Source organism: Coturnix japonica, chromosome 7, assembly GCF_054131305.1.
Source record: "Coturnix japonica strain WE chromosome 7, WE-NBRP24, whole genome shotgun sequence".
NCBI classification, from domain to species: domain Eukaryota; kingdom Metazoa; phylum Chordata; class Aves; order Galliformes; family Phasianidae; genus Coturnix; species Coturnix japonica.
The window spans coordinates 3,141,571-3,284,069 of NC_140669.1; the positions used below are offsets into that span (position 1 = coordinate 3,141,571).

The 142,499-nt window shown below is 47.3% G+C and overlaps 3 protein-coding genes across 10 annotated transcripts; 2 read left to right on the forward strand and 1 right to left on the reverse strand.

Annotated features, from left to right (window-relative positions):
* Nucleotides 1-6,900: 6,900 nt before the first annotated feature.
* On the reverse strand, nt 6,901-7,667 carry RPRM (reprimo, TP53 dependent G2 arrest mediator homolog). The gene has a single exon (XM_015868907.3). It carries the CDS (start codon nt 7,392-7,394, stop codon nt 7,056-7,058), a length of 339 nt encoding a protein of 112 aa, XP_015724393.2. The 5' UTR covers nt 7,395-7,667; the 3' UTR covers nt 6,901-7,055.
* A 13,934-nt stretch (nt 7,668-21,601) lies between these two features.
* GALNT13 (polypeptide N-acetylgalactosaminyltransferase 13) lies at nt 21,602-85,039 on the forward strand. Of its 8 annotated transcripts, none has more exons than XM_085552159.1 (15): nt 21,602-21,842; nt 27,665-27,741; nt 28,747-28,995; nt 47,062-47,230; nt 52,563-52,729; nt 53,811-54,018; nt 54,223-54,393; nt 59,344-59,461; nt 64,430-64,610; nt 71,904-72,043; nt 73,574-73,672; nt 76,315-76,449; nt 78,998-79,027; nt 79,850-80,048; nt 81,771-81,901. In XM_085552159.1, the coding sequence occupies exons 3-14, from the start codon at nt 28,854-28,856 to the stop codon at nt 80,033-80,035; spliced, it is 1,746 nt and encodes a 581-aa protein (XP_085408285.1). In that variant the 5' UTR covers nt 21,602-21,842; nt 27,665-27,741; nt 28,747-28,853; the 3' UTR covers nt 80,036-80,048; nt 81,771-81,901. The 8 variants fall into 8 exon arrangements, 6 of the variants coding, with proteins under 6 accessions (XP_085408285.1, XP_085408289.1, XP_015724674.2 ...); XM_085552160.1 differs by having other exon boundaries at nt 21,641-21,842; nt 27,665-27,898; XM_085552161.1 differs by lacking the exon at nt 21,602-21,842 and adding an exon at nt 25,088-25,198.
* Nucleotides 85,040-89,508: 4,469 nt separating this feature from the next.
* Nucleotides 89,509-117,623, forward strand: KCNJ3 (potassium inwardly rectifying channel subfamily J member 3). Its single transcript, XM_015869215.3, has 3 exons — nt 89,509-90,292; nt 93,373-93,589; nt 114,003-117,623. The coding sequence occupies exons 1-3, from the start codon at nt 89,615-89,617 to the stop codon at nt 114,584-114,586; spliced, it is 1,479 nt and encodes a 492-aa protein (XP_015724701.1). The 5' UTR covers nt 89,509-89,614; the 3' UTR covers nt 114,587-117,623.
* Nucleotides 117,624-142,499: the final 24,876 nt, after the last annotated feature.

Below are 142,499 nucleotides of genomic sequence, written 5' to 3' on the forward strand. Positions count from 1 at the left end.
GCCAGACAGCCAGCCACCCACCCACCTATCCATCCATCCATCCATCCATCCATCCATCCATCCATCCATCCATCCATCCATCCACCCATCCATCCATCCTTGCAGCCATAGCATGGCAAAGGAATGTCAAAACAAAGAAATAATGAATTGTAGAGGACCAGCACAACTGCTGCTAATCTGTGTGGCTTTATACAAGACTGAAGTTATCAGACAAAATTTACCCTTGAGGCAACATGCATTTTGATGTTGTTTAGTATGGGAAATTTGTTTAAGTATTAAGAAAGTAGGCTAGATGAGTAATGTTTCATTCTGTGTCCTAGGAGCCATGGTTTTGAAAAGTTTTCTACGTCTCAGCCATTTGATCAGCAGAAGGTAACAGTGAAGCGTGACACTGAGACCAAAAGAACAGCTGGCATCCATACACGTTTTAGAACACAGGAGTACAGATTTATGTGGCAGAGAGGTTGTGTTGCCTCTGCATCTGATTTGATGAGGCTGCTCCTGGGATGTTGTGTCCAGCTTCAAAGGCTTTGAGTTTGCAAGTCTCATTCATGAAATGCAAATGGATGACGGAGAGCCTTTCATTGTGGCTCTTATTAAGAATCAAATTAAGAAAGAAGTCTGTGATAGACTCTAGGTAGTGTGTAATTTCCAAACACCAACCGCAGCTGGCCATTGGAGTTGTTGTGCTGAGTCTCCACAGTCTGGAGACAAATTAAACTCAATATTTAATATTTTTCTAGACATGATCAAATATTAAAATGGAGGAATTAGGGGAAGAAAGAATGATGATACGTCTGTGGTGTGTGGACATGTAGTTTTCAATAGGCACCGACAGAGATGCCTATTGATGCCTATCCGATGAGGAGTTTTGTGCTCCTTGGCAAGAGCTTCTCAGGACTCAAATGCTTGTTAAAACATGAATCAGATCTACTTATATCCACATCCATGGGTTATGGATTGGTGTCTCAGGCCTTCTGGACCTTTGTTTCTGTGATTCCACATGGCAGATCCTATTGCCTGCAGGCGGATTGCTTGCGTGTTGCTATTCAATGCTGTACGTTCCTCAAGGTTTTCCAGCTGGGGCTACATTGGGAAGGGTCTCTAAAGTCACTGAGTCCAACCACAGACCCATCACCCCATGCCCACCAAACCATGCCACTTGTGCTGTACCATCCAGCACACATCTGCAGGTGGAAACACTGCTCCACAAGCATCCTGTATCTACTTGGAGGCCCATGTGTGCGATGTCTCTGCCTCCCAGAAGTACTGCTATAACCTTTCCTCACTCTGTTTTGTTGTGAAAACAGAAGAGTGTACTTCTGACAACTACAAAGCTCTCAGTTTGCTATTATAATAATCACTGCATCTCTGTTTGGGTACCAGGCACAGTCTGTGCACCCCATCTCCCCTGGAGCAGCCTCATTGGCCCCACTTGGGCTGGCTGACAGCACAGCAGTCTTTCAGGACATTCAAAGCACTGGGCTGAATCAGTGGCAGTCACAGTTTCTGAGGGGCTGGTGCCTTGCTAAAACCCTTATAATCAATCCAGGGGCAAGACATGGGGTGGAGCACAGCATGGCCAAGGTGCAGGATGCTGCTTGTTCATCAGCTCCAGAGCTATTGCATTTGTGGCACTTGTGTTGTAGCACAAGCTTATCCTGTTTTCCCCAAAGCCTGCTTTTAATTAATGTGTGCGGTTTCATTTTCTGCCCAGGGTACAACAAATGTTAGGTATCATTAGCTAATACCTGCTGTGCTCCATTTCTCAGTAACACTGTATATTTTTCCTAAAGCAATGCATTTCTCACTGTACAGATATCCCGTGGACGTGCTTTGTTCAAATTAAAGGTGGTATTTGTGTATAAAAGCGGTCATGATGTACCGTTGGGACAGGAGGCAAAGTGACAGCAAGCAAATGGAGCATGCAGAGAATAAACTGCTGAAGAAAGCACACCGTTTCCTCCTTTCTTTGCCCCCCTTGAACTTCAGTGCATTGGAATAAGATGGTGCTTACAGGGTACGGGGCACATGGGGAACGGCAGCATCGTGTTGCTCAGCTGGTGGGAAGAGAGCCAGGTCATCTCAAACATATACCGTCCATCATCTCTGAGTTTATATTTGGCAAAGGGGAAGGGAGATGAAGGCCTTGTTAATGACGCAGGGGTTGCAGTGAACGCTGGAATGGGTTTGTGAAACCCTGAACACGTATTTTGAAGGCTGTGAATGGCAGTTCCATCACACACACAGACGCCCTCAATGGCAGTTGGGTTTGAGAGCGCCTTGCTTGCTGTCAGACAGCCACCAGTGTTCTGGGGAGCCGAGTCAATTAAAGGGAACGGCTCCTTCTTCCATGTCCTGAACTTGCTGGTTCTAATTCAGCTCGTTCTCTTTGCTTGAAAACCTTTGAGTAGCTCTTACGTGTAGTTAACATTTACAACACGGTTGGCATTTTTTTTGTTCCTTTAGCTTCCAAAACACAGCAGTCCTGTTGTCTGTGTTAGTCCAGAATGTCCTAAGAGTGATGGAGAGGTTGGGAAGCAGAGGATCAGCTTCTGGTGAATGCAGTCTTGTAGGGAATATATTATCAGGGTAAAAGGATTTTTGTATCTTTCCAACAGAGGTTACTCTACAACCTGAGATTTCCCATTGTCAAGAACGTCTTGGAATCATAGAATTATAGAATCCTGAGGCTGGAAAAGCCCTCTCAGATCCCCACGCCCAACCCCATTTCCAGTCCCATGCTCACTGCTCATGTCCCTCAATGCCACATCCCCACAGCTCTGGGACACCCCAGAGACCCAGGTGACCCCCACTCTCTGTACAGCTGTGCCATTGCCTGTCTACTCTTTGGAGAAGGAATGGTTCCTGGTGTCCCACCTGACCCTCCCCACCCTATTAACCCTTAGCACAAGGACTCTGCTCCTTTAAGTGCATGTGAGGTTTCAGCTTAGAGGGGCATTTTTCCTTCTGTCTGCAATGTTGGTGACAAAACAAGAAATAAAGGCAGCTAAAATGAAAGCAAGAAATGGATGCACTCTGAGGAAATGCTGACATGGGACACGAGCATAGAGCAGGGCCTGGTGCAGGGCAGCTCCCAAGGAGCATGCAGCACCCAGAGGTCAGCAGGGCCCAGCAAGGCCCAACCTGCCTGTGCTAGGATAAAAGACATAAACGTGATAGATGGCTTTGTGTATTTTTCATATCATGCGCTCATGACACTTTTTTTCCATGTGCTAAAAATACCTTCCATAGCTACAGAATGGGTCCCCAGCGGCTCGTGGCTGGGCTGATGGATACACTTCGCCCTGAGCCAGCCCGGCTCCCTCCAGTTCCTTCCTTTGGGGTTTGCTACCCAGCTACAAGCACTCTATTATTTGGCATTAAGAATAATACAGGTGGGCCATAAAAGGAGCTGACCCTCCAGGTCCGTTGCAGAGGATGAACTGCATGGCCTCCAAGGTCACTCACTCTGGGTTTAAATACAGGAGGAGTAAGACAGAAGTTGGAGCTGCTGAGACTGCATGTGGGTGTGCATCATCCTCACCCAAGCAAGCGCTGGTGCCTCAGCTTCCCATGGATAACATTGCTTGCTTGGAAACCCACTGTTTTCCCAGACATGGACACTGCTAGAAGTCACCAGTTCACCAGGCACTCATTCAACATCACTGAGCTGCTCCCAGTGCTTTTCCTGTGCTGTCCACATGGGACACGTGTGCTTGCTGGCTTGTCTTTTGTGCAAGAGCTCCACTTTGCCATTTTGGTGCTGGGATGCATTGGTGCAGAGGAGGTGGGAGCAGTGCAGTGCTGGGCTGGCTGTGAGTGAGCTGCAGCCCTTGGGCACACTGCAGGGAATGGCACGTTCATGGAGAGTGAGCAAGTTTAAACCCTCATTATGGAGGGGATGCTGCTGCATTATGATATCAAAGAGCTGAGAGATGTGTCGTCCCTTGGGGCCGTGCATCACCGTCTGCTGAAATCAGTGCAGCAGGAGGAGCTGTGCGTGCACAGAGGTTGGGGCGAGGAGAGCAGCATCTGCAGTTGTTCATTCCTTAGTGGTACATGAGAGGGGCTCAGAGCCTGTGTGTTTGGAGGGGATGCCCACCTGGATGCTTCCATAGAGTCATGGCCTGAACGTGAGCACTGCATCACACAGATCTCACCTGCTGGCATCCATCTTTCTGGCACTGTTTGATTATGAAGACGAGGGAAACATACAATTAAAACTGTATGGCCATACAGAGGGATTGAAGCTGAGTACCTCTAAAGGGTTATCTAAAGGCAATTGCAGCTGCCAATGTGTTTGTAATAAGTGTATCTCTTTTAAAGCATTGAACACCACTGGCTGTTGGGAAGTGGCTAAGATGCATCCTGGTCTTTGTTCCAGGAGATTAGTGCACATTTTGAGCTGAAAGAGTGAAATTCATTATCTCATGTTTCCCAGCCTTCGTTCCCAGCCAGCTGGAAGCAAAGGAGACTGCTTGTGAGCCAGGGATGTGCAGGCCCAGGAGGATGCTCTGTAGATGGGCAGCAATATGAAGCTCTGCCCGAGGCTCTGCTGCACAGGCACCTCTTGGATACTGCTTTCACCCAGGCAAAATTGCTGTGCTACCTTTGAGAGAGTAAAGCACGCCAGAAGTGCACCAGCCTAAGGTGAGGCTGCTCCAGCCCCGCTTTGGGGGAGTTGGGCTCATGCTTTTTAGTTTGCTGCATCAGTAGCTGATGTTGTGCATCTGGGGATGCTCTGCCCATGGAGATGCTCGAGGCCATGCTGGATGGGGCTTTGGGAACCCAGTCTGCAGACAGTGTCCCTGCCCTCAGCACAGATTGAGGCCAGATGGGTTTGAAGGTCCCTTCCAACCCAAACCACTCTACCACCCTATAATGCTCAAGGAGTGACCATGTAAGGAATTAACCCAGCTGCCCTTCTCTGGTTGGGTCTGTCTGGATTTTGGGGCTTGTTGACTCCAAACCAGCTATTGAGAGGCTGCAGTGAGTCATGTGAGAGGGTCCTTCTGCAAGCCCCCCCCCCCCCGAGTGACTGGGCATCTCAGAGCCCCACATAACTTGGAGGTGTCCTCTGGAGAGCTCACACCGATTGATAAGTACTTGGGGCCACTCAGCCCAACCATTGCCCCTCTGGGAATGCCATGAATGCAAACATTACAGAGGAACCAGAATGATGTCAATGAAACACACCTTGGTTGGTGAAATCAAGCGTATTCTACCAGGGACAAGCACAGAGAAGCAGGTTGGTTGTCTGTATTGTCTTGGAGCCAAGCATGAGGTGGCATTGTCCTCCTTTGGGGACTCCTCTGCTCATTCATAGGAGCAGGTGTGGCTTTGGCCATCCAAAACCCAATGCTTACAGATGGGTTGGAAGCTCTGTGCTGGATGGGGGCTCTCATGTTATACCCTCGGGCCACAGGCAGCTGCCTCCTGGGTTGACTGCTCTGCTACAGAACCAAGGCTTTACCATCCCTCAGATTTACAGCATTGGAAAAAACTGTGGCTTCTGGCAAATGTTAATTAAAATGTCTTACACTTTGCTGTAATTAATAAAGAATACGTAATGAATCTAGCCCTCAAGCAGCGCTCAGGTACGCAGCGCCCTGCTAGCAAGGCAGGCTATGGAGCAACTGAGCTGCATTACCATCAAGGGATGTGAGTTAACAACTTGGGGGTGTTTTGTAATCAGCCAAACATCTCCATTAGGAGTTCTCCTTTGTACTGTATTATTAAATGCTGTGTTATCTCACATTCCTCCAGCATTAAGGGGTATAGAAGGGAGGAGAGCTTTGGTTACTTTTCTCCCCATCGTTTCAGTCAATGGATAGCTCAGTAACATTTCTTTTGATTTAATGACAAATTCCACAGCATATTTGTTCCTGGGAGAACAGGCAGATCTGTTCTTTTTCTTTCCCTTAAATGAGTACACAGCTGAGATTGCTGCTCATCTCAGGGAACTGCACCACATTGCGAAATCCTGCTTGGTTTCATTCGCTACCAAAAGTTTATTCTCTGTCTGGAGCTGCCTCAGGCTCCAGCTCGATTCTACTCTCCAACCCAAAAAGGACCTAAGCTCCAGTGCTCGTTGGAAGTGCTACATTTCATAGAATCACAGAACCATAGAATGGCCTGTGTTGCAAAGGCCCACAGTGCTCATCCAGCTCCAACCCCCTGCTGTGTGCAGGGTCACCAACCAGCAGCCCAGGCTGCCCAGAGCCACATCCAGCCTGGCCTTGAATGCCTGCAGGGATGGGGCATCCACAGCCTCCTTGGGCAACCTGTGAACAGTGCGTCACCACCCTTTAGGTGAGATTGTTCCCTTCAGCATCGAACCATCAAAGAAGAAACTTCTCTCAGCATCTCTTGTCGATGGCCGTAATGATCTGTGCTCTGATCAGCCCGGAATAAGCCGAGAGACAACGGGGCAGCCCCAAGCCTCGCGGCTCCGGTAGGAACCTGGCCGGCACAGAGCGGTGCCGGGAACCGGAGCCCTCCCGCACCCATCCCCAGTGCTTCTGCCGCATCCGCTGCTCCTACAGCAAATGTGGCCGTATTGATTTCAGGCTGGCAACTGTGGGGGATGTGACAAATAGCACTGCCAGCCTCTCACAGAAAGATGCTCCGCTATCCCTATGAACGAAATGGACGACGGAGTAAAACATTTATCAGAGCGTGAATATCTGAATATCTCCCCCTTAAACGCGGCTGTAAGAAATCACCTGTTGGCGAGGATTTCGGCTTTGTTCATAAAAGGCGTCGGTGCCGCTGTCCCGGGCCGCCATCCGCGGGGCCGGAGGGGTCCCGACCGCTTCGCGGAGCCGCCGCCTCCCCCGCTCCCTCCCGCCCACCATCCCGGCTCTCAACGCGAAGGAAAAGAGCAGCCCAGACCTGTTGCCATCAGAGCGCGTTTTACTTCGGCGCCGCGGCTCTCCCCGCACCTCGGGGCCGCGGTGCCGCTCGGAGCGGGGAGCGGACGGGAGCGGGCAGCGCTACGGTGGCGGAGCGCTCCGTGCGGGGCCGCGTCGTCGGGGCGCGGGGAGCGGAGCTCAGTACGGTCCCACCACCACCGCCTCCACCTCCTTGGACGGCCGCCGGTCCTTCACCAGAAAGTTGATCATGCCCTCGGACTTGATGAGCAGGTTGCAACCGAGGAAGAAGATGCCGAAAACGACGGTGAGAGCCAGGACGCACATCACGGCGATCTGCACCACCCGCATGATGTAAAGGCTCCGTTCGTCCGCCGCCGCCGCTCCTCCGCCGCCGCCGTCGGTCACCGCGGAGGCGGCCGTACAGCAGCGCAGCGCCCGCTCCAGCTCCAGCGCCGCGCTCCCGGCGCCCGCTACCAGCCCCGCCGCCGCCGTCCCGCCGCCCGCAGAGCCGTTCATCCCGCCCGGCCGCCCCGCAGCCGCCGCCGCCGCCGCATGCAGCGGGCCGGGCCCCGCAGAGCCGAGCCGAGCCCCGCCGAGCCCCGCACCGAGCCGCTGCCCGCTCCGCCCGCCCCGCCCAGCCCCGCCCGGGGGGTGGCACCGGGGCTCGGGGTGGGGGGGAGAACGGGGCTCTGTGTCGGGGTTTGGGGGCTGCGTGTGAGGGAGAGGGACCTGGAGGAGGGATCCTGCGGATGGGGCGGAGGGTTCCGGGGATGGGGCTTAAAGGAGAGAGTTCTGAGGGTGGGTTTCTAAGGGGTGGGGTTTGGGAGGGACGGGCTGGCGCAGGTCGGACTTGGAGGAGCGGCGTTTTGAGGGTTGTTTTGCTTTAGGGAAGAAGTCCAGGGATTGCACGGGCAGGAGATGATGGGGCGGGTGGGAATGGTTTTAAACTAAAAGAGAGGAGGCTGAGGTCCGATGTTAGGGGGGGAATTTTTTATTCGGAGTGCAGTGATGCTGTGGCACTGCCCAGCGCTGCGGTGCCCCATCCCTGGAGGTGCCCCAGGCTGTGGATGGGCCCTGGGCAGCCTGAGCTGGGGGGCAGCCAGCCCACGGCAGGGCTGGGGCTGTGAAATCTCTTCCAACCCAACCATTCTATGGTTCTATGATCTTTAAGGTCCCTTCCAACCCAAGCATTCCATGGTTCTGTGATCTTTATGGCCTCTTCCAAGCCAAGCCATTCTATGATTCAATGATATGGTTGGGACAGCTGGGACCAGCATGGCAGGGCCAGGAGCGATGTTTGGGATATGGGGTGATAGGGGACAGCTGCTCCACTCCTCGGGCTGAGCCATGGCTGGGGGTATTTCCAAGCAGGGATGTGGATCTGAGCACTGCCCATGGCCAGCCGGGACCATGGCCACGTTACACCATGGGAATGAACTAACAGGGAGCTGAGGGCCAGGCCAGGAAAATGGTGTTTCCTGGGCCCCTTGCAGTAAATTATGGCTGGGTGGCAATTCCTTAGCTGCTCACACAGCCGCCCACAGCTGGGGGTGCTGGTGCCTGTGGGTCCCCTCTGAGGCACCTGACGGCCCTGCTGGCTGAGGTTTGCAGCCTTATCTGATGGGACACGAGGAGAACATTCTGTTTTTACTGCTGGAGGAAGAAGATAGTATTAATTCTAATTAGCAGAGGGAGTGCTGGCAGTTGTTTTAGCCAGAGGAAAATGCTGGAAGAGAAGTTCAGCTCCGCACAACTCCTTTGTGCAGAATGCAGCTCCCTCCTTCTCCCCTTTGGAAATGTTTCCTAATAACAGGCTCTGCTCCCCGAGGCAGCAGCAGCAGCAGAACTGCGGTAGAGATGGGGCTGCCACAGCCAAACAGGGCAGTAGTGAGAAAACGTGTAAATAGTGCTAGGAAACTGCAGAGGGCAACTCTCAGTTTGTGTGTGTGGTGCCTCTTAGCACTGGGGTATCATTGACTTTGGTGTTCTGTGTTGAGGAACTGATAGAAAGAAATGTTCTTCCTCTGAACAGGCACAAGTGTGTGCTTGCCAAACCTCCCCATTGCGATCTAATGGCAGGGCTAAGGCACGGTGTGCAGTTTAACCTCTTTTCCCATCATCGCCTTCATTCTCATCCTTCTGATTTGCAGGCCAGAACTGGAGGAGCTTTGAGGAGTGAAGTGTATTTCAGAGTGTCCGTTGGAGAAAGTTTCTAAGAGGTTTGGTGATGCACATTTCAGGTGATGCAGAGCACTTGTTGTAGGGTCAGGATAGGGCTGGCTCCTCTCCACTGCTTCAGGCTTGGAGTTGACCCCAAAGAGAGGAGGGAGAGGGTGGCAACCAGAGCTTACCTGCAAGGCAGCCCCCAGCCTGGGTCTTTGGGAGGGGATGGAGGTGGGGAGAGGAATTATAGGATGGGGTTGGGATTGGGGTGGGAATGGAGGTGGGGATAGGGGTGGGAGTGTACATGGGGTGGAGATAGGATAATCCAAAGAGGGAAATTGAGATGGGGATGAGGATGCACTAGGGAGGGGAATGTGGACAGGATAGGATGGGGATGAGAATGGGGTTGAGATGAGGTTGGTAATTGGTTAGAAATGAGGATGAGCTGAGGATGCAATGGGGATAGAAGGAAGAGGAATGAGAACAAGATGAGGTAAGAATCGGGATAGAGTGAGATAGGGATTGAAACAGTGTGTGAGTGGAATGGAATGGGGGTTCTAAATCTGTCCCTTAGGCAGCGGCTGGCTTCTAGGAGCCGTCACAGACTCTGACGGGAATGGGGGACACCGGCCAAACACTGCCTGCATCTTGAGGGCACCGGGACGGTGGCAGTGAGGTCGGCAGCTCCTCCGCCCGCTCCTGTTGTGGCTCTGGGCCTGGGACACAGCGGATCCCGGGGCGGCGATGCCCGAAATCCCATCCACGACTCGTGCGAGCGCTGCCGGGGCGCTTCGGAACGGAGAGGGGCGAGAACAGAGCGCGGATTTCATGTCGCGCAGTGACACCTAGCGGGGACGGGCGGCCGGATGGGGCGGAAAGATGCGCTGCTTTTCCAATGCGAGATCCATCCTCGGGATGCTCCGGGTCTGCAGAACGTCGCTCCCCGCCGCTGTCTGAGATCGGCTGTCCGTTCTCGGAGAGGTTCCCGGTCTGGGTTGCAAAGGCCCACAGTGCTCATCCAGCTCCAACCCCCTGCTGTGTGCAGGGTCACCAACCAGCAGCCCAGGCTGCCCAGAGCCACATCCAGCCTGGCCTTGAATGCCTGCAGGGATGGGGCATCCACAGCCTCCTTGGGCAGTCACCTCCTCCCAGGTCCTGCCGAGCCCTTGGTGCAAACAGTCACACCTTCATCCCCCTCCATTTCTTTTCTCTCCTAATACACGCATCCCTGCTATGAGCATCCCTGCTTTGTGCACCCCTGCTGCGTGCATCCTTGTTTGTACACCCCCACTGCATGCACCCCTACTGTGAGCATCCCTGCTGCATGCATTTGCTGCATGCATCCCTGCTGTGTGCATCCCAGCCTGCAAAGCAGCAATGATTCTTAGGGTCAAGACCTGCTGAGTTTATAAGTGGTACTTGAATGGAACTATTATTAGCAATTAAATGCAAAGACATCGAGCAGATTTTTTAATAAAATTACTTCTAAAAGGGAGCTGCAAAAGGGCATTTTAAATGAAGCCAATTTCCTCCGAGCCAAACAGGAAGCCCTTTGGATAATAACGGAGTTGAACAAGCTGAAGTGCAGGAATGTTAACATCCAGATGAGGGAGGAGAAAATGAAGTTTCTTGATGTGAAAGAAGGCAGCTCTCTGCAGGATGGAGGGGCACAGCGTTTCCTATGTGGGTGTTCCATGCAGCTCAGCCTGGCTCTGACAGCCCCATGTGATGCTTGGTGGACTCCAAAAGCATGAGGAGTGAATGCAAGGCATTACAGCTTGTGGCTGTAAATGTGATTCTGATCCTCACCTTCCGAACTTCAGGACCTGCTGTTACTGCACAGCTCTGCATGGGTCTTTGGTGGGCTGAGCAGCAACCATGGCAGGAGTCACTGGGGTAAATCTCAGCCTTCTGGAACAGCCAATTGCTGCTCTCATATCATGTGTAAGGAGTCATTTAGAAGTTGATTAATGGCTTACGAGGTCTTGAAATGGGAAAAGGAAAGGAAAAATGGGAAAAGAACGGGGGAAAGAGGGAAAAGGATGGGAAAAATGGGAAAAGGATGGGAAAAATGGGAAAAGGCTGGGGAGAAATCTGTTCTTTATCCTACGGCAGAGTTCAGGAGGCAAACAATCAGTGACAGCTCTGTTGGTTGGATGGCACAGAGCAGCCTGTGGCAGGCGGGAGGAGCACTTTGCTTTCTGATAGGCATCTGTGTGGGCAGCGCTGTGTGCTGGGGCAGCAGGCAGCCATGGTGGGAGCCATGCAGAGCACCCAGCACCACGTTCAGGAGCAGCCCCTGAGTGCCTTGGGAGAGCTGCGGGAGGTGAGTTGTTGCTCTCTGGTTAAAAATAGCATTTTTAAACAGCATTCTTGGAAAGCACTTTGTACCACCCCATTAGGCTCACAGGGCCATAAAAAGGGCTTCTTTGCCTGTCCAAGTTTAAAAAGAAGAAAATAATAACTGCTCTGGAGCCAGCTGTTGTTTTGTGCTCTTACTTCTGCAATGTGGCCCAACCTGCCATAGGGAAATGTGGTTTCTGTGGTGTTGTGCCAGGGGTGGAAAAACCTTCACACATCTCCCAGGCTGGTGAACTGAGTGTCAAAACCAAGGGCTGGTGTGCGAGCTGCTCTGCTGGAACCCTATGGCTGGGTGCAGAATGGGACATGAGTGACGTGCAAGGAACCTGAAACCTTAGGTAGCATTTATTGTGCTGGTTGGAGGCAGCCCAAAGGCATGAGCACAAGCCCTCACTGTCACTACAGGTTTTACCCCTTGCAGCAGTGGGATGGCAGCAGTGGGATGGCCTGGCAGCTCCTGGGCTGCTTCTCTCATTGCAGTCTACAAATAAGCCATAAAAAGGCAGCATCATCAGCAGAGTAATACAAAAACACAATCAATATGGTTTATATTTACTTAATTAAATAGTACCTGATGCCTGACCTCCAAGTCTTTCGGGCTGAATTAGGTTTGGTATCTAATTATCAGTCATGTATTGATTTAAAGCCAGGATGTTTAAGTGGTCTGGTTGCCGGATATATTTAAAAATAACTCACAAGGTTTTCATTATTGTACATGGTGGGTCCTGGAGGAATCTTGAAGAAAACCAAAACAGCATCAAGGTGGAACACTAGAAAGCTAGAGGAGGACAAGCTGTGCTGAGACTGATTTGTTTTGCTGCTTCTGTCGTGGTGTTCTGACACTTCTCTGCTTTTTTGTTTGTTTCTTGTTTTCCTTAATTAAAACACAAGGAGGTCTGACAAATGTATGTCCAGTCATGGAATCCTTCAAGCTGGAGGAGCTCTCTCGGATCCCCATGTCCACCCCCCCATCCCCACTGCCCACGTCCCTCAGTGCCACATCCCCACAGCTCTGGGACAGCCCCAGTAATGGTGACCCCCCACTCCCTGTGCAGCTGTGCAATGCCTGGCTGCTCTTTGGGGAAGGAAATATTCCTCATTCCCAACGTTAACAGAAGGACATGAGATGTGCATTTTGCTCTGGCTCCTCTTGCTTAACAGCTGATTCATTTTTTGTTTCATGTTTTCTTGCATAATGGCTCTATTGGAAAGCACTTGAATGGCAGCACCACAGTGCAGCAAATGGAATTAAAGGATAACCGTAATTAAAGCATTAGAGGACAAAGAGCCTTTTGCAGTGGGCTGGGCACATCTGGAACATCCTGAATCAGGAATGTGTTGGTGTTGAGCAGCCTTTGGCCACCTTCTGGCCACGCAGCTCTGGCTTTGGTGGGTCTGCCCAGCACCCTTCTGGTGGCTGTGTGCTGTGGCAAAGCAGGGCTGCTTCCACCCCCAGCAGTGCTGGGTGGCATCGGGCTGCAGTCAGAGGGGAATCTCCTGTAATCACACAGCCCCAGCTCCTCTGGCAGGGAGATGCTGGTGACACAGGAGCAGAAACCACAGCAACGCTGCAGGGAAGGCTTCATGGCTTCTGTGCAAAGCAGTGAGAGAAACGGGTACAAAAAGGCAGGGCTGTACTGGTGTGGTGCAGCGTTGATGCTAATTCCCAGCACTTAATTCAGCTGAGATAATTATTCTGAGTTGTGCTGCAGAATGTGCTGCTGCCAGCTCCCGACTCATTGCTGCCTTTGGGTGCTGAGGCCCGGCAGCTTGGGCAAGGGCAGGCAGTAAACAGGAGACAATGCATCGGCTCCTTTTTTCCCCTAAAATCCCACCCTGGCTCATTTCGTTGCAGACCAGCAGTGGTTTCACTTCAGCAGAGTCTGCATTGTGGAAAGTGAATGTGGCTCATCCAGCAGAGGCAGCTCCTTTGCTGTGCTGGGTGACAGCAGGACTCAGGGCATCATGGAGCAGAAAGCAGGAAGGTGACCCAGTGAAGCATCAGACGTGCAGCTATGGACATTAACTATTAACACCAGAACTCTAGGAGTTCAGCACAGGGTTCACAAGCACTTATGTGCTCGAGGAACTTTAAAAATTAAATCACGGATGCTGAAATATTGAAGCAATGCATTTAGAATTCAACCCATTTCTGTGGCTAGTGCCATTCAGACAACGAGCACGTGCTTTTATTTGTACATCTGTATACAAAGATGGACACACAGGAGAGACCATCACCTACATTTAATTATAATTGCGGCCCTCCGAACAAGCATTTGGAGCCAGAAAATGAGTAGTCTGAGTTATTTAATCCGCTTAATTATCATTAGAAATGCATTCTTATTAAGAGTCAGTTTAAAGGTTGAATTTAAAGCAGTCCTGCCACTCGCTATCATTTTTCAAACAAAGATGGCACGGCAGCAGCAGCCCGAGCCCTTTCAGCTTGCTTATGGAAAGCTGCGCTGCTTAACATTGCTGTGCCTTAATGCATCACTTTTAATTAGCTCTTCCAAGCAATGAGCAGTCCTTTGCATGGCAGCTCTTGATGTTAGATGGCAACTCATTGCATGGTGCTACCAGGGAAGGTCACCTGGCACATTCTGGGTTTTGCTGCTTCCTGGCAGTTCCTAATTCCAGCATAACATCGATCTTTATATCCTTCAGCATCCTCTCAGGGTTGTTTGTGCCCAAAGCTGAGCATGATCCCAAGTTCTCTCTCTGCAGAAGCCGTGTAACGAGCGGAGCTAATTGAGTTCTGCCCATGTTGTTGTGCTGAGAATGGGGCACAGCAGCAGCCTTCTCAGAAGGACTGAGGGATGCATTGCTGGTCAGGATGTGGGGTTTCCTCCTTACAGCAGTGCATGGTGTGTGCATGCAGGTAAGGCAACTTCTAGTCTCAGCTGCATAGTTGTGGATAGATACAGCAAGGAGTTCCCCATCGCCTAAAAGCCTTCCTCTGGCTCCTGGAGGAGTGCTGTGCCATCCGACCCCAACCCAGCAATGGGGTGGGCACATTGTGAAGGGAAATGGCACTCTGTGACTCTCACTGCCTCAACTATTAGTGAAGAGCAGCAGCAATTAGTGAAGAGCAGAACTGCATCTCCAGAAGTTTTGTTTTTAGACCCTCGGAGATTAATCACATGAAAATAGGTCTCATAAATAATTCACTGTGACTGACTTAGACAAAGGCTGACTTAATGCCTTTTGTTGTGCAAAGGCCAATTATCAAAGCAAACATTCAGCCTTATGGTGATCAGTAAATGAGAAGTCATTTCCAGGACATGCAATGTGTGTTTCCATTCCTGCATCCCACCAGCACTCACAGCTCCCAGTGCCTGGGTTGGAAGGGACCTCCCAGCCCTCAGCCCCAGCCCTGCCATGGGCTGGCTGCCCCCAGCTCAGGCTGCCCAGAGTCCATCCACATCTTGTGGCACCTCCAGGGATGGGGCACTACAGCTCTGAGCAGCACCATGGCCTCACTGCCTCACTTTACCATTATTGTTTGGGTTGTCTCATGGAAGGATGGATAGCCCTGTTTCTCTGATTGCAAATCAGTACCGTAAACTCTGTGTTCTGTGATTGCATTTCATGTAATAATTTATAGGTCCTTTAGTAAGAACGTGCCTTATGGCTCGTAAGACAGAAGCAGTGGAGTTATTTAGCTAATGGATTTCTCTAAGCTGCTGCAAAAGGAATTTATTTGTGTTATAAAAACGGAGGGTTTGGAGGAGTTATACTTGTATCCATTGCCAAAGCAGAGCAAAATGATTTTCATCATGTCCATCTCCAAAGCTTAGAAAGCAGAGGGGATGGGGAGGAAGGGCAGGTTGTCTTGCAGTTCTGGTGCCTGGCTGTGGTAGGAGGGCACTTGTTGTGGGGAATTCAGGGAACCGTTGCATGTTCAGCTGGAAAAGAAATAGCAGAGCTGTTTCAGCAAGAGGTTCTTAAATTAATTGGTTTATCCTTAATTTCCTTCCACAATAACATGGCAGTTGATCTCTCCTGCCCACACTGTTTTATTCCCATGACATTTCTATCCTGCTCAGAGCTCCCCCTCTCTCCCCCAAAGCACCCCAGGCTGTGTGCATGGATCTGTGTAGAGCACAAACCTGATTTCCTTTGATATCGTAGCAACTATCACTGCAAAATACATCTCTGAGAAATATCACCTCAGATAATAGCAGTAATATTGGTTTCCTGATGTTATTTTTCAAGTTAACCCATGTAACACTGTGGAGTGTAACACCACCTCCATTTCTCATATTGTTACCTGATGGTCAAGCCTACCTAATGATGCTCTAATAGTTTCCCCATTGAAACTCCTTTTTCAGAAAGTTCATGAAGTCTGACATATAATCACCACAATAGATATATGGTGGGTTTTTTAATGCTTCTGGAATGCACTAAGCATAAACATTTTTTTTTCCTTCAAAGCCTTCAAGAGGAGGCATTTTCTCCTTTCTCGCTTGCTCAGAGCAGTTATCAGCAGACCCATAGACTTGGATCCCTTAGGAACAAAAGCACTGAGACACTTAGAGCACAACCCATTGATTATCCGGGCAGTATAGATGGAGGAGTATATTGTATAATGGAATATATATGTATAAGGGAGGCTTTGCGAAGCTGTCACTCACACTGTATGATCTATAACATTATGAACCCCTCACAGTAATGGCTGATTTTGTCAGTTTGGTCCAGAATACTGTGCTACTGTACTACAGCAATTAAAGCAGTAGGTGAGGGAGAAGTGGAGTTGCTCACAGGTGATGCAATATAGTTAATGTTTGCTTACTTTTATGTAACTAAGCTTCATTTTTAATGAAAGCATCAATGAAATGTAATAAAGGATGCAGCAGTCACTCTTGCACAGTCGAATAAAGACTGGATTTGCTTGGGGAAGAACTCTTCATTGATTTCTATCACTGTGTGCCGTGCTCTTGTAACTGACAGTTTCTGGGTTAGAAGAAGGGTGACAATAGGTTCACGAAAAAAGGTCCATAAAGCAGTGAAAAATGAAGGTTTAAATTATCTTTCCTAATATACAAAGACATTTGAGGGCCTTTCCTTTACTAGCAGTGTTATTTTGGTAAGTGCAGAGTAGTGAGACCAGATTGGGGTATTTTGTTTCTGTGTGTCTGTGCTGTCTCTCCACGCTGACAAAAAGCATGGCAAAGGAAGAAGTGATATTACAGTTTTGTGGTAAGAAATCACATTTTGAATTCAGATGCCAACAGCATTCTTTCAAATCAGAGCCAATCAACAGAAAGAACACAGCCAGGATTAATTGGCTGTTGTGGGAGGCTAATGACTGCAGGAAGGAAAGCACTGTCAGAGCAGCTAACGGGGAAGAAAAACCCTTGAGATTCTGTGATATTGCTGAAAAATAATCATTAATTTAAAAAGATTCATCTTAAAAAGAAGGAACAACTGGAATAGAAACGTTCAGCAGGGGTGTGTGTGTTTCTTAGGGCGAGAGACTGCAACACTTTGAAAGGGCAGATAACAGCAGGATGAGGAAATGGTTTTGAGTTGAAGGAGGGAAGATTTAGGTTGGATGACAGCAGGAAGCTCTGTACTCTGAGAGTGGTGAGGTGCTGGCACAGCTGCCCAGAGAGGCTGTGGATGCCCCGTCCATCCCTGGAGCTGTTCAAGGCCAGGTTGGATGGGGCCCTGGGCAGCCTGAGCTGGTATCAATGTGGAGGTTGGTGGCCCTGCATGTGGTGGGGCAGTTGGAGCTTCATGATCCTTGGGGTCCCTTCCAATCCAAGCCATTGTATGAACAGGAAACATGCAGGATGTTGGTGAACTGAATGGAGGCCACGTAACCCAACAAACCAGTGGAGTCGGGCTTCATACTGGTGTGTCTGTGCTAGCAGAGCTGCAGCACTGTGTGCTGGTGCTTGGAGGTGCCAGCTGAATGCAGCCCAGCAGCGTTCATTTCAAAGATGGAAATGGAGCTGTTAGGTGGGTGCCTGCCTTGGGTACTTCTATGGATATCACAGGTGTCAAGTCTGCATTAACCCTTCCAAGTCCTGCTCATAAGGAGACATTTGTAAGCAATTTGTGTGCTGTTTTATGCTTACGTCTTATAGAATAACTTTGAATGATGTCGGTCTCTTGAAACAGTTCCCTGATTTTAATTAATTGATGGAGAGGAAGAAAGTCTCCAAGTGACCAATTCTTGGTTGTAAATAACACACCCTGTTCTGTAAGAACTTAATTTGAAAGCTTTTCCCATGCAGCAGTAGAACACTCATAACTCCAACAGTCTGAAATAAATAAGCTGAGTTGGGCAGCTGTGCACAAATTAGCACTGTCACAGCTCAGCTTGCTTTAACCCTTTGGTTACACTGACTCTCGATGTACTTCAACACACAGTACAATACGCTGCTTTGCTTGATGTTTGCCTTGGGAAAACACTCAAGTGCATGTGTGAAGAGAAACCTGGTTTCTGCTCTGTGTGCACTTGTTGGCCCAACCTCTCTTTGTTTAAATGGAGTAAATGCAAATGTGCTGAAGCCCCAAGTTTGCACCACAATGGGTAATGACTGCTCATTTATTCTTCAGCAAGAACATTTGTGGTTTACTTGCGAGCCAAAAAGATTGTTGGCTGTTGTTACACATACAGAAACGTGATGTCTCATTTAAGATGTGGCAGCAGTTACTGACAGAAACAAAACGAAGCCCAGGAAAGCACTGTGCACAGAAAATCTGTTTTCCAGATATGAATGATGTGATCTATGCGTTATTAAAATCAAAGATTTCCCCGGGCAGAAAGCCATTAAGCCTGAATTAATGTCATAGATATCTAATGGCTCCTTCAGGTGAACATCCCTGCTCAGAATACTGCTGTAGTTATCTCAAATCACGCTCCATTAATATCAGTCTGGAAACAAGGAGCATGGTGCTGTGCAGGTGCTGATGTGCCTGCAGGTGTAATGGTGGGTGATGTGCAGTCTGTGTCCTTGGGCTCATGGCTCTGGCCCGGCCTCAGCCCAGTGGCTGTGCAGGATGTGAGGATTTGGATTTCATTTCCTTCCCTGCCTCAGAGAGCTTCGACCTGCAGCTCCCATCTCCCTGGAGAGCTGCCTAATGAGGCAGGAAGGAAATCTCTCTCTGTCCATCCTATTAAAGCCGTTTCGCTTTGTAGAGAATCATTAAGTATTAATTGGGCCAGAAAGAAGGCAGAGGGATGCTGTGGATAGTTGAGTCCCAGGCCTGCCTCCAGCCAGTGTTTAATTTGCTTCCATTGAGCAGCCTTCAGAGCAGAGACCCAGACGTGGGCCTGCCCACCTGTACAGGGATGAAGTGACTGTGCCATGCTGGTGTGTCCAGAGACATGGGGTCTGAGAGGAAGACACAGCTCCCCATTCACTGCCTGGGTTGGCACACTCCAGCCAGCATCCCCCTCCCACGTGAATTATTTCTTCTGTGGCTTAGGGGTTGTTTCAGGGCTAGATCACACTCCTGTTAACATTCCACTCTTCCAAATTCAAGGCTGTTGTTGCTGTACCATTTTACTTTAATTTCAGGAGCTCTAATTGAGTTTGTAAAGTGTTGTTTTTCCTCTGGGTTGAGAGCAAGGCGACAGTAATCTCCCTGATTGATGCCTGTGAAGTTTGCAGGAGAACGTGCTGAAATCCCAGAGGCAGTTTTATGGTGTGAATTCAAGGCGCTTCCTATTTCTAACAAGAAACCCTTATGATTTGCAGTATTCATGGAGCATTGTTTCTATGTAAGATTCTGAAGTACAGCTTGCCCTTCGTGCAGGTATAGATTGGAAACACAGATTAAGGGGGAAAAAAACCAATTGATGGTATGATGCTGACACCAAAGGTTTTAACTTTAATAAAGGAGACCATTTGAAGGGGAAAAATAAATGTATTGTGGGAAGACAAGAGAAGAGTCAAAGAAAATTGAGCTGTACTAAAACGGTGTCTTAATTCATCAGGTGGGTTTTACTAAAAGCCAGTCAGACAAATGGTTATAAGAGATATGGCCAAAATTGTTACTGAGGTTTCTCAAAGTGCCAGATCCTTATAAAGCCTGACAGTGTAAAAGGTTTGGACTATTAAAAGTAAGAATTCCAAACAGAAAGATTTGATGCGTTTGTGGACAGAGGACCAGATCCTGCTGTGTGTAGTTGAAAGCCTAATAAACTTGCGTGTAACATTAACCTTCCCCTCCCATCTCAAATGAGCTTTCTTAGCTTAATTGACTTCAAGTACTTTTATGCCGTTGTTTGACAGCTAGTCAAAAGGAAATCACTTCTGGCCCAAAATGAATGATAAGTCGCAGGTAATGAAAAATCTGTACTTCAGACACTCCCACAATGAGTGAAAGAGCTTCACTGAGGAGGGGATGGAAGTAATAAAGTTGTAATAAATGTCAGAAAGACGAGAGCTCTTTGTTGGAGAAAACTCATGTACTGCTTTTAACAACGGAACCTGTCAGTTATATCAGTGATAATGTGCACTGAGGGAAAGGAAGCTATAAATCCTGCGTTTCTGAAATGAAATTCCATCAAACGGGAAGAAATAGGTTGGTGACAAAATTAATTCTCTGTTATGTCGACTATAGATGCATCTGGACAACTGTGTTTTGAATTCAGAGCAAAAAGAATCATAGAAGCACAGCGTGGTTGGGTTGGAAGGGACCTTAAGGATCACAAAGCTCCAACCCCCCACCACAGGCAGGGCCACCAACCTCCACGTTGAATACCAGCCCAGGCTCTTCAGTGAGTAAACACCTCAGGGTGCTCAGTGCCAACTTCTTCCATTCTAGAAGGGCAGGAGCACCCAGAAGTAGCCTTTATACATAGAGAAGGCAAGACACAGGGAGTCACTAAGATGGGAAAAGGTATGTATTAAAGAATCAAATGAAATCACAAAGCCCGGATGATGTGTCTGGGAGGCTTGAGGAAACCAAAGCCTGAAGCAATGGAATCACTGCCAGTTGTGCCTAATTCATCGTTACACACACCTGCTGTATCAGATGAGAGGACACAGTGCCACATCCTGCTTTAAAGAAGCTCGAAGATTTGTGTTCGAGGCATATTTATGTGCAAGGCTGTTTGAACCTTCTCGCATAGGGCAGGGAAATTTATCTCTGAGGTTACCCAGTTTATTTTCAAGTGGTAAAGCCAGGCAGTGCAGTTGTAAAGGAAGCCGCTGTCGGATTAATGAGTGCAATAAGTGCGATGGCTTTCATATTACAAATGATAGTTCCATGAGTTTGATGAATAGTTACTTCTGGTTTACCTGTGGTCCTACATTTGAGGAGATATTATAGAAAAAGCGATAACAATGAGTAAGTAGAACAGCACAGGCTGCTGCTGGCTAAAAGTAATACACGGGTCACACTGAAAGGCAGCACACGTGCGATAACTGTCAGCTGCTTATCTATCAGCCCATTTTATTTCTATTAGGAATGAATACTGTATTTTGTGTAATTACCGATGTGAAATTCAGATGGAAATGAACTGGCTCTTCCTTCAGCTTTGTTTTCCTTTCCATGTATGACCATACACAAGTCAACACCTGTGCGAGGCTGGAGATAAGAACGCTGCAATGCAGAGGAACTGACTTAGCACAGCACGATGGATTTCATGTCCTGGGCTCCACACACCTAAGTAAGTGTCCTTTGTCCATACTAAGTCTGCATCGGGATTAATTTACAGAATCACAGAACGACCCGGGTTGGAAGGGACCTCAAGGATCATGTAGTTCCAACCCCCCTGCCTGGCAGGGCCACCAAACATACACCTTTACTAGATCAGGTTGCCCAGGGCCCTGTCCAACCTTGTCTTGAACACCTCCAAGGACGGGGCATTTATTACTTTTAAGGCTGGACATCACACACTGAACTGCCTTTGCACCCCTGCGGAGCACTGGGGCAGTGGCAGAGCTACACATGGAGCGGTGGGTCCCCATCCCTTGGGGATGCCGTGGGGATGCTGCACTGAGGGTCGCGGGCAGCGGGCACGGCTGTGGATCCCAGCGGCCTTTTCCAGCCGTGACGCCCCCACCCACCCTCGTTCTCCCCTCCCCTCTATGCACGTTACACCGCCCCTCCATCGCTGTCGTCGAGGCGCCGCCCCGCACCTGCCCGCCCATCGCTCTCCTTGGACTCTCCGTTCCGCCGTGCCGGGCCGCAAGTATCGCGGGAGCCGGGCGGTGCCGCAGCCATTGGGCGGCACAGCGGAGGAGAGGCGGACACACACGGAGCCGAGAGCCGGGCAGCGCCGGCCGCATCCCGTCCCGTTCCCGGCAGCCATGAGGAGGCGGCGGGCGGCGCCGCGCTGTGCCCCGGGCGGGGGCGGCGCTGGGGGGCGGCGCTGAGGCCGCTCCGTCGGGGCTGAGCGCTGCTCGGGGTCGGAGCTTCTGGCGTTTGACAACTTTCGGTGTGTGCCGGCGGTCCGTGCTCTGCTGCCGCTTCCAGGTATGTCCGCACGGAGCCCTGTGACCCCAGGCGTGGCGGATTTCTCCCTGCTGAGCCGCCCGTCTCTGCTCTCGGCCATGGGCTGGGACAGGCAGTGCGGGCATCCCCGGGTCCCTTCCTGCCCTTGGCTCTGTGCTGCTCAGGGCACCGTGCAGTTGGGTGTCTGCTTCTTTCCCCTCTTAGTTCTGTGCTGCGGAGTGACAGCGGGCTGGGTCATTTGTTCGTGCGCTTCTGGAAGCAGCTTCTCTTTCCTTCTGGAAAGGTGAATGAGTAAGGCATAGGAGGAAACAGGAGGGTTGCTGCCACTGGGTGATGGGCAGCGTGCCTCGAGGGGAGGGGACGGGCCTTCAGTGTGTGTTGGAGCAGGCTGTGTCAGTCAACGTGCAGTGTGAGCTGTGCAGGGCTCCCAAACTGCTGCTCCCTCTCCAAGCATTGCTCTCTCTTGGCCTGTTGCTGCAGATGCTTTGGGATTATTTTATTCGTCGCGTTAAACCAGGGGTGTAATGTGGCACGTGGTTGGGTTCCCTTCGGATCAGCTCTGTGGGGTTTAGGAGCGATCTGTTCACAGGAGCAGGAAGGACCCGGATCTGTTCCATGTCTCCCTGTGGCTGTGATGGTGCATGAGAGCTCAGTGCCTGCAGGTTGCAGAGGATGCGTGGTGTTACGGGCAGAGCTGGTGCTGGTACGGCAGGGGGAAGCGGACTGGCAGCCTCTGGCTGTAGGTGAGCTTAAGGGAGAGCTGTGACCAGCTTTGCCTCTTAGGCACTAATGAAGGGCTGTGTGAATGCAACCCTGCCAGGCTCCGGGCTTTGTGCTGTCAGCTTCTGCCTCCCCCAGCAAAAGCAGCCTGATTCTCCCCAAGCGTTTAGGAAGGAGAGAGGTGGCAGATCTGTTCCCACTCTGTGCTCTGAGAACCCTGTTGTAGGGGTTACTGAGTTGTAAAGTCAAGCTTTCCTTACCATCTACAGCAAAAGCTTACTACCATTTTATGTTCTGAGCATTGCTTGCAGGATCAGAGTGCTTTCCTCATCACGCTGCTTTGGGTTGAGGCAGCGTGCAGCAGGTTGCTACCAGTGATGGGAAAATTAAGGCCAAAGAAGGAAAGCAGAAACACTTGGAAATAAGAAACTTAGAAACCTGGAAGCTACTTATAGAATGGCTTGGGGTTGAGAGGGACCATAGGGATCAGCACCCAACCCCCTGCTGCAGGCAGGGTTGGTAGCTGCTAAATCAAGTGTGCAGTGTGACTGTCCAGGGCTAGTGGGGATTTCTTGGTTTGGCTTTTTGTTAATACTGTTTATTTTTGCATGTGTGACATTAGTGGATGAATTTGAGAGAGTACGCTCACTGGAAATACAGGGGAATCATTGTTATCAGCACAGCAAAGTGTGGTATAGGATGTTTTTGTTCAGTGCAGCGAGGCCTGTGCTCTTGCAGCAGGTCTGCCTTCAAAAACATGCAGGTTATATACTCGTTCTTTCTGTACATCCTACTACTTCTTGATGATTCGTTTTTAAGTCAGAGTGACTGTGATGTGAAATTAGAGTCGGTGCTGTCAGCAGGGGCCTTGTCGCCATTCTCAAACATTGCTTCTAGAGGACTCCACAAAAAGCTTTTCTTGTCTGGATGTTGGGAACCTGGGAGGTTCATTGCATTGAGGTATTGATTGTGGGAGAAGCTGGTGCTAGGCATATTGCCTGCCCCTAGTCTGAACAATGCAACAGAAAATGCAGGGTAGGCTAACAAATAAGTTTGATTAGGTGAATTAATAAGCCTTTTCTACTTCAATTTCGCCTTTTAAAATGAAGAATAGGTTGACTTTTAAATGTCAAGTTGTCTATTTCAGGAAAGGAAAGAGTGGGAGAAACTCAGTCTTAAGACACAAAGCACTGGGTAGCTCTAACCTGATACACCTGGTTTTCTTATTGAACATAAAAGCTTCCTATGTTCATCTCAGAGATTGGCAGTCTGAGCACTCTGAGTTCTTCAGGTAACTGTACATGAATTGAACTGCTTGCAGTATTGGGTGGTGATTTGTGCTTTTTCTTTTAGAGATAATAGCGTATGTGTAGGTTTGGTCAGATGAGTGTTAACTCTTGGAAGGCAAACTGTATTTTAACCATATTGGTGTGTCATGGAAAATAGGATTGCAATCCTTAGTAGTTTTCTAAGCAAGTTTGCTTCCTCAGCTTTTTAATGATTATTTCTCTGGAAGCGACTCTGATGGGTTTTATTTATAACACAGGGCAGCAGCTTTGGCTTGTGCCATCTTGTTTTGTGATGTGCTGGCCCTGGCACACATGGGTGCAGTTGTGTTTATGTACCCTGTCACTTCTCACTGGCCATCTGCCATTTGGTGCAGTGCTGCCCATGTTGTGTTCTGGTTCTGCAGCAGAGATTGGCAAAAATAACAACACCAAACCTTTCTCTTACCAGTGCTTAAGTGTTGTAGTTGAGCTGGTTTTCTCATATACCCTTCTCCCGTGGTCAGTATTGTGACAGTACCTGAGGTTTCTAGTTCTTAGCCTCTGGCCTGAGCTTGCTCAAGTACTAGAGAGCTGAAGGCTGTGCATGGGGATGGCTTGGGAAAATACAGCACAAAACAGGCAGGGTGAGTTGCAGCCCTGACTGAGGTGAAGTTGCATGCTTCAAAAGCATAGCCCGTGTGATAGATTCACTAGGGAAGGCAGCATACCTCAGCTGAATAATGAAAAGGCAGGAAATTACCTCTGGAGTCATAACAGTAATGCAATTCCATCCACTTACTCATCTTCCTAAAGCACCTGTTATCTGCAGTCTGCATGTGATAATTGAAACGTAGCCCTGAAGGTCAGTGGAAGCAGTTTGTGTTCATAGTTCAGAGTGGTGTAGGAGGAGAACAGGAGAGGTTCCTCTTGTTGTGTGATGCTGTTGGAGAACAGTCTCTGTGGAGATGTGGAGCTTTATACAAAGATTTGGGTGCTCTGTTAAGCTGTCACAGCCACCGCTAAGAACAGCATCCACTTGAAAGGATGTCACTCACCTCTGTTTTACACTTAATTCATTCTCAGTCCTACGAGTGGCAGTAGATTAAGGAGCCATTCAAGGGCATGCTCACACAGACCTGCAGACGTTGGCCATTTGGAAATATATGGAGATAAAGCCCCATTACATTTTTCCAGATGTGGTTTTTGCTTGCAGTCCCTCAGGTGCTGCTGCTGTGCTTTCCCCTTACCTGTGTCACTGCAATTGCTGTCTTACATCCACAGCTGAGCCACACTGACAAAGGGTGAGAGCAAAAAGCAGTCGGAGGAAACCGCTGGGCTGGGAAATGGATGGATGCCTCAGAGAGAAGCCTGGATTGGGATAATCAGCAGGTGTGTTGCAGACAGCACTGGCAGGAAGATGCTGGCTTGAGGTCTGTTTGTGATGGGATCAGTGTGCTGGTGGGGCTGTGTGTCAGCTTTGGGCTGTATGGATGTAACCAGGGAGCAGAGCTGGTGCTGGATGCTCCTGAGAGCCCTGGCCCCAGTTGGTGCTGCCATTGTTTTTAACGAAGGGGTAATTCTTTTGGTTTGTAATCTCACAGAGATAGCATGAAATTAAAAGCTTTGTAGGCAGCTGGATGGAGTAGTGCTGAATGGTGTTGAGTCCATGAGGAAATGAAGCTGGTGGGTTGCAGGGAGCGATGCTGAGCACGTGCTTCACATCCCCAGAGCCACGTGCTGTGTGGAAGCAAGCTCTGCAGGGGGCTGTTCCAGTACCCGATAAAGGTGATGTGAGCTTTTGTGGCTGTCTTTAATTCTACCAGTTGTACAGAGCTTGACTTGATAACCTCCGTAAGATCCTCTTAGTGCTGTTTTGCTATGGCAGTTTTAGGAAAGCCTGGCAATGCAGCTGAGTTCTAAATTTGCATCCTGTTTTCTATTATAAAACCTTGCCTTTATTGCTTCCAGCGCTGCCAAACTGCAGTGTTTTGGGGCTGGGATTTCCCTGCTTTGTTGCTGCTGCCTACTGTTTAAAATTAGCTTTGTTCTTTGCAGTGGCAGCTGGGAGGCCTGGTGTGTTTCTCTTCCTTTTCCTTCCCTGAAGCCTTGGTACTCTAGATTTTAGTAAAATCCCAAATCAAAGCAATTTAGGGACGGAATAATGGGGAGAGTTTGTGGCCGGGGCTCTTGGCAGCGGGTGTGTATTGTTGCATAGGAACTCAGTGGCCCTGCATTAGCTGGGCTTCGGTGTTCAAGTAGGTCTGCTTTTCATTTTTTAAGTAGTTGGATGAGTATTTAATTGAAATCATAGAATCACAGAACTACTCAGGTTGGAAAAGACCTCAAAGATCATTAAGTCCAACCACATCCTACCCATAGTACCCTAACTCTAGCAACCCTCCGCTAAATCCTATCTGTGAGCACCGCATCTGAATGGCTCCTAAACACATCCCGGGATGGTGACTCAACCACCTCCCTGGGGAGCCCATTCCTGTGTTTAACAACCCTTTCTGTAAAGAAGTGTTTCCTAACATCCAACCTAAACTTGGTGCAACTTGAGGCCATTTCCCCTCATCCTGTCACCAGTGAGAAGAGACCAGCCCCGCTCTGCTGTGAGCACCTTTCAGATACTGGAAGAGAGCGATAATGTCTCCCTTCATCCTCCTTGTCCCCAGACTAAACACCCCATCTCCCTCACCCTCTCCTCATAGGGTTGATTTCCCAAGCCCTTCACAAGCCTTGTTGCCCTTCTCTGGACCTGCTCCAGTACCTCCATGTCCATGTTTGAAATGTTAATTATTAGAAAAGCGAACCAAAGCTATTATTGCCATTAACTCTATAATTGCTTTTCTCGCTGTCTTCATTCTAACCCCTGCAAACTGCAGAGCTCCCAGCCACGGTGTTACAGCAGCAGTGGCTCCTGCACAGTTGGTTTAGAAGCTGCACAGGTTTGGGAATAGGGGATTTTTCCACTCATCCCTCTGACTGTTATGCTGCTGAGGTTCGCTGGGTTGCATTAAACCAAGAATTGATGAAGAAAAGAATTCCTCTGTATGATGAAGTGCTCGGGGAGGACGAGCCTTTGTGTCAGCTGGTGCTGAACAAATAGCTGCGGTACTGAAGGCTACAGAAGCCAATTACAACCGCTGCAGTGACAGGGGCTGTGTGTGGGGGGGTGAAGGCTTCTGCATGTTCTCTATTTTCCCTAATAAAGATCTATGTCATTTTTCAGGGTGTTCTTTTTTTTTTTCTTGGTAATTTTCTTCCTATCACTAAACCGTTCCTGTTGACTAGCATGAAAATAGATTGTGCTAACTGGAAGCAAGCGTTCCAGAGCCCATATGACTTTAAATCAACCGGCCGTGTGTCGTTCTGGTGAGAAAAGGAGCTGCTGGCTGTGTGTGTATGGCGGATGAACGGCTTTATTGATTATTATGTAGTCAAATAGCACTTCTAGCAGATTTCTAAAAAGCATATTTAAATTGTTCCGTCTCCTCCATCTCGTTTGTCCAAGTGAAGTGCAACTCAACCCTAAGTTTCTTTACAAAACGCGTTGGAACTGAGATAAGATGCAGGCACAATTTATGAGAATCACGGAATGCCTTTGGTTGGAAGGAACCTTCAAGATCATCCAGTTCCAACCCTGACGGTCCCTTGGCTGCATCCCCTTTTCCTTCCTGCTGTGCCCCAGCACAGGAGCTGGAGGCTGCACAGAGACAGCAGCAGGCAGCTTGGATTGCTTTCCATCCACCCCACAGCCTGCTCATCCTGGAAGCAAATACTACATGGGCTCCTTGTTTCCATCCTAGGAAAGGCAGCAGAGCAGTAAGTCCTGTCCTGTGTTTTATTTTGCAGGTGCTGGGACAGCTATCTTGTGGTTCAGCTCCAAGGCTGTGTGTGGGGACGTGGCTGAAGCACAGCTCCCAGTGCTGGTATGGAATGCAGCGTATAATGGTCCGAGTGAGGTGTCTGCATGTCATCTAACTTAGCAGAGAATCCCAGAGCTGTGGGGGCTGGAAAGGACCTCTGGAGCTCCCCCAGGCCAACCTCATAGCAGTTCTCTACAGCAGCTGCACACAGAGTGTCCAGGTGGGTATGAGGGCTCCAGAGGAGACTCCCCCACCTCCCTGGGCAGCTGTGCTGGGGCTCTGCTCCCTCATAGCATTCAGGTTTGTTCTCACATCACATTGGCTTTCTTGGCCACCAGGGTCATCCTGCTGGCCTCCAGGACATCTGGGTCCTTCTCACAGAGCTCCTTTCCAGCAGCCCAGCCCCATGCCTGTACTGATGCATGTGGTTATTATGGAACTATGCTGAGAGTAGATCATAGAATCATAGGATGGTTGGGTTGGAAGGGACCTGAAGGATCATGAAGCTCCAACCTCCTGCCATAGGCAGGGCCACCAACCTTCACATTGAATACCAGCCCAGGCTGCCCAGGGTCCCATCCAACCTGGCCTTGAACATCTCCAGGGATGGACGGGGCATCCACAGCCTCTCTGGGCAGCTGTGCCAGCACCTCACCACTCTCACAGTAAAGAACTTAAATAACTTACATATTGGCACCTCATGTAGCTTTTGGTGACCAAACGTCACATTGCAGGGAAGAGCCTAAAGAGGTGGGTGGGTAACTGCTGTGTTCTTTTGCAGGTGTCTTTGGTGCTGCTGCCACAACACTCAATCTTTCCTTCAGGATTAATTAAAGAAAGAAAATTGCTTTTAGTCCTCACATATTTAAAACATCCCTATAAACACAGTATTTGAGGCAAAAGAAAACTTCTTTGTGTTAACGTCTAATGTTGAGAAAAGTTCCTGATTAGAACAGAATGGAGTTTGGGTTAGAACTGTTTGTTATCACTACTTTGACCTTTTGCATGCTCTTTATTAAAATATATTACATTACAGCTAATTCAGAGCTTTTCTCCTTTTAATTGCAGTGGGATGCATGCCTTTGCTTCCATGTTGGATTTTAGCTGTAGGAGTTTGGTGCTTCTCAGCAGCGGCGTTCTTTCTTTAGCACTTTAACTGGAGAGGAAGCAAAGCGATGAGGAGATTTGTTTACTGCAAGGTGGTGCTGGCCACTTCTCTCATGTGGGTGCTCGTGGACGTCTTCTTACTTCTGTACTTCAGTGAATGTAATAAATGTGATGACAAGAAAGAGAGGTCCCTCCTGCCTGCTCTGAGGGGTGAGTGCCAAGTCTGAGCCATTTCTTGTGGCCACAGATTTATTATTATTATTTTTTAATTATCTTTTTCATATCTTTCTCTGTGCTTCCTAAATTATTTTTCCAATTCAAACAGATAGAATACCAAGATCTGAAGCACTCTGTTTTATTTCACTGGTTTCAGAATTGCAGATATCTTAGTGTCTGACCTTCTACCATATTGAAGCCTGAGCCTTGTATGTTATTTTTTCAGCAAAAGCAATATAAAATGTCTGGTACGTAGAAGAGAGAAGCCAAAATAATTATTATTTGGAAATCCAGTGTTTGGAGTCATTCTTATGCTTAGAGAGGAAGGATTCTGCTTATGTAGAATGTGTATAGAAGTAAGAGGTAAGCTTTCCATGCCTTTTTAGTTGTAATTATTGCTCTGTAAATGATTCATGAAGACAACTTTGCAGTAGGTGTACAGTGTAAATGGTGACAGTTCATAGACTGAACACAGCTGTCAGAAATCCCCTTCTGATGTCTGCTGCATCTTGAAGTGTACGAGTGACAAGTACAAAAGCTGGGTGCTATAACAGTGAGCTGTTGTTGTGCTGGTTAGTGACGTTGCTTAACAGCTTGCGAGTGTTATCCCAATTAACACAGAGCTGGCTTCCAAACAAGCCGTCTTTACTTGTGTCTATTTTTGTACCACGATTGAAGGAAAATATCCTTATTTCTTATACCTGCTTCCTGCCCTAGAAGAAAATCAGTACTGGTCAGCCTTTAGCAGTCCCTGCTCATCAATGGCATATGCAGAAATTGGTGAAAATATTAGATTGGTAAATCAGCATCTGCATCCTTATAGCGTGGGCTCTGCAGCTGTAGGGTTATGTTCTCCCATTGCTGCTGTCCTCTTACTGCAGGTGGCTGATATCTGACAAATCTCAAGGTGATGGAGGATTAAGTCCCCAATACATGCACCAGGCAGGGTGTGGGGATGCTCTTCCAAAAGCAGTAGAGTCAGAAAAGGTTTGCAGCCCTTTCTTTTCTCAGAGGCACCTCGTGTCTTGTAGCAAGCAGCACAAAAGCAGAGATTTCTCTGGAAGCTCAGGTTTTGTCTGGGATTTCAGGAGATTTAGAGCGCTTCAGAAAATTTGTGAGAGGTGAAGTTTTATGGAGAGCACTGCATGAAGTCGGAGCTGGGTCTGGCCTCTCTCTGGACTGAAGCATGCTGAGGTGGACAGCGAGAAGGGTCTCAGCAGGGCATCTCTTGGCCTGCATGCAAGGCTGCTCTCCTCTTCTTCCTGCAGGAGAAGGAACCACAGCTGTTGATGTGTTGGGAACATCCAGAGCCAAGGTGTGCTGCTCGAGCTGGTTAAACCAGGGCTCTGAAGGGAGAAGCTGGCAAAGTTTGCAAAAAAAACCCTGTAAAGTACAGTGTTGGTATTGATAACAGTTCTGTTTCAAGTGCTTTAAAAAAGATACAAGGACAGCCCTGTTGTGAGCTTTTGTATTTGTTCATTTTTTGGTAGTTTGTTTGTAAATGGGTGAAATGACAGAGACGAATGCAGAAGTTGCTGGCCCAAGGAAAGAGATTGGAAATGAAATCTTATGTTGCGAACTAATTGCATTCAATCTAATATTCCTAGCAGATGGCTCTTCTGAAACATGCAAGACTTGCAAAAGGCAAGGCAGGGTGACTTCAGGTCTGCCTAGAGAAATAATCCTTCTGGTATCGAAAGCAGGAGTGCTTACGTGTGGACTGGAGGTCAGTTTGCTCAGCATGCTCAGCTTCCAACAAAGGAGATGCTGTTTAAGCCAAGGTAGTCTGATGGCCTGGAGCTTGATCCATGAATTGGGATAGTTCTGAGAGACTCCAGAGGCTTTGGTTCCTGCAGCCCCATCCTTCCCACAGCAGTGTGTGGGAGACCAAGTGAAAGCCAGCATCCCTTTGGGTTGTGTGCTGCGGGGGGCTGAGAGCTTAGGATTTGTCTTGGAGTGGGGCAGAGAAAGGTGCTGTGGATTTGGAACGTAAAAACACTTCCCTGCAGGAAAATACTCAGATCTTTTAATTTCAAATTCAAAGTTGTTAATTAAACACAATATTTTCTGTTCCAAAAGCTGTCTTTGAAGATGATTCTCATTTTGGAAAACGCACGTTGAACTTGGGGAAGTCAAAGCTCTCCGAGCAATAAAGAAAGGAGCGTGTGCGTTGACTGAAATAGTAATTGTCAAGGGAGTGTGATTATTTTAATTAAAATGAGTGAGAGCGATGAGATGGAATTGTATTTTTGAATGCTTGTCTTTGCAGCATGACTAATGTATCTGTAATGTGCCGTATGCTTTAGGCTCCCATAGAGTAGTGCCAAGTCCTTAATATTTTTGTCTAATGTTTTTATGCAGATTTCTGTTCCCCTATTGTGAACGATATTCCTAAGTAGTACAAAAGGGCTTTCATAAAATCAGTACAAGTTATTAAATTGCTATTTTGAGGACAACTCGGTGTAAAGGGAAGGTTCATTTATTCAAACCCTGTAATGTATTTCTGTTTCGAGAGAGAAAAGGTCTGTTGTAATCATGTAAAGCAAGTGAATGAAACATTGGGCTGCGGTATGAAAAGTTTGGGGTTACGGCCAAGTTTAGAAAAGGAGGCATTCATTTTGGTAGTTTCCATAGTAACTTGTTTATCTGTCAGATTACTGTATGCATTGGGCTGTCTGCATTCACAATGGGAGCAGATATTTTTAATAGCGTGCCATAAAGATTTAATGGATGGAGGGATGAATGTGTACACTGCGCTCCAGTCTTGGCACAAATTTGTTGACAAATAAAACCTGAAGTGCTGATTTGGGTATTGTGATGGGACAGTAAGCTGATTTCTAGAGCAGTTCAGATTCTAAAGATCGAGGGGAAAACCTGAGCATAGCAGATGCCTTTATCTGGTAGCAAGCATTTAAAAAGAAACAAAAGAGAAGAAAGCATTCCTGAGAGATCAGGTGCCCCCAGTTGGAGCATGTAGGCTGCAGGGGAACCACGTTTTCCAGCAGGCTGTGGAGGACCAATGGCAGGATGCTTCTTACTGCAGTGATGGAGGATGAGCAGGTGTTGTAGGTCGGCTTTGCTTTGGTGATAGCAGGTTGTGCTTTCCAGCTGACAGGTAGGTTTTTAGGTTTCCTTCTTATGTTCATAAAATTACTGGAAATTCTTTGCAGCCAGCAGCTGTCTGCTCTGCACAGTACCTGTCACCTTTTAGACCCACTTGCTTGCAAATGTTTTAGTTTCATGGGAACTTATAAGTGATTCTTGGAAGCTGTGTACATCCAGCATCAGCTTTAATAATGGATATTGTCAATGAATTATGGCTCCTTTTTGTTACTGATGCCATGCTCTATACCTTGAATGACTCTTCATTGATTTCAGGAAAGCTCTGCAAACACTCGTCCACGTGCTCAAGCCCAGTTGCAAGAACTGAGGCTTAAAAATGAAGCTCGATTTGCCATCAGCCTCTTTTAATCCACTGTTAAACAATCCTTCACTTGTTCTGAAAATAACACAGTGTAGTTGATCACAGCAGAGTAGTTTTCCATCCTTTGTGAGCTCCGTGTAGGTGTTAAGAAGTGCCAGAAGACATAGGAGCAATGAGAACTGTGGAGAGGTCACAGCATTGGAAGGCAGTAGAGCACGTTGGGTGGCTCTGTGCTGCAGCTCTTCTGTTTTGCAAAGGGTGAGAAAGGTTTTTATAATACTGGCTTTAAGCCGTGGTTCTTGTGATTTGCATTTGAGTTTTTTTTCCCCTTGTGAAGTATCAGTGATATGGAACTGGGGGGCAACTCCTGCTAGAAATACTAATTGGTGTTATCACTGAGAAACACTTCTCAATTATGTTCCTCTGTAGTAGTGCAGTGTGAGACTTGAATAACGATTACAGATGACGATATCTGTGTGAAGTCCTGGTTGTTTGTGTGTCTGAGTGCTGCTCCTGGAGACTGTTTTTGGTAGCTGTCGTGCAGTGTACTCCTGTATCGGGAATGAAAGTTTTCAGCTGCAGACGTTCTCGAGAGCCCTGATTGCCAAACCTGGCAAGCTGAAGTGTGCATTCATCTGCATAATAAAGAGTGAAGAATCAGAGCGGGATTTATTCCAATGTCGTCCTTTTTGTCCTTGGGAGTCTAGTCTATATTAAAAATCAATTAATGAGAAAACTAAGCCAAAACAAGAACCCCAGGCTCTTACCATGCAGAAAAGTGAGCAAGATGAGTAAACATCATTGGGTACTTTGTGCCCTCTGTGATATCCCATCTATCGGTGGCAGAGAGGTGTTGTTCACCTCGTTGGGTTAGGAAGGCCTATGATGAATGGGAGCGCTGGGTGCACCCCAGTTCCTGTGTTACAGGGCAGTGGAGAGGCTGTGGATGTCCCATCCCTGGGGGTGCTCAAGGCCAGGTTGGATGGGGCTCTGGGCAGCCTGGGCTGCTGTTAAATGCGCAGGTTGGACCTTGGGGTCCCTTCCAACCCAAGCCATCACCTCTGTGATATGAATTTCCGCATAAGACTTGTGTGACTTTTGACACCTTTGTCTTGAGTATTCAAGTTAACAAGCTTTTCTGAGGCTGAGCAGCAAAATAAAACACATAAATATAAATTATTTTTGTTCAAATGGTTTAAGCATCATTTACAAATAAACAGAAAAAGTGTCTTGGTCTTTTATTGGGTCTCATAGCTGACACCTGTGTGTGTACATTATGTGGAGTTTCATCCTTTTGGCATTTTGCTGCAGAGCTCCTGTCAGGGCTCTGTTAAGGCTGGAAGCAGCCTGGAAACATTTAGCCCCTAAATCTCTTAATAGTTTGTCACCGTGCCTGGGCTTAGCTGTGGCAGAAATAGCCCTTTCCTCCCGAGGGTCATCATTAATTACATGCTCCATGGCTGTTCTGCGTGCAGAAAACCTGTAGCAGTGCTTTAGAAATTGGAGCTTTGGGGCTGAGGAGGGAAGAGAGGAAGGCCGTGTGTGTGTGTGCTGTGTGTGCCTCCTGAGCTGTTCTGCAAAGCAAGATGGAGTGTGAACGTACACCTCGATGTCTTCCCCTCCCTCCATTCCCCGTTGCTTCTTTCACTGATACTCACCATGCAGAGATGTAATTTTGCATTCCTTTTGTCAAGAGAAAATAGCAGTTGATGTGAAGGTTACAAAAGCTGGGCTGGAAAAGAGGCCTTTTAAGAGGAATTCCGATAAACATTTGGTAGAGAAGGCTTCTTCTTAAATGTACAAATTAAGAAATAGAATTCAATTATCACTTGGTCAGTAAGGCCTTGTTTCTAGGTTTGTAGGAGTTAAGTATAGCACTGATCGCTCAATTGGCTTTTGGCTCTTTTTAAACTAGAGTGTTGCATGTATTTCTATGCCAAGGAAGGTGCACGCTGCAGTGCTTTGCTGCTCTCCTCTATGGGAGCAGGGATGGGTAGGATGCTACTCCTGTGCTCACACACTCCCGAAGAACCTGCTGTGGTTTATTGCCGTACCCATTACTGTGCTTTGCACAGCTTCCTCTTAAATGTTAAGGTAATTTCAAATCTAATCAGCTGGAAAGCATTTTGATACACAGAATACCTGTTAGTGTGCTTTGTGTCTTACAGTGCTGCAGTCTGAGAAAAAAAATAGGTGGAACGTGGTATTTTGTGGTAATTTAAGCAGAGCTTTGTCGAATTATGTTCTGAAAATACAGTGGTCAGCAGCAAACCAACACTGTGCTGTATTAGGGAATGTTTTCAAGTACAAATGAGCTAGTTTTTAGTTAAAGGGTATTCGTTCTATTTTGTACAGGAGCACTTGGTGTGTAGAGGCGCAGGGATAACGCTGATGCTTGCTACAGGTTCTGTTAAAAGTGATTCTAGCAGTTTGGCATTGCTCAGTGATGATATGGTTAAAAACAATAGCTGAATCACAGCATGGTTGGGTTGGAAGGGATCTCAAAGATCACGAAGCTCCAACCCCCCACCACATGCAGGGCCACCAACCTCCACATTGATACCAGCCCAGGCTGCCCAGGGCCCCATCCAACCTGGCCTTGAACACCTCCAGGGATGGACGGGGCATCCACAGCCTCTCTGGGCAGCTGTTCCAGCACCTCACCACTCTCAGAGTACAGAGCCTGGTGTGTCAACTTCCAAAGTATGGCATACTGTGTCATTACTGCAGTGAGTTCAGCTGTGTGTTCCCTCGCTGCTGCACTGAGATAATTCTGTGCTCCAGAGTGCCTTGAATTGCAGGAGCAATATTCCTTGAGTGATGTTGGTATCTGAAAGCCAAATAAAACTTTAATCATAAAAGACTTTCTCCATTAAGCGATAAGAGCGCTTTGTAATAAAAGAACTTGTCAGTCTTCCATGGTTTAGGAATAATTTAACCACGTTAAATTCCCTCGATTTAGGCTTTATATAATGGCAATTTCTCCTACTTGCTGCTCGGAAGTTTAAATACAGCATACAGGGACCTTAGTGCTGATGGGTTCAGCAGTTGGTTCCACTTTTGATAGTCTTAAAATTTAACTGCATGAAATTATCCTGTTTCAAACTTCATAAAACGTCAATTTGCCTCATTTTGCTACTGCGTGGAAATGGTGATTTAGAGTTGAGTGTACCGTAGCATTAAGCAATGTGCTGGTGTGTGGGATGGCCGCGTGCTGTCGGCTTGAGAATATGTATGGCTGTGTTTGCAGAGCTGCCCCTGGGTTTGTGACCTCCTCTGTCACCAGGGCCATTGCAGTGGGATACGTGTGACATATCACTGGTGATATGGTGATTTGGTGGTTCAGAATAAGATATGGGTGTTGTTTCCTTAGAGGAGAAGTGCAGAAGTGAGCCCAGGTCAGGTAGGAAGAGGTGCTGGTCGGGCCTCATTTGTTTTCTTTTTGGTTTGCCTCCTCAAAGATCTATTGCTGTTTTGAAGATTAAAGATTTGTATTGCTGATAAATATTTCCTTTAAACATTTCATTTGATTTCCTTGAGGGTTCTATATTTACTGTCATAATTATTTATATCTCTGCTTAGCCCTCTGTGCTAGGTACTTTAATCCTTATGACATGAAAAGACAAGGAAAATGGGAACGCATGCTCTGTGAAAGAGCATTTATATTTAAATATAACGAATACTTGAATCATTTCGTTTTAAGAATGAGTTGTTAGATGGTTCTGGTATGGATGCTGAGCAGAGAGAGCTCAGTTCCCTCATACCCACTCCATAGAAATGCTGTTCATCTGGTGTGTATTTTATGGCAGGTGAAGACTAAAGTGAGAGGAAAGAACTGCTTCCCCATCAGTAGGTTACGCATCTCAAATTCAGCCACTAAACCAGCCTTGGTTTGTGTATTGACCATCAGTGGCCCGTGGTACAAGGAGTGAATAAATAAATCATTTAAATGTATTAAACGACTCCGTGCGATGAATATACATTCTTTCAGTCATTATCCTTTCTAGTACCGGAGAAAATAAATCTCAGAGGTAAATACTATGGAATGAACCTTGGTTGTAGACTACAATGACAGTTGTAGATGGTCAACAACTTTGTCATTCATTTATCTGAGGCCGTATGTCTCCTGTGTTTCTGGGCAGACATCTGGAACCACGAGGGAAGGTGACCTGCTTTGGCTTTTGGATTTTCAGAGGAATTAAATAGTTGGCTTTGCTGCTCTCATCTGCTCAGGGTGAGCCTTTCTGGGGCTGCGGGTGGGGGATTGGTTATAGGTTAACTGTGTATGAAAATAGGATGATGGGAAAATAATGAAGCATTCAGGACTTTATGATTCTGTTGCAGGTGTTATTAAACAATTAAGCGATAGCTGATTCTTCTTTTTATATAAAAGAACCCCAACAAAACAGCAGCTAATAGTCTGTTTCTCTTGTAATATGATAAAGTATAATTAAAACATGCTGCCGGAATGGAAGTGTAATTGTCGATGTAGATTACTGTACCAAGGAGACCTCCAACAAGGGGAAGCGTTGGGCGTTCGGTGGCAGTTTGGAGCTCCCATCTCTGCATTTTCAGCTTCCTGCTGCTTTTATGGTTGGAGTCATTACCCTGTAAACATGGAAGAAGAGGGAAAGAACTTCCTTAAATGATCACAGTGGGTACAGTTAAAGCAAGCTCTTGAAACAGTCTGTAGATAAACGGTGCCATTGTAAGCCTTAATTTTAGCTTGCAAAGACCTGTTTGGGCATTTTAATTAAAAATACCTTCTGCTTTGAGCTTTCTGTAATTTAGTGTGGAGTCGATCTTCAGGCTGGATCCCTTGAAATCCTTGTGGTTACAGCAGAAACAGTAAGTTAGCACCAGAACTACATGCTTTGTGTTTTTCTACCCTATCCAGTCTCCTGTGGGCACAGTCTAAGCTTTGGAATGCTTGTGATGGTAACATTCAGGATGTCCTGGGATTGCTTGCTAGGAGTTTAAACTCTTGTAACTGAAGTTGAACTTTTAGGTGGAGTGAAGGGAGGAAATGGGAAGGAAATCTTTAAACATGCAGTAGTTCTTCAGTCCAGCACGATGGTCAACATCTGTGGAGTTAAGAAGTGTTAATATTCCAAATGGCCTAAAGCTGCTAACGGCAGATTAGGGAGGCTGCTGGCGTGGAAACGAGGCAAGCTGACCCACATAATGCCCTCTGACTTTATTCCCAGGCCTCCTGCGTTGTAACATGCACCTCTGAGGTATGTTAGTGGATTTGCTTGGCTGTAATCTCAGTTGGCTGGCATTGATTCAGGCATCAGAAGTCATTCTTCATGCAGGTGCATGATGCTCCATAGCCCACTGCTAAGGAGGAGGGAGGAAATCTCAGAGGAGGCTTTCCATCCAGTGAGCATTTGGAAGCAGTGAACTTGTGGATGAGAGTCCCCAGTAATGGCAGGACCTGCTCAGTGAGTTGTTCCAGTGGCTTGTCAGCAGGTTACCAGCGTCACCTGAAGGTATGTCAGGTTATGCATAAAACTGCTGCGTTGGACCTGTGATCTAAAGTATCATGGGGAGTGCAGTGTTTGTTTGCTCTCTTGAAAATGCTGGGTTGTAAACAAAACTTGTGTATTGTCCTGCAGACTGAGAGGCTGGTAATGGGATTTACCTAAGAACCTCTGGGAATTGCCCACTGGTAAGCTCATAATTAATTCCACATTAGTGCAGGCTGCTGTCGGCTGCTCCCGGTGTCTGGTTGCTGTTGGGCCATCTGTGCTCATAGCAGGTGGGGAGAGCAGCAGTGTGAGAGGGAGGGGACAGGTGGGAGCCATGCATCTGTTCTGTGAGGTGCTTCCTTCCTTAGGTCAGGTTCCTCATAGAATGGCTTATGATGGAAGGGACCTCAAGGATCACTGAGTTCCATTGTCTTGCTATGGGTTGGCTGCCCCCCAGCTCAAACTGCCCAGCACCCATCCACAGCTGTGGGCACCTCCAGGGTGGAGCACCTGGGCAGCACTGCCAGGCACTAAGTGTACATTCTGAAGTTATTTCCCACATCAGCATCAAAATCGTTTCAAGAAGGTACTTTTCTGGGCTCGACGCTGTCCTTCTCCAGGTACATCATCTTCAGAACTAACTTCTGGTGTTGAGATGTTCACAGCAATGAGAGCAGCTCAGTATGTTGCAAGTATTGGTTTTAGTAGCTTGCGAGCTGTGAAACTACGGGGAAGAAAAGGGGAAGAAGCAAAGATTTGCCTGCCTCATCAGCTCGGGAATAGTGAACAAACATGAGAGGCAATCGGGTTTGTTTCAGTAGGATTATTCCTATTTTTTCTCCAGTTTCCTGCCCTGGAAGCATCGCATTCAGGATCACTTTAGCTCTGCTCAAGCACAGCTGCTGCCTGTGATGCAGGCAGGGCTGGATTTATGGCTGCCTTGTCTGTGCCAGCTGGTGAATGGCAGGGATGGGATGTCACTGGGACAGAGGAGCAGCATGAGCCTTAATAGTGCTTGGAAATGTTGCTGGCTCGTAAGAGGCAAGACATATGAACCCATTTATTAAACAGCATCAAAATTAATTGTGGTTTCCTTTTAAAACATGTTGTTATTCTCTTCCTTATTCTGAAATATCCTGCAGTCAGTCTGCACGGCTCCTTCACCCTGCAGGAAGAGCTCGAGGCTTTGTGTGCTTGACTTTGCTGTCTCTGTTTATGAGAAGTTCCCCTGGATGTCACAGCTTCAGTCAGTGCTGCTTGTGCTGAAAATGTGTGTTCCCAAATGGGCTCTGTTCAGGGAGCACAAGGAATGACTCTGCTGCTTTTATGCTGGCTACCTGTAACTGCAGTCTGTGGAGCTGATGCCTTAGAATTTGTTTGAAGGCTCTTCAAACCCTACGCTGCGTGTTCCCATACTGATGATACTAACACATCCATTCATTTAGCTAATGCTTCACCTACTTTACAGTTGTCTCATCTGTTGCAGATGATGAAACTGCTGACATACTCACAGGATGTCACACCCCCACAAAACCTCTCCAGAACAATAAATGTAGTTATGTCCCCTCTAAATGCATGCTGTCTGCTTTCCTGAGTGCTGTGCTGGAAACAGGTTTTGCTCAGTTTTAGAGGTACGTGTTTAGAGCATAATTAAAGTGAGTTTGCATAGAAATTACTTATTTTTTCCTGCTCAAACACGCGCTGCTTGCTTGACTGGGAATCCGCTTTTGCTTTTGGGTTCGCTTTGTCTGAGATGTGATCATCTTTGACTGCTGGGTTTCTGTTTCTGCAGTTCACAAGATGTTGCTGGCAGCACATTTCCTGTCCTTTTGCTGTCTTTCCAGATTGATTTTTGTCACTGTAATTTTCAGACTTCTTAGCCTACTCCTTATATACGTATCCTTTTTTTTCCCCCACCTAAATTAGGTTAGTGCTCTGTCAGATTGTTAGTGTTTGAACTTTCTCATCTCGCCGCCTCTCATTGGAGGCTCATTTTTATGCTTCAATCTGATTTGTGTGATCTGATGTGTGTTCATGCAGTTGGTGCAGTGAGCAGTGGCTCTTAGCGGTGCACTGGGTGCATGGTTGGACTCGGTGGCCTTGGAGGTCTTTTCCAACTGGGATGATTCGATGAACCAAGCGAAAAACCTGACAAAACAAGCAAACCATCAATGACTGTTCTGTAGCGCTGGCAGTCTTGCACCAGCTGAAGGTCTAAGCCCTGCTGTGGTTCTTTCTGCATTTTACAACCCAGGCTGGTGATATGAGAATAGAAAATGCTATTTTTGCAGCTTGAGCCCCAGCAGCTCTGCGTTTCTGACAGGGGCAGCAGTGAGGACAGGAGCTAAGTGCCTGCTGCTAATCCTTGGGATTGCAGCCTGACCATCAGAAAGCTTCTGAGTGGGAGATAAGCACATAAGGAGGGATAATGTGTCTGTTACTGCTCAGCTGATGAAGGAAGAGGCACACCAACCTGACCCCGGAAAGGTCCCAACCTCTCATGAGAACTCTTCCCTCTTGCTCCAGTTGTCATTTGATAAGTTTATTGGAAGCAGAACCAATTGATGAGGTTATCTTCCTGGTAGTTCTCAGCAGCTGCTCCATTCTCACTAAGTGAGATTGTGTTCAGGATGAAGTATAGCCATCAATTCGTACCTGAGTGGCAGACTGCTGGGTTGGTGGGTTGATCATACCCATAAGACTGCTGTTGTGGGTCTGGGTCTTTGCTGTGGGGCAGGCAGTGATGCTCTTAGGGACAGCATCCTTGGACGACAGGCACAAACTAACCTGCAGCTCAGTGCTGCCTTGTAATCAGAAAGGATCTACTGCCCAATGAAAAGCTGCTGGTCTCAGCTGGAGAGAAGTGGGTGCTCTCTGGAAGTGCCTTTCCCTCACCAGCAGCTGGAGGGAGGCTTTATCAACCACTGATGGGTAAACTTAAATTAACTTAGTCCCACATTGTTTGCTTGTCTGTTGTTAATCAGGTCCAGGTAGCACCATCTGGTCCCCTAATGAATGGTCTTTTTGCTACCCAAGGTGTAGACAAACCCCTGTCTCTGAGCATGCTGGAGCTAACGGTGAGCAGTTTAAGGAAACCGCAGGCACTGAGTGGGGGTGTAGATGCTGTTTCCCTGCTAGGATATAAAACAAGGAAGAGAAAGTGATGTAGGAGATGCGTCATGTAGGAGGCAGTTGGGTGCTTTATTTCAGCCTCAGGAGCAGGTGGTCCACGTTACTGTCTTCCAAAATAGTAACCCTGGTTACGTTTCAACATAGAAAACAGGTCAAATATAGGGTGTAACTTCAGACTTAGCTTGTTTCAGTGGAGTATTGGAAGGTGTTTTATCATCACTATAGAAAAACTGGAAAAAAAGGTGCTTATCTGGTATCAACATGAGGAAGGTTTTGTGGCTCACGTCGTCATCATGTTTTTCTCTTTGCTCTTCTTGGAAGGAATTAAGGTTCAGATGTGAATGTTTTTCTCCCCAGGAGCGTTATGGCTGTGGGAGGTGGAGCTCCATGCCGTGGTGCTTTCAATTCCCTCCATCTGGTGCCACCTCTCCATGGTTTCTTTCACCATCTTGCCTGCACCAGCTGCCGCAGTGCACCCCCCCTGCATCACCTGCCTGGCTTCCTTAATTGCTGCATTGATTGGAATTAATGGTATTAGTGGGACAGCCGGTGTGTTGCAATAGAAAGGAGAATAAAGTGAAAGAGGGCACAATTATGGGGGCTTCTATCCTTGCTGGAAGTTTTCAGCAGTAAACTGCTCACAAAATGTTGTAAATGGAAAAGAAGGGAATTCCTGCCTGGGATTTGCTCTTCCTACAGAGGAAGAGGTGGCAAAATTTAAGTGAATATTCAAAATGCTTTGTTGCTCATGTGAGTTTATTCATCCTCGCTCCTGCTTAGTGTAATGAATTTCCCAGTCAGTGCCAGTGTCTTAGATGCATGCTGTCAACCTGTCTATCTAGACAGCACCTTTCATTCCCCTTCATCTATTTCAGCAAGTAAAAATGCACAGAGTACTGTAATTAATACATGTGCGTGTAGGGTGCAGATTATTGCAAGGGCGATTAGTTGTGTGTGAGTGCAGAGACCCATTGGCTGTGTCTGCAAGACAGCTCCAAACCTGTTTCCTTTCTCCTTGTCTGTAATTAGAGATGAGGTGGTTTTCTGTCTCTTTGCTCGCTTACTCCTTTGTTAAGCATGGTTTGCTTTGGAAAATATCCTTTACTGTAAGGCTGTCAGTTGGATGAACGGTCACTGACCTTAATACAAAGAATCACAGGGAGGTGTTTATCTATAACTTTTTTTCTCAATTTACAGGGGTTAAATCTAGAACAGGTTGATGTAATTGCAACATTCAGAAGGCCTTACTTGCTAGACCTGTGTCTAGCAAGAGAGCATCCCAAAGGAGGGCTGCAGAGATGGGGAATGGCCCAGAGGACAGGACGTGAGGAGTGGCTGAGGTCCCTTGATTTGTTCAGCGTGGAGCTGAGGAGGCTGAAGGGGCTCCTTGTGGCACCCCACAGCTCCTCGTGAGCAGAGCAGAGGGACAGGTGCTGAACAAACATGGAACTGTAGCAGGATCTTGTTCTGAAGGTATGTGTAAATAAATCCAGGTAGCTCTCAGATGCTTCCTTGTTCACAGGTATGGAAACACAAAGCCTGTTGATGAGACCCTGAGGCAGAGAAGCTCTATGTCCGTAATGATTGGACATTATAAGACCCTCAAACACACTGGACTGCCAGCCAAGGAGGTCAGGGATGCTTTAAGAAAGAAATGAAACTCTTCTTACCTTCATTCCATTCAGTTACTGCCAGCTTAGTGTTACCTTGTGGAAGATTGCTTTTCCTGCCACCATAAATTGTACTTTCACTGCTCTACCCTCAGTGTTTTTTGCTTTGTTTGTAAGGTGAGTTTCTCAGAATGACTGCTGCTGCTTGTGCAGGGCTGGCAGTAGCAGTGTGGTCTGGTGTTTCTCTGGGCAGCATGTGTGGAAATGCTGTAATAGATACTAATGGCAGAAGCTGCAGTCAATTCTGATGCTTTTATTACTGGAAAGCAACTTTTTTGGGTTGTTTTTTAGGATTTGTGGAGCTCTGGTCTTAGAAGACAATGCAAAGCAAATGACCTGTTTAATGATGGTTATGACAACTTAGTGGGATTTGTTGCTGCTGTATAATTAAAACTAGAATTCTTTGTGTTCTGGATTAAGATGAGTCTGAGCAGCAAAAGATGGATCATCCAAATAGCAACGAACTGCGAATTGATCCTGTAGCTTATTGGATTCCGTAGGGAGTTTATAACAAATTACTTGGGCATAAACCAGCAGAATAATATTGAGTGTTAGAGCCACCATGGAGGTGCAATGAAGAAAGAATTACTTGTCTGGGATTCTGAGGGATTGATTTCTTGCGTTGTAGTAGGATATGATGAGAAACTACATAATGCAGGACTGCCTGGGAAGGGCCAGTGCTGGTAGAGGCAGCAGGGCAGGCAGCTCTGCCTGCCTCTCAGATCACACTTAAGTTCCCACTGGTTTTATTTATGTATTCCTCAAATTCCAGTTCCCATCAAAACCGTCTCCTTTGGAGATCTCCAGCAGCCACCTGGATGTGGTCCTGGGCACCTGGATCTGGCTGTCTCCACTGGAGCAGGGTAGGAGCAGATGATCCCTGCCAACCTCAGCCTTTCTGCTCTGCAAAATGAACTTAAGTCATGTTCTCTCAACGCTTTCAGCATGAGTAGAGACACACTGTCACTCACTGGGGTGTTCTTACCATTCACATCTCATCTTCTCCCCCTTTCTGTTTCTAAGATATCAGTGAACACAATGAGTTGGGCAGATGGCAGCTGCACGTGGCTTACACCCCTTAAGCTACTTTCTTCCCTATCACTATCCCAAGATTGACTTTATCCTCACCTAGTTACGTCTAACTTTCCAAACTGTAACACCAGCATTCCTTCAATTTCTTACAAAGCTGGGAGGTTTTCTATTCAAACTGCACATTTCTGGCAGCTGCAGCATGGAGATTTGGGCTGAAGTCCCTCCCTGCAGCCCCCTGCTTGTTTTAAAGCCACCTGAGTGCTGCTGCTGGGGAGCATGAAGGCTGTATCATAGCTGCAGTGAGTATCAGTGCTATTCCAGCTTTCTCCTTAGTGATTTCAACTGATCGATAATATATGAAGAATCATACCAAACATAATAGTTTGGGTCAGAAGGGAACTTAGAGCCCACACAGCCCCTGCTGTGGGCTCCACGTCCCCTGCCAGATAAGGCTGTACTGGGAGAGGGGGATGGGACAGGGATGGCTGTACAGGGACCCTGCTGCCTGTCTGTCTGCAAAGCAGCATCGTTTCACAGCACTGCTGCTGAAAACAGGCACAGGGGCTTAGGCCAAGGCATGTGCAAGGCAAAGAAATGTTTGGAGAGAATACATGGGTGATGAGTCCTTATATCCCCAAGCGTCAGCACGTCTTTGAGCAGCAGTCCATGTGCAGAGCCCTTGCTGAATCCTTAAATAAATTGAATGCTTTCAAATCTATTGAGGTCAGCTTTATTTTTCCTTTCCTTATCTTGAATTCTGTGCTTCATATTCTGTACTCTACCAAAGACCTCAGCGCTTCTGGTAAGCCCTTGTGAGGGGGGCTGTGTTCATTTCCGAAGCAGGCCTGGTTTCTTCTGACAGATGGTGACAAATGTCTGCGGGCAGAATGCTGGATAAATAGCATTTTTATTCTTTGTGGGCATGCTTCGTGTCAGTTCCATTATGCCTTTGTGCACCAGGACGGTCACTGAGGAGATGAGAGTTAATTCTTGTGCTCGGAGTTGAAGCTATTTTTGATGGACACTTTTGAAAAGCACAGCCTCTGAAATCCCATTCAGTGAGTTAACAAACAGAAGCGCTGAATCACTGCTCCTTGCTTGCAGCTCCTGAACACAATTAACTAAAGCATGGCAAGGCACGTATGGATGCCTCCTTGAATGGTGGTCAGTATACACAGCTCCTTGTTGAATCCACGCAGGTGTGACTGCATCCCTCAAGGGCCCAAGTTCTGCAGTTTTTATGTCTTTAGCTCCTGAAAATTCTGCTTCCTCGGCTGGGTCAAGGCAGGAGAATAATCCACTTATTGCATGCCTTGGGTTTCTTGAAAGGCTGTAAAATGTCCATCAAGGCAGGTATGAAATGTGTGCTGTGGGTGTCTTAAGTCCGTTTAACTCTTATTATCATCGAAGATCATAGAATCAGAGAACGTCCTGGGGTGCAAAGGCCCACAGTGCTCATCCAGCTCCAACCCCCTGCTGTGTGCAGGGTCACCAACCAGCAGCCCAGGCTGCCCAGAGCCACATCCAGCCTGGCCTTGAATGCCTGCAGGGATGGGGCATCCACAGCCTCCTTGTAAAACATAGCATAGCGTGATATCGAGGTGCTGCATGAACACTAATTGAAGGCATTGCAGTTTTCCTGTTTGGTGTTAGTATTCTCATTCCACAGCACTGTGGCCATCCTTGCAGCCCTGTTGTGGCTTTGTGCATTTCGAAAGCTTGGGTGATACAACCTGCAAGCTGTGTGTCTTCTCTGCAGACTTGACAAGCTGAGTTTCCTGCAGTTAGCAGAATTAAATGTATTTCTTAGTCATAGCATTGCATGTACTCTGATTGAAATGTAGCCAGGTATCGCTTTGCTTTGAGTAAAGCCGTGAGAGTGGGAAGGCTGATCAGGAAATTCCCAATTAGTTTTGTTATAAAGCTTCACAGCGCTTCTGCTGCCCTGAGCTTTATCTTGATGAACCTCAGCAAACAGCAGAAGCGCGTGGAATTACTTTATGATATCTCAGTTTTACTGCAGGGTGGAGAAATAACTGCAACCTTCAGGAAGACTTGCTGGAAGTTTTCAGGCTGAGATGAGTTTGCAATGCTGTTATGAGGCACTGCTCGTGCTCTGGTGAGCTGGCAGTGATTCCTGCAGCAGTGCAGCACAGCATCCTTGTGGTGTTTGGATGGTACCCTACACACTTTCATTTTCACCCTTCATGATACAGTTTTGTGAGATGGCTTGCTCTGAGAGGCAAACTTCTGTCATAACAATGGCTGTTCTAATCATACTCTGACAGCTTTTTTCCTCACGCCTATTTGCTTTCATGGAAAGCTTCTGATTTCTCCAGAAGAAAACTGTCACTAAGATATTTTCAGCCAAACCCAGAGTACTTCAGCATCCTGAAATAAGCCCATTTCCTGCTGTCTTACTGCCTCAGCAACGTCTCAGCGTGGCTGCCTGCTCCCTGCTGGGCTCTCGTTGGGCACAGATCTTTGGGAAGCAGGGAGCTGCTCCTGCAGGACTGCTGGGGGAAGGATGCAGCCCTCAGCCTTCTCCAGCCAAAAAGAGGCAGAATTTGCTTCCATAGCCACAATTGGCAGCTTGAGGGAACATTTCTTCAAATTCCAGCCTGCAGAGTCTCATAATTCCTCCAAAAATTGATGGTAGAACAGAGTTTAATTACCAGCCATTAGTTCCAAGTACTTTATGTCTGCATTATGCCTTGCATAAATATCCCTTATGAAATGCTCCAAGTGGAATTTAGTTGTGTGGACAGCATGCACTTGTGTGCTGCAGGAGTTGTAGCTTCACATGCAGTGAAAGCAGCACGTTGTGGGTGCGGCATCCAGCAGTGCTTCTGAGCAGAGCAACTAATAGAAATGGATCGCAGAGCACCGGGAAAGTGTTTGCTGCTCAGGTGAAGCATACATTACAACTGCAGGCAGCACCTCCTAGGTAAATTTCTGATGCTCTTCTAGCAAGTGTGTCTGGATGTGTGTTTCTCAGGATGACTGCTTCTGCAGGGCTGGAGGGATGTTTGTTTTTTAAAGGACAGGTTTGTAATGCCACATGCCGTTCGGTTGGGAATAAATTAACAACAAAAGCAGTAAGTCAGAGTGATTTAATTCATGTGTTCTTCAGGTACTTTCAACAGCTGTACAAGTGTTGCCCAGACTTTGTGCTTGCAGGATATCCCAGAGAACCTGGTGCTGGGCTCTGATCCTGGCATGAGTCTCTCAGGAGTATTCGTGTACTGTCAATGTGATTCCAGCTGAAAGCTACAAGTGCTCAAAGACACCCCAGTGTTAAAAGCTGCCCTCCCGCTGTCTTGTGTTGCAGCTGTCATTTCCCGAAACCAAGAAGGACCCGGCGAGATGGGGAAGGCGGTGCTCATCCCAAAAGACGACCAGGAGAAGATGAAAGAGCTGTTTAAAATCAACCAGTTTAACCTTATGGCCAGCGACCTGATTGCTCTGAACAGAAGCTTGCCAGATGTGAGGCTGGATGGGTGAGTGCTGCACGGGGCTCTGCTGCAGGTGGATGGGGCTGTGGCTGCAGTGCATTGCAGGCTGACTGCAGGCAAATCCTCTTTGGGCTCCGGGTGCATTGATGGGCTCTGGGCTTATCTGGGGTTATACACAGCAGCTGCTGTCTGAGCAGGTGAACAAGGCAGTGAGTAGCTAATCTGTGCTCAGGCTCCTGTGCTTGCAGCTGTGAAGTTTTGTGGCTAATGCATTTAGTGTGCAACCTGCTGTACTGCTGGGGACTGGAGTTGAGCTGCAGATGTGCAGGTGGCTGAGCCCAGACCTTGAATGTTATAAATGCAAACTTTTCTTTCAGAGCCAGGGAGTTTTCTTGCAGGACGAGCCCTGCTGCCGGCTGCTGGTAAGCTCAGTAGCACTCAGGCTGTGTCTCTTGCTTCCCACTGCGCCAAGGAATCTCAGCCCATGCCCTGAGTTGCATTGGTAATGGCCAGCCTGAAGACGTTAATCAGTGTCAGGTCTAATTTGAAATAGGTATTGATTAAAATTTATGAACAGTTGATTTCAACACAGAAATGCGTAACTTTCTTTCTAAGCATATTCCCTAGCGAAGGGAAATCTATCTTCAATCTTTTCTGAAAGAATAAGTTGCCAGTGCTATTCCACAAATTGTTAAGCTGTTACAGTCAGATTTCCTTATCATGGAAATTTAGGTTGAAGTCGGCTGTTGCGCTGTGTCTGTGCTTACAAACATGTATCTTCTAGTCAGAAACACCCTCACATAAGAAAAAGCCCTTCGGTGCCTCCAGCCCTGTGCATGGCAGGGAGCATCCAGTTTAGCCCTGAGAAGTAGAGCCAATTATATTGATTTCTGATGGTCACATCTAACCCATTTATCTCGTCTCATCAAGCATTGCCTTATTTCTTCTTCCACCTCAAAGTGGTGGTCACTGAAGCATGTTCAGGTTTTACCTGCTTACAGCTTCCTATCAGTGAAAGCTAACTTGTTTTTAAATATTTTACTGTTATGCACAGAGAAATTCTAAAGCATCCATAAACAAGGAAGGTAGGAGAGAAATTGATCTGTGCTTTCAAGCCAGAAAATGCTTGCAAATGACACATTAGAAATTATTTTGCCTTGTGAGCGTGGAGGGAGAATTACCTCGGGTGACTGCAAGCAGGGAGGAGAGTTGCCTGTAGGTAATGTGCACAACATAGATGTGCTGCTGGAGCACATCTCATAGGTGACCTTTGGGTTGCTCCCAGAGCCCTGTTAGACCAGAGCGTTGCTTTCTTTGGCTTTGGGCTGTTACTGCTTAGTGGAAAATACTGCTCCTCTGATTACTTTGTCACAATGACAGGCAGTTATTTGTGGTCTTGGCACGGAGTGAGCAGTGCAGAGATAAGGATGTTACATGTGTGCCAAGCAGAGCCTGCTCTGTGTGACAGAGCACTGGCACAAGGGGTGGCAATTCAGGTCAGGCACCAGCAGCAAAACACCCACGTGCGGGAGGAGAAGAAAGTGTGAGTGCTCAGCAAGGCTGTGTTTGTACTGCAGGGTTAAATCCAAGTGACTTGATGTTGTTCCTCTGGAAATGGGGGAAACTTCTCTGTACCAAAGGGGCAGAAGTGCTGCTGGAGAGAAGGGAAGGTACGCTGGGCTTGGCATTGCTGTAGGACCAGAGCAGCAGAAATCCCATACTAACTGCAACCAGAACTGAAGGGTCTGCTGTGGGCAGTGGAAGGTTGAGGTTAGCCTGATGGATACGAGGTGAAGAAGATTCAGCAGTGCTATCGTAACAAGTAGCACTGGAAATGGAGCAATACTAACAATGGAAAGGTGTCCAGGAAAGCCTTATCTGCTGAGTTGTGAGCTCTGTTACAGGTTTGTCCTGAATTAAGCTACGTGCCAGGCAATAACTGCTGCTGTGTTCAGGTTTGTGGGGGTACTGATGCTTCCGCTTGGAGTTAAGGTGAAAATCCCTTGAGCTGTCCGCTGGAAGGTTTAGGATGGTGGATGTGCAGTACTGACTGCGGGTTCTTTGCTTTTAATAACGCTGTGTTGTGTTATCGTGGCCTTCCTCGATGTGAAAATAGCTTTGAGCATTCAGTAAACAACTTGGGAAGTGATATTTAAGATCTCAAAGTAGAGTTTGGGGTGGGAAATCCCTGAGGAATGTTTGATATTCAGGGCTATACCTGAAGCTTTATAAACACTGATAGCCGGAGGGATGAGTGAAGGGTTGCTCCTACCAAATGCAAACCTGCTCGTACTCTGTAATGAAACACCGGGAGACAATTTTCATGCATCCTCACATCCTTCATCTGCTGGCTATAAAAACTGATAGGCGCTGGGGCATATTGATGCAATGAAATTCAGCACGACGGTGCGGCTGCAGCCCTGGCGCTCTAAGTGAAATAAATTCCTTTTCAATTATTTTCCATTTGCCTTTTATTTGCATTAATTTCAGTTTTAAAACAGGAACCGGTGCAGTTCAAGTGAACGTATTAAAGCAGGGTTCAAACAGGTGCGTGCTGAAGTGATGAGGCGGGTGGCAGAGGAAGGGTTTGCAGTGGGAGAGGTGACAAATCAAGCCTAACCCAAGTCTCTTGTTTTCTGCAGCTGCTCCAATGGGCTTTTCTCCTGCTCATAACGTTGCACCGTGCATTTCCTTATAGCAGTTTAAATTTCCACACCTCACAGGTCTTATATACAGTACACAGGTGAAAACTGTGTTTCAGGCAGCAGGATTCTCTGAGCACAATATCACTTATGTATAAGTGAAGCATTGCTGACTGTAGGTAGCCAAGTGGTGCTCCAAAGTGCAACTTCTAGAAGACACGTTTAGTATTGCACCAACATCCAGTGTTATGCACCTTTTCTATGTGTTTTGATCTTTATATTCTCTGTAATGCAAAGTAACACTGGGTAATGGCTAAATAATCATCAAAATCCCCCAGCTCATATAAACTGCATCTATTTAACACAGTTCTTTTTGTTCCCTAATGCACCGTATCACAAATACTGCGTAGTAAATTCTATTTACCGGTTACGTTCTCATTTTCCCTCCAAGTGTTTTGCTTTCCTGCACGATTTTCTGCCTTGATTTTCTTTTCTGAGAGCCTCAATGTAATTGTGGAAGAGAAAAATCACAGCACAGCCCTTCATGTTCGTGTAATCTGCACACAGCCAACGGGAAGGATGGTAAATAGTCTCGCTGTTCCCATGTTACTGATCTTAGAAATTGTGTTTTTCCTGCATTTAAACAGCTGTATTTACTTCATGTGTATTTATAAAGTCACAGCTGATGAGTGCAGAAGGAAAACCAGTGTTTCCGAGGAAGCCTTGCCAACGTCAGTGTGTGTCAACAATGACTGTGCACTGCGTGGAGTTTTGGGGTGGTGGAATGACAGTCCTTGCATCTGATGGCTGTGTGAGCAGTGCTTAGCTTTATCTCTCCTTCAGAGCTGGCATAGGACCCAGGGAGCAGCACATTGCCTCCATGGGACATACATGAGCAGGTTGCAAGCGTTAGGTAGCTCATGCAGTTACTGTGTCTTTGTTCACAGTGTTCCTTCTTAGGTGATGCCTTGCTCTTGGGCCTCCCTTTTGCACAACCAGCCCTTAACTTTTGCAGGCGTGTTTCCAGAAAGCTCAAGAAAGTTGAGTTTCTTGTAGAGCTGCTCCTCTGAGAACACCATTCAGATTTGATGACTGCATACTGTAGAGTGGAAGTCAGCATGGAGCCCAGTTTGCCACCCGGAGCAGACTAAATGCTCCTCTGGGTGGGCTGAGCACTGCAGTAATCTACTGAAATACGGATTTAATGCCATAATATAGACAAAGTACACGCATTTACATTTTCTACTGAAATCAAATGACCCAAATTAAGCAAAGTGAATAGATTTAATTTAGTCTCTGATGAGCGGGCCGGATATCAACAAATCCCAGTTCATCGCTTGATGTACCCGAGAAACTATACATAGCCAAGCAGCAGGATGAAATCATTTGGAAATTGAATAATCCTCCCCCAGAGGGGATAATCCCAGCCTGGAAGTGTCTGGGATGCTGAGGGGGCGGATCTGCAGCAGGGCCTGTTGCTGTGAATGGAGCCAGGGCTGCCAGAGAAGGACTTCACACTTGATTTGTCCCTTCCAACTCGGGAGATTGTATGATTCTGTGATCAGAGTTAATGAAAAGCTGCGAACAAGGAGATACCTGCCTCTTTGTGTCCTGGCCTTCAGCTGCTAATGTGGCTGTCTGGACATTTTTGAACAGTCCCATGTAGGAGCTCTCTCCTGATTTCCAAAGTTGTGTCTGTTCTAAATACAGTTCAAGTGATTGTTGTGAATTATGGGACAAGCAGAATTTATGCTAGCTTTGTATGTACCCATTCAGTGTGCCTTGGAAATAAATCAGAATGTCCGCTTTTGGACATACTGTTCTGTTGTGCTTTTGCTCTTTTAGCCACCTCTGTTGCCACGGGTGATCATAGAATCCTTAGAATTGGAGGAGATCTGTAAAGGTCACCTTGTCCATCTCCCCTGCAACAAGCAGGGGTACCACAGCTAAGTCAGGTTGCACAGGGCCTAGTCCAGCATCGCCTTGGAAGTCTCCAGGGATGGGGCATCCACTACATCTCTGGGCAACCTGTGCCGGTGCCTCACCACCCTCACTATAAAAGACTTTTTCCTTAAATCTAACTTAAATCTCTTTCAGCTTGAAGACATTTCCCCTTGTTGTATCACAACAGGCACTGATAGCAAGTAATGAACTTTTTCAGTATGAGCTCTCTAGACGTAAAAGGATCGCTGAAGTTGGAAAGGTGGGATGGTGACCAGCAGACTTGAATGGTCTCCATCCAGATGATGTCAAGGCCATTATATAGCTCTATGTGTGCATATGTTTCTATATGTGTTCATACACACACCTGTGTATGCACAGTTTCTATTTACACCGTACCTTCTGCAGTCAGATCTGGAGTTCAGTGACTATCCTGGGAACCCTGTGACCATTCTGCAGAATGCAGTGATGTTCAGTATTCTGTATTATCCCCTCACCTCGCATTTTAAAAGCTGTGGTCACGATTTCATGTACTTTTTTAATGGCAGTGATTCAGAAGAAGAGATTAAAGTGAGTTTTGTTATAGTGGGTGATGTTTATGAAATAAACCATATGGACAAGCTGGCTTTCTGCAGGGACCAGGATCGTTTGTTTCCCTGGCTCTTAACAGAGAGCTGGAGGAGCTCCTCCTAAAGAATTTGTGCATATGAAGATTCCTTCCGACCTTCCTGTTGGTAGAGCTCATTAGGGCTCTTTGGGATTAACCTTTTATTCTCTCCTGTATTTTTTGGCAGGTGCAAGACCAAAGTGTACCCCAATGAGCTCCCAAACACCAGCGTGGTCATCGTGTTCCACAACGAGGCCTGGAGCACCCTGCTGCGCACTGTGCACAGCGTGGTCTCCCGCTCCCCGCGCCGCCTGCTCGCCGAGATCATCCTGGTGGACGATGCCAGTGAGAGGGGTGGGTGCTGCAGAGAACCATTAGTGCTCCTTTGTGCTGTGCTTCATCACTGTGTGTTGCTGCAGAAGGCAGGATCCCCTCCCCCATCTCTCTTTTGGTCTCTCTTTCGCTGCAGTCCCAAATGGGATCATATTCCATAAATGGGATGAATGGGGTGATGAGCAGTTTTCCCCGGTGCAGCCAAATGCAATATCCAGTTGCAGCCGTTCAGTGCAAGGAGGGTACAAGCCAAGCCATCCGTTCTGCTTCATGTAGCACTAACTTCACTCCAGTTACTGTCCTGCTTTTCCCTGCTTCAGAAAACATACAGGCTTGTTATTTCTCTGGGCCCAAAGGCTGAGAAAAGCTTTAGCCCAGGCAACTACACTTTAAGAGCAACAAATGTAGTAGTCCTAGAGGTCCAAAATGGTGCAGCTTATAAAAAATGGCTGTAGCCATATTAAGCCATATACAAAAGGTGTAATCACCTTACACTGAATACTGATTGCTGATTTATTACTGGGGAACAGACTGTGACTTACTTGAAGATCCTTTTATCCCTGTGATGTTTTCCCAAGGTGCTCAGGTTGATGTGTGCACTCATGTATGTGTGCTTTGTTGCTGCACTGAGCTGAGTTCCAGTGTGAGCCTCTGTAGCTCTGCTCTTGCTCTTCAGAAACACTCAGCATGTGTTAGGAAAAGTTTCCTGCATGGTGGCAGTGTTGGCTCCTGGCTGGGCAGAGCATGGCATGTATGTTCTGCAGTTGCATTTCGAGCCCTCAGGAGTTGCTGAACCTGTCTGTAACAGAACTATAAATGCTTGGGACCTTAAAGATCATCAAACCATAGAATGGTTGGGTTGCAAGGGACCTTAAAGATCATAGAGCCATAGAAGGCTTGGAATAGACCATAAAGGCCATAGAACGGATGGGTTGGGTTGAAAGGGATGTCACAGCCCCAGATGTGGGCTGGCTGCTCCCTCTCTCAGGCTGCACAGGGCCCATCCATGGGCTGCTCAGGGCAACAGAGCCAGACCCTCAGCACCCTCAAAAAATGTTTCTTTATTGTTTGTTGTTTTTTTCTTCCCCGCTGACTCTGGCAGAATTTCTGAAGGCCTCGTTGGAGAACTACGTGAAGAAGCTGGAGGTCCCAGTGAAGATCCTCCGGATGGAGCAGCGGTCGGGGCTGATCCGTGCACGGCTGCGGGGGGCGGCAGCTGCCCGGGGGCAGGTGATCACCTTCCTGGATGCACACTGTGAGTGCACCCGTGGCTGGCTGGAGCCACTGCTGGCCAGGATCCGGGAGGACAGGTGAGAGGGGCCTGGGGGACAGCAGATCCTTGCAGCATCAGCTGGGGCTCTGGAACTTCCTGGGTTCCAGTTTGTGCCGTGTCCTGTTGCAGGGCACTGCTGAGCAGAGCTTTCCTGCAGAGGAGCCACAGACTTAAAACAACAGAGGGATCTGAACAACAATTTTGTTTGCAAGTGCCTTTTTCATTTTTTTTTTCCTTACAGGAGGACTGTCGTGTGCCCAATCATTGATGTGATCAGTGATGACACGTTTGAGTACATGGCTGGGTCAGATATGACTTATGGAGGGTTCAACTGGAAGCTGAACTTCCGCTGGTACCCTGTGCCCCAGAGGGAGATGGACAGGAGGAAGGGGGACAGGACCTTGCCTGTAAGGTAAGGGGGGGGTGGAAATGGAGGATTGGGGTGTTTGGCTTTGCTGTAGGTAGATAATAATACTGAAGGTTTTGCTGTAGTATTGGAGAATAAATGCCGGATAGCTCTGGCAGAGAACACCAACATCTACCACATCCTTAATGCTGTTATGTAACTATCAGATAACTATCAGAGCTGAGAAAACTCCATCAATACTTGCTTTAGACCATTCAATAATACAGAATAATACCTCCTTTCTAAGTATTGAGCTTCCTTCTGTGTTTGTTATCAGCAAGTAGCCTTGTTGAACTTGTTTGCAGACATTGCTGTGCTCATGATTTAAAACAAATCTTAGAACGTATTTCTGAAATGCAAAATTGTGGCCACTTAATCCAGGCATTTGGTTATGGTGTGCACTTCTTAAAATACATACTTATTGCCTATAAAAAAACAGTGATGACAGTGCACACCCAGTCCGACATAAGAACATATTCTCTGAGTCAGAGGAACTCAGAGTTCCTCTGAGTCTTCCTGACCTCCTCCTCCTTATTGCTGAAACCAAAGTCTGTAACAAAACCTCAAGAAAAGTACTAAATGAAGTCGAAACGGAGCAGATTGAATGCATCATTTACATTAGATGTAGAATTACTTGCCTTGGGTTATTTGCTCAGCTCTAATAGCTTCTGGCAGGTTCATGAGGACTGAAAGAAAAACTAAAAAAAAAAAGGAAGAAAAAGGAAAAAAGACCAACTTTTCTAAGTGGATGTAATGGTTTCAAACCTGTCTAAGAGGTGTGATGAAGTGGAAAGAATTCAGTCCTGCAAACCCCTGACTGTGGGCGGCAGGCAGATCAGGAGGGAAGGCAGCTCAGGGGGTGGCATTTCCCAGCAGAGCTTTACAGGTTTTGCAGGTAAGGCAGAGGGTGGGCACAGAAAAGCTTTTCAGATCTACTCAAACCAACAGTAGCCAAAATCTGTCACTTTAATCCTTTCCGAGTCAGAGAAGTGCTGGATGTTTTACATCTCTTTCTCATCTCTGGAACCACCTTGCTTTCCAGTTCCTTACCCAGTTAAACCTGAAGTGTCTATTAGGTTCATAGCATTAATTGTTGTAATGAGCTGCACGGCCTCATGCTGTGCTGGCTGGCACTGCTGGCTGCTCCCCCAGCACCCTTGGCTTTGCTCCATCCCTCCTGTGCTGACACAGGAAGCTCTGAAAGGTGGGCAAGAAGGAAGCAGTACTTAAGGTTAATCCAGAATCATACACGTAACTGACTCCTGGAGTTATTAAAACAAAGCAGCTTTTCATCCTTTCCTCTCTAGCTTGTAGCTGGTGATTGCCTGGTGTTTTGGGAGCACTTCAGGTGAAGATGGGTGTTAGTGAAGGGTCAGAAGTTAATGAACAATGCAGTCCTCTAATTATCCCTGTAACAAGTACTTGAGAGGGAGTCGGTGTCTGCAGGGCTGGTGTAATTGGGCTGCCTGGGATGCAAGCTGTGCCCTTTCTGAACAGGCAGTGGAGACTTTTTGGTCAAAACCAGCATGTGAGATTTCTCCTGGAAACACTGGCAGCTGGTGGACAATGAGCAGGGGTGTAACAGCCTTCATATGGGAAATGACGTTTAATAGGTCATCGGCTGCTTTCAGTGCTGGCCTCTATCTGGAAATGCTTATCAAAAGCAATCCAAGAGTTTGTGGCAGTAAATGAGCCTTGAGGTGTCAGGATCACAAAAGTGAACTCTGCATCCAGCGAGAAAAAGTGGAATATTTCAGTTGAGTTCAGAAGGGTTTTAGCAAATGCTGCTCCTTGTCTGTTGTAAGGACGAGAGGCTGAAGATAAGCAAAGTCCAACCCCACAGCAGCCATTTGGGAGCAAGCTGCTGACTTCATCTTATTTGCATTGCCTTGCCCGTTCTGTAACATTATTTCAGTCTCGTGAAGATTGAATATGTGTGCATTCATCTTTTTTTCGTTGCAGTCAATAGAATAAGCGCAGAATACATAAAGATCAGTGACTTATGTGCTCGTGTGTGTAATGTAATCATTGCACTCAAATCCTGCGTTTTATTACACTAAAAAGCCATGTAATCAGAAAAAGTGTTTTACTCCAATTTTTACCTTTTGTAATAACAGCGATAAATTCCTACTGTGACTTTTTAGATTTAAGACCATAATGCAGATTAGCCATTATCAGTTTGTAAGTGCAGTGAGGACGTGGCACTGCCCAGAGCTGTGGTGCCCCATCCCTGGAGGTGCCCCAGGCCATGGATGGGCCCTGGGCAGCCTGAGCTGGGGGCAGCCAGCCCACGGCAGGGCTGGGGCTGAGGGGTCCCTTCCAACCCAGCCATGCTGTGATTCTTTTAATTATTATATATATAATTCCTTGTTTGTGTACATGTTATTACCTTATATACCCTTTATAATGGAAAGATCAGAGTAGCTGGTGTGAATGGGGTTCATTCATCACTGGGACCATTAATCCTGAGGGGGAGTTAAGCACAGACCGTGTGTTACCCTCAGGGGAAGGCACACAATCCTTTCTAATTAGTGGATGTGCAGCACGGCTTGTTTGTTTGCTTAAGGAATTAAAGAAATTTAAGTTCACAAATCAGGTATTTCTGCCCACTGAAACATCCGTCCTTGCGGGAATCCCTGGAATTGATGGGAAAAGGTTAATTAATGCAGCGATTGATATTGAAACCTTCCATCTCCTTGTCATGCAGTATGGCTGTAAAAGCTCTTTCTTAATGGAATCTATTAGAAAAGTTGGACTGTTTGTCATATTTCTAGCAAACAGATCAACAAGAATTCATAGGTGCCTCTCACATTGACGAGTAACGCCTTGCCTCAGACAGAATTATTCCTTTGCTGGCCATCACACCTCGGTAGCACTTTTCCCCTTACTTTTTTCTTGTGATGCTCCAGCACCAGCTGTGTGGGACCATTGCTACCACCCTCTGCTGTTTTAATGTCCCTCAAAGATTTTGTCTTGTTCCTGTTATTGAAATACCATCACTTCTGCTGTCACTGGAGTAGCACCTGGTTTGTGCACTTGATACATGGCTTTGCAAAACACATCACTTGAAGCTCAAAGCCTCCTGTTCCATTGGGCTGCCTGGGGTTGGAGTCCACGTGGCTGCACAGGCAGAGCTGAGAGCACTGGAACAGGGTTCTGGGCAGCGCAGCTCGGTCACAGGTCTCTCAGGTTTAGTGGTAGATGTTCTTGGAGTGCTGAACCCAATGGTCTCATTCAGTCTCTTGTTGGTGTGCTCTTTTTTCTCCACTGAAAAACAGTATTTGCACATCCAGTGTCTCCAGGTGAGCTCAGTGCTCCTGTGATTTGCCAGTGGTGGTACAACACTGTGCTGAGATCACTGTGCAGTCATCTTATCCTACAGCTGCAGGATCCCAGCCAGAAGGCACTTCTCTGTACCTTCTGTGTGGATGTTGCCATATTTGCCTTTAATTGTTCTGGAACGGAAGACTGATGAGTCTTGTACTTAAATATACCTGTATAGTTCCAGAAATCTCAATTAAATGAGTTAGGAAGAGGAAAGAATACAGGATGAAACACGAGGATCTCCTTTTCTTTGTCCTCTTAGGCTCTGGCTGGTGCTGTGGGTGCTGAGGTGTGTGCTTTGGGCAGCAGTGGGCTGAAGTCTTTGCAGGGGGTCGCCTTGGGCAGGTAACGTGGGCTGATGCTGGGCTGAGCAGCATTGGGAGCTGGTGCTGGGAGCATTGGGATGCAGCAGAGCGGGGCTTAAACAGCTGTCTGCTGTGCTCTTCCCTAAGGGAAGGCAATGGGGTGAGTGTGAGAATGGGAGTCCTGCTTGCTGCTCACAGTCACAGAAAGGAAAAGCAGACCAAAAGAAGACGAGAAGTGGGTTGGAATGATGGCTAGCGTTAATCATAGCACCGTATTGCTCACGTGCCTCCAAGTAGGCAAAACAGAACTAATAAGCACAAAACTGAGAAGAACTGCAGAGATGCTCCTTCTTGCTGAAATGACCGTTTCAGCTGTTTTTACAGTGAGCTCTGCAGTTCTGTTTATGCAACGTTAAATTTACTTAGCGAAGACGAGCTCTGCCTGCTGCACCTCTGTTATTGAACACTCTGTGGCATACAGGGGTTCCTATGCTTTTACAGCGACTTCTAATCCATGATAGACATTTGAATCTCTGAGTGAACCGAGTGCTGACTCTGCTTTTGGTTTTACTTTAAATGAGTTTTGCATGGACGGATACACTAAGTAAGCGATCATAGACATTTCTTTCAGCGAGAAACAGAGGTAGCATCTCAGCTCTGGGGCCTGGCAAGGTTGTGGGCCAGGTGGAACAGGCTGGGATGAGCCACAGAATCACAGAACGGCCTGTGTTGCAAAGGCCCACAGTGCTCATCCAGTTCCAACCCCCTGCTGTGTGCAGGGTCACCAACCAGCAGCCCAGGCTGCCCAGCAGCTGTGTCCCAGCAGCTCCCAGCCTGTGTGTGCAGGGCTGGGTGGGAGCACAGAGCGGTGCTGCTGGTCCTGGTGCAGGCATTGGGTGCTGCAAAGCCTGGAGCTGGCATCGGTGGGGAAGCAGGACAGCTTTACAGGAGGAGCTGCACCCTGATGGGATTTGCCTGTTGTAAGGATCCCTAATCCTGTTAGGAGAGATTATGCCAGCCCCGTAATGTTATGCACATTCAGTCTCCCTCTAAGGCAAAGCTAAGGCATTGAACTCCCTTCTCTAAGCATCTCAGGTTGGATTTAAGTGCTGTTCCTGATGTAGTGCCAAAGTGGTGCTGTTCTGTATTGAAGCTGCTGTGCGCGGGATGTATTGATAGTCAGAACTGTGTGAGGAGATGTGTGCTGTGGTGTCACGCGATAAATTCCACCGTGTCTTTCAAAAGGTATTTTTTCTTTTCTTTTTCCTCTTTTTCTTTTTTTTTTTTTTCTTTTTTTTTTGTTTTTGTTCTGTTTGTTTTCAACTAGGACCCCTACTATGGCTGGTGGCCTATTTTCTATTGACAGAAACTACTTTGAAGAGATAGGATCTTACGATGCAGGAATGGATATCTGGGGTGGAGAGAATCTTGAAATGTCTTTTAGGGTAATTGCCGTTTTCCTTCATTTTCTGTCAACAAACACTTTTGCTGTAACGGTTCCTACATTGGGGTCAGTGTTTTAGCTGTGTTTTAGCTGCCACGCAAGTCTCGGGTTAATTGTAACGCTGCAGCTATTTGGGGGTGTCTCAATACGATATTCGGTCCTTTTTACTGCATGAATCATTTTGTAACTGTTTGGAAGCTTTGACTTTGCCCTTCTGAGATGATACGTATGTTAGAATAACGTGTTCTTGTGTGGAAAAGTGAGGCTTTCTGCGAGATGGTGCGAATGCTAACTGACATAAACAAGGCCTGAGTGATGGAAGAACTGATGTATGTGTTTCTGAAAGCATACGTTGTCTTGGACTTACAAGTTGTGGCCATGGTGCTTACACTGTGTGGGATGGCGCTGCCTGCTGGGGGTGGGTGCATTGCCTGGGATGGGAGCGGATCGCATTTAGCGCTTGTCCTTCAGGCATGAAGGAAAATGGAGTCACTGAGTCTTCCACGGATGGTGTTTAGGAAGGATATTGGAAATGGTTTTTAATGGCTGTGATGAATCGCAGTTTTGGTGCTTGAAGTAAGTATGCAGAATAAATGTTGCTGCACCCGTGCCATGCCCTCAGACCAGCTGAGGAAGGTAGATTCTTCTTCCATTTATTTCTCTCTTGTTTTCAGCGAGGGTTGGCTGGTGGCAAGTTTTCTGTTGGCAGAGCGGGCTTTGAAGGGTTCTGTCCAGCAGAGCTTCCAGAGGAGATCAGCTGAGAACCTGAAAGCGTTTTCAGGCCATTTTCTATTAACTGCACATCATTCGCTTCCCAGTCAAATGGAGAGGCTGAGAGACTTACTCTGAGTGCTGATGTTTTAAATCAGATTTCAGCCTTCCGAAGCCTTCCTTGGCTGCACACGGGATGCAGGTGTGTGTTGGAGCGTATGTTCATCTGAAGCCTTTAAGGCAGCATGTTTGTTTCTTGCCTTTTTAGAAGAGATCCCTGCAGCAGTGAATAGCACAGCCTTAGGACATCGGCCACACACCTCTCCTGAGTTAAAGCTGTGGTTTGGCACTGCTCCCTTTTTGCTGGGCATTGCTCGCCTTGCTCACCAGAATGGAGAAGGGCAGAGATGTGCATTCAATCCCTGCTGCTTTTTGTCTGTTGAGTTTTCAGGGCATTCTTTCATCAGGAAAAATACAAAAACGCGGAAAATATAAAAGAAGATGAAAAACATTTAAAGAATTCCATACCATCCAAAACCTGTGGCAAGTATTCAGGAACAAGCGCTGGTTTTGGTAGTCTGGCACATTTCCTATCCATAGCTGTAGGGGATTCCTGCCAGGATTATTATTTCTTTTTTTAATACTATGTTTTTTCTAAACTGCTGTTCTTAAAGCCATCCTGCAGAGCGGATCACGAAGGACAGATGAGCAGCAGCTCTGCTAATAGAGGAAATATCGACTTACCCTGAAAGAACGGAACTATGTGCTGCAGTGCACAGTGCCAGGAAGTTCTACTGGAATGGGGCAGCTGTCCCCCCCAGGATGGGAGCAGTAATAAGAGCAGTATTAAGGCAGTGCTGTAACCAGACCCAGAGCTGGATGCACTCAGGGCTGGCTCCCACCTGAGTAATGTCCTTGAACTAAGAGTTTCAGTGCTTCTGTTATTACAGAGATGCTGGGGCAGTGCCCTGGTAACTGCAGCATGGCATGCTCCGGTGCCCATCTGTTGCTGATGCTTTACATCAGATTTTTAATTGCTCATTCTTTGATTTCTACGTCTGAGGCCGCAGTATCTCATAGAATCCCAGAATGGCCTGGGTTGCAAAGGCCCACAGTGCTCATCCAGCTCCAACCCCCTGCTGTGTGCAGGGTCACCAACCAGCAGCCCAGGCTGCCCAGAGCCACATCCAGCCTGGCCTTGAATGCCTGCAGGGATGGGGCATCCACAGCCTCCTTGGGCAACCTGTGAACAGTGCGTCACCACCCTCTGGGGGAAAAACTTCCTCCTAAGATCCAACCTAAACCTCCCCTGTCTCAGTTTCAAACCATTCCCCCTTGTCCTATCACTGCTCACCCTTGTAAACAGCCATTCCCCTTCCAGTTTATATGCTTCCTTCAAATATTGGAAGGCCACAATGACATCTCCATGGAGCCTTCTGCATAGCTGCTTGTAGCCCAGTGCAGTGCCCTGCCTGCAGAATGCCTGTGCCATGCAGCAGAAAGGACAAGGGACCAGCAGCAGGCAGTGTTCAGCCTGATGGTATGGGAGGGCTCTTCTGACTGCAGGATTACAGGGATGGGAGTGAGTTGGTCTGTGATTCAGTAAACAAGCTTAGCATGTTTGTTGGTTTGGATGGCAGAGAGACCAGTTCTGTGCTCTTACAGGCACCAAGGGTTGTGACTCTGTAGGGCTAGAGGGTTCACATGCATGCGGGATTGTCTTATCTTCAGGAGTGCAGTGACATTGGATGTGGGATTTTGTGTGTCTGGGTGCTGCTGGGGTATATAAAGCCCTGGAAAACCAGTGGTAGGATGAGAGGGAATGGCCTCAGGTTGCACCAGGAGAGGTTCCTGTTGGATAGTAACAGAAATCTCTTTGATCTAATGCCACCCTCCATAAACGCACATTTGGAAGTGTGTACTAAAGAAACAGTCTTTTGTGGGAGTAAATATTTCTAAAAGGCGGTACACAAAGTTATTAACATATAAACAGCAAAACCAAAAGCCTTAAACCTCTCCAGCCTGAATTTTTAGTTGTATTTTAATCCGAGCTCTAAAAAGCTGTCGGTCCCATTTGGACTTAGTTTTACATATCCTGTCATTAAAGGAGATTGCCTCGCTCCTGGGAGAGCCATTTCCTTGCAGTAACCACAAGTGCAGAACCATCCAAACGATCCACTAACTAACCTGCGTGAGCAGCTTTTCTGCTCGTTTTAAGGTGTTATTTTTATCTGCATACATTATTATTAGCCTTTTACATTTATGATGGGCAGGCGGGACGTGGCTTTACCTGAGCATGCAGAGAGGACAGAAGGGGCAAAGGATCTCAAAGGTGGGCTGTGCAGAAATGGGATGGAGTTTAATGCACTCCTTTTGTGCAGAGTCTGAGATTGAAAGGTAGTTTTTAATAGTTAATGGCTATATTGAAACTGGGATCAATGATCTTGGCAGTAGCTTGCAGTGAGGAGTGATTAATTGTATGTTGCTTTGTATCGTGTCTATACTCTGGCCAAATCAGTGTGGTCCTGCAAGCTCTAGCTGCTATGAACATGGGGAAGGGAGTCATTTTAGCAGTGAGTATTCAGGAAACTTGGTTTTCTTGTGGGCTTTTCTGGTTGGTTTTAATTAAAGCCCTTTTCTTCTGAGCAGCATGCAGGTTTATCTGCATTCCTATGACAGCTGCAGTAGCTAGCAGCTTGTAACAAGGGCAGCCAAAAATACACTTAAAAAATGTACAGAACACACATATAAGAGTGTTAGCATGGGAGGAGTCTCCTGCCAGGAAGGGGGCTGGGGTGAAGCTGTGAGAGCACTGATCACGACACTGACAAAGGTTAAAATGCTCCTCAAGCTGTTCGTGCTCACTGCTGTCCTGTGTAGGGGATCACTGCTGTGTTGCTGTGTAAATACAGTGCGTGTTTTGGGTTTAATAAGTGTTCCCTTCTTGTTGCACTCACTGACCTGAAGTTTCACCTGAGCTGACTGGTTGTCACTGAGCTGCAAAACACAAGATGTTAAACACCAGAATATTTTGATGTTTGTCGTTGCTCATCCCAACAGAGTCCATCACTTAGCATACTAATGAAGTCACATAAAAGGATCTAGCCCTAATTAAATAAAATCTGCATTAAGTTTCTATGGTAACTGTTATGTCTGTGTCGAGGAGCTCTAATTACAAGGCTGTACCAGTGATCTTAAGACACCAAAAGATTCTTAAGCCCTGCTTCTTATTAGGAAGAGGTATTGTGAATTTTAGCCCTGCTCTCTGCTTAGCAGGAGACCAGTGCAAAGAGGGGAGTGAGGCTGGGTAATGAGCTGGGCAGCTGGTGGTGCCAAAACTTGTCAGTGAGCCTTGGTGTAGGGGGAGCCTCGAGGAATCACCACTGTCAGAACAACAAAGTTGGGTAGCCCTATAAAGATCCCTTTTGAATCCTCCTTTATTTCTGTGCACATCTGGAGCCAGCTGCCTGCAATGTGCCTCTACTTCTGCCCAGTTGGACCTGGAACCTCTGGTAGTTCCTTCTGCAGTTCCTCCCAGCACATAGAGATGCAGGAGGCTGCAGAGCAGGTTGCAGGCAGTGCACCAGCTGTTGTACATCACACCAAGACTGCTGAGCCGCCAGAAGAACGTTACCTCGTTTACCAGCAGGGTGCTAAGCCCAGGGTTAAAGGATTATTTATGCTGGTGCAGACATATTGAAGGCACTAAGCTTGCTCATGGTGTAGATTTGGGGGCATCTGTCTGTGATGTTCAAGGTGCCTGTGCTTCTTGTTCAGTATTAACCAAAGTCTGCTGTGCTTTCACTAGCGTGGTCATGGACTCGATTGTGCTTTAAACAACACAGATGCGGGTAGATAGATTGTAAAAGTTTGGTTCTTCTCCATTTCTTCAAATATTATGTATTCCTTCAAAACTCAAATACATGGTCAGCATTCAAACCCTACGCTTCAAAACACAGTACAGGCTTACTCCTTTCTGAGGCAGTGGTTTGTAGGTGTTTATATAAGAAGATCACACAACCAGTTGTGCCATTCACATGAGTTTTCACAGTGTAGTTAAGGTCTGTGGGATTTCATTGCTGTCAGGAATTATGTCCCTACTGTTCCCCTTAAACATGAGTTTGAAATTCCCAGTTGAATTGTGTCCTGGGGAAATAAATGAGGAGATAGCTGCTAACCCATCAGAGTCCTTCCTGCTAGAAGCTTTTTGTGTTTTGTACTGGCTTTAGCCAACCTATTCTGCATGTTTTCGTTTCAGGTTTGGCAGTGTGGTGGCTCCCTTGAGATTGTCACGTGCTCACACGTTGGCCATGTCTTCCGTAAAGCAACCCCTTACACCTTCCCTGGTGGCACGGGACATGTCATCAACAAGAACAACAGGAGGCTGGCAGAGGTCTGGATGGACGAGTTTAAAGACTTCTTCTATATAATATCCCCAGGTAAGAAGTTATTTTCTGAATGTGTGGCGATATGTAAAGCTGCCTGAGAAAAGGAAGATAGAAACACGAGATACGTATAGGTAAGTGTACACATGTATGCATATGTATGTACTAAACATAGAATTGCAGTGTGGTTGGATTGGAAGAGACCTTAAGGGTTGTAGAACCTCAGCATGGTTGCATCATTAGGGACCTCAGAGTCACCAGCCCCACTCTTGCCATGGACTGGCTGCCCCTCATCTGCTAAGGCTGCCCAGGGCCCCATCCAGCCTCGTGCTGATCTCTGTTCTGAGGTCATGGCTGTGGGCACCCCCAAGGATGGGGACTGCTCCATTTCCCTTGTGGAAGCTCTTTTTATTAAAGCCATTGGTGTTTGTCATCACCTAAACATGCATTTGTCTGTGTGCCGCACCATAGGGAAGTACCCTGTGGATTTCCCTCCTTCTGGATATAGCAATAGAAGTTCACGTAATGTGCATGAAAAGCAGCAGCGCTAACAGAGTCCTCTTAAATATGGGAAGTGAGCTGTGTGAAGTAGGCAGGATTGTGTCCCTCAATGATTGGTGAATATATCTACCCGACTGAAAGTAAAGGAATACAGTACATGATGGAAAGTTTGGCTGTTATGAATGTAATTTGTTTCTGTTCTCCTGTAGGAGGAGGGGAAAAAGCCAACGCAAAATATCCCACTGAGAAGTGGATGTCTGTAATGGCATAAAAGTGAACTCAGAACCAATATAAGATGCAGCAGAGTTCAAGTCATAAGGTTCTCCCATCGGATTAGCCATTCTTTTATGCAGGCCTCCTTTATTAGGTTCTGCTTTTGTGCAGTCCCATAATACCAAATTCCTGTTGCTTTTTTTTCTTGAACTATAAATGCTTTCTTAATAATTAACCCTGAAAGTGTACATTTGCTTGTGAGGATGAGGCATGCAGATACTGCCCATTCATTGCACTGGGGGGCTGGCACTGTGCACTCTGTCTTCTGCCCAGGCAGCAGCTTTTGCTGGCTGATGAGGAGTTGGCTGCTTTAATGCCTTCAGCTTAGCTGAAGCTCCAAAAATACCTAACTAAGGGCTATTTAAAATACAATACATTTAAAATGAGATTTTAGTCAAATGCATGTAAATGCGACTAGAATAATGATGCATATGGGAGAATAATGTTAGAATTCTAGTTTCAAGAAGAGTGCAAGGTTAAATTCCTGCTGGGTAGTTTCTTTTAATAAAAGAAAAAGGGTTTTCTTTTTCCTCCCCTCCATTTCTTTGGTTTAAGGGTCTTCTAATCAGCAGTCCATTTAATTACAGCAGGACTGCCCTAGTCCTCCTTGGCTTTTTAATGCACTCTTACCTCAGTTATACTGCAGTATTCTGAGTTGAATGGGGAATTCAGTGCTGTGGGGAATTCAGAAGGCTCGGTTTGGGCGTTACAATAATAAGGACGTGAGGAAATAAGTCTGATATGAGCCTACCTGCGGCAGGCTGGGCTATTCCTAAGCAACGTCTGTAAAACTGGAGCAATTCCCTTTGCTCCTGACTTCTCCTGGTCTGCACCTTTGGTTTCATGTGTTGGTGTGTCTTGAAGTTTCTCCATTACAACACGTATCTTGGACAGGAGCAACAGGTTATTTTCTCTTACATTAGTGAGAAGTTTCTGCAATCCCTTTGGAAAAAACCTTCACAGTTTCCAGGGTTTCAGCAGGCAGCGTTTGTCAGCAGTGTTTTTTTAGCTTGGATGTCCAAGCTTCCTAGCCAGCATTTCATCAGCTGCGTTGGAAGGGAAGAGACATCCACGGTATTCACAGATCCACATCCCTTCTTCCATTGAAAAGACCAGTTCTTGCCGCAGGCCATTTTAATTTAGGCTCCCAAGTACAGCTATAAGTGCAAGGCTATCTTTAACAAACCGTTTTTCAGCAGCCTGTCATCCAGCAGGACACGTTCATTGCTAATGCTGCTTTCTGCAGTCATTGCCTGGCCCAGAAGGCAGGTGGAGGAGGCACCACTCTCCTCCTCACACCGAGAAGGACATTTCTCCATCAGTTTCCCTATCGGCGTTTCCCCAGGGGCTGGCACAATGCTTTGCCCTTCCTTTTATGCCTGTAGGGTGCTGAGGTGGCTCTAAAAGCGCTCTCCATCAGAAATAATGGAAGGTAGTAAGCCAGAAGATGAAGAAAATCCCTCAGCATTTCAGCTCCTGTTCCACCTGCTGAGCTGGACTTTGTCATCTCCTCAGTGTCTGCATATTCCTCACTGCTGAGCATCCCTGGGGGACACGTGTCCCACTTGGGCAGTGCAGCTGCTGGCAGTGCTTGCTGCATTGCTGGCCATTCACACTCGCAGGTATGAAAGTAGAGACTGTGCATGATAAAAACCTTTGGTTTTCCTCACAGCAGTTTTTGTAGAGGCATAGAAGATCCCGAGTTGGAAGGAACACATAAGGATCATCCAGTTCAGCTCCCAGTTCTCAGGGAGGCTGTTTCTTCTAACAAGAAAAGTTAGGTTCAAACACCAATGCAGTTACTGTGTTTGTTGTGAGATGGAGACTTCTCTTTCTGTGAAGAAAATTGCCTTTTGCTTCCAAAGTGAGCGCAGACTGGCAAATTTAATGCTGCTGAGCATCATCTCTCTTCTGGCTACGTGTCTGCATATTTGCAGAAGGCTTAGATGGAGAACCTACAACACTGTATTAATGTGGAAGACTGAAGCCAGGTCAGTGATAACAGTTGTGTTGGCTGGACCAGGTCTGTTTAATTCCAGCCCCAGTGCATGGTACTATTCCTGTTGCTGGCAGTTATTTAAGAATATGCTATGTAAACTGCCAACTAAAATGCCATCGTAGTGCTCTGTGGGATTCAGAAGTAAAGGAAGGAGAGGGGTGCTTATGTGTTCTAGATAGATCGATGGAAGTTAATGATAATATTTTAACAACAAAAAAAAAAAAAAAACAAAAATCCATAGGAAATAATTGATTTGTCTTATGGGACATTGCAAAATGTCAGAATTTGTTCCCAATATCACTGAACTCCTTTTTTTTTTATCCTTCTGTCTGGCACACATCTCCTTCAGGTTGTTAGTGTGAAATGTACAGATCTCCTGATAATTCAGTTGGAGAACAAAGCAAGATGCATTTCAGTAATTAGGTCTCTGAAGCTGTTATCTATCAGCAGCTCTCATCTTCCCCGCTCTCCTCTGGGCCCTGCTTCACTCTGCGTCTCAGATGATGTCCTGAGAGGAACCCGTGGCTGCTCACAGCAGCGCTGCCTTCAGTCTCTCTCAGCATAATTAGAGCGCACACCTTGCAATTATAGTTGGAGGTGAAAGTCTTCATTAATCAAGTTATGGATTGCTTGCTGGAGGCTGGCTGTGCTCCCTGCTGGTTCTGAGGCGCTGGTTTTGCTTTTCTGTCATGAGTGGTCCCTGAAAGTTCTGTTTGGTGAGGCTGGCATGGATTTGTAGCTGTCGGTGGGGTCACAGTAGGAAGTGCTCACTGTTTGGATTTGGTGGCAATGCAGTGTTTGACAAGGAGCTTTGAATTTTACTTGGCAGAAGCTACAGCCTGTAGTGTGGATTGCAGCCTAAAACCACAAGAGCCTGCCCAGTAGTTCAGGAGAGTCTGGAGAATGTCAGAAATACTGGGCACGCTTCAAATGGGATCAAAGGAAATCCCTTAGAAAAGAAAAAAAATACATCAAGCTGTTCTGAAAACAGCAGAGCTGCTCTGTGCGTATGGCCCACATTGTTGTCAGTGGTGCTGTGTCACTTATGGTAAGTCAGACGGTCCTTGCGGTGTTGCAAATGCAAAAATAAAAGCTCTTTCCCAGCTCCTTTGCAATGCAGAGGACCCAAAATTGGGATGGCCAACCCACAGTTGGACTAGATGATCCTGTAGGTCCCTTCCAACCTTGTGATTCTATGAGTCTATGATCCCCCTGGGGCAAAGTGAGCCCTTCTCTGTGACACCAAGTGCTGTGCTTTCCTTTGCACCGGTTCACTCATGCTCTGTGTCTATCTTTCCTTGGCTTCTCTAATGAAAAGCCAAATTGCTTCCTAGTAACTTCTCACTGTAGGTCTGTTTAGCAGTCAGTTTTCTGTTATTTTCACTGCTGGGCATTGTTATCAGTGTAATTGATCACAGAATCACAGAATGACCCGGGTTGGAAGGGACCTCAAGGATCATGAAGTTCCAACCCTCCTGCCTGGCAGGGCCACCAAACTTCTGCATTTTGAACAAATACATTTTGATGTACACCAGTAATGCAGGATTACACTCCAGGTGGTGCTTTGCTAATGCCAACATCTTTCTCATATGCAAAATATGCATTTTAGTTTATTATTCTGAGCCACCTCAATGTTTACCTGTCTGTCTGGGTGGCTTTGCACTCCCATACCTTCTCAGCTTTCTCCATTTACCTGGTGTGGTATTTCCAGCACCATAATTCACTTCTTTCTCTGGCTCTTCCACCGTATCTCATTCTACTTGATCTGTGCATTCCTAAATATAGGCAGCTTTGTCAATCTGTGCATTGAAATACTGTAGCTAATCACTGCACGGAAATAATTGCAGCTCAGAATAGCCTGCATTTGCAGAGTCAGCTGAAAAGCTTGTGCCCATCCTCATTTGGTTCTCTATACGCCCACTGCATCACTAAGCCACGTGTCTGTGGCCACACTAATCAGCTCGGGGTCAGTTCTGCACCAGCTCGGCTGTTGAAGCCAGGCTGACATGCAGAGTTCTCGAGCACCTTGCTTAGAACATTTTTGAGGATTGAAATGTGCCACTTATAAAGTTTTAATTTCGGATTGCAAGATAAGTGCTTGTGTTTACTCAGCAGATGATGTGCAATCCTCCTGTCGAGTGTAATTATATAATTAGGTTGATAATGACTGTATCAATCTAGCAAGCAAGAGCTCTCAGTAAACATTTTCACTCTTCAGCGAGCTTTTCAGCTGGTGGTAAGAGCAGAAGGAACTTTTGCTTTATTACTTTCCATGTGATAAAAGCAGAATGAGAAAATAATACACTCGTCAGTGGTGTGGATTGGACCCAGTACTGAAGTGCCAAGTCATATAAAACATAGTGGGAATGTGTGGAGGAGGGAGGCTGGCTTGTTTGTTCATCCCTAATGTTATTGCTCTCCATTGGGAAAACATCTTACTTTGTAGGCTTGTGTGGATGTTCGGAATGAAACTCGTTGAAGGTGATGTAAAATGGAGATTGATGGTGGACCTGCATGTCGAGGCTTAAAATATCAATGCAATAAATGCCAGTCAGCAAACAGTCGGTTTGAAAAGAGCAGGAATATAGCAGTCCTTTATGAAGGCGTTCAGCACTTTTTCCAGCCACAAAAACAGTGTTTTTGACACGTGCACTTACAGTGAAGATCAGCTCTTGCCTTGCTATGGCTTCTGCAATGGGGGTTTCCCTTAGAGGACACTTGTATTTTAGTGGCAGACATGGCATCTCCCAGGGACACCAGGGCACCAGGGGCTTAACGCTTCCATAGGAACGGGACTGTCTGATTTCTTCCCCTACAATAGTCCTACTATTTCATTTTTACTCTTTAGTCTGGGATGTTTAAAACAAAACTCGAGGGTTTGTTTTGAACTCTGCCGTCTCTTGAAAGCTTTCCTGAGATGTGCACTGCAGGAGCGTCTTAATGCATCACTGATATTAGCCCTGATGGTGTTCCATTGATGACTGTTGTGGTAGAACTGATCCTCTGCTTGTTTTAGTGTCAGGACCAGTCAGGTGTAGGATTCAGCCTCAGTAAGCCTCTGCTTTTCTCTTTGCAATATCCACATGTAAATAACATACAGTGCAGGCGTGATTATGGGGTAAAATGTAGTTTAAAGTCTTTTTCAACAGAAGAGGCTGTGCTTGTGGAGGTACACAATCGTGTATTACTTTCAGAGTAGGGATCTCAGAAGCATGTGAAGCAGAGGCTGTTGGGTGTCCCTCAGCAACATCCCTTGTACCTCCTGGTGGCCCCATCCATTGTCCTCTTTTGGCTCCATGTTGGGACATTCCTGTTGTTTCCTGGCCCTGTAAATGGTCTCTTGACCCAATGAGTGACCGTCAACATTGGGTGACCATCAGTGGTGTCCAGTGTCCTTCCTGGTGGCCCTCAAACCTCCTTGGGGGCATTTAGATCATTTGGGGACACTGGGGACATCTAGGTCAGGTGCAGTTCCCACTGCTCTCCCTCTGAACCATAGAATCATAGAATTGCTCAGTTGGGAATGCACCAGTGTGCCACAGGACGCCTTCCTTTTTGGCTTCAGAAGGCAGCAAATGATGGCAAAAGCCTAACTTGGAGTAAGTTTTCTCAGGGTTATCTTTGCATAAAGGCAGTCGTTCCCAGCTCTTATGCTCCAGTGAATAGTTTTCATCTTTACTGTCGTGAATAAATGTCTTCTTACACAGAAATGGTCCATTTAGCCAATTTTGAAGCCGTGTCCTTGTATACCAATTTCCAGGACGTGCCCATTAGAAAAAATGCAGGTGTAATGCAATTCCGCTGCTATTCAATTTGTTCCACTGGCAGCGCATCTGCTGCTCTGTTATTATCATCTGCCTCTTCCCTGGGACGTTTACCTTTGCAAACTGCCCTTTCTTTGCCTCCCTGCGATGTTTCATCTTGTTTTAGCATCCAAGGACATTTCACTTCCATTTTCCATTGTATCCTACAATTGCATGATGGTACGTAGAACTAATTTGTCAAAGACAGCTGGTAGATACTTGGGAACACGGGTAAGGGCATTAAGTTCAATTTTTGGCAATAGGAACGTTTAGTTTCATGGTTGTCACGTGCTGAATTTCATTAGGAATAGATACCAGCTTGTGTGTTAGGATGGGGCAGCCTTGGGGGTTCACCTCTGTCATGATTTCAAAATGAGATCCCGCAGATGATGGAAAGCAGAAGGTGATGGAATGCAGCATGGATTTCAGATGTAGATCTGGTGGTGTCTTTCAAGCTGTGACCTGGAGCTGCTGAAGTACAGCACTGCCACTGAAGAGCAGCAGGCGATCACCCGGCACCAAAACAATGGGGCTGTGAATCTGTATGCACTGCAGCTTAAAATAGGAAAAGGACCAAATCCCTTACTCTCCTGCTAACTGTCTTTCAGAGGAATGCCCAGTAGGTTGCACTGCTCTGTCTAAGGTGTGCTGGTTGATAGCTGTGGTGTCGCAGTGGGCCCAAGTGGGAGGGAATTGGCCAGCGGTTGGTGAGGTCTTCCTTTGTGACGACCGCTCTTTGACCCTCTGTTTCTCTTAATGAAATGATTTCAGGCGTTGTGAAGGTGGACTATGGCGATGTGTCGGCCAGGAAGGCTCTGAGAGAAGCCCTGAAGTGCAAACCCTTCTCGTGGTACCTGGAGAACATCTATCCAGACTCGCAGATCCCGCGGCGCTACTATTCTCTGGGAGAGGTACACTGCACTAACTTGGCTCACATCACTGCCAGGTCTTTCTCTCTTGCTTTGAGCAGGTCATATTTGCACTACGCCTTTTTAACGTGGTTGTTGCTGTTGGGAAAGCATTCGCCATTAGAGATTTGTCTTTGAAACGGAGCCGCACGTCCTAAGAATGGGGTTTGTGACTGATGTTTGATACTGATTAAATAATATGCCGTAATTGAAAATAAAACTTTGCAGCATTGTTTATCACGTGGAGTACAACAGGGTTCTTTTTGTTTTTCCTTCTGCCTCTATTTCGAATGAGGTGTGCTCCGTGTAGTCAGCCGGGCTGCCCAGCACTGTGTCACCATCGCTCACCACCCTGCTGTTCAAGTACCTCTGCGTGTGGAAGGTTCTTTAAAACTCAGATAATTTGATGTTAAAAGGCTTCTATTGAGTTGTATCTCAGCTGACTTTTGAAAGCTTCAGAATGCTTTGATTTAAAGGTACTGTTGGAATAGCAATCAAAGGCACAAATGGCATTATTGCAGCAGGGAAAGCAATTTGCTATTGAAACTTGCCATTGGAGTGGAAAATAAAAGCCACTGTAGGGCTTCAGGTTTAACTACGACTGAATAAAGTGTAACGTGGTTTTACAGCGAGCAGAGAACTCATCTAACAAGTGTCAAATGAGAGTGTTTTGTGCGATATTGTCAGGCTGGAAAATAAAAGTACGAGGAAGTCATACAATAGTTATTAAAAGACCTTATTTTTAACAACAGTGTCTCTGTTGCTACGGAAACAGGGATTCAGTACCTATGAATTAAAACCTGTGCCTGAGTGTCACAGCTGCTGACTGTGCCTGAAGCCTGGGTTCCCCCAGCAGCAGCAAAGGGACAGGTAGGAGAGCACCAGAGCTGGGCCTTCACAGGAAGGTCCTGGCGGTCACTGGGACTTTATTTGCAGCTGAATTTTCCCTTCAGTTAGAGTAGAACTGATAGCTGGGTGCTGCAATGGATTATTTCCTGGGTAAACAGAAGCGGGCCTCAGAAAGTGCATAAGCTGCTGGCAAAATGTGGTGAATGCTGAATGGTCCTTTTTGTATTTTGATTGTTTGAAAAGCAACACTCTGCTGTCACCGCGGTGCTTCTGGGTCTGGTGGTCTTTTCTGACAGATGCATGCACTGAGCACCACTGGGAGTGGTCTTGTAGTTCATTGTACTGCTGATAGCGTGCCTGTAATGTGGGTCTTGCACAGCTGCGTTGTGCAGAGATGGCAGAGGGATGGTTTGGGTCAGCAGAAGTGGTCGCTGCATTTGTCTGCTCCACATAGGGTGGGTTCTGAGGGAACCTCTGCTGAAAAGTACTGGTGGTTTTTGTGGTGATGGGAATGCTGTAGGGAGTGTGACATTTACAGATTGCAAGTTAAAGCACATTCCTGTAGCTGAGTGCATAGATGGCTGTAGGCTGCAGGAGAAAATATATGGTGTAATTTTTTTCTGCACAGACATGACATTACAGACATACTGTTCTAAGGCACACTTTATCTTTTTCTTTCTTCAGATCAGGAACGTTGACACCAACCAGTGCTTGGACAACATGGGCCGCAAGGAAAACGAGAAAGTGGGCATCTTCAACTGCCATGGCATGGGAGGAAACCAGGTAGGAATGACAGCAAGGGTGTAGATGTCCCATGGGCCAAATGGTGACCTGGAAAACCTGGTGAGAATTGACTCACTGAAGCAGACGTGTTGGATTGCTGCAGACTGCAGTGATCGGTAGGTGTAGTAATAAGAGTTCCAAACCTTGTGAGATTTTGAGCTTTAAGGGATGCATACTCTGCTCCATCCCTGGAGGTGTTCAAGGCCAGGTTGGATGGGGCCCTGGGCAGCCTGGGCTGGTATTCAATGTGGAGGTTGGTGGCCCTGCATGTGGTGGGGAATTGGAGCTTCATGATCCTTGAGGTCCCTTCCAACCCAGCCATTCTGTGATTCTGATTCTGTGATAAAGCCATTTTTCATGAGTGGCTTTCTCCAGTGTCACATCTGCTGCAAACAAATAAGAGAAGATGAAGGATCTCAGAGCAAAGTCTTCTTTTCTTTCAGAGGTTATCATAGTGACCCCAAACTTCCCTCTCATTGTTAATTTGACTTAGGAGATGGAAGGGTTATCATTCTGATAAGGCTTCATACATCCAAGGTTCTGTTTGCACCTTGGGTGTTTGATGTATCTAAAGATATCCAACGACTGGTAAACAGCACTGTGTTTCCTCAGCCTTCCCAAGCCAATATATCACAAAAGAAAAAAGAAACTTTGCTCCACTGTCTGTCCCTTATTCCGGACAAACTTTGTTGCTAACTGGGGAGGTAATGGAGGCACGGTTGTAGTTGTGGTCTATTGTGCATTACAACTGTGGGGCTGAGTCCAAGGAGCTGGTGGGAGTGCATGGGGCTGGAGTGTTGGGGTGTAGGTATGTCCCTGCTACGGGCAGGAGGAGTGCTGCTGTCGTGCACTGCACTGTGTCACATGGATACTCCATTGAATTAGCTGTGAGATGCAACCTGTTGTTCCTCACCCTCTTTTTTTATACAGTGACGTTAATAGGATTATGTATGTAATTAATATGGATGTTAGTAAAATGGTAGCTTGATAATTCTACATAGTTTTAATTAACATTCATTTTTCTTCCTGAAGACTGCGTGTCTTTCAAATCCATCTTCTGTAATTGTTAACTCAGACATCACTTATTCTTTCAGAAGATATAATGGAGTATTGCGGTTATCAAAGAAGAGAGGAAAAAGAAAGATGCAAATGAAAACACATTAAAAAATAGGAGTATTTGCTTTCCGTAAAGCACAGCAGAAAACAGCTGCTGTATCTCTGAGGCTAGAAGATATCTGATGCAAACTTGTTTACTCTAAGAAAACCAACACAAATAAGTTAAAATTTTAAGTGGAAGTTGCTTCAGGATAAATAATAATGGATAAATCTCCTAGTAACGAGCGTGGCAGGAGATAAACTATCTGTACAGTGTGCACATGGGGCTGTGTGAGTGATTCCTGCAGCTGAGTTCTGCTACTTGGAGAGAGCGATGCTTGGTGCTACAAGTATCGCTGAACTTTGGATTCACAGGAAGTTGTGAAGTAAGAGAGTGAGATGGGCAGTACATATACTTAGTTTTCTGCAAGTCAGCAAGCATTGGCAAGAGTAATGTTTGTGTAGTAGAGTTAACACGGTGTTTATAAAGGCCATAGAATGTGCCTTTGTACACAGAACAGTGGGAAGGGATATGTATACTTACAGTATAGGAGCACTAACAGGTTTTTGATGAGGACTCATCTCACCCCTTTCCAACAAGACAGTGTGCTCGGAGTGTGATCTCAGCAGAGCAGTCCCAGCTCAGTATTTCAAAGTGCCTTTCCTCTTGAGAAAAGCCCATCTGAGCATTAACTGTGTCTGATGTGTTCTTAAGTGAAAGCAGCTCTTGAAAAGCCTCAGATTGATTGCAGAGATTTATCACAAGATGAATAAATGCAACAGGTGGTGGCTGGTGCTTTACCATGCCTGTGGAGCCTGGATTTTCATCCAGACAAGTGGCTGCTGAGCGGTGAATAAGGAGTGAGAGAAATGCAAAGCCCACTGATCCTTGCAGCCTGCACTTTCCCATATCTGTCTTACTGCTCAGACTGGGACCTGGCAGCTCCTCTGCTGTCTTTGCATGCTATTTCGTTTTCAGTGGTTGCTCTAAATGACTTACCTGAGCCTCAGCTTCAAAATACTTGCCTCTGTTCCCTTGGAAGCTGTATGCAGTATGTAAATTTTGCAAGTTTTTACAGGGCATTACCTTAACTTAACGTTACCTTGTGCTGGGGCCAGCAGCACCATCAAGGCTTTGAACAGTGGGTTGGGAATACAGAGATGCTTTGGGTGAGTTAGGACCTTGCAATTTAACACAACTACTGGCAGTCCTGCCACCATTGCAGGCATTCTGTTAAGGAATCCTTCTGAAGCTTGTGCCTAGTTTGATAGTTTTGTTGGCAGATGGCTCCCATGTCCCCATTTATTTCCTAGTTTTATTAAGAGGTCTGCAAGTTGTGTAATACTCACACACACCAGCCTTTAACATGTAATTTTTATGTATTATAGACTTCTGCAATTGGAGAACCTTGCATGAAACACTTATGAAATCCACGATACCGCATTGCTGTTGGGAGAAGGATGTTATTTTCCTTCACTGGAGTAGAAATGTTGTCTATTGCTGTTCTGCCAGCACTTTGTCACTGCAGGCACTTTTCTCTTGGCAGGTGTTTTCCTACACAGCAGACAAGGAGATCCGCACGGATGATCTATGCCTGGACGTGTCACGGCTGAACGGCCCGGTGACCATGCTCAAGTGCCACCACATGCGGGGGAACCAGCTCTGGGAGTACGATGCTGAGGTACTGAGTTCCCCTCTGTGCTCCTGGGGCAGCCTGTCGGTGACTGTCCCTGTACAGCAAGGTAGCCACGTGCTGTGCTCAATGAGCTGGCTGCCTTGGGCATCCTTAGAAAGCTGAGGAAACATCCCATGTATTTTCTATAAAAGAAATGGAAAACAATACGTATTAGTCTAAGTTAGAGTTTTACCATTTTGTTTCTGCTGGCTCTTGAGGCTTTTAGACTGGATTGGAACTGTTTAGTCGTTTTCCATATGCCAGTCACCTGCTTATTTAGGTGCTGGGATGGGACGTGGCTTTCCCTGGCTTGTGAAAGGGAGAGCAGCTTGTATAGATGCGGTGACTTACATATAAGTTGCAGAATTAATACAGAGAATGTATGTAAGTATCTCAGTGTTTTAGGACTGAATTAGTTCCTCTTTAAATGCAACAGGGAAAAGCAGATTGAAAGCTTTCATTCTGAGCTTTTGCTTTGAAACAAGGATGTGAGTTTTGCACAGTGAAGTCTACACAAAAGTATTGGCATTTTTTTTCTACCAGCCTCTGGTAAGAAGCATGCAAGCACTGCACGGTACTGAGCTGCCAAGTAGGAAAACAGCAGTTAGCCCCGGTGTGTTTGCCAGGTTTTGATTCATTTTTGAGTTTCCCATCTGAATTTAAACCAGCGTGCTCTTTAGCAAAGATGATTTTCTCCTTACACAAAATGTGTTTGGGTGATGTTAAGTGCTCGTGCCAGCAATTAACGCTGGGGATTTAAGACCTTTCATCTCCCCTCATTTTGTTCCGTAAGCAGATTGTAGCACTGGGCAGTAGGTGCACACAGAGCTCAAGACAAGGCTTCTCACCAAATGCTTTTTCCTGTGCTACCAGCACAGAGAGTAATCTTTCCTGATAAAAAATCAAAATGCTGGTTGCTTTCCTTTGGATATTTCAGGCACAAGCTGCAGCAGATGAATTCCATGTGGAGCTCTGACGCTGGGTGCTTGATGGTTGCAGTTGCACAGTTACACTGTTCTAAGCTTAAAAATGCCACCTTAGCTTTGGCCTATTTCCATGGCAGCAAAGCTGGGAAAGTGCTACAGAGCTCGGGAGGTCCTGCCTTGTAACTTGCACAGTCATTTGTCACCCTCTCCAGCATCACAGAGCAGCAGCTGCTTTCAGCATTCGGTATGAATAGGTCCATTTCTTCCATCCCATTATGTACTCCTTTACTTCTAGCATCAGAGACAAGTTACCTTCTTAAGTTCATCATAATAGATCCTCAGCGGAAGATTGTAGCTGTGTAAAAACGCCATCAGCCATTAGATGGAGCTCATAAAAAAGAAATACACTGCGTTCTGTGCTCACACCTTACATAAGGGATCTTGGAGTCGGCTGCTTTGCTGACTGCTCTGTGCACAGAACAGCCCATTGCATCACACACCTTTTTTATTCACAGGAGTTATTTGTTTGAGAAAATACTTTACAAGCATTCAGACTCAGCTTGTGGATATTTCTTATGGAACGGTGTCGGTGTTCATTACTTAGGTTCATTTGTGGATAAATCTCAGCTGTTTCTTTCATTAAAATTCCCATAGACATGGCTGGCATTTATATTCTTTTCAAAAATGAACAAGGAAATGGGACAGGAAAAGCAGATCTCAGCCATTCCATATGTATTTGTGAAGGTACTGGATGGAATCAGCTTGAAGCAGGTTGTTTAAAATGGCCTTCCTCTCATTTTCCCAAACCAAACAGTGTCCACATTTGTGCAAAATGCATTTAAAGCAGAAATCATGAATACATGTTAATGTGAACTCAAGATGTAATTCTTTTTTGAGGCAAAGATGCTGCTTTTAGAGGAGCTCTATGGCTCCCGGCGCGGCTGTGCACCTCCACAGCAGTTTGCAGCCTTTTAAACCAAGGGGTTTTTTTTTGGTGTGTGAATGCATTTACATCTTGGCAGGAAATTCATTTTGTTCGATTTTCTCCTTCTAATCCATCGCCTTCTCTTATTGATTTGTAATGCTTTCATTTCCTACTCCTTAACAACCCATTAGGATTCCTGGCCCATTTTCAAGCTGCCTACTTCACTGCAAGGGCGGCTGTATAAATCAGCTCTGTCAATGGGATGTGCCAAGGTGGAATTTCTCAGCTTTTGACGGCTTCCCATCAGCATGCATTGTGTAATGGTTTCACAGTATACACGTGGTGCTTGCCTTGGGTTGGGATGGGATGGTGGATCCCATTCTGTCTTCCCACAACACACAGGCAAGTATACGCAGTCTGTGTAGGACGGTGAAATCTGAGGATGTACAGTAAATGCAAATGGTCTCAAGGGAAGAGAAATACTAAAGAAATACTAGTCATGTTTGATAGAAAAAGGCTCCATTTCTTCATGCGCGGATAACGATGTCAGGATTTGATCGTGCATAATTACTCCTAAATTTGTCACTAAATATGACATCTGCACAAAGCGGTGGAATTTACATTCCCTGAAAGATGAAGGTCTTCACAAAAAGTATGCCTTGAGTCACTGACTCTCATTTCCTTTTCTTTTTCCTCCTGTCAGTATGTTGGTAAATGGGAGTATAGCTTTGAGGTAAGTTTGGAAACAGCTGCAGCCCCTGTGCCAAACCCTAGAGTAGTGCATTTCCTTGTCCCCTGCAGCAGCATAGTTCTCTCCTTGCAAGTATCCCCAAAGCCTCAGCTGCTCAGGTAGCAACTCACTGGTGTCAGGATGCCAGTGCTGTGCTTGGAATACATGTGTTCATCAAGGCACGCTGGGAACTCGGGAATATTTACAGCTTGGCATCTTTGGAGCTGGTTTCATAGAATCATAGAATAGCCTGGGTTGCAAAGGCCCACAGTGCTCATCCAGCTCCAACCCCCTGCTGTGTGCAGGGTCACCAACCAACAGCCCAGGCTGCCCAGAGCCACATCCAGCCTGGCCTTGAATGCCTGCAGGGATGGGGCATCCACAGCCTCCTTGGGCAACCTGTGAACAGTGCGTCACCACCCTCGGGGGGAAAAACTTCCTCCTAAGATCCAACCTAAACCTCCCCTGTCTCAGTTTAACACCATTCCCTCTTGTCCTATCACTGTCCACCCTCATAGTCGTTCCTCTTCCTGTTTATATGTTCCCATCAAATACTGGAAGGCCACAATGATGTGACTGAACCTTAGTCCATGGCTGTGCCTGTCTGTACGTGCACTCTGTGCATGTGAGCTGGCCCTGTGAGTGGTCACTGTGCCATCTGACACCAGGGTATCACAGTTAGTCCCCCCCTCCCCTCTAGCAGCACTGCTGTTTGTTTGACCTGTCTTGCTGCTATGGGTGTCTAGTCAAAGGCTGTGGCTTTCTCCTTTGCTTCTCCTCCTGTTTGCTGGTTTTGTTTATTTTCACCACTTTTCTGTCATGCAGACCCACACATTTCTCCACATAATCACCCAGTCGTGCCTGACACTCAGCAAGATAGAGGATGGCACCCATGGTCCCACCGTGGAGGCTTGCAATGGCAGCCCCTTGCAAATGTGGATGCTAAGGAACTACACCAGGCTGGAAGTCTTTAGAAACATTTTTTACAGCCCCACTGATTATTTCCTTTAACAAGCTGCTGGAGGTTGGTATCTGAATATAAAACATCTAATGCAAGTTTATCCAAACACAGCATTGAAAGCACATGGATTTAAGGTCCTTACAGGAAAATGCTTTTCCATTCTCTGCCTGTTTACCTCAAGAGAATTCCTTTCCTTGGTATATATAACAGTACATGTGTTTAGTTTAGTGTTAGTTGTTAATTACAGCAGACAGTTATGAGGCATTACCCAGTGAAGGAATCAAAAATGTTGTGCTGACCGCTGGATAGTTTCACTGATGTGTGTGCATGGTGGAACACGGTGGGACCACTTAAGTCATTAGTGCAAACCCCAGAGCTCTGATGGGCTGAGGGATTTCCCATGGGGCAGTCATTTGCGTACATTGCTAAGTGTGAAGCAGCACATCTCTTGTGCATCTGGTTGTGTGTGCAGCTTGCTCTGCATCCACCCTTGCGTTCTCAGCTTTGAGTGAAACAGAAATTTCAGGCTGCCTTGTATGAGCGCCGTATTGCCCAGTAATTAATTGTTTCCCAAGCAAATGAGGCCTTTTTTTTTTTTTTTAGTAGCATAAATAATGATAGAACACAGAAAAAAGAATCTACGAGACAGTTGAAAATCCCAGTGATATGTCAGTCTAGCACTAAATTATACACTGAAAGGAAGGGAGCAGCTGATGAAGGCGGCGGCAGCTTTTTTAGACTTCTTTGCATTTCTGGTTCTAGCAGAAAATGATAGCTGGTTAATTGCTCAAAAACAATGTGAGTGAAGAATCAGTGGCGCTCTGAGCAGCGCTGTTTGGTAAACAAGCTAGTTCTGTTCGCACTGCTAACTCTTTCCTCTAGTAATTAGAGAAGAATTCCTTATATTCATCACTGAATGCATGTCAGATGGCCCCACGGTGATTTCTTACGCTATCTGTAGGGTTTTCTTTGAGAAGTGCTTCATAGTTTGTTTTAAACCAAGGAGCCAACCTCTAAGGGTGAGCCAGTGAAATAATCATCGTAATAAGGAGTGTTAGGATGTGACATGTCGATCCAGGATGGACTGCAGTGTAAAATTATATGGTGTCGTAGCCCAGGTATGTGTCTGCATATAAAACCGAGCAGAGAATGTGTTGTGGTTGTGAATCTGTTCCCTTGGCTGTTCTGGCTAGGGCAGGGTTATAACCCACACAGAGCTGCTGCAATGAGCTCAGACTTAGTCTGCGGTGATATGTTCACCTTCCCTTGGACTCTTTATGTGTGTGTGCTACCAGTGCTTTCAAGCAGATTATTTCAGGTAAGGATGTTCAGCTGCCTGCTGTCCCCTTCTGACGTCTCACACTCCCCAGAAATAGTGCAGTGTGTCAAATAATGAGAGGGACAGGTGTCCCAGAGAAGTAAAAATACAAAGAAAAGAGAAAGATTGTCACCTGTACGATGATGTTGTTCACGCAATGCGTAACAAATTGAAGTTTGCCTTTGAAACGTAGGTTTTCCACTAGCAATTATTTCTGAACTAACACCAGGTGGCCTGCAATGTGTATCCGTTTGGGTTGTTGGAGTCTGAATTCCTTAAAGCTGCTGCTTTGGGGTGATGTTCACATATGCTCACGAATGTACTTTGTGTCCCATCCGCTGTGTGTGGCTGGGCAGCAGGTAGAGTGGTGGGGGTGGCACAGAGCCGGGCCCTGGGTAGGGATGGAACCCCCCACGGAGCATTTCCAGCTGTGATTCTTGCTTCAGCTCTTCCCCTTCTCTTTGCAGAAGCTCACCCTGAGGCACATCAACAGCAACCAGTGCCTGGACGGGCCATCGGAGGAGGACAAGCTGGTCCCCAGCATGAAGGAGTGTGTGGGCGGCCGGTCCCAGCAGTGGCTGCTGCGCAACATGACGCTGGGGGCCTGACAGCACAGCCCAGCCCCATGGCTCCTGCTGACATGCAGCCCTCAGGCCTACTGGAAACCTCTCACCCACAGGAGGCCCCAGGCCCGCTGGAAACCACAGCCCTGTTGGAGGCCTCACACCCACGGGAGGCCCACCGAGCAACAGAGCCATGCTGTGTTGTCCTCCAGCAGGGCTCCACCTGCCCCCTTCAGCCCCGTGACTGCTCAAAAGAAGTGCATTGGAGCTTATAAATATCAAAACATGCACTGTTTGCAACATGAATGTCCTCGGTGACTGTTTCAAGAGAAACCTTTGTGAAATTTGGTTGGAGAGGTTGGTGTGTGTGGTACGTCGTGCTGCAGAGCGGTGGCATGGCATGAAATGCCTTATGGAGCTAATGGTGCTGGGAATGACGGCCAGAGGTTTTACAGCCTCCATGTGTTGTTACCTGGCTTTCTTGGCAGTGCGATGGGATGCTGGCGGTGGGGAAGCCCTGTTCTGGACAGGCCACTGAGATGGTGCGTGGAGTTTCTGATGCCAAGAGACAACGGGATACCCACGTGTGTGTGCGTGAAACAGCAGCAAAATGGAGCGTGTTCATACACTGAGATTAAATGAAGCAACAAAGGAGACATTGGAACAATGCTAAGAAGGAGTGACACGCGTTGAAATCTGCAGTAGGAAGACTGTGGTAGGGTTAGGGCCTGCAACCTCACACCTGGGAGACTTAAAGGGTTTTTGCTGCTTGCACTAAATTGGTCCTCTGTGAGAAACAGAGACCAGGTGTCAGGCTGGACCCAACCTGCAGCTGCTGCTTTTGAGCATCCCTGTGTCCCTGCATCCCACGTGAAAGGCAGTCGGGAGCATTCCTCCAGGGATCCCTTATCACAGTGGGTAAAACTGTGGGCCGGGTCCGGCTCCAATAGAGATGGCAGATGCTTATCTATATTTTTAATAATTTTGTGGCTTAATCATTTTGCTTTGTTAGCATGGTTATTAAAGAAGCACTGATGACACGCAGTCATGTCGGAGGCATCCCAGGAGCTAATGTGTCGGCCTGTGGCTGGGTATGGGAAGGTGAGCTATCCATGGCAGTATCATTTCCATTGGCCATCACAGCAGAGATTCATGCTATCATGGATCAGTATTCTCATATGTAGATAGTAGAGATTCGTAGGCCATTCATATTTTCCAGATACATATCATTACATGAAATCTGGAAGCCTGTTCAAGTTGAGAAGTGTTTGCTGCACGTGCATGGGAGCTGCCGTGTCACAGCAGCTGGCACGTCCATCCCGACAGCCCCTCTCAGAGCGCTGTCAGGCACTTCCAGTCTCAAAGTTCCCCCAAAACTATTCAGTATGGCCTAAAAGCCATCAAAACAGAGGATGGCTGCCATCTTTCTTCACCAGAACAGCGTCCAAACATCACAAACAAAAGTAAACACCGATCTCCATGCAGACTTTCTTTTTTTTCACTATATCTCCTTTCCAAGGGGTGTTCCGGATGCACAGCCACTAAGGCTGGTGGGTGGTATATCCTGATGCTTTTGCTTGTCGTTGCAGAAGTAAAAGTTATGGAAGGTCCTACAGCATCCATGAGCAATAGGAGCGTGCGCTCGTGGTGCCAACTGATGGCTGCTTCCAGTGTGACTGTGTCGCTAATGGAGCATCCCCAGTGCACGAGGTGGTGGCTGCTGCACCTCTTAAGGGCTGTGTTTGCACTGGGAGGTTCTTCTGGCATCATTGCTTGAAGGTGCTGAGAGGTGCAAGCAGTCTGCCATTGGTTAGGCTTGAGGTGCGGTCTCAGAGTGGCCGAGACTGAGAAGTTGCATTCTGACTTAGGAACAAAAGCGCTGGATTTAACCTCAGACACAGTGGGTGTTCCCGTTGGCTCGAATCCCAGACCTACCTCCTTGATGAGGGGTCAGATCCTGGATCTGCCTCCTTTGAGTGAATATGGAAAACCCCCAGGTCCTTCCAGAAGAATTTCACATAAACCTCTCATGTAGAATGAGGTGTTAGTGATGAGGGGCACCTTAAATGCTGGTATAGCATCAAGGGTGATGAGTTGTGATGCAGGGAATGAATGTAAGTTTCTGCGTGCTTAGACCCCAGTCTTTCCTCCATCTCCTAAATGTCTGTGTTTCCTTGGCAGATCATTTGAGATCTCTCCTTTGGTTGCGTGCCCACAAAGGGGAGCACTCAGAGTCACAGGCCACATCTGATAAGCACGGTTCTGTTTGGCACCCCTTTCATTAAATACCTCCAAAGGGTGTTAGGAGGAGTGGCTTCTATTTGCACAATGTGTTTAAAATAAAGAGAACTCTACGAATAATAAATATAATTATTTTATCATTTTCACCAGAGAATTGTGTTAAGAATGGCACTGATAGAGTGAGGGCCAGTCATAGTGTGAGGGTCAAAGTGTTGGGATCTGAGCAGCTAGACCAGTTTCTCTGCACAAATTTCCCAGACAGTAGAAGGATTTCATTCTTTGAAGAACGTTTTGAAGAGAAGCTGTGTGCTTTGCTGCAAAACTCTGCGTTCTGGCTTTGTATCTGCACCTTCTGGTTGTGTCTGCTGTGGGTGCTGGGCAGAGCCTCTGGGCTCCCTGGGCTCTGTGCTATCTAAAAGTCCTTGCATTCCCCATGGGGAACAACCTGGGGACGCAAAGGGAGTTGGTGAGCCCCAGTCTGTCCCAGCAGCAGGAGCAGCCCTGGGCTGGTGGAGCTGGGTGGACACCAGCAACATCCATGGCTTTGTGTCAGCGCTTCTCCAACACTTGGATGCTTGCATCAAGGGTTGCTGCTCCAGCAGGTTGCCATCCTTGCTTAGTTCTCTTCTCCATGTTCAGGCCAGCTTGGTAAGTGGGCCTTCATGAACACCTGGGGCACACAGCTACTGGGGGAGCGATGGGGTCGCGGTTGGCTTTGGTGAAGTGGTGGATGGCACAAAGCATGGCGGCCTGGGGCCTTGCTTAGCGGCGCTAAGTGTGAGGATTAACTGAAGTTTATAAAGGTAGATTGTGGGTAAAGAATTGCACATTTAAAATGTCGTAACAGTTATTAAATGGCATCCTGGTACTCTTTGCTGTACATTTAAATATTTATACATTTTTGTAGAATTAAAATATACTGGTTTAGTTTTCTTCTGGTGTTTCTGTCTTTTTTCTGCCTAAGTCCTTTGGTGGTGCAGTGGTGGGTTGTGGCTTCTGCTGCGTGGCAGTGGCGCTAACAGGCCGCTAACATGGTTATGTCAGGTTTTACTTCAATTTCAGTTCTTGTCTATAGCTAATCTGGTTGGTGTTAACCTTGTGAGAGTCAAGTTGTGGTGTTACGGGGTCAGGAGATAATGGCCTTCATCTACAGTGTGTCACAGAGACTGGCAAAGATGTGTAAAGAGAAAGAAAAGCCACGTAACTCTTCTCTCAAAGCCTACCTGTGGTTTCTCAGCCTGAAACGATCCAGACTGTCTGCAGAGAAAAAGGTATTTGTGTGTTTGCTTCGAACAAGCTGCAGTTTGTATAAAACACCCATCGCACACACACACGCCATTACAAAAAGCCCGACAAGTCGCTACTCTTGATTATTAAACTATTTGGCAGAGATGCAATTAACTGTAGAGCTCACGTTAATTATAGAATGTGAATCATTTAGATGAATCATAAAATAATCTATTTGTGAGTAATGAGTGCAGGCAGAGGTGTGTTTCTTTTTGCGTTTTGCAGTTAGGGTTGGTAATGGGGCTATAATTACAGCGAGGGAAACAACCAGCATCTCATTTGTGATTAAAAAAAGGAAAAAAAACAAAGCCAAACTGTTTTGCGCTCTTCTTTTGAGGTACATTTACAACCTAAATTCAACCCTCAGCGACGCAGCCGGGTTCTCCTTTACTTGCACGGCTCTGTCTGGGTGCTGCACTCACTGCAGGACGGGTTGGTGGCAGGGCTGTGTACCGATGGTTGCTCACCACTCACCCCAATGGCTCTGTCTGCACCTCCCCGGGTCAGGGAAACAGAGCAAATCAGTGTCTGGCTCTGTGTTACATTGGAGCTGAACCTCGTGGTCTAAACGTGCCAGAGCAGGATGCTCAGAAACCAACGAGCTGCGACCCCTTATTTTATCCATCTCTGCATAAGTGATCTCCAGGCAAAGCTGTGAGGATAACTTCTTGTATGGTGGTTGAGCCAATGCTCTGTGCTAGGTGGGCGTACCTAAATGGCCACACAGGGTAGAAAAGAACGGGGAGAGGAGGGATGCAATGTGGTGCTAAGGTTGGTGAATGTTTTGTAGTGTTTAACACTTCAGAGTTTGTCAGGTGGGATTATCTTCCAGCAAAACGGATGGGAAGGCTGAGAAATGAACGTACTGTAGGGAGCTCCTTGCAAAGCAGATGAAGCAAGACCTTCATAGAGCTTTTTGTCTCTAATATACTAGATTTGGAGATACAGCTGCATACTGTATAGGTGTACGTATATACATACATGTACATATGTAGGAATGTTGCTGTTTTTCAGCATATTCTAATGGTCCTGTTGCAGTTTGCTCCAGGCTTGTGTTAAGGGATTGGGAGCTGCACATTTCTGAAACACATCTGAGATGTGAGGAAAATGTATTTTAAATCACACGGTTTTGAAGCGTAGCAAAGCTTTCCTTGGCGTTTCCTAGGTGCAAAGGCAGAACGAAAGGAAGGACTGATATTCCATCCATACAAAACTATGAACGTTTGGAAAGCCCTGAGGTTAGGAGTAAGGAATGAGTGAACAAAGCATGTATTGTCTGTCCTGATTTCACACTACAAGGGGAAGAGAAGCCTTGCCATGTGAGCCCTTCCTTCAGTGCTGGTGGTCAGTAATGACAAAATCAGGAAGGAAATGCACGGAGGCAGCTGAAGTGTATGGAACATTACCAGCACATCCTGCAGGGTAATGCCTCACCCACCACCTCCTTGCCCATTTCTACTTGCCCACATCTATTTGTTGCCAGCACATCAGGCAGAATTTGCACTCTGTGCCAGTATTTCACATCAGACTCATCCCCTCACCTGGTCTGCTCTGCAGCCCTCATTCCTGCCCCTCCACAACAGCTCGGGGCCATTTATTGGATCTCCCCAGCAAAGACAGTGTGGATATCAGTGTCAGTGCTGCAGGTGTCTCGCTTTGCTGTGAGCGAATTGAGAGAGCAGTGGTTCATGAATTCTGCATGCAGACATCCCTGGGGATGGCTTCCATTGCCAATGATTCCATTTTGCTGACCAGCAGCAGAGCATTTGCTTGGAGCATTTTGGTGCTCCGTACTATCACCTGCCTCAGTAACATCTCCCTTAGACTTGCAGGTAGGCTTGTTTCAATAGCACCCTGTCAGCTGTGCTGCAGGCTGGGGATGCTGGAGGGCTTTTCCAGCCTTAATGACCATGATTCCATGCCAGAGGTGAGGAGCTGCTCTGGCTGGTGGTGAACTGGGACCAGTTCCCAGAGCTGCACCACCTACAGTGGGTGCTGCACTCAGCCCTGGCTGTGGGATGGAGTGGGTGCTGTGCTGGCACCAGGTGGAGCTGGGCCCCCCCACTCCCTGTGCAATGCTCCCCAGCCCCGCTGTGGTGATTTATGGCTGTGATTTACGCTTGCTTTATCGGAAAATGTGAATTTGCTAATAGCACCGATGGGAAATGTAAAGATCATTTGAATGCCTGTCTTCAGCTAACAGCCATTTATTGTCTGTAGGAAAAGATGTTTGCTGCATTTCTGCTGTAACTGTTTATCTGAAATGAAGATTGATTCCATTTTCTGAGCACACTGCTGGACTTCTGTAATTGGCTGCCTCTACCATGCTGAACCTGTGTGCACTATGGGTCCGTGCTGAGCTTTTGCATCACTGAATGGCATTTCATAGAATCACAGAACGGCCTGGGTTGCAAAGGCCCACAGTGCTAATCTTGTTTCCAACCCCCTGCTGTGTGCAGGGTCACCAACCAGCAGCCCAGGCTGCCCAGAGCCACATCCAGCCTGGCCTTGAATGCCTGCAGGGATGGGGCATCCACAGCCTCCTTGGGCAACCTGTGAACAGTGGGTCACCACCCTCTGGCTGAAAAACTTCCTCCTAAGATCCAACCTCAACCTGCCCTGTCTCAGTTTAACACCATTCCCCCTTGTTCTATCACTGTCCAGATCCATCTGGCCCTGAAAGCAAACAAGCAACAAATGCAGACAGAATCAGAAATGTATCTGTGGTATCTGTTGGTTTCTAGCAGTTCAGGACTGAGGTGCCAAATCTGGGCACAGCTCCTCACCTCCATTTGTAACACAGGAAGCCATGGGAGAGCAAAGGGATAAAAGGTTGGGGCAGAAACCTGAATGATGGGGCACATCACTGGGAGAGACTTTAAAGAAGAGACGTGGTAGAGCTGGTTTGAACTTAGGATGTCTCTCTCAGCCTTGCACTTCCTTAGCTGCCTTTATCCCCTGATTTGAGCTTGTATTTGCTTATGAACCGATCTGATGATTCACGGTGGAATTTTCTGTTCTGCAACCTAAGAACATTTAGGAACTCGATTTGAATTTGAATTGGAAACCCCCACATGGGTTTCCTGAGTGGCTTTGCATCCCAATGAGTGTTTCCTTCTGCTGCCAGCATCACTGTTTGTATCAGCAGCGCACCTAATTGCTGACAAATAATCTGCTTGTGGTTTGGATGGGAAAAGGGTTCTGGGCTTTTCCTAATGGCATCACTGCTGGGATCTGGGCTCAGCTGGGAAGCCGGGTATGGCACCATGGGGCACAGAGGGGATAAGAGCTCGAGGCAGTTCCATGGTCTGGAACTTCTTGGCCTTGACCTCCTCCTAGTCACCAGCAGCAGCACGATGCTGAAGGACATCGCTGAGCATCTGTCATTCTCTTCCCCACTCATTATTTCCTTACCTCATCCCAAGCCACAGGAGACAGACGTTCTCTCTCTGCGAGTCTCTCCAGGAGCAAGAATTTGGTACCCCGAATTGCAACAATTAGAAGGAAATAACTTCCTTTGTACTGATGTGGCTCCTGCAGCCACAGCATTGCGATTCGCGATGTAACCAGCCATAGGACGGGAGGTGATGGCCTCACCTTGTGCGGGGAAGGCTCGGGCTGTGTTTAGGAGGCAGTTCTCCAAAGAGCGGTCAGGCTCTGGGAAGGGGAAGTTTGCATAAGCTGTCGTAAAGCTCTCCGAAATGTTCCCCGCAACCGGGCGTCACTTCCAGTTATATTTTTGCTCCTGGTTTGAGAACGATGCGCGGTGGTGCGATGTTCGCTCTGACGTGTCCCCCCCGCAGCCCCATCCGGGCGCTGCGCTCCGGGGTCGGGTACGGAGAGAAGGACCGCTCCCCCCGCGGTGCCTCAGCGCGGTCACCGCACATCGGGGCTCTCCCGGCCGCGGTTACGAGCTGCCCATCCCTCCCTCTATCTTTGCCTTCCGTGCGTTTTGGTATCCCGCGCATCCCGGAGCGCATCCCGGAGCGCATCCCGTCCCCCCCCTGCGCTCCGCGGGGCACTGCGGAGGAGGAGGCGGGGACGCATCGCGGAGGGGCGGTGCTGGTAGGGGCGGTTCCCGCACTGCCCGGGGCCGCCCCGCTCTTCTTTTGCCGGCGGCTCCGCGTGGGTGGCGGCCGCGCAAAGCGGTGCCTCCGCGCCCGCACAGCGGCGGCGCCGGGGCGCGGCGCGGCGCGGTGCGGTGCCGCACGGAGCGGAGCATGTCGGCGCTGCGGAGGAAGCTGGGCGATGAGTACCAGGTGGTGAGCACCTCGGCCAGCGGAGGGGGGCTGCCTCCGCCCCGGGCGGCCCCGCGGGGGAAGCGGCAGCGCTTCGTGGATAAGAACGGGCGGTGTAACGTGCAGCACGGGAACCTGGGCGGCGAGACCAGCCGGTACCTGTCCGATCTCTTCACCACTCTGGTTGACCTCAAGTGGCGCTGGAACCTCTTCATTTTTGTCCTCACCTACACCGTGGCCTGGCTGTTCATGGCCTCCATGTGGTGGGTGATCGCCTACATGCGGGGCGACCTGAACAAGGCTCACGACGACAGCTACACTCCCTGCGTGGCCAACGTCTACAACTTCCCCTCCGCCTTCCTCTTCTTCATCGAGACCGAGGCCACCATCGGCTACGGCTACCGCTACATCACAGACAAATGCCCCGAGGGCATCATCCTCTTCCTCTTCCAGTCCATCCTGGGCTCCATCGTGGATGCCTTCCTCATTGGCTGCATGTTCATCAAGATGTCCCAGCCCAAGAAGAGGGCTGAGACCCTGATGTTCAGCGAGCACGCGGCCATCTCCATGCGGGACGGCAAGCTCACCCTCATGTTCCGCGTGGGGAACCTCCGCAACAGCCATATGGTCTCAGCACAGATTCGCTGCAAGCTGCTCAAGGTAAGTCGCTGCCATAGAATCTTATCACAGAGCCACGGGACGGGGTGGGCTAAAAGAGACCTCAGATACCATAGGACCACAGAATGGTTAGGTTGGAACCACGAAATGTTGGGTTGGAAGGGACCCCTCAGCCCCAGCCCTGCCGTGGGCTGGCTGCCCCCCAGCTTAGGCTGCCCGGGGCCCATCCATGACCTCGGGAACCTCCAGGGATGGGGCACCACAGCTCTGAGCAGCACCATGGCCTCACTGCCTCTGGGTAAAGGATTTCTCTTTGAGACATCATCCCCGTATGATGTTTACATTCCACACTGTCTCACATGTAAATACCTATCAGATACTAGATTCTTTCTCTGAGAGGTAACTGCTTTTTAGCTGGAATTGCTCGGTGTGTGTTTTCAAAGGGACCTGTTTGCCTTTCTGGTGCCTTTCTGTGCTCTTGGAGGCTCCGGCTAGACAGAACTTCATTTCCGTGGTGCATGAAGTTCACAGAAAGCTGAATGTCAGGGTTAGGTGTGCAAAGCCGTGCTAATGGCCTTGCATGTCTAAGGAAAAGTAAGTGTGAAGCATTACCGAGGAAAACTGACTATCTATTTGAGACTCATTATTGTGGTTTTTATATATAGGTGAGCTGAAATAAATGTGCAGTGGGTGGAAAGGGATGGCTTAGGTGATGTTTGACACACGCAGAGCATCCTGCACATTTCCTGGCTTTGGGGACATGGTGCTGGGTGCTCTGGGAGCCCCGCTGTGAGGCAGCCCCCTCTGCCTGTGAGGGATGCTCTTGTTCCATCTGCTGCACCCAGCCCCAGCGATACGCAGCTGCCTTTTGCTTGGAGGCATCTGAAGGTGCAGTGCTTTCACCCTGATGGCTATTGCTGGTAGGGTTCTGTGTGCAGCATTGCTGCTTCTTGCACCAAGCAAGGCCCCCACTGCATCCCAAATAACGGGGCAGTCCATGACATGAGTGAATGCAGAGCCATGGGGGCAAGTGAAGGCATCTGCAGGACTCCCCTGGCTCCTTCCAAAGGGTCCGGGTCTGGGATGGTGTCAAGGATGTGCTGAGTGGATACATTCAATGCTGGTCCTTTCTTTGCTGCTACAAGCGAACCCCAGTTGTTGGCTTATGTCAGAAGCTGGATGGTGGTACAGTGTTCACTGAGCCCCAGGAACAGCCCCGGTCCTTGGAGTGCACTGTGGTGACCCCCATGCCCTGCACATGGAATGGGTGGTATCCGTATGGCTTCAGGGAGGCTGAGGGTCATTTTTGTCACAGGTGTAAAAAAAACAAACAGCTCTGTTTGTGTCCGAATAGAACAGTTCCAATGGGATTTGGGAAGTTGGAGCTTACCCTTGGTGCGGCTCCATGCAATCTGCGCAGCTTTGAAGCTGCCTCCATGCAAGTCCTGCTGGGTGATAATGCTGCAAGAACCCGAAGGCAGAAGGCTTTGCTGCTGCTTTTGGGTTCTTTGTTTGTTTGTTTTTCTTCTAAAAGTGAATGGTGCCACGGTGGCTTTTCAGACAAAGCCGTGATCATTGCCCGGGGACACAAACTGTGCTGAGAAAGTGCTCCTCTGGGAGCTCGGTCCATGGCACCGCAGTGTGCGCTCAGTGGAGAGCAGCGCGGAGCTGTGCCTGCTTGCTACTGCCCTGCTGCTTTCCACGTTGTTCTGCTGGTAGATGCTATGGGCAGTTGGAAAGCCTGAGAATTGCTTTGTTGTTAGTTTTTTTTCTCCCTGCTAAGAAGATGGTGTAGGGAAAAAAGGAAATCGTAGTGGAAAATGCTGAAACAAAGTTACTGCAGAGCCTCGCTCGTGGCCGTGCTCCTTTTGCAGACTGGATCTCCGTAGTTGTGAAGAGCTGAGAGGGATGCTGGCAGCGCTGTGCTTTGGTCCACATGTGATGCTGGGTCAGAACAGTCCCCCAAGGTCGTTTTTCTCCACAAGTGTATTGACCAGAACAGCAAAATGGTACATGATGGGGGTGGTTGTGCCCTGCGCTCAATCCTGCCTGACGCTCTGGTGCAGCTGTGATGGTGGAGGAGCTGCAGTAGGGGCACAGCAATTAGCCTGTTATTAACCTTTTCCCCATCATTTTCTTCCTTCATCAACATGTCAAACTGGGTACATTTCCTTTTCCGGTGTCCTTAAAGTACCACATTCTCTTTAACACCCATTTTTATCGATCCTTTCTCAGTTATGATGTCCATGGTATGGAAATGCCTCTTTGCAATCAGCACTTCAGCCTCCTTCACCACCTCCCGTCCTCAGGTTCCTGCCCTGCACCCACATCTTGGGCAGCTCCCTGGCATCCTGCTGGTGTCCCTGGCATCCTCCCTGGCCCTGCCTGTGTGCTGTGCTGGCCCCCTTGCCCATCTTCTGCCTTCTGCCTGAAAAGCAGCAGACCTCTCAGGAGGGAAGGAGCCTTCAGCTTCCAGGCAGATGTTTGTGCAGATGTGCTCTGTGTGTTCCTTGGCTCTGTGTGAAGCTGTGGCGCCGGGCAGGGCGATGTGGGTGCAATGGGTCGCAGTGCTCACAGGTACAGCTGAAAGCCCATTTCTCAGCTGGAACTCCAGGGCCCTGGAAGACATCATTGTTTTGCTGGGATTACATCTTCCGACCAGAACACGTTCTGTGAAGATTTTAAAAATAGAAACCAAATCCCAGCGAGGCGCTTAATCCCTTTCTGTTCTGCTCTTGAAGTCTCTCTGCAGCTCCCACCCGGCCATGGGGCTCCACGGGGCACGCTGTGAGCTATGGTGGAAATGCATTTCAGGCAGCAATGGAACGTTATTGTGGGGCTCTGCATACGGCGAACACAAATTCATAAAGCAGTTCTTAAACCCAGATAGAGACTAATGGGAAACTGTGTAATAAAAATAACGATTGGGAAGGAGTGTAATGTTCTGTTCCTTCCTATTCACAGCGCCGCGAGGAGAAATAAAGAGTGAGGAGTAAAGCGGGAGGGAGCGCTCGTTAGGGCTGCGCTCATTACAGCTCTCAGCATGGTCTGAGCCCATACCTTGGATCTGGGGTTTGAGGCCTTCCTCCCACCCTGACTCCTCTCCCTCTGCTCTCCCCCAGTCCCGCCAGACACCCGAGGGTGAGTTCCTGCCGCTGGACCAGCTGGAGCTGGACGTGGGCTTCAGCACAGGGGCTGATCAGCTCTTCCTCGTCTCACCGCTCACCATCTGCCACGTCATCGATGCCAAGAGCCCCTTCTATGACCTGTCCCAGCGCAGCATGCAGACGGAGCAGTTCGAGATCGTTGTCATCCTGGAGGGCATCGTGGAAACCACGGGTGAGTCGTGGAGCAGATGCTCTGCCACACAGATGTCACCCCGCAGGGCTCACTGCAGCTCGGGCTGCCTGCTGAAGGCCATGCATGAGTCACATGTCAGTGTTTCCAGATGGTCAAAGTCTTATTTTCATGGAAAGTAAAAATTATTCAGCAATTTTTGGTGTTTTTTTGGGTTTTTTTTTTGGGGAAATGTATTTGTTACATCCAAAGTGAAAATATTCAACTGATTTTTTTGGAAATGTCTTTGTTACCAAAGGAATGCTCCATGCGAGGTGGCAAAAAATTGCCTTTCTCAGTCACACTGGCTTGTGCTCGGGTAGGCTTTCCTGGAGGGCACAACATGACACCATCAGATCCTGCAGCATCGCCCATGGCAAGGTTGGGTGTCCTTTGGCATCACCCCATGGTGTGGTGGGGTGTCCTTTGGCATCACCCCATGGTGTGGTGGGGTGTCCTTTGGCATCACCCTCTGGTACTGTTGGGTGTTTTTTGGCATCACCCATTGATATAGTTGGGTGTCCTGCAGCATTGCTCAGCGGTATGGTTGGGTGTCCTTTGGCATCCCCCCATGGTACCGTTGGGTATCCTGTGGCATCGCTTAGTGGTATGGTTGGCATCCTGCAGCACTGGAGCATTTGGGTGTCCTACAGCACCACCTGGGCACTAGAGCTGTGGTCAAGCCAGGGCTGGGAGCTGCTGCCATGGACTGCTTTACTTTCTGCTCTCTGATTTTGTAAACAGGAAGTCATGTGTTGGTTTGCTCCATATAGGTTTTAGTTTTTTAACGTAGACATATGCAAAACAAGAAAAACAGGAGGTATTTTCAGGATTTATAAAGCCTAACTCGTGTGAGCTTGCAAATGTTGTGACCTAGTTTTGTGAGATGAGGTGGATATTGGGTAAAACTGAGCACAGCGAGTTCTATCTTGATGAGACGTGGAGGGATGAAAGGGTTTTAAAGAGTCTTTAATAATGTGAGTAGAGGAGGAAGGCCCTGCAGGGTGGTCTGGTGGTGTCAGGCACAGAGCAGAGGTTTGAAATGCCTTCTGCTGGTGTGGAAAGAGTGGTGGAATGGAGGGGCCAGAAATAACTCGCAGTTGTTCAGAAGCTGGGCTGCTATTTTTGGTTCTGTATACAAATGTTGACTGCTTTTCAGTTTGCCTGTGAGAACGAGAAATGCGGAAAGCGGATTCTTTTTGCCATTAACTCAGATTGTGTCACCATCTTAGCTTGGCTGGAAGTATGGTTGGCTTTCATGGTGGGGAGACCTTATAGGCTGGTCTGCTGTGTCCCCTTCCAGTGGTGGTTTGCCACCCCCATCCCTGGATCAGGAGGTGCTCTGAATGCAGAGCTGCCCGCCTGGCAGCCCTGAGAGCTCCCTTGGAGGCAGTCACTCCCTGCCCTTCTGTCACCTCCGGCAGGGAAACCATCACTGTTATTCCACATCATTCATTTTTAAACAAAACGAAATTGGATTTTAAAACCCAAAAGATGACATTTGTACTGTGAGAGTGGGTGAGTTTGAGTCATTTTGCAGTGCTGGTGGCTGGCTGGGCATCCGGTGGCTGATGGCAGCACCTTTCCCAGCACTGTGCCTTGTAGGGCTGCATACTTATAGAAGAGGCTTTGGTATTCATCACCTCTTCAGCTCCCGGAGTTTAAGGGGAGATCCAATGCTATCTGCCCACACTCCTTTGTTTTCCAAGTAAATTATTTTCTGTGCCTGCCCACAAAGTGCTGCAGAGCTGTGCTCAGACCCACAGCATCCCTTGTGGTTAACAGGGTGCTGCATCTTCAGAGATCTGCTGGTGCCAAAGCCAAGAGCTGGGCAGGCAGCAAATCAGAGCAAAGAGCAAAAGTATCTGTTTCCTGCCATGCTGGTAGTGCTGCTCCTCCTTGCATTGCCATGGCAGGAGCTGCCTTTGGTCTGAAGCAGAGCGAGGCAAAGTCAGTATGATGAAGGAGAATCAGAGAATCATAAAATCATAGTTGAATTGGGTTGGAAGGGACCTCAAGGATCACGAAGCTCCAACCCCCCACCACAGGCAGGGCCACCAACCTCCACATTGAATACCAGCCCAGGCTGCCCAGGGCCCCATCCAAGCTGGCCTTGAACACCTCCAGGGATGGACGGGGCATCCACAGCCTCTCTGGGCAGCTGTGCTTTTTGTTTCAGACTTCCAGTGAGTGTCGTTACGCAGGGCTTGGGGAAGTGCTAAATATGTACAATAAATGTTGTGCTGAGTGTCTGCAGGGATGGTGTGGTCTCTGGGAGAAGTGAGCTGTGCTCCCTAGGCAGGCGCTTCTTGCTTGCGAGCCCCGCTTGGCTGATTAAAATCACCATTTCCGATGCCTTCTCTCATTAAATCATGTAAAAGTGATTTCTCATAGATGCCTCCCAACTTGATTAAATTATTTCACTGCCTCGTTGCTGACATTTTAATTTCTGGAAATATAAACATTTCTTTACGCTTTCTATACCCTCCTTAATTACAGCTTCGGGTTGTTTAGATAACAACACGTGGTGAGTTTTTGGGGCTTTCTGAGCTTTGCGGTGGTGGAGGAGGAGGGGGGATGTGGGACGGGGCTCCTTCTGTGCTGACCCCATGGCTGAGCCCTGGGGGCTGCATGGGAACACCCGGGGATGCTCGGGATGGGCTCCGTGCTCTCTTTATTTCAGGTTTTTGGAGCGCTGGCTACGATGTAGGAGCCTCACAGCTGAAGTGCTCAAATGGCTTTTCAGCATTCAAAGACGGTTATGATTCATGAGGGTAATTGCTAATCATTTGGGATTATTTTTGATATATCTCCAACCCCTCCATTATTATGATAGCATGTAATTTGGGAGTGCGCTCGGAGCGTTTATTTTCACAGCCCATTGTCCCCGGTTCCACGCTGTTGTGGTGGAGCATCCCAGCCCCGCTGCCAGCACTGGGACTGCCCAGCTGCAGGTGGAGCTGGAGGGGCTGGGAACCCCCCATCCCTCTGTCTGCCTTTGGGAGCACACAGCCCTTCAAACTGCTGCCATTACTGGTTGAGGAGCTGGTAGTATGAGCCTGAAATAGGCATGAACCCAGCAGGGATATGCTTTGCTTTGTCCTCAGAACCCATGAAATGTTACTTTGGAAACCTTTTAACACCGTTTTCTGATGAAAGAAATCAAACAGCCTGCCATGTTCTTTAATTGAACGAGCAGAGAATGGGAATCAAAGGCATATTCCACTGTTTTTAACTTTTAAAAGCACTTTTAATAGCGTGAATGGCGGAGATGCAGTCTCTGTGGAAAGGTTTATCTCAGGAGCAGCCACTTGTGAATGATTGCAGAACTGGAGCAACTTGAGGGAACCAAGAGCTGCAGTACGAAGCTTTGTATTTGGGTAATGGGCTTGGGTAATTTCTGGAGCTACTTAAAACATTGTTCCTATGTATGGTTCTCAAGGTCACATAGATGCAAAGAAACCACCGCTTGCATTGGGCGAAGTTGAAGGCGGAGTGAAAAATGTATTTGTTCTCTGTTTTCCTTTTATCTTGCCGTTTATATCTTGTGTTAGGATGGAAAGGGAGAATATACTGTGGGCAGAGGGCAGGAGGGATAAAAATGCTCAGGGGCTCTGGACAATCCCAATCTAGTGCTGGGGTACAGCAGGCACTTGAATGTCATGATATGATTCTATGGTCAGGGCAGTTCAGCATATCTTTTTCCAGTGCTGGCATCGTTTAGGAGCTGCTCGAGAAAAGCACAGCAGATGCTGTGTGCCTCCTGCTCACTGCACAACCTCCAAAGCTCTCAGCTTCACTGCCTGAAGCCTCCACGGCTCTTCCATTTTCTTCCTTAGATATCTTCTGAGATACAGAAGAGACAAACGGTGGTAGTTCTAATCTGGAGCTCTGCAGAAGCTTTGCTTTCATCGTATATAATCTAAGGAGGCAGTGATTTATCAAAAGTCATGTCTTTGTAAGGATACTTGTTTGTACTGCATCAAACTGACTGCATTCACCTTCAGAGTGCCCAATTGTGCTATATGTGCATAAATGGGCCCATACCTCAGCATCTGCATCCAGCCCAGGGCCTGTCCTGAGTAACTCCTGCAGGGGTGAGCACAAGGCAGCAGCCTCTGTGGGAGCAGCATGTGCCAGCATCCCGAAACTTGGAGCACTTGTGCTTGATCTCTGCCATAAATCATAGACTCCTAGAGTCGTGGAGTCAGAGAACCACAGAATGGCTGGGCTGGAAGGGGCCTTAAAGGTCACAGAACCATAGAAAAGTTGGGTTGGAACACACCTCAAAGATGATAGAACCATGGAATGGTTGGGTTGGAATGGACCTCACAGCCCCACACCTGCATTGAGCTGGCTGCTCCCCACCCATTCAGGCTGCCCAGGACCCATCCATGGCCTGAAGCACCTGCATCCAGCTCAGGGCAGCAGTGCCAGGGCCTCAGCACCCTGGAAATTCTTCTCTTTTGAGTTGGTGCAGCAAATACACTCTTATTTCCTGGTATTTATTGTACTTTTTCATCATTTGCTCACAGTCTGCATCCTTCTCATTTTTTCTTGTATGTTAATACTGTTGTAAAGTATTACTTATAATTTTAATCTTGCAGGGCTGTCCAGTGCTGTCCTATTCAGCAGCCCTATTCCTCTGCCTTGGAAGGAAATGAAGTTGATTTGACCTGATTTGCCCTGACAAAACCAATTTTACCCTTGCTTGCAGCTGTGTTATCTTCTGGCCAATTAGAATGGTACAATTATTTGTGCAGCATTTCCATGGGTGGAGTTACCCCCATCTCCTGCCTGCCACACATTCACTGCCCACCCTGTTAGTTTCCATGAAGCCCAGAAAGGCTCCATGGTGCCCTGATGCCCTTTGGGTGATTTCTCATTTTAGTGTTAGCAGTCACTGGAGGAAATGTGCTGTTGTCTCCTCGGTCATGAAGGGTGGAATGTTCTTCAGATGCTCTCTGCTTCTCCAGCAGTGAATGAGCTCCAAGGCAGCAAGCCAACAAATGGATTTCACAGAGCAAGGAGCGAGGGACAAGACTGGAAATGGTGTTGGTTGTTAAAGGTTTCCTTGTATTCCCAAATGGAATAGAAATGGTCATTCTCTGTATGCTCTGGATGTGAGCAGCCTTCTTGTTCTCCTTTTGGGGTGCACTCACACTGAGGGCTGTGGGAAGGAGGAAGGGTTCTTGGGGATGAGGGAGGATGGCTCTCACTGAAGATTTTTAGCTAAACGTCATTCCTTGAATAGCAGTGCAGCTCTGGGTTTCAGTGTACACCCTGTGATGGCTGGGCTGGGCCCGTATGCAATGTGCCAAGCTGACATATGGAAGCCACGTGGATGTTTTACGTGGTTTCCCAGCATGTATCCCATCTCCTGGGCTGCAGCCTGTCACAGTAGCACAGTGCTGGGTGTGCTGTGGCTCTGCAGTGGCTCTGTGCCCTATTGAAGCCAGTAGTGTGGATCTTAATGCGGTTTCATATTTGCAAGGGCAACTTGATTAAAGAGATGGGGACAATTTAATTCATAGGGTTGAGGGAACATCATGAACAAAGTCAGTGCTTCAGACTGGGGCTGAGGTCACTTTCTGCATGCTGCTGAATATTTTAATGTTGTTGTGAGCTATTTACTCGTATTTTTAGATACTCCCCTGGGGAAACGTCTCAGTACCAGGTGATTCTTCACTGTAGTTGAAGTATCATTAGCTGCGTTTTCACCTTCAGACCTGGAGGAAGAAATGGATTAAAGCAGGCAAGGCGAGCTTCCTGCTCTGCACAAATGTATTTGCAGCCCTCCCGAAATGGGCCTTCACGCTTGACTGAGAGCAGAGCCCTTTGGTGATAGTTAAAACTTAGCAAGCATTATGTTCTTTGCATTTATAAACACCCATGTGGCCTCTTGATTTGCAGTGCAATTTAGCTGGGAGGGAGGAGAGATGGAGCGTGGTGTGTCTGGTGCTGGAGTTACATCCCTCGTTGCAGCTCTTCTCCAACCTTAGTGGTTCTGTGATTCCCTGGAGGTGCCTGAGGCCATAGGTGGGGCACTGGGCAGCCTGAGCTAATGGGGGCAGTCAGCTCATGGCACAGGTGGGGCTGGGGGGACTTTGGAGTCCCTTCCAACCCAACCATTCCATGGCTCTATGGCTGTGAGACTGCCTATGACGGCATCCTCAGGAGATTCCTCATCCACAGGCATGTTGGGTGCAGCTGGGACCCCTGTGCAGCCCACCCAGCAGTAACACCACACTGCAGGACTGCCCTGGGGGGGACCTGCCTGAGTTTCAGCACCGCATTTCCAGAATGCCTCAAATGGCCTTTGCTGTGCAATTATTGTAATAACTGAGTATCAGTGCCTGATGTATTTTTTCTGAAAGAGGCTGTGTTGGCACATAACCCAGACTTCTTCTCCATTAGCTGTTTTGTCTCTTTTTTTCTCTTGGAGGTTATGAACTGATGGTGCTGATGGGCATTAGCAGGGAGCAGGTGGCAGTGGCAGAAATAAGCGTGTTCTGAGCTTACCAGTGATGGGCAAACTGCTGTGAGTGGGTTGGACTTCTGGCTATAAAGGGGTTCTGTTATCTGTGTGTGTCATCAGAGAGCAGAGGCTGAGGATGCTGTAGGTCCTGGAAGAGCTTCCTGTTCCAACAGCATTATTGATCACAGCTTTATGGCCCCTGATTTTTTTTTTTTTCATTTTTCTTGCCGACTCCTATTAAAGAAAACATAGGACGTATTGCATAGACTCAACCTATCTGTTCTGAACCCATTTGGTGGTGGTGTGTGTGTTCTGGCTGCTTCAGATGGAGTTTCCCAGTTAATTGGTTTCTTAGGCTGAGGTTTTTCACACCTGGTCTTTGCTCATTGGACAACAAATAGCATTTGTTGTGGTGGGGATGGGTTGGGGTTGGACTTGATGATCTTAGAGCTCTTTTCCAACCAAGAATATGTGTGGTGCTGTGAAATAGTCACACTTTGTGGATGAGGCATTCATGGCACACAGCCGCACATTCTCTGACTTGTATCGACAGCTTCGTTGGTAGCACAAGAGGGTAAATGCAGCAAAAGGGGTAGAATTAACATTGCTAAAATAATGCTTTCTTGTTTGACCCGATTCCCATCTCCTGTCATACATGACTTGTTCAAGAGCTTCTTGGTTGCCCAAGAGTTGATCCCTAAATACTCTTCCAAGAGGCTCCATTTTGCACAGGGAGTTTCCCTGCATTTCAGTGGGAAGGCCTTTAGGAACTCATGGGTTTGGGGCTCAGCCTCAGAATTTCCAGAAAGCTTCCAGTTTTTGGCAAAAACTTGTGATGTGAAATGATTATTTTTGGTAGTGAATGCCTTGATTGCAGTTTGATTATCAGCATCCGCAGCGTTTCGATAGGATTTATTGTTTATGATCACTTTTAAACAAATTACAAATGTCAGCTTTTGTTTTATGGCAAAGCTTATGAAGCAAATCACACAGCAGCTCCTCGTGGCCCTTTCCAGCTGCCAAGAAGTGGCTTATATTGAAAAACCATAGATTTTTCAGAGATGTGCCATGTGCAGGGATGGGAGGGACCTCAAGTGATCACTGAGTCCAACCCCCAGTGGACACAGCAGCCAAGTGACCAGTGTGTGCTTGTGTTCTGCACTGAGAGGGTGGTCAGGCACTGGGGCAGTGGTGATGGCACCAAGAGTGCCAGAGGTCAAGATGCATCTGGGCAATTATCTCTGACATACAGTCTGCTTTTTTCTAGATGGTTCTGTGTGGAGCTTGGACTTGGGCTCAGTGATCCCTATAGGTTCCTATAGGTCCCTTTCATCTTGGGACACTGCATGAGTCACAACCAGAATACTGCAAAATACAGAACATTTAACATGTTGGGATTTCTTTCTCTTGCACATTGTTTAGGGATGTGCTTATTTACAAGCATTTCTTTTTATCAAACCTTACCTGTGTCATCTCAAACTCCTCTACCAGATCAGCACTTTGAAGCTTTGGGATTAGTGCTGCTTACAGCGAGTGCCTGGACTTAATGCTTGACTTAAAAGCTTGGACACCTGTAGTGGAAATGCTGACTCACAGCTTGGAGCAGTGATGGAGCACCTGGTGGAAGGCAGGGCCAATCCAGGGGAGCTCAGATGCATGCAATGTACCTGAGTGTCAGGAAGGGTTGGAGCCAGGATCCGCTCCTCTTTTAAGAGTTGGCAGTGGAGATGAGGGTATCTTGCTGAAGATCCCTGCGTAACTGAAGCCTTCTGAAGGTAAGCAGCTTCTTTTAGTCATTTCTGCACCTACAGCTGCTTCATTTGGGCTTGTTCTTGTTTGCTGAAGCCAAAGGCTTTGCCACCCTCCTGTTATTACTGTACTTTCCATTGCTTTATAGCATAACAGCATTGAACGACCAGGCACATTAATAGTATTCTATTCTGGGAGTGCTACAGCAGTGTAAATACAGAGTGCATTGCAGAGGTCTTAGCAGTGCTGGCTTACAGGGATTTCTTGAATCTTGAGCACTTTTGACTAAAATACAGCATGGAGAGTCCTCATGGGAAAGAGGCAACATCAGTCTGTGCCTACAGGAGGAATTTTAATGCCAAGTGGAAGTGATGTTTCTGGGATGTTGGTGGGATCCCATTGCTGCTCAGGTGCCTGTCGCATCAGGAGTGGTCCCTTTTTTGTTTTTCTAGGTTAGTCCAGGGAATGATAGCACAGAGATGCAGGGGGAAACAAAGCAAAACAAGGTGATCTCCTCGAGCAGCAATTTATCTAACGAGATTTTCTCTGCTCCTTGTTATGATATCGATCTGTGTCTGTGGCCTGATAACTCAGGATGAAGCTGAGAGCTCCCATCCCCTGAGTAAATGATGAAGGGCATGGCGTGACTAATTGTCCATGATTAAGGACACTTGTCCCCACCGTGTCAGGCTGCTCCACAGCGTGCTCTGCTCTGTAAATCTTCTGTCGATTGCTCTTTGCCATTGTATAGCTCTGCATTGCAAAGCAGCTCCTCTATCAGATAAACGATACTTGGCTCCCGTCTGTGTTGTTTTCAGTGTTTGGTGTCTGTGGGTTTCTGGCTGATTTTGGCTTCCAGAGGGCTCCTGGGACCAGAATAACTAGAAGTTGGAACAATTTTAAAGTTAAAATTACAACCACAGAGTATAGAGGAGTGCGGGGTAATAAAGACGATGCCTGGACAGAGCTGTGAATCAGTGCTGTCCTTGTTCCAGTGCTGGATTGAGTTGCCTTTAAGCACAGAGAGCTGCAGATCCATTTTCCCTCTCCATCGACCAGTTGGGCTCTGTCTGCTGGTAATCCCTGTGCCACCTGCACTTCTCAACTGTAATTTTACTTACCACATTTCTGCCCAGCTGTAGCCACATCTGAAGTGCACCATCTCTAATTTAGGAAGCATTACCCTGGATAATAGGCAGTGAAGAGGCCAAAATTGGTCCAGAAAATAACGTAGCCGTACTCTGCAGTGTGCTCTGTCTGTTGCTGGCGGTCAGATCTGTGTTTAAGTGCAGGAGGTGGGGGGTGCTCGGAAAGCTGAGGCTGTGCAGCAGCTGGTGATGCACTGGTTGGTTGGCTGAGCAGTGACCAGTTAGTTAGCTGGCATCAGCAGCTGCCAGGTTGAGCTTAAGTGTGCCAATAGGTGGTTTTTTGTTTTGTTGTTGAAGTAAGGAAATAATAAGCAGTAAAAGATCTGGAAGAGTAATGAAACCAAAAGGGATAGGGGGAATAATAGATAATTCCTGCATTTTACTTCAGTAATTTTCTTTGATGTCTATCAGCTCAATTGTGATGCTGGAAAAGAAGTGTGTGTAGATTGCTGTGGTTCTAAAGTGGCTTGTTCTAGCCTTAAAATTTATTGTTCAGATCCCATTATTACAGTTACTCCTAATGGGAAATGACATCTCCAAGTGGTGCTACTGATGTTCTCTTTTGGAAGTGCCACTTCTGTTGTCCTGCAGTAACCCACGTGGCAGCCGCTTCACCTGGAAAACACAGCTCCTTCTCTTTGCCTACTGTCCTTCCAGGAGAACAGCCAGAGAGGGACTTGTATTCCCCAGGAAAAGCTTATAGACCTCTGCTGCTTAATATCACCCAGAGCTCACATCTGATGGGTGGATGTGCAGCAGGATGGCTGTCACACAGCAGCTTTTGCAGAGCCTGTGTCCCCATCCGTGGGCCAGCAGCTTCCTTGGCAGTTCCCTCTTTACCAGAGCAGCTGAATGTTTTGTCTAGTTTAAATTATTAAATGCTTCCCAATGTTTTGCATGTACTCTGCATCGTGACATGACAAAGCAAAGGATATCTCATGGGTTCTGCTTCTTCGCCAGCTTCTGATGCACAGTAATTAGGTACATTTTCTTCTTGGTTTCTTTTCTCCAGGTTCTCATCTTCCCTGTAACAGCTTGTGTCTTGGCAGGGGTTGGAACTGGTTGATCTGTAAGGGCCCTTCCAACCCAACCATGCTGTGGTTCTATGTTTCTTTCTCGGCTCAGATTGGGATGTGGAGCTCTTGGAACTGCCTGTGTCTACATCACGGAAAATTGGCTGGAAAAAGGCTGGAGCTGACAGTGCTCTCTGGGGTAGCTGAACATTGTCCCCTTGCCTTGGGGTGCCTGGGAGCTTGCTGAGGAGCAGGGTTTTGGCAGGAAGAGAAGGAGATTGCACATTGCTTGTAGTCAGTGCTGTGCATTGCTGGCAGCCATGGGAGACATGGCATTATGCTGCAGGTAGGGAGGGTACCTGCGTGGTTCACCCCTGCTTGCACCCACCCCGGCTGTGGGCACCCAGAGCACAAAGAGCAGAGAGAAAGCAGGCCCTGGAGGCTTCCTCTCTAAATATAGATATCTTCAAACTTCCCCTCGGAGCCCTATCAATAATTCATTCTTTTTTGCCTTTTTATTTTTTAGCATGACGCCTCACATCTATTAGATGCAATCATCTAACGGGCACAAATTGTAGCGCTAAGCATATTCCCAGTGTTTCGCTGTAGCTTGTTTCATCTTCTCATTATACTGCAGATGCTTTAAATTCACACGGCACGCAGTAATGGGGATGAAATTTCCCACAGTGGAACATTGCTGACTTAATGTTGCGTGATGAAATAGCACAGATTTATATTTAATATTTCTTTTTGAGCAGGCATTGCAGTGCAGGAATTCTTTGCTCCCGGCTGCTTCTTGCAGCACCGCTCAGCAGCCAGGGATGGGAAGATTTTAAAGCTGGAGGGAACTATTGCAATGCCTTATGCTGTGTACCTTGTACAGAACAAAAAGGTGGACCTATTTTTCCTCAAAACGCTGTTGTTCAGCATAGGAGCTCGTCGCACAGAGCAGAGGCACCAGCAGAAGGCTGAATGCTCGCATTGTAATTAATTCATCTGCAAAACTCGCTGGAATTACAGCTCACTTCTGCAAGAGGCTTCTAATTGAGAATAAATGCCTCATTAGCACTGAACAGATCAACCTGAGAACATCAGTAAACACAAACAAAATAATTAATGGCGTTCAGGTAGTATAGCACAGCATCCTGGTGCTGCTTGGCTGCTGGTGAGCACAGAGCAGGGGCTGGCCCAGGTATGGCCAGGGTGACTGCCTGGGGGTGCTCCTGGAAATGGGAGCTAAGGAAGGTGCTGTAATGATGCAGTGCATGTGATGAGCAGGGATTGTGTACGTTCCTTGTTCTGTGATGGTGTGATATGGGCAGGGCTTGAGTTTGTGGAGGAAAACCACATTTCCTGCCCTCCCTGCCAGGCAGTGTTGTGTAATTCTGCTCAGAAACGTGGGGTCAGGGCTGGTGCCCGTCAACAGTGTAGTGATGCGGCTCTTGCTATGGGATTTAGGATCATAGGATATTCTGAGCCAGATGGGACCCATGAGGAGCCAGGAGTTGGACTTGATGGTCCACACACGACCACCCAAAACTCAGACCACATGTCTGAGAGTGGTGTCCAGATGCTTGTTGAACACTTGCTTGCGGTACATGCTGAGCATGATATCCCATAACCTGAGACCTTGCAGTGAAGATGGGTCTTCTAATGGTTGGGGGCATTTTCCATATACATTCAGGGTGAATTTTTGTCATCATGAGGGTTCTCCCACCCTGACAATGAGGCAAAATGTTCATGGAGGGACTTTCCCAGCATAAGGGCTGTGTCAGCACAAAATTAGGTAATCAGGGAAATAATTAACAAGTCCTTGACTTGGAGAATATAACTTCCATAAACTTCAAATATTTTATGTATCCATTAAAGCGCTTCTCAGTAGTTTCTTGGATTTATCTTATATTTAACACTTACCCTGAAGCTTAAGAAGTGATGGAAATGGATGCCCGCTCTGCTTGGCTTTGAGCACAGGAACTGGTGGCAACTGCTGCCTGAGCATCTCTAAGTGCTTCAGGTTTGCTCCTTTTGTACATGCTGCATGGAGGCAGCTCCGCAACCCAGCTGAAATGTAGGATTGAAGCTATAAGGAATGCCATACAGCACTGACAAGTTGTCAGAAATACAGTCTGCATCCTGAGATGCTTTTCCCCCAAATGTCAGGAAGGTCCCTCAGTTACAAGATTTTAAACTGGCGTTTGAGTTTGCAGGGGAGGTGGTGGGGGATGCTGTGCTATAAGCCATTCCTATTGGGGCATCCAATGCTTTTTCCCACTGGCTGCTTCTGGAAATGAGTGACTGAGATTGCTCTCATGGCTTTCCTGTCATTTAGGTGTAATTCTTCATAGTACAGAGGAGGACGTGCAGTTCCTGCTGGCACTCATGTCCCCATAGCGACCTGCAGGGCTGTGCTGGCTCGGAGCTCTGTGTCTGTAGGCAGGGCATTGCTCACCAATGTGTGGGCTCAGGAATGTGAGCAATATTTCACCTTCTCACCCCATTATTTCAGCAGCCAGACAGAGTTTTCTTCACTGTGTCAAGTGTTAAAAGTGTGGGCAAACACAGCTTTGTGCTTGAAAATGTAACAAAATGAAGCATGGGATGTTTAGTTGTTGTGTTGAGGATCACTATTGGTGATAGGTTGGCCTTGGATGATCTTGGATGTCTTTTCCAACCTTGGTGATTCTATGGTTGTGTGTATGGTGGAAAGGCTGTGGTCTGGTAGGAGCCACACAGACCCTATGGGGACTTCCTACCCCCATTCCATAACTTGCTTGCTACACCTATGTGCTCTCTCTCTCTCTATATATATATATGTGTGTGTGTGTGGTGTACTGGGGAGAGCCTGGTTTCCTAAAGATGCTTTTATAGCCTCAGGATTATCAAAGAGATGATCAAAATACTCACTTCACCCAGAACTGACAACGTTCAAGCATCTGTTTCTTGGGAAGCTCTGTGTGCCTGACATGTTTGCAAGAAATGTTTGTCAGCTAAAACTGAAGATGCTGCAGCAAATGCTATGTTTAGTTCAAGGGATCTTGTGTTAAGCACCGCGAATTAATTCTAAATACATGACATGAGCTGTACACACGAGGAGATGCTGGTGATGGAGCTGGTGACTGGGAGTGTTTCAAGTGCAAAGCAGGCACTCTCGCAGCAGGCGGCCGTGGTGAAGTCTCTGCAGACAGAAGAGCTGCTCTATGCTCTAAGCATAATGCCAGCATTATGTCTATGCAACAGAAAGGTATGGTGTGTTCTCCCAAGCTGCTGGGCCCATTGGACCAGGGCTGCCCCTGAGTACTGTGCTGGTGGAGCTGGGGGGCACAGCAGCAGCTGGGTATCCCTGCTTCCCCCCCTACTCCCCAAACCAAGATCAAGTTACAGCAGCACCCTGCAGCTTCATTTGAAGCACCTCTGGGGAAGAACAGATTGCCCTTTGGTGTTGAGTGTTGTGAAGATATACACCAAATTATTACACGTCAGGCCAACAGCACTAGATAGGGAACACTGACTTTCAAACTCATATTTCATCCTCCTTTTATTGCTGCCATTCATGGCATGCTGTTTTCAGCAGCATTGTTTATGGTCTGCCTGCTATGTTTGAGGTGTGTGTAGGTGAGTTCCCAGCATCCCCATGAGCTGCTGTCCTGCTGGGTCCCTGCATCTCCTGCATGCACACAGCAGCTGAGAGGCACCTGCTGGACCTGAGCCACACCAGCTGTGTGGCAGTGGTGCATGATGCCTGTGCTTTTCCATGTGAAAATGCAGTTCTCCCTCCCCTCAAGGCAGTCTGTGACGTATGATACTCCTTCAGACTTGCTAAAGCCCTGAAGATGGATGAGCCCTATTTTGGTGCTGAGCAGCATATGGTCTGGTGGGTGTTGGAGGAGAAGGGGAACTGCTGATGGATCCCAAGGGAACTGGGACTCGTGTTTGTGTTGCTGATCTCATAACTAAGATTCTCATTCGAAGGGGGTAATTTTTCAACTTATTTTCAGTTTCTTTTTCTTTCCTATTGTGGTGAATTGTCAAGACTGCTCCTACGTTTCCTTCAAGCCATGTATTCCTGCTGCATCTCAGTGCTGGTAGATGGTGAGCACGCAAGCAGTGGCGTGCAGCAGATGGCTCTGCATGGAGAACTGCTCCAAGTGAGGGAATGGAGGGCTGAAATCAGCCCTGACTCACTGCTGCATGGAGAAGGGAGGGAACAGGTTGCTCTTCCAAAATAACATGTTTTTTTGCATGTTAAAAAAATTATATCTGAAAAATACCAGGCTAGATAGAATATATTGCTGTCATTGCACTAACTGTGCATTCAGCAGTTGCACAGTGGCTGTGTGCAGCAGGGCTGGGCTTTGTCACACAGCTTTTGTGACACTCTCAATGCCCCACACGGCACATGCTGGCTGCGGTCCTGGTATGCATCAAGGCAGGCTGCCTGCAAGGTGCCAGGGAGCTGTGTGCCTCGCTGATTAAAAACTGCCCTAGGAGCAGCAGCTGATAGAAAAATACCCTGGCTGTCACCAGCGCTTTTTAAGCATGGAGATAGATAGATAGCTGCTGGGAGAAGAGCACAGCCTGAGCGAGCCGGGAGGTATTTATAGCACCGGAGCACAAACAACGCATCTAAATCGGGCAGCAAGGCAGCAGCCTGCCTTTGCTATTCAGTGCAATGTGAAATTACAATGTTTAGCAGAAGAGTGATGTCTGACTGTTGCATAAATGTGTGCATTTTGTTACTCAATCCCCCCGCTACCGTCGTTCCCTCTTTGCATACATCCTTCCTTCGTTTGATCTCTGACCTCCTTTCACTCCTGTGGTTTATGGGTTTCAGTGGTAGATGGTGGTTAAGCATGAAGTTGTTCTGTGAAAAGCTCTCTGTGGGTTGGGATTCCAAGGGAGAGTGTGCTGTGCTATGGGGACATGCCAGCACCCATTACATTGCTGCATCCCACTTGTGCTGTCGTTGGAGAAAGTGGAGTGGATTTGAAAGGGCAAAATGGGCAGCCTCTGTGTTTCCCTGCTATGGAAAGAAAAAATCATGTGGTGCAGAGCTACCAGAATCCAAGTGTTCTCTTCATAGCTGCAGCCTCACCCCTCTGCTGTCCTCCCCCACCTCCTTGGTATGTGGATGCTGGGGTTTTGGGCATGGCCACGTGGATGGGGAGCAGCCAGTGGCTGCCATCCTCCATCAGTGCTTGTGAGGAAATATGTTGGATGTTAGGAACCATTCCTTCTCCAAAGAGCAGCCAGGCATTGCACAGCAGCCCAGGGAGTGGGGGTCACCATCCTGGGGGTGTCCCAGAGCTGTGGGGATCTGGCATTGAGGGATGTGGGCAGTGGGAATCCAACAGGGCTTCTCCAACCTTCACAATTCCACGATTCTATTAAATATTATTTATTTATTTCTCCCCCTCCTTAGAAAAGACAATTTAATTGGAATGTTATTTAAAAATAATCAAAGCCATTAAGCATATGAAGGTGGCACAGTGTCTGCCCACCTCTTCTCTGTTAAGGCAAATGGCCTTGTGGAAGTGCTGTGCCATAAATCAGGCATTAAGCTGGGCAGCAGCAGGGGCTGGCAGCTGTAAACTGATGAAGTTTTATGGCATTTCCAACGATTGCCCGTGTAATAAAAAAAAATGTATCCTGAAATTACGGTGGAAGAACTCTGGTGCCAAGAATAGCTGCTCCTTCAAAATAGATGGGAACTATTAGGGTTTAGACGCTGTGCGTGCTGTCGGGGTAGAAATTGGGCTGTGTTTCTCAGCTGTGCGTGGCACGGCTTGTCAGTTTAAGTTGTATTACAGTTGCAAACACTGTAAGGGAAAACCTGAGAGCATCCATCACTCCGGGTTTGGCTGAATTGTTCCTGCCCTCACATTTTGGGTGCCCATTTTCTGTCTTATTGCGGAATTCAGCTGTTTGTTTTCATTTCAGGCAGAGAGAGGCACTGCAGCCAGGTGTTCCCATTGGGATATTGAGCTAAATGTGCTGCCATCCATCTTGTCACTCCCCTGGTTTCCAAAAGCCACCATTCCCCTTCTCTACCATCCTGGAATCCCAAGAGAAATGGATTTCTATGGGGGTCTTGCACCTCTGTCCTGATGGAGCTGCTGATCTTCCATCACTCCTATGGGAGTGCAGCATGGAGCACAGTGTATCGTTATGCCAAAGTTCTCCCCTTGCATTGCCTTCACGGCCTCAGATGGCAGTGCTAAATTAGTTTTAATTTGGGCATGAGGCCCAAGAGACAAGAAAAAGAGAAGTGGCAGCATGTCTGCCAGGTTGTGAGTTCCAGGAGTTGCCTGGATACAGCCATCCCCATCCAGGTCCTTTAGAAATGCAGCCATAACTTGAGGGTTATTGCAGATAAAATTAGCTTTTTGCATGGCTTTTGTCAACAACTGCTATCCTTTGGGCTGGCCTTGCTCTGTTGTGGAACAAGCCTGATGTTGTAGCAAAGCTTGAAGCAGTCGGGATAATGATCTTAATGCCTGGGATCTGGGATGCTGAGGGATCCTGCCCTCTCGTTGGGTGGCTGGGAGCTGTGCTGGGAGCTCCCTTCCTGCCAGCTGTGCTCCCTGGGATGGTGAGCTGAGCTGCTGGAGCCACGGACACAAAAGCAAAGGCTGGCAGAGCTGCTGGCTGAGCTGAGTTAATTGCGTTCACTTCTTCAGCCCGGCTGGGGCTCTAACAGCAAATGTTCTACCTCATTAGAAATAATAATTTGTAATTAATAACTTATAATATGGCAGATAGATGCCTTTTGCTGCAGTGATAGCACTTGCTTCAGACAGTGCAAATGATGAAAAGAAAAGGCACAGTTATTGAAAAAAATGCCTTCATATAAATCTCAGGGTTCACCAATTTAACCCATGCTTGGCCTGGACAGCAGCTCTGCTCTACTTTGTTCAAGGGCAGTGATGGAAAATGTTCTTAGATATGCATGGCCTGGCTGTCCCTGTGCGACCAGATGAGCATGGAGCATATACATGGGGGGGCTGCCCCCAGCAGCTCCATTCCCAACTGCATCCAATGGGGTTCAGCTCTGCAGCCCCTGGCATCTGCAGTGATGGAGGGGCACACGCTGGTGGGGTGGCAGAGAGGCACATGTGGCACTGTCAGCATGGCCAGGAGGAGGAATGGCAGCCCCAGCTTCTGGTGGAAGCACTGCAGGGCAGTCTTAGTTGAGGTGGTCCAAAATACCCAGGATTTGGATTTGTGAGCATTCAGCCTACCAGCCAAAATAACATGTTTTGTTAGCAGAAGAGCAGCTTCTGTTTGGAAATCTCTTCCCTCTGGCGCTGTGAACATTATTGCATTCTGTGTTTCTGAAATAATAGAGGTTTTCTTATTGGACATTTGTGCCTATTTTCAGGTACATTATTGTGATTTTTATTCAGCTAGAGCTTGGCTAATGTGCATCGCAATCAGCAGCTGCTGACAGCCCTGAAGAGCACTGTGTGGTGGAAGCCCACGTTTGGAGTGATGAACAACACTCATCTCAACCTTTTCCTTTGACAAACCGTTGGCTTCTTAATGAGATGAGCAGCATTTGGAGCGTTTATTCCAAGAGAGTTTAAATTCTGTACTGCAAATGAATATTAATAGTCTAGACAAGCTGGTAAAAATGTAAACAGCCCATTAATGCGATAGAGGCATGGGAGGGACTGTCAATATCATACCTGCTGATGTGTAACTCCTTGGGGAAAAGAAGAATTTTCCATAACTAAGGTTATGAGAGTTCAAATAAGTTGATTCTAGAGGTCTTTTTCAACAGCAATGATTCTATGAAGAGAAGGAAAGCAGAGCCTGTGAGGCTGGTACTGGGACCTGGTTGGTTTGGTGGGAGCAGAAGGAGCCATACCTGCTGTAAGGTGACAGGGCTGCTCATAGCAGAGCATAGATTGTGTATGGTGATACAGAAGGCAGTACAGAGGTGGCTGTCATCTGCAACAGGGCTCCTATGGGGAAGCCAGGAAGTAATGCTGCTGTAGTGCTCAGTGTTCTCCCTTTTGGATGTGCTGTTTGAGCTGGACTTCGTCATGAAACAAGGAGGAAGGTGAGGTTCCCTGACCTTCTGTGCTTTGCTTGGTACCATGCCCTGCCCTCTCTTGCTAATAGAGTTTGACTCTTGCTGTTGGTGGCAGAGAAATACCTTTCCCATACCTGGCATGTATTGAGTATGGGCTGTCTGTTTGCAGAAGGGCACTGCCATGCTTGTAGGATTCTGCCATGAGGAGTCTGCTAAGGACACAGCAAGGGGAGGGAAAGCAGGGCAATGCAGCAGAGCTGAAGGAAAGTCTGAGAATTGATTTCTTGTCCAGTGCCTTAAACAGAGCACATTCAGCACCTCCCAGCATCTTCTGCTTAGCGTGACAATTATTCCCAGTGCCGACAAGCGCGTCAGTAGCGGCAGCTCCTCTGGGGAACTAATAAGTAATTTGCAACCTTGGGTTTGTTAGTGAATAGGATGCATTGAACTTGAAGCAAAAATGAGATACCTGCGAATATTTATCTCTCGGATGAGCTTTGTTACATTGATGCAGTAAAATGTGGATTTTCTTGCAGAAGAGCTATGTAGCATCGAGGCAGCATGGAGCTTGGAAGGTCAGGATGGGTATTAGGAAGCATTTCTTCTCCAAAGAGTAGTTAGACAGTGGCCCAACTGCCCAAGGAGTGGGAGTCACCATCCCTGGGGGTGTCCCAGAGCTGTGGGGATGTGGCACTGGGCATGGCAGGGTGGGCTGGGGTTGGACTGGGGGGAAGGGGGTCTCAGTGATCTTTTCTAACCTCAGTGTTTCCATGGTTCTGTACTTCTATGATCCTGCAGCACAGGTCCAACCCTGTGTGCCATCAGTGTGGTTACACTGTCCTTCTCCAACCCTCCTAGAAGGAGAACTCTGCATCTGAAGTCATTTGCCATCTAAACACAGGTCATGGAGTCAAGTAGTCCCTGCTCTGGGGGCAGCTCTGAGTGCTGCTCTGCCACGTACACACGTTGCTGGAAGCACTCGTTCCTAATGAGGGCTCCCCTGGGGTCGGGTCTAGGGGAGCAGAGGGGAAAGGGCCGTGCTTTCCCTGTGAAAGTTCAGCTAATGAACTGCTGCAGGATAAAGGCTGCAGATGGCAGAAGCACTCAGTGTAATTGCCTTCTTTTTGGTAAAAACTATGTTGTTTTGTTTTTTCTAAACCCATTAGGTCTGCGTTTGCTTCCACTTCATGAAGAATATGGAAACACAGGGTGACTGGGTGAAAAATGCATCACCCAGCAGACACACTCTGGACACTTCCAGCTGCCCCAGTCACTGCTTCCCTCTGACTTTTGAGGTCAGGCAGGCAGCCAGGGGTCAATGGCCCGGAGGAAGAGAAGCACATGCAGGCAAGAAGCAGGAGCAGAGAAGGGAAGGCAAGGGCTGTGTTGGGCCCTTTGGTCATATTTCTTTGTGCTAGCTCTTGTAACCTTTGATCTCAGCCATATCACTGTATATCTGTGATCTGTGGGCAGGATGCCAGTGAAGCACTTAAAGAGAAATAAATGCATTTCCTAGCCCATGCTCACTGCGTTCCGATGGAGTACAGTGCACCAGGATGGGCTTGGTTCATTCAAGTGATACGTAAAGCATGGGGACTGGTTTCGTGTACTTTGGTGAATATGATGAGTATGTGGAACAGGCAGGTTATCCTTTAAGATCACAAGTTTAAGTTAGCATCTCCTGCTAGCTCAGTCCTGAGGCTATCAAGATAGCTTGTGTTCTGCCTTCATCAGCAGAGCCTTCAGAAGTGGCCATAAGAACAGACATGAATTATTCATACAGGCACATCCCTTACTCTATTTTTGGCTCCTCTCCCATCGAGGATGACAATTTAATAGTAACTATGTGGAAGTGGTAGACGTGCCAATGTCTTTACTTTCATATGCTTCAAAACACAAACTCCAGTCCTTTAAAACATTCAGAAACCTCCAAGGTTTGTGCACTTCCTAAATTGTGTATAACGGATGCGCTTTTCTTCCTTGCTGCTTGCAGGGATGACGTGCCAGGCCAGGACATCCTACACGGAGGATGAGGTGCTCTGGGGCCATCGCTTCTTCCCGGTTATTTCCTTGGAAGAAGGGTTCTTCAAAGTCGACTACTCGCAGTTCCACGCGACATTTGAGGTCCCCACGCCGCCGTACAGCGTGAAGGAGCAGGAGGAGATGCTGCTCATGTCCTCGCCGCTGATAGCGCCCGCTGTCAGCAACAGCAAGGAGAGGAATAACTCGGTGGAGTGCCTGGATGGTCTGGATGAGGTTGGCATAAAACTACCTTCCAAACTGCAGAAAATAACTGGAAGGGACGACTTCCCCAAAAAACTCCTCAGGATGAGCTCTACCACCTCAGAGAAGGCCTACAGCATGGGCGATTTGCCCATGAAACTGCAGCGGATCAGCTCAGTCCCTGGGAATTCAGAAGAGAAACTGGTGTCCAAAGCCACCAAGATGATGTCGGATCCCATGAGCCAGTCCGTGGCTGACTTGCCGCCCAAGCTCCAGAAACTGTCAGGGGGCGGCCGGATGGAAGGGAACCTTCCTCCAAAACTGAGAAAAATGAATTCTGATCGCTTCACATAACCCAGCTACCAAGGCCAGACTGCCCCAGCAGGAGGACGGCCTTCCAGAGCTCCATGTGGCTCCATGCCCGGTGCTGGCAGGGCTGTGTGTACACCAGCAGGCTGCCCGGGGCCAGCAGAGCCATCCACCCCTGGCGTGTAGAACCACGATGCGCATGCAATAATAGTGTGCAATTCCTGCATCTAGTTTTCTGGCATGGCTCCTACTATATTTATACTGTATATTCTGAAAAGCGTGTGCAGGGGTGTTCTGTTCCCTGCGTATTTCTTAAGAGTCAGTAGCAGGTTAAACATGCGAGTGGGTAACTTTCAGGGTAAGTTATAATTTGAGTTTGTTTCCTTTTTTCCTGACGTGGGTTGTGATGCTACACACTGTTCACAGGTTGCCCAAGGAGGCTGTGGATGCCCCATCCCTGCAGGCATTCAGGGCCAGGCTGGATGTGGCTCTGGGCAGCCTGGGCTGCTGGTTGGTGACCCTGCACACAGCAGGGGGTTGGAGCTGGATGAGCACTGTGGGCCTTTGCAACCCAGGCCGTTCTGGGATTCTATGCTTTTCAATAAGGTAGTTATGGTGCATGCAGATTTTTTTGTTCCTAGAAGGAATTGTATTTGTTAATTCCTCACACCAAACCTGCTGGCCTTAAAATAACTGCTGGTTTCCATTTTGCTTTAAGTTCTTCTTGGGCTTTCTTTTCCTGCCTCTAGACTGCTGGGGGAAAATGAATGTATTTCACAGGATGCTGTTGAGAAAAGAAGCTTCTATTGGTAAGAGTAGGCAAAACTATAAGGAAATGAATGAAAATGGCACTTCAGATAAAATCAGAAAAAAAAAAAAAGAATTCTTCTATCATTTATCTCTGTACAGACAACACGCTTGGTTTCACGGGACAGCTTGTGGTGTTGTTTCACAACAGTTGTGTTGCTCAGTTGTTCCTTACGTCAGGCAGGCTTCTGTTGTGGATGCTCTGCTCCTGGGCTCCCCCTGAGCCCCTGTGGTGCCAGGCCTTTGCTCTTCTTACTCTGAGGCCCCATCCTGCAAACCCGAGTCCCACTGGTGGTGCTGTGAGCCCACATCTTGCAGCCAGAGCTGTGAGAGCTGCTGAGTCCTGTGGTGATCCCTGTACTGCTTTCTCTGTGGTGAAAACAGGAGCAAAGGCATTAACCAAGGTTGACCCTGTGGGTTTTGAATTGAGTAATACTTTGTGTAAATGTATGGTTTGGTATCCTCCTGTGGCTTTGTGTGGTTTTAGGGGTTTTTATCCTCTTTTACTCCCTCACTGCTGCTGTGCCCCAACACCTGTGCTTCCCCCCTGTTGAACACCAGGCTATTGCAGTTCCTGGGCTGCGCCAAAGGACACAAAGCAGGGTGGCTGTTTCAGAGCTGGTCAGTGATGAGGATCTCTGTCTTGTTTCATTGGGAGGTCTGTGCGAGACAGACCAGTGTGCAGCACTGGCAGCATGGCATCATGGTGTTGGAGACAAAGCACAGCTGTGTGGTCTTGGAGATGAGCAAGTGCAACAGCAGCTGTGTAGGGCAGTCCTGGCTCAAAGACTGTGGGCCATTGGGTGTCAATGTTCATGCTCGCTTAATAAGGACAGATCTGTTCATCATTGGGAGATAATAGTTTGGTTTGGGTAGAAATGGTGGCATGGGATGAGAACTGAGAAATGCAATATTGCTGGAAGGGTTGGCTCAGGTTAAACTGGGGCTCAGTGCTTGGTCTGGAAGTTTCCCAGTGTGCTTGATCAGCTGTGCACATATGGATTTTATAGTAACTAAAGGTTTTTTTCCACTGCTTATGGCGATTTTTGAGTGGCACTGCATGCTTTTTACACCTGTGGATGTACTGAAATACTTTGCATGCTGTTGTTAAAGGGAATGGTGCGTGAAGCTCCCTGCGTGATGAGCAGAATTGCAACATTGCAAGGTAAGATCTGAACGTTGTTTTCCCCTATTTGCTAACACTTATTCAGGCCATCTTATAAACTGCAGCGGGGTTTTGTGCCATTTTTAACTTATCCACTCATCTTTGGCCGAGTGAAAATGGCCACATACAGTGGTCAGGCATCAACAGCAAATATGCCACCTCCAGTCCAAACCAGAAAGCCAAGGACACTGAACCAGCATCACGGTGGCTGATGAGTCATAGAACCATAGAATGGCTTAGGTTGGAGGGGACCTTAAAGATCATCCAGTTCCACCCTGTGCAGTAGGCTGGCTGCCCCCCACCTGCTCAGATTGCCCAGAGCCCCATCCATGGCCTTGGCATCTCCAGGGATGGGGCACCCATTAGTGCTCAGGGCAGCCTACCTCCCTGCAGCTCCTCCTGGCACAGCAGACCTTGGGTCAGCCCCCTGCACCCAGGCCTCCATATGGACAGCCAACATGCCCCCATGCTAAGAGCAATGGAGTGTCCCCAGCCATGGCCATGTGCTGCACAAAATGAATGTAATGGGCTGAGTGGGAGCAGTGGCGAGGTGTTCTCGTGTTTGTTGAGTTAATGCCATATGAAATATTAAAAGTGACCATTCATTCAACAGTTTAAATAATCTGCCTGTCCTTGTTGAACACAAGTTTTCTGAGGCTTGTGGCTTGTATTGCAATGTATGACGTATGTTAAGGCTAAAATATGTGTCTTCTGTTACTGAGAGTGAAAGTAAAAACACGGGTGGCTGCTAACTGTTTTTGGTTATGGGGTTCAGGAGGTTCTTCCTGGTTAGCATTTCACTTTTACTGGTGTGGCTCCTTTTGTTTTTCCTGAATGTTTTCACCCAGCCCCAATGCTTGTGCTAAGAGAAGTGTATCTGTTTGACTGCACAGCCGGTCTGTGTTCTCTACTGCTGAACTTATGCTTGAATTCTATTGTAAATTGTACATATTTGAATTAGAATAAACTAAATGCATTTTCTGGCATGCGGTCTATAACTGTATAAATGTACAAGTTTATTTGAATTATACAAAACAACAGACTCTTGTATTCATTAATACTGCAAGCTCAGTTTTATCTACAGCTGTATTAAACTTTCAGACTTGTTCAGTTTGGTGATGCTCTGGGTGTTTGTCCCTCAGCTGGTCCCTGTTTTATTCCCTTCAGGAAGGACTGTGTGTTCTCACTGCTCAGGGTCTTACCATTCACTGTGTGTGTGTTTGGAGGCCAGTCTCTTAGTCTTAAGGCCAGCAAAAAATGAAACCTAGTTCAATTGTAGCTACTATTATATTGGCATATGGTACTTCTGTAGTTATCTCACCCCTCCAAGCCCCAAGTATGAATCCTCCAGAACTTCATAGTGGCTGTCAGGTCTCTCCTTGCTTATAGCAGCCCTTCCTCTCTGTTTTCTTTGCAGGAATTGCTTCCTGAGCACAGAGTTAATGGGAATCCACCCTGCTGCTGGTGCTAGGCATGCCACAGCCCGGGGAATTGAAGCCCTGTTTAGCATAATTGAATTACTGAGTGTGGCAGAACAAAAAGACATGGCAACACGGAGCTGTATCAATCACGCCGTGCTGCCAGACAAGGAATACATTTGAATTTATTTCCTCTGCTGTGTTGCAGGAAAGTGAATTTGTGGTGCTTACTGGGAGAAATGGATCTGGAATTGCTGGTAGCCTTGAAGTACTTGTTGAAAAAACAGTAAGGGAAGAAGGGTAAGAAAGAAAGAGAAGTGCCCTGGTGTAATAATAGCTTGAAACAAGTCCATGCTCATCCTGTGCTGGGGCAGAGAAAAATAATTTGATTGTTTTTTGAGTCAGATCTAAGGGCTCTAATTTGTCTGCAGCAGCAAGGGAGTCCCACCATGCAGGACTGGTGAGTGGCCGATGGCTGGAGCTCAGCTGCATCCATAGAGTCCTTAAAGTTGTTGGATGGCAGTGGTACATTGCTCCTGAATGTGTGTAACCCAGAGCCAGCCAGTGAGGCTGCCAGGAGAGCACTCAGGAAGACTGGGAAAGAGATGGAGAATGGGAAAAGAGAGAGGGATGGAGAAAGAGCCTGTCATTTCTATCAGCCTAATTTCTATGGGGTTATAAGCACTATTTAGCATGAATGCAGCACTGTATTTGTTTGCCTGTTTACAGCCCTCCCAAGCTCTCTGAGCACTGCTGAAATGCACTTGAGTTATCATTCCCAAAACAAACATCTGTGCCTCCTTCCCTGCAGGGTGCAGGCTGGGGATGTTCAAATCCCCTTTCTCCTTCCACAGGATGCTGGATGCTAATGAGGAGGGCTTCCCATGGCACTGAGGTGTGACCTTGCCTTGGCTTGAGCCCAAGCAGTCCTGGCCCAACAGGACCTGCCCTGCTCAGCCCAGTGCTGGGCATTAAAGGTGAGGATGGGCTGAGCTGATGGCTGCAAATTGAGTGCTCAGCAGAGCTTCCTTGGGTGTGTGCCCAGGTATGGCACTATTTGTGTAAGGAAATGCATGCATTCGTATAATATATATGCATAAATCCCCATGAAAATGTATAATTTGAGATGGCTGTGCTTTTATAATACATGGCAAGCAGCAACCAAGAGAGCTTTTTGCTAGTCCTTTCTCTTTCCCTTTCTACTTCCAACTGCTTACATTTATTTCCATCCAAAATGTTTGTTGGATTTCATAAGCAGCTTTTTGGGCACTGCCTGGAGAACTGAGTGGCTGGACTCCTTCCACACCAATGGCACGAGACAGAGCCCTCACAGCAGATGGATGAGTGTGCAGGGCTGAGGCAGCACCGAGCAGAGCAGCATCACTGCTGAGTGAATAACTGGGGAGAACTGTCTCTTGGCATCCTGCAGCAGCTTCCTGGGAATCCAGCCATCCCTTCCTTGGGCGTTTATGAAGCCCGCTGTCAGTAACAGAGGAAATGAAAAGCAAATGATACATATCCCAAGGCGGGGGAAAAAATTATGCCTTGAGCTGGGATGTAATTGGTGTTCCTTGTTTTACAGGGAACCTTTTTCTCTCAGCCCTTAACACCACCAGTTACATGAGCAGTTACTGCTGTGCAGGCTGGTTTCCAGTTGGTTGTGCCCATCGACAGCCCCATGTCTGCATCCTTCCCTTGCTGGTTCCCCCCCCATCGCACCTGTAAAGCCCAAGGCTGTCAGCCATGGTGTCCCCAGCTCACATCACTGGCAATTCACAACATCCTCAATTCACATCATCCCCAGTTCCCATTGTCACCAATTGAGAACATCCCCAATTCACATCACCCCCAATTTGGAACGTGTTCAGTTCCAATTGTCCCCAGTTCACATCATCCCATGTTCTCATTGTCCCAGTTCACACTGTGAGAATAACCTATACAAAAATACAGGCTACCAACTGGAAATAATATTAATAATTTATAACAAAGTTACTGATTTTTTTTTTTTTAAAGTAACATTCACATTCAAGACCATGAGGCAAAGCATTCTGCCCTTCTTTTCATTAACATGTTACACTTCTATCTGTATTTTATTATATATAAATTGCAGAAACCCTTCAACGTATCCTCCCAAATCCATTGCCTGGAAATGCTTTGCTCCCTTTGCAGGGGCAGCTCTGAGGGCAGAGTGGCTGCAGTGTGACACAGAGCTCAGCAGCACCTGGTGCCAAGGGCAGAGCAAGAGGAAGAGGGCTCAGAATCCAACCCCATAAACACATCTGTCTTTTCTGCCTCCCTAACTGATTGTTTAAATCTTACAGTCTCGGTAACGAAATGATGGAGTCATCAAATAGAAATATGCAGCCAAAGAACGCATCAATACGCATTGCTGTTGTTGATAGGAATGGAGTCATTTAGGAATATAGAGGAATAGAGTCATTTAGGAGTATAGAAGAATGGAGTCATTTCTTCTGCTTCAGCTATCCCCTGTGGCATCGGTGAGCAGAAGGCTCTGAGTGAAGATAATGAATTTCCCTTACACTGATTTTATGGCACGCAGTAGGGCAGGTCCAGGCAAACTCAAAGGCTTCCCCCTAATATGTAACCTATATTTTCATGTTAAAAAAAGGAAAAAAAGAAGAAGGAGACAACAGCTGCTTCAACAACATACATATTCTTAATGATGTTCCAAAACTATCTGCCATAATATACAAGTAATAAGCCTCAGCCATGCTGCAAGACCCTGCCTGGTGCAGACACCATCAGCAGCCCCATGCAGCTGTGCACACACCCCACATTTACCAGCCCACCAGGCCTCTATACTGATGTATTTCTGTATGTTTTTCTTGCTGTCCATACACACTCGTGGTTTGCTCAGCCTTCAGGAAATCTATGTAAAGGAAATGACACACTCTGTAAGAGATGTCAGCTACCATTCTGATGCTTCAGCACCAAACGTAATGGAGCAGAAAGGCAGCAGCAGAGAAACATTTTAATGTGCTGGTAGGTCTGGGCATTGGGGAGACAATTTATTGTCTTGTTAAATCCAGGCATCAACATCTTATCTTGTAAGCAAGTGGATGTACAAAACAAGTGCTGATGTAGCTGTCAGCCCCAGTCCTCTTTACCTCTGCTGACTTAGTGTGTGGTGTGGAGGCGTCTGCTCCTCCTGCTCCCAGTGCTGCCCTGGGCCCACAGCAATGCAAGGAGCAGGATGGCAGGGCTCTTGCTGCACCCAGCTGTGCACTAAGTGCTTGGAGGGAGGCTGCTCACATGGGCCTGGACACAGCCTTCTGTGAATGGGGTGGAACCCCATTATAGCCCATCTTGCAAACCGGCTTTGTCAACACGGACCTTTGGTGGATTATCTGTTTCTATGGTGATAGATCAGAATAAATGTGTCATGGACATGACTGTCTTCATCTCCCTGTTTTCTGCAAGGTCTCGGCTATAGACATTAAAAATACAGCATCTAATTTCCTGCAGATCATCAGCTGAGACCTATGGACACGGCCATGGGCTTCAGCCTGTGACAAATCACTCCGACAGAACTGCATATGGAAGGTATGGGCTGCACCAGCACAGTTAATAACAAGCAGCGTCCATAAGGCAGGGACACAGGAATTACTGTGAGAGGAAAGACAGACACAAAGGAAATGCTTTTCAATTTTGGTCTTGCAGAGACAGGAATATCTGATTGAAAAATCCATAGCTGCCCAACACAGTAGTACAGAAGCAGGCGGATGTAGACAGGAATTTTAGATGGCGTATAATTACTAGGGGGAGCGTAATAGAAATGGACAAGTTATTCCCCTCCTGTGCTCAGAGCTGGAGCAATATGGGGAGTTCCACTGCATAGCGGCACCTGCACGGGGTGGGCCCTGGAGGGGAATGCTCTGCATTGAGAGTTCCAGGGCTTTAAAATGCAAACACTGCCCAACCCTTGCACATCTATAATCACCGCTGGGAACTGAAGATGTTCTGGATGTTATTTTAAATCTCATTTTCTTGCCCAGAATGTGAGTTTTGCTGGAGCGATAACACAACGGATACCTTCCTGTCTCCTTACGATTCACATCACGACTCGCAGCCAAAGCAATATCAGTGAGCCTCTCCTAAATCTTTAATATTTCACATGAATATTTAGAAAATGCCTTTCTTGATATGAGAAGCCTCGGCGCAGCACTCAGGAGGATTGCCCTTTGGATTGAGGTAGAATTGAAATATTTAAATGTGCTACAGTTTCAAATGGCAGCTTACTGCTCGCCTCACTTGTAAAAATAAGAAATAAAAGATTGAAAAGGGAAGCATATGATTACCATTCCCCCCAGGACTAAAGTCATGGATTGACTGAGAAACGGTGGTTTTATGGGCAGGAGAGTTCACCCTGTGGGCACGATCATACATGGCAGGGGAGAGGCTGGCTTCACTCCGCAGTGATCATAGAGCTACAGAATAGTTGGGTTGGAAGGAGCCTTAATGATCATGGAGCCCTGAAAATGTTGGGTTGGAAGGGACCTTAAAGATCATGGAACCCTGGAATGGTAGGGTTGGAAGGGACCTTAAAGATCATGGAACCCTGAAAATGTTGGAAGGGACCTTAAAGGTCATGGAACCCTGAAAATGTTGGAAGGGACCCTACAGTCCCGTCAGCCTCACCCCTGCCTTGGACCCCCCGTAGCTCAGGCTGCCCAAGGTCCATACATGGCCTTGGGCACCTCAAGAGCTGCACACAGCACTGAGCAGCTGTTGCTCTGTGCCAAGGCACCGGGACCCTCTGCAGATGCTTCTCCAGAGAAACATCATCAGAAATATGGGATATTTGGATTCCCTGCCATCTTCAGATTGTTTCCTCTGTGAAAGCAGTTATCAAATCTCACAGACAGCCCTAGGCATAATCTAACTAAAAGTACACAGTGATTATTATTTCATTATTCCATTATTATTAATGGACTTAATCATGTTTATTATTCAAACAAAAATGAATAATGCATCTTAATAAGCACACAGATTCAGAGGCAAAAAAAAAAACCAACACAGCTCCCTATGAAAGCATTCATGTTGTCAGAAAGACCAGCCTCAAATAATTGCCCACTTAAACCTGCAAGTGGGTGCAAGGATGAAGTCAAGACTGATTTGTTCTCTACATCCCTGAGTCCAAGGGTTTTCCAGTGACCCTGTCTCCATCCAGTTCCCATTGTTTTCCAGACAGCAGCCAGACTTATCACGTACTACAAAATTCCACGTTACTTCCATGATTTTACATTGCATTTAAACCAGCTCTCAAACTCACTCTGCTGTATGTACACACCATGCATAAGGAATGGTATTCGGGTGAGTAGAACATTTTAACCACGTTCCTCCCCCTGTCTCACCACTCCTCCTTTGGAAATGACTCTCCCACAGGTTTCCCCAGCCTCGACTCCAACAGCCAGCAAAGCCAAACCCAGAACAAAGCAGCAAACCCAGCATGCTGGAGGAGTATCTCCGCATCTAACTGGGCATCTAATGTGTTATTCTGTGCTATTTTAATACACATCCCCATACTCTCATGCCATTCTCCTGCCATTTCTATTTTCTGGCTAACACAAGTTAAATTGCAGCTTGTACCCAGCAGAACAAAGTCTGGTTCCATGCACACTCAGCGAGTTCCTTAGCTTTGAGCCTTTTAAAAAGCAGTCTATTGCAAAGATGAGATCCAGAGGCTGGTGGAATTCCTCTGCTCTTTAAGTCTTAGGATAAAAAAAAGGTATTTACTCTCAAAGAAGCACCGATCCTTGCAGGAGCTTTCCCAAAGAACCCATAGGACAAGAGGTACTCAGCACCCTGCAAGAAACCATGCCATGCACAAGGGCTTTTCATCGTTTCTAATGCAGTTCTAGATATGTTTACATTAACTGTATCCAAACAAGCTGTTTCAATGAAGCACTTTGCTTTTGGAAGGATTCGGTGTCAGTAACAAACATAAGCAACATAGTGAAAAATCTGCTGTATCTGTTCAAATAGATGCAGTAACTTATGGGAGTAGAATATATGTACATGCATATACGTACACACCACTAGCTGTTCTAGGTTAGGAGACAGATTTTCTGCTTACTCTGACCAAGAAGCAACATTATCTGTTTTATGGCCTATTTGTGACTTGTCATGTTGGCATCCTGGTGGAGCAATGAAGTGGCACTTAAAATCCTGAAGGGTGGAGAAGACCTCCAGCCCTCCCCTCCCATCCCTCAGAGCCACATCCACATCCCAACAGCTCTGGGACACCCCCAGAGATGGTGACCCCCCACTCCCTGGGCAGCTGTGCAATGCCTGGCTGCTCTTTGGAGAAGGAATGGCTCCTCATACCCAACCTGACCCTCCCCTGGTGCAACATGAAGCCATCACCTCTCATCCCATCATTATTAGCCTTCCTAAAGCCCCCTCTAGGTTTCTCACTTTCATTCCAGACTACACGAGGGGTGATGCACTAGCAAACAGCTCACATTTAATGCAGCACTCCTTTCACTTTCCTGTTTTTCTGCTCAATAACAACTTCTGGCAGCTGCACTGCCATGCACAGCCAGCCCAATCTGAAATGTTGTTGCTTGTCTTAAGAGAGCTTTTCCCAGTATTTAGTGTAGAACTGTTCTTATGTAGGTGGTTGTGATTAGAGCTGACATTAATTAGAAGAAATGCTAATATACCAGATGGGTTGTTTTTTTTTTAAAGGCACATTGAAGGAGCAATAAGCACCGTACATGTGCATGTGGGGAAGTAGGAGTTAGAGTTGTTAGCTATACATGCCCAGCCCACACATCCCAGCATTTAGGAGACTGCTATAATCCACTGTATTAATAGCATAGGATTCTGGCACCCACCCGTATTTTGGGATGGGGATTTGTCCTCACGCAGCTCCAGTGCTCTGCCCCCAATGTCCCACACTGTCCCACAGTGCAGCATGAAAACCTATCCTGGATATCAGCCCTGACTGAAGGTGTAGGGATAGCTGCAAAGAAAGAAGCACACAGCAGAGCCCTTGGGGCTGTGCACCTGCTCCTGCCCACTGCTATGCCAGCACCCAGCCCTGGAGCTCCAGCAGCAAAGGATGCTGGAGCAGGAATGTGTTCCAGTGCCATGGCAACTGCTGTCCTTTCCTTTGTACAAGCATTTCCAAGTACAACCTTGGAAATCTTTCTGCACAGCACAGGGAACATGAAGAACTCCCCTGATCCCATTGGTAGCCGTGAAGAAAGAGTTCCCTGTAGGACTGAGGGTACCAGCATGGAGCAAAGTGCTTTGCCAAACAATTCTCAAAGCTCTATTTGTGGTGCTCATCCTGCCCATCATTTATCACAGCCTGAACTGAGCTGGGAGAGATTTTCATAATGACACACTTTAAGGACTTGCTACAGCTCTAGAAGTCACCAAGCTGTACATCCCTACTGACCCAAACGCACTTTGGTACAGCATCACTCCGCCCTGCCTGCTGCATCACTAGCTCATCTCCTGCCCTGCTCAGCCTTTGGTGGAGAGAAAGCAAAAGGAAACAGAACCAGCTTTGTGGAAATGAGCCTGAATTTTCCCATTGTGCAAACTCACCCTGCAGGTGGGTGTGATGAGTGTGAATAACACAGTGGGTATTTCAGGGAACTGTGCTATTACAAACCCTGGCCATGCATCCCATGGAATGCAAACTACGCAATTAGGGAACGCTTGCATAATTGCTGTAGGTACATGAAAAGAGCAGCATTAATTGCTTTGAAAGACGGGTTTCCTAAAGACTTAAAAGCAACACATTTACAACACCTATGTTCATCTAAGACTAGTTTACCTTGGCATCATCAATTACCTCGCTTTCTAATCTATTAATTAAAATAACAAAAAAAGCAGGCATGCAAATTTAAAGATTAGAAAGCCCTACATGGAGAAGGTGGGCGACATTTACTCAGGCAGAACCACAAAACTTGGAAATGTATTTACACATTCATGTAACACATTGCATTTCTGTTTTACCTGTGCATAGTTGGTGCGTAGCTGTACAAATTTACCTAGATGTGCAAAGGAAGAGAGCAAAACCCCTTCAGTGTTGCTGACTCCCAGTCATGCATTCCATACGCACTCATTGCAGTCTGGGTTTGCTTGGTGTGGAAAGTTAGAGAGGGATGAATTGCAACAGCCCCTCTGTGCTTGTGTTGGTACTGACCTCTAAGGGGCAGAGACACTGATGGTAAAAGGGAAGTGTAATTATCTCCACCTCAGGACAGCAGGAGATACCCTGGGGGGAATGGGGTATTGAGGGACTGAGCTGACTTGCACTGACAACATTCCCACTACAACAGGCAAAGAATCATAGAATCCTAGAGGGCTTCTCCAACCTAAATGGTTCCATGATCCCACAAGTCCTATATACCATCTCTATGTCATTCTATAGGTACAAAGTGGGACCACACAGATATTTTATCACTGTTCAGGGTTCAGTGTCACAGCAGGGCTCAGAAGCCATCACTTCTCATGGCGCAGCACCCCATGAGGTCACTCAGGGCCATCTCCCTTCACCCCATTGCTGCTGTAACTCAATTCCTCCACTCCACTGCCAGGCTGCCAACAAATGACTGCAAAGAATTACATGTATGTTCTTTAAGTACGAAAAGCCACTTTTAAACACAACTGCAACTTTTCACCACAATTAATTCTATCATCTTTGCTTTCTCCAGACTTGTTTTATCCATCATCTGCTGATACCAAGCTCAAATCACATAGCGAATTCCTAAAGCTCTCATTCCCCACCAGCAGCTCACAAGTACGGATGTAGCACCAAGAATCCCCGTTAGCGTTAAGTAATGACTTGGAGCCCTGCACCACGGGGCTGCTGTTGTGGCTGCTGCAAAGCAAACAAGCTGCAGGAGAGCAGCAGCTGCCGGCCCGAATGCACAGAGCTGTGCACGGCCGGGGATGCTGAGCACTGCCATGGCAACGGGTGCGTGGTACCCAACTCCCAGGGATGGAGGAGAGATGCAATGGAGACGATGGGCTGTAAAACTGCCCAGCTGTTGCTGCTGACTTTAAAGCCAGCAAATTGTTTGGTGCTATGGATTTTCTACTTTATTTTTAGGTCGGGCTTTGATCCTTAGCAGAGCCATTGCGTCTCTCCTGAGCACCACCCCCTACAACCTGCCTGCCTTCATCTGTGCTCAGCAGACACAAAAGAGGAAAGAACTGGAGACAGAGAGACAAGTTCAATACCTGCCTGCATCATTAATTCCAGTTCTGACTGTGCAGCTCACCAACAAACTCCTGAATATCAGCAGCTGCTCAGGAAAGGAGCAAAGTTACCTAACTGTGGTTTCAATATATATGTGTATATTTATCACTGTCAGGGGCTCAGAGGCCATCACTCTCAATGTATACACATATATATGTATACATACATATATATTTATAGAGAGACAAAATAGATGTGTAAAATGCAACACTGTACCACACACACAGCATTTGTGAGCACACTTGGCACACGTTCCTGCACACCCAGGTATGCACAGGCACATAGGGAACAGCTGAGCACCCAGTGCTGCCCATGGGCACAGCCTGGGGCTGCAGACCATCCCAGCAGAGCTCACTCATCACTGTGCTCCTGCAGTGCACTTTCCTGTGTTTATTAGAGCAGAAATAATGAAAACCTAAAACCCGATTAAGTTTAATAAGTTTTTTTTTCTTTCACAGACGCATTAACTGCCAAATTACAGATTCATTCTGTTCAGCGAGTCGCAAATGTTTTGGCAGAAATAAAATCCATCTTTTACAATGAAGCAAAAATTCCCCTCCTGATAGCAACCTTGGTCACAGCAGCATAAAGGATCTCAGTGCCCAGCTCTGCAGCCACACCTGTGTGGGGCTGGTGCTGCTGGGGAGGGCAGGCTCTGGAAGAGAAAGCTGTGTGCTTCCCATCCCAGAATGCAGCCAGGCTCACCACAGGTCCAAGACAGAGAGCCACCAAAGCTGTGCTGCTTTCCAGCACAGGATGGCCAAAGAGCCTACAGAGCATCCCTTATGCGGCAAGGACACAGGACAATTACTGTCTGGTGATGCACAAGGGAATTGCACGCCCATGGATGCAACTGCAGCCCCATCTCACCACATGGGTCCCGCCTGGAGAGCCATCCATCTCACCCTGAGGCACCATTTGGAGGATGCTGTGTGCCCACTGGGGTCTCGTGCTCTAAGGGAGCTGGGTTTGTGCATGGCAAAGTTATTCTTGCCCTGGGGCAGAGATGAGATGTGGGCACTCTTCCCCATAGAGTTCTTCAGCTCCTGATTTACTTTGCTTTACTAAACTATTCCTAAAATACTCATGTATTTATAACAAGGAAACTATAAATATCCACAAACCCCATCCTTCATAAAGTCCTCTTCTATATCTTTCATTTAATTAACTTAGCATTTGATTGTATGCACATCCCTTATCACCCACGCATCGATTTGGGCAGCTCCTACAGCAGCTGCACAGGGTCCAGGTGGGTCTGGCCCCATCCCCATCCCTCTGCCCCCACCCTTCAGGTGTGGGTCAGCACTGCTCAGACCCCTCAGCCTTCTCTCCTTTGGGTGCACAGCCCCAGGCTCTCAGCCTGTTCCCATCAGGAGATGCTCCAGCCCCCAGCAGCTCTGCAACTCTCTGCAGGAGGTTTAGCGCTTATTTACTCAACAGGGTTCAGAGTGATATAAAAGCCATTCCCAGGCAGTCAGGCTGAGTTCAGCCTGAGGAAAGGACAAGAAAATAACCAACATCAAACACAACCCCATAGCAAGAACCATCTATGTGGCTGTATGTAAGAACACGTTGAGACAAAGCATTTCCCCATAAAGATTCAGCAGTGGAAGGGAGCACCAGATCCAGATGCAATAGCAGCAATGTCACTCACTTGCAATACCATGGCATATCAAGGATTGACCAGCGTAGCAGCTAATTGCTCTCAGTGATCAACACAAGAAGGGAGAAGCTGTTTCTGCTTGCAGTGTGTTTCATCCCAAACTGCAGTGTATGAGTATGGCCATGAAGGAAGGCTGGTAAATCCCCCAGCAAACCCCAAGAAGCCCATCCTGGCTGGCAGCAGCTGGCTGCTCACCTCTGGATGAGACACAGTGCCTGGAAAGTCTCCTCCCAGGATCCCTCCAGCTCCTTTCCCTCTCACCATGAGTGACTGGTGCCAGCAGGCAGTGCCAGCTGCCTACAGCTGTGGTTTGTTCTTGCCAGTCCTCCAGCACCAGTCCAAATCATGTCAGCAGGCCAAAACACAACAACTGCTCCCAAAATAAGCCTAGGCTGCTATTTCCCATTTTATCCCCAGTTCTGCAGAAGGACAATAGATCAAACTGACAAAAGCCAGCACCCCGCTGATGAGCTCATTGCCTTCCAGCAATGCTGTGAGTGCAGCACCAGCACTTCTCTGGGAGAGCAAAATATTTTCCAGATCACCAGCCAGCCATCAGAGCACTCTGAGCCCCCACTGATTGTGTTGGTGATGGGATCAGGCTTGTCCAATGACCACCACGCAGCTGACACCAGAGGCATCATAATAGTAACCCACACGGCGTGCACCCCCATTAGATGTCTCCATAAGGCCAAGCCATGCTCCCACGGCTATCCAAGCCAGAGGCACCTGAGCTGCTTCACAGTGAGTCACCAGCATTTGAAGGAGGTGCCCCATCATGGAAACACAGAGCAGAACATCACCCAAAGGCTGGGGCCTTGGAATGTATAATGAAAAATCCTGGCTGCAATTGAAGACAGCTTAACAAACTACATCATGTCATCCTTGAATTATCATCATCATCCCTGGTGAAGCTTCCTGGGGCTGAAGGATACAACCCCAGCACGTGTAATGGAGGGCATGCAGCCTGTTGGAAAACAGGAAGAATAAGGTACTCTGAAGAGACCAAAAGTCTGAATAGGTGTTAACATCTGTGACAGCCTGGAAAAGGAAGGCCAATTCGAAGAGACTTCATTATGGAAATGTTATTTTTTAGAATGGAAAACGTGCAGAACCATTCAGGAAAATACAAAGCAAGATGGAGTTGCAATTTCAGATGTCAAACAACAAAATTAAATGTGCCCCTGCAGAGCTCCCATATGCACAAGGCTCCTCCAGAGAGGCCTTAATTGCATCGGCTGCACTTGTGATTCCACCAGGAGCAGCTTGATCTCTGAAAACCAACACTGAATGGATGGCACTGTTCTTTGGTAGCCTCCTACTGCTGAACAACGTGACCAGCTATTTTTGTTGTGTTCAAACAGAAAAATTAAGTACATAAATAAAATGGAGAGGTTCAAAGCCAACCAGGAGCAATTAGAAGCCAAGCATCAGTGGGTTTACATCACAACACCTAAGCAAGTCACAAAGAAGTTACCAAGAAAACAGTAGGATTAAGGCACTCCTTAAAGACTAAAGGATATTGGTAAAGTGAAACTGTGACCCATGTCTCAGCTTACAGCAGCAGGTAGCTTGAGCAGGAGCCAGGAGGAAGCCAGCAAAGCAGGAGCCATATTTAAAACAACCTGCTCTGCTCTAAGACTCCCAGTGCTCACCCAAGGATGATGCAAATCACTCATGGGGGGGAAGGGCTCTTTGGTCCTGCTGACAAAAAACAAAGTGCAGCGGCTCAAGCTGGGTGATTCTGGGACTCGAACACAGATCAGGTCTGATGGCAAAGCTCATTTTCTCTTGGTGAGTTGCTCTGATGGTTGGGAACACACCTTTTCTAAGAGCAGTTTCCCATTAGAACTTAAAACATCCCCTTCTCTCATGTAATCAGAGAAATTATGGCCTTAAGGGAGAATGAGCAGAGTGTCCAAAGCCAAGCAGAAATACAATGGCCCCAAATAGGCAGCGTTGCCCTGAGCAGGAGCCCCACACCGCCCACAAAGCATCCCAGAGACCACAACGCCACCTTCCCCAGGTAATCACAGTGGTTGGAGCCAGAAACAGCACTCTGTGCACACAGTGCAGGGCCCTACAAAGGCAGGAGGGCTTTGAAGCACTCTCTGGGATGCTATTTTCTGAATTGCCTTTTTTTTTCCCTCAGAAGTCTCTAAAAGCACTCAAAGCAATTGGCTGCTTTTAAGCCCCCCTTCCCCCCCAATTTTCTATGGAATATTTATTTTCCCACTTTGCTTACCTATAGATGAGTATACAGATTCTTTTGTTCATGTCATATGCTCAAAAGCACTGTGAGCAAGAGCTGCATCAGGACAAGGCAGCAGGCAGCTGGCCAGGGTGGCCACAATGACAATAAGCAGCTTTAAGTGTTTACCACCTGGTTTCTCTCAGATACCATTGTTACCAAAGGCATCCTAGGAAAAGCCCAAGTTTTCTGCAGATGACAGCACACAGACTCTGAAATGACTCATTTGCAGCAGTAGAAACACTGCATTTATTTCACTGTTCATCATGCTATTAAAGATAGTGCTCCTGTTTCTGTAAAACAACTGCCCACGCAGCCTGTGCCAATGTCATAGCTGGAGTTATATGTTCATATTTCTTTTTTTGGGGAATTTTGGAAGTATAGACTCCAGCATTTATTAGAATCACAGAATGGCCTGGGTTGTAAAGGCCCACAGTGCTCATCCAGTTCCAACCCCCTGCTATGTTCTATGAGCTCACACTGGAACAGGTTGCCCAAGCATTCAAGGCCAGGCTGGACGTGGCTCAGCCTGGTTGACAACCCTGCACACAGCAGGAGGATTGGAATTAGATGGTCATCATGGTTCTTTTCAACCCAGGTCATTCTGCCATTCTATGATCAGGGAGATGGATCTGTGGCTGGTGCAGCTTAAGACAAGTTCCCTCTCTTAAGTTTTACTTTTTTCCCCACTAAGCTGCAGATATTTGATATTTTGTTGGTTGAAAAGCCATTTAAACACTTCTACTCCTTCACATACGTTAAATTGTTGATGAAAAATATAGAGCCCACCTTAATTTTTCTTCCCCCCCCATTCCTGTCCATTAGGATAAAACGTTTCCTTTACATGTAGATTTGATCCCTCATTATATCTTCCCCTGCCTTTAAATTTCAGAGCATTTAATAAACGGAACGCTTCAGAAAAACCACAGAATCTGTTTCTATAGAGACAAGATCTATCCCGATTCAATAAAAGGTTTATATAAAGGGGAAAAAGAAGACAGGACATCAGGCAACAGCAGACGCGCTGGATAACTCTACCCCACTGTGAGCCACAGCTCACAGCTGAGCCTAATTAGCAAGCAGTGCTCTAGGAGGGGTGTGTATGAGCCAGCAGCCCAGGAGGGATGCACTCACAGCACTGCCCAAAGGCCAGCCCCACCTCTGGCACCCAGCTCTGCACTTGGGTCACAGTAAGAACTGCAGGGGCACATAAATCCAGTTCCAGGTCAGATTCATTTCACTGGTGCCTCAGATCACGAGTTGAGGCTCATTAGAGATTTTCCAGTAGTTTGCAGGCTGTTTCATGGCTATAAAGCATCTGCTATGAGGGAAACCAGCTAGAAATGTACACTGCGTGTATTCTACAGACTGTTAGGATAGGGGAGCACTGATTTTGCAAAGCACCACTCCACAGACATCGTTTCTCCTTATGGTTGTGCTGCATTTTATACACAGCACTTTGGTAACCTGATTAAAGGTTTGGGTCTCACCCCCTCAAAGCAGCGCATGTGCATCTCTGGGAAGTCCCATCCATGAGAAGAGATTTCACGCTGCCATCTCATCCCCACTCCTGTGCCTGCTGCTATAGGAAAACAAACAGCACAATTCCTACAACTGGTACACAGAGCTGAGACATTGCTGATCCCAACCATCGTTTTTCAGTTGCCATAGAAACAACCTTGCATAGAAGGGGCAGTGTTTAACGTTCTGTTAATACAAAGTACTGCAGTGAATTATGTCCATTTTCAAAGGGGTGCATTTCTCACACGATGTAATTCCCACATTTGGGCTCCTCATAGCACACAAATGGCCACATCACCTGCAGCATCAGCTCCCCAGGAGAAAGGTCTCAGGCAGGAAAGTAATGCCAGAACACATGCAAACCAGAGGGAGCTTCCAGCCCCTGTGCTGCTCACCCTGGCCTCCTGTCCCCCAGGGTCCCCCCTGGATGTCTATGAGCAGCCTGCATGCTGCTAACACCCCACACCTCCAAGTTTACCCATGCTCTGTTTGCACAGCAGTTATTTGATCTGCTAAAAGCTCCTCAAGCACTGCGGAACATATTTCCAGCCAAAGTTTGGCCTTTAAAAGAGTCAAAGAAATAGCAGAATCAAGTCAAATGCCACAGCTTTTTCCCCCACCTGCCCATAAAACAGCCAAAAAGCTTTGCTTCCCACAGCCCAAATATGTCTCATTTCTCTTATCATTGCCTTCTCCGTGACACTGACCATTTATATATCCTCATCAGACCTTTCATGTGCTTTTCCTATCATTTTCTCCACTGAAGAATTGTAGTCTCCTTAATTTTCCCGACAGAAATCACTCTATACTCTCACAAATTAGATACAAATATGACAGCAATTAGCACTGCTGTAGCCTTTTAGACAATGGATAGGGGGAAAGGATGTCAGAATAGCACTTAGAATACAGATACACCATCAATCATTTGTTAGTAAAAGACTTTTTCTCGATGTTGGTTCAGGGAGCATCATGGATCTTACTACCCACAACTGCCTGAAGATTCTTTCCTACAGGCAAGAGTCAATGTTGAGGTCATGTTTACTTTGTACAGTTTGTATGACATCTCCATGCAGTGCTGGGAGTTATGGCCAAGCTCCTCAGTACCTCAGACTTGGGCACAAGTTCTTTATCATTTTATTATTTAACTATATAGATAAATATATGTCTGGTTCCACAGCAGGAGGTCACTGCCATGAACACAACAGCACCCAGCAATCCTACAGAAGGACTCTCAGAAGCAAACAACTTTCTTCAAACTGTAGAGAAACTCAGATAGTTGAGCACAACCACACAGGGAAGACAGGAACAGAGTCCCACCCCAGTTAAGGCTCCAGCCCTGGCTGCCCCAGCTCATCACACCGTCAGCTTTGGCTGCACCACAATGAAAGCACAGGTGCATTTTTGGGGGACTGTTTAGCCCCAAAGGGCTTCCTGCAGCAACAAGATAGCAGAGCAGCAAGGTCTTACACAACAGCAAATGGGAGCTTGCCTAGACACAATAGCAGTAAGCATAGAAACAAGAGAAAAAGAACTGCTTACCTTTAGAAGGCCTCTCAGGTCACCTGGTATGGAGGAATCTCCAAAAGAGATGCCCCTACCTCCACTGCCAACCCTTAAATGAGGTCTGGAAAGGGGTAGGTCCTGGCTCCACCCCTTCCCATCACTCAGGTACTTTGCATACACCTGAGCTCCCCTGGGTTGGCCCTGCCTTCCCACCAGGTGCTCCATCACTGTGACTCAGCATTTCCACTACAAACAGTATTCAGGTGTTTGTATCTTCTGAGAAAATCCTTTCCTTTGGTCATTCTTCATAATAAGCCTCTAGGGATATTACATCAACACTGGCAACTGGAAGCCATTGCCTATGATGGTGGCTGCATTCAGACAAGAAAGTCTAACTCACTGAGGGAAGAGCCTTGGAAACAGCATCAGTGCCGGGGATGTGTTGGGGGAGAAGCACTCACTTGCTACCCATGAGCCTGAAGCCATCCAAAGGGACTTCAGCCATCCCATAGGTGGAGTTGTGGCTGTGGTGGATCACCTAGATTAGCAGTAGCTGTGAAGAACTCATCCACCCGCAGAGCACAGGGCAGGGCTAAGGGAGGGCAGCTGTGCCACTAACAAGCTGCGAGCCAGAGGAAGCCAGCTAGCGTGCATGCTGATTTACCCCAAAGAAGATTTTTGCTGTTTTATGCAAGAAAGCTAATCATGTGCTTGACCACAAAATTATAAGCTATTAGAAATAATGTTACTCATTTAGTAATTAGAAGATTAACCAAAGCTCTCTCTATAGCAGTTGTAAGAGTTCATCTCGCACATCATCCGGATACAGTTCATTAGTTGCAGCTAGCTGCTCTTAATCTAAAGGATAATAGCCCTTTACATTCAGCAAAAAAATTACCATCCCTCTTACAAGGTCTATTAACTTTGGCTGATAACTACCAGCCCATTATCTTCATTTTGTAGATGGCAAACTGCCCATGCACGGGGTAAACACGCTGCGTCACACTTCTCGGTGCTTTCATCGATCCCTTCTGAAGACATGAGCCAAACTGCTTCCATCTGCCCATGCTGATAGTGGTTGTGACCAAGTCCCTCTTGGGGCCTGTACTTTCATTCAGTACAACACAGCACTGCAGAGTGGACCTGCAGATGGATGAGAGGAAGCAGGAAGAGGGGATGGCAGCTGTGGTTGGGTGTTAGGAAAAGCCTCTTACCAAGAGGGACGTCAAGTGCCAGGGCAGAGGCTGCAGCATCCCCAGTTGGGGAGAGGCACTGAGCATCCTGGTCCTGCTGCAGGAGGGGTCAGACAGCATCCCAGTGTGCTGCCTGGGTTGTGTGGCTCTAAGGGGCTTTGCTTGTTTGTTTCTTCTAATTTTATTAGAAGATCAGTCAACCAGATGATTCTTACTAGCAATATCAGTCACCTGCTTAGGACTAAATTAAGATCCCAAGAGCTCCTAGCTCTGATAGGAACATGTCAAAACATGACACAACAACACGTCGTGTGAATGCATACATACTGAACATAAAATCCATGCATCATCCAGCTATTAAAAATGAGTCTCATTAGCAATGCTAATTCCAACTCAGGTTATAGGCACAGTTCCCTTAAAGCCAGCCCTAGACCACACAGGGAATCCTTGGGCCTGGAGTCCCCTTACTGATGCAGAGCTCAGCACAGAAGGATTTCACTGCAATTAACCTCAGCACTTGCTTTAACACCTTCTGGCATTAACAAGCTATCCTGTTTGCTCCAGTAATGCTCCCATTTGTACACGAGATGTTGACCAGGAACCCTCATCCTCTGAATCAAAGGGTGAATCTGACAAACAAGCTCTTTAATTACTCAGCTAGAGGATGCTATGCAAATGGCCGCAGCACCTTCCTGCATTTTCCAGGCAGAGCTGCTTACTGATGTTCTGCAGCTCCAGCAGTGTGCTCAGTACCTGGGAGCAAAGCACAAACACCTACAGCAACACACAGCGCACAGAGGCTGTCAATGGGGAGGACAAGGGAAATAAACCGAGAAGTCTTCCCCCTCACACTTACCATAAGGGTAGTTAGAAGAGTGCTTTGACCACTACTTACTTGATTTCCATTATGTTCTCAACAGTCACATCAACCAAAGCCACAGACTTGGAAGAAGTGTCCTCTCTAGTTCTTGTGAGTGCATCTTAAGATCAAGGAACCAAAGGCCAAACACTATTACAGAAAGAAAGTCAATCCATAATCCAATTTTAGAATTCATAAAGCTCCACACACACTTTTATGGGTATTTCAGAAGTAATCTCCTTCAGCAGTAAAGGCTTTGTGTCCTTCTGGGAAGAAGTAATTGCAGCCCAAGTGGATTCTGGACCTGTTTGTTGTTTCAAAAAGGAAAATAACAAATAGTGAAGCACAGACTGAAAATCTCATGATTTTCTGTAGGGATGACATAAGATTCTTCTTTGATCTTAAGGCCCTGTAGAGTGTCCCAAGCAATTTTATTCAGAGCCCCAGCGTATTTTCAGCTGTATTTGCACTGCCCAGAAGGTAAACCCACAATCTGCCCTTCCTTCCCTCTTTCTCACTGCTCCCTGCTAATAACTAATATATTAATATAACTTATTTGTATGCTTTCAGTACTTGAAGGGAGCATATAAACAGGAGGCAGAACAGCTGTTTGTGAGGGTGGGCAGTGAAAGGACAAGGGGGAATGATTTTAAACTGAGACAGGGCAGGTTTAGGTTGGATCTTAGGAGGAAGTTTTTCCCCCAGAGGGTGGTGACGCACTGTTCACAGGTTGCCCAAGGAGGCTGTGGATGCCCCATCCCTGCAGGCATTCAAGGCCAGGCTGGATGTGGCTCTGGGCAGCCTGGGCTGCTGGTTGGTGACCCTGCACACAGCAGGGGGTTGGAGCTGGGTGAGCACTGTGGGCCTTTGCAACACAGGCCATTCTGGGATTCTAATCAGCTGCATTCATTTTACAGAATCACAGAACTGTAGAGGCTGGAAGGGTCCTCTAGAGATCATTGAGTCCAAACACCTGCAGAACAGGCCCCCTACAGCAGGCTTAGAGTAAATCGGGGTGACCAAGCCAGCAGGCTCTATTAGGGCAGGAAAAACACTTGTGCAAAGTAATCAGAGGCCCTCAAGATATCTTGAGTTCTGCCTTTATAAAGACACCAATGAACTGCCACGTCCTCGGCGCGTAAGGAGTCTGTGCAAGGGATGCCAAATCAAAACTGTTGCAGAAAGGGAGATGATAACATCCAGGTCTGCATGCAAATACACCTCTATCTGCAATGCAGATGGCTATTTAGCATCAGGCGGAGATCAAAACGCACTTCAACAGATTGAACTTCCTCCAGCCTAAACGCTGTTTTCATTTCTCACACGAAGCTGGTAATTATATTTGCCACTTCTACCTGGAAATTTCAGCTAATATTCCAGACGAGCTATTCTGACTGGAATGATTCATTTCAATAGAAATATGCTACAAACTAAAGAATGTTTCCTTTTTATTTTTATTTTTTTTAATGCAGGATTCCTGTTTGCAAAACTAAGCAGCTTTTCAGTGCAGCTTAGGTGAAGTTAAGACTCGTAGCACTGTAAAGGCTGGAGAAGCTCTCTTGGATCCCCAAACCCAACCCCATCATGACACCCCGCCATGCCCACATCCCTCAGTGCCACATCCCTATGGCTCTGGGACACCCCCGGGGATAGTGACCCCCTCCATGGGCACACCTTGGGTCTCCCCCTCATCCATGAGCTCAGCCCCTCACACTGCACAACTCTGCTCTCTGAGCTTCCCTCTCTATCCTACCCATCTGTTCCTCTGCAGCAGCAGAGCTCCATTAGCTGGCTTAGATCTGTTTGCAGCAGAGCTCCAATTATGCTCGAGACAATACAAAACACTACAGAAAATACATCTAATGAGGTTATGAAGTAGGTCTGCAAAGTCAAAGTGAAAGCTCCCACTCAGCACTGTGCTGCAAGTCTCTTCACCACAACCCATCTTCCCACACAGGGTTCACATACACAAAACCCCTCCAAGGGAGGCACGAAGCATTCTTCCCAACGAAACAGAGACCTCAGGTGGATTTCAGACCTCAAACATAACATGACTAACAAAAGCAAAGCACTACGGCAGCCCCCCAGGACCAGGTTTGCTGCACAGAGCCCACCAGCAGCCTCATCCATACCTAACAGAAGTGACCCCATCTCCAACCACCCCACAATCCCAATATCCCCTCCCACAGGCACCACACACCAGCAGCAAAGACTCCACTCCTCACCCAGCCCTAGGCTTCAAAGCTAGTCAGGGCAAGCTGAGCTAATTAGCTAATGAGCTGTAACCCCCTGACTGCTTCCATGCTGTCCTGCCTGTACTACTCAGAACGCTACAAGAAAGGAAAAGGAAACCCAGATCTAAGGCCAGGCTGGATGTGGCTCTGCTGGTTGATGACCCTGCACATATCAGGGGGTTGGAACTGGATGAGCATTGTGGTCCTTTTCGACCCAGGCCATTCTGTGATTCTATGGGGGAAGTGGGCGACAGGGACACGTTCCTTATGGGAAGCTGACTTATGAATTACAGGCAGCCATGATTTTAGACAGATGAGCGTTTTGTCATCATTACTGACACCTTTCTTGTGACAGGCCATAGCTTAATTCTGCTCTATAAAATGACTTGGAGTGAATTAGCTGTTAAGTCATCACAGCCCTCTTTTCAATCCTTTGGTTCTGATGCACAAATTAAACGACCGTCCCTCCCCATCCCAAGCACCATTTATAGCTGACATCTCATTAATTAAGGAAATCTGTACTTTCAGTGTGCCACTGCTATACTCTGGGGGATGCAGATGGAGGTTGGCAGGAGAGCACACAAGACTTCCATTTTGAAGAGAACAGTCCTTAAAAAGAAATAAAAAGAATCACCTGTTTGCATTTTGTAGCCCGTTTTAAGATAATTTTGGAGGAAAAATCACCCAGGAAAATGTGTTCCACTGAATCTGAACTTCACCTGTGGAGCTGTGGTTGTCCCTGTGCACTGATAGGAGTGGGACCAGACAGCCTTTAACAGTCTCTTCCAGCTCAAACCATTTCCTGGCTCTATGATTCAATGGAAGTCCTGCTCTCAGGCCTGACCACAGTCCTTTAAGGACAATCCAGTAATTCATACAACTGGATTTGCCTCTAAGGCTAATTTAAAAGTAAAATCTGGTAATTAAGATCCACTTGTAATTAACATCTACTAGGAATTAAAATTTACTTGGTTGCTTTGCTCAGATTCTTAGGGCCTTCTTGAGCCTACAATTACCTTAAAATGCTTTTTAACTTTGTAGTTTCCTGGACTTTGTATCCGGCCTTTTGAAGTAAGGAATTTTAGTGATTAACCCAACAAATCCCTCTGGGAATCAGCAAATGCTGCCCCTGCAATGCTTGAATTGGTGTCTGTGAGGCTTCCAAGGTATGGGAACTGGTCTTCTGGGATTGCATTGCAAAGGACACCACCCCTGGGGACAAGACCACCAGTGACACCATCCCTGGTGACACCACCAGTGGGGATAACACCCCTGGTGACACAGCCAATGGGGACACCACCCCAGGCACATGCAGCAGCTCTCATTCAGCAGCTTCCAGGTGCTGCCTCTCTCACTCTTGCTGCTAACATAAGCTGTGGCAAACCCTGGGAGTAACCCTCATAAAGCCCACACAGAATTAATATCTACATTAAAACCCAGCATGTCTCCTTCAGCCTAATTTTAGTTCCAGCAGTAGATCTCATCAAAGAGCAGGACTTGATTAATTTAGATTAGCAGCAGCAACATATAAAGCACATTAAATGCATTTATCTTTATGTGTGTTCAGCAACACATTCTGCAAATCAGTGTAATGCGTTTAGGAAGCAGGACCTTTCCTACCAACACATTAGCATTTCCATGAGATGTCATTAATGTCAAAGCCAGAGATCCAGCTCCATAGCTAGAACATCAACTGGCTGCACCGATAAACCCAGCATGGTAATTAGTGTGAGAGCAATTAGACGGCAGCTTTTCTAGGACAGGTTGAGGTGAGGCTGCTCATGTCTAACCAGAACACCCTGCCCAAAATGCTGCCAGGCAGACAGCAAAGCCCACAGGTTGGAGCTGTGCTACCAAGACATGGAAACGTCACCAACTGCCACTACAAATTATTTTAATAAGGCAATTAATAGAATTTCTGTAATCAGGGAGAGAGGGAGCTCTGCTGCATCACAGGAACTCTATTTTGATTTAGTTCCTTTTTTGGTACTGAAGAACCCCAGAATCAGAGGGTGCACTTTGTCATCAGTTTACAAAGAAAAAGGAAGACAACCTCCATTCAAAACCCTTTTTAACCACTGACTTATCCTATCAATACCATCCTTTCCATTCAGTGTCTATTATCAGTTATACTGCACAAAGTTTTCCTTCCTGTACAAACTCTGTAGTTTTCCTAGCTAAGAGTTGCTTTGCATATAGGAGTTACTGCTATCTGGGGTTGCATGGTGTGTTCCCAGCTTCTGGCCTCCATAGGGCATCCACTGAGCTGCCACCTGAGCCAGCACACAGGGACACCACAGCCAGTCTTTTGTCACACCACATCTATCTGTGTTCCACAGACACGTTTGCCATACATTCTTTATTAGTATTTATTACAGCTTGGCTCCAGATCTTGCTGCTCCAAATGCCACCTGGAACGCTTCTACTCTTTGCATTGCAGCTCGGAGGCCAACACAATGCAATCAGCAGGAGACCACTGTCTGGTTTCCAGGTTCCTCCAAGCAGCACAGGGGGTCTGGATGAGCATCAGTCCTGCTCCCCAACCAATCAGCAGTCCCACCACTGTGCTGCCTGCTCACCTCAGCTCCCTTCTCCTGGAGAGTCCATCGTTGATTTTCTTTCCTGGCTCCTCAGAGCTGCCTTGGGGAGGCTGATGAGTTTCATTTTTTATGTGTCCCCATCTCCTGTGCCAAAACCTTTACACTGTCAAGCTGCAAATCAAATAGCAGGGCTCGCCCTCCCCTCTTGCAGGCATTGTCAGCTATTCCTGCTTCTAATGTTATTCGTGAGCTGCGGTTCTCCTCTGAGCCCCTCCTCAAACGTGACCTTGCTGGTGGGTCACACTGCCCTGCTGTAAATTGAATGGGAGAAATCTGCTCTGGGAGGCAGCCTGAACCCCACCTCCTGCCCTGCTGCTGTGTCATCAGGCTGAGCACCATGCAGAGCACAGTGCAGATGCCCTGTGGGATTGATTTTAGCACCCCGTGGGCTCATACTTTACTTATCATTGCCAGCAGGTGAGTGTGCTTAATTACATCACTGCTGGCCTTCCCCCTTGTTAAATAGCTAAGACCTGCAGAAGTCTTTGTAGACAGGTTTGCCATTACCATGTGAATGTTGCAAAGTTAGTTGACCACTAGGTGATGGCTGGCGATGCAGCTATATGAAAAATAAGACATTCTGATGTGTTTCTGGATTAAAAACCAAAGGAAATCTTAAATGCTGCAATTGCTCAGAATCCATCAGTTTGATGGATCCTTAATAGTGGCTGCTGCAGGAGAGTAGATGTGGGAAGCGAGGGCATCCCTCCTTGTTGCAGGGCTGCCAGGGCAGAGCCAGTGCCCCACAACTTGTCCTCGCAGACATGATGCTGATCAAGATTAAACCTAACGATCCTGCAGTCGATATCTACATGTTTAAGTACTGGCTAGGAGTGACCAACTAATTAAGCCGCTGTCTTGTGCTTTGCTAAGCAATTAACGGCACCAATTAGCTCACACTTTAGGCTGCGAATGGCCCATCAGTTTGCCACACCAGCCCATTAGAAATGTGCCTGGGGACGTTGCCACACCTCATCTCTCTAACACAATGCCCAGCTCAAAGCTTGTTGTTTTGCTTGTCCTCCAAAGAGGACGTCGTAGGTACATCGTCCTCTTTGTGCCTTGTTAGGGGCACAGCAATCGGCTGCCTGTGCTTCTGGCATTCACGCTCTGCCTCGTGCCCCGCTCGCATTTGGAAACAGAGAATCATGGCAATAAAAGCTGGAGAAGACCCCCACCCCCCCATGCCCACTGCCCACATCCCTCAGTGCCACATCCCCACGGCTCTGGGACACCCCCAGGATGGTGACCCCCCACTCCCTGGGCAGCTGTGCAATGCCTGGCTGCTCTTTGGAGAAGGAATGGTTCCTCATTCCCAACCTGACCCTCCCTCGGTGCAGCTTAAGGCCATTTGGGAACATCTCATGGCTACACGCAGAGCAACACAGAATATAAAATACAGCTTGCCTGGAAACTGTAATTCAATTATTTTTATTTCAGGTTTTGATACTTTAATATATACGTGCAGACTCATCCATATAATCTCAAAAATGATGTGTT

Bases quoted from the DNA above. Each gene is read 5' to 3' on its own strand.
- RPRM (XM_015868907.3), bottom strand. From the start codon at position 7,394: ATGAACGGCTCTGCGGGCGGCGGGACGGCGGCGGCGGGGCTGGTAGCG.
- GALNT13 (XM_085552159.1), top strand. From the start codon at position 28,854: ATGAGGAGATTTGTTTACTGCAAGGTGGTGCTGGCCACTTCTCTCATG. The intron at 76,450-78,997 runs GTACTGAGTTCC...TCCTCCTGTCAG, and splicing joins TCTGGGAGTACGATGCTGAG to TATGTTGGTAAATGGGAGTA. The intron at 79,028-79,849 runs GTAAGTTTGGAA...TCTGTCATGCAG, and splicing joins AATGGGAGTATAGCTTTGAG to ACCCACACATTTCTCCACAT.
- KCNJ3 (XM_015869215.3), top strand. From the start codon at position 89,615: ATGTCGGCGCTGCGGAGGAAGCTGGGCGATGAGTACCAGGTGGTGAGC. The intron at 90,293-93,372 runs GTAAGTCGCTGC...GCTCTCCCCCAG, and splicing joins TTCGCTGCAAGCTGCTCAAG to TCCCGCCAGACACCCGAGGG. The intron at 93,590-114,002 runs GTGAGTCGTGGA...TGCTGCTTGCAG, and splicing joins GGGCATCGTGGAAACCACGG to GGATGACGTGCCAGGCCAGG.